The sequence below is a fragment of the Bos taurus genome, chromosome 26 (assembly GCF_002263795.3).
Source record: "Bos taurus isolate L1 Dominette 01449 registration number 42190680 breed Hereford chromosome 26, ARS-UCD2.0, whole genome shotgun sequence".
Taxonomy (NCBI): domain Eukaryota; kingdom Metazoa; phylum Chordata; class Mammalia; order Artiodactyla; family Bovidae; genus Bos; species Bos taurus.
Window position 1 is genome coordinate 21,805,319 of NC_037353.1, and position 137,904 is coordinate 21,943,222.

Sequence of the window (137,904 nt, forward strand, 5' to 3'; positions counted from 1 at the left end):
CTGCCTCAAGTACTTAACTGGGAGGCAGGCAGCACAGCCTTGCCCAAGATAAGCGCCTTGACCTTGACCTTAGTCCTGACCTCAGATCCCAGATTCACAATATCAGCCATGTGATCTTTGGCAAGTTACTTTTCTGAGCTTGAGTTTCTTCATCTGTTAGTGTCTACCTCAGGATTAGTGAGCGCTAAGTAAGCTAGTGGAGTGAAAAGTGCTTAGCCAAGTGTCTAGCATAAAGCAAGAACTTCAATAAATGATAGCTGTTATTATTTAGTTTTAATCTGAGGCTTTTCTCAGATGATAATTAAAATTGATCTTAGTATTTTGGGGTTCACTGTCGTCTGAGCAAACCATATCTCTTAAAATTACAGTGTATGTGTTCTCTATTCTGATACAGGGAGCTCCAGAAGCTGCTCTGTCCTGCTTTGTCCCTGCTGGCAAAAAATTGTGATTTTCCCCCTCCCGCTAAACTCAGCATGCTAAAGCTGAGGACGGGGTGGTGGGTGATGATTTTCCATCCTATGTGGACATGTCCTGATAACTCCCTTTTCCTTGCAACTCCCTTTTCCTTGCTAACCATTCGCCAGGCTGGAATCAAGAGAGGGCAAACCAGAAGGCCCAGCTTCGGGTTTGACTCCCAGGACGACCGGCTGGAAGGAAAAGCAACAGGCAAAACAGGCTCCTGAGGCACTGGAATAGTGAGACTACATTGTTACACTGGTGACAGTGTCTGCTGAAGAAGCGCCAGAGCTGTATGCACATACAAAATAAAGGTCACGCCACCTCAAGGGAGAGTGCTGGCAAACTAGAGGTGGAGATGGCAAGACAGGAACAGAAGTGCTGCCACAGGGAACAAAGAAGCAGGACAACTTGACTAGGCCAGAGTTGTCTTAGGGAACCTGTGCTCAAGTTTCAGGCTTTCATACCTTCACCCAGGACCCCTGCTACAGTGAGTAACTTGGTCTGTGCAAATCCTGGAGCCAAACACTGGTGTATAGGTGGCTGAGGACAACCAGCACTGGCCTCTGCCACTTATTTACAGCCGAGTTGGGGAGAATAACCTAGCAACAACAAGACCCACATTTGTGTTCTGTGTGAACTACACTAGAATCTTTTCAAGTGGGGTCCTCTCATAGCCACCCTATGAAGCTATGAAGGAAGCTATGAAGCTGCCAGGGTAGTGACTTAAAGGGTAAGAATCCGCACAAAGAATGACCTTCTTGTGTCCCCAGATTCAGATTCATGGCTAAGTTGAGGTTAATTTCTTGGTTTGATTTCTTGTCTCTCCCATTGTCACTATCCCCTCATTCATATTTTATCAACTTGATTTGCAGAGAGGAGTACTATCAATCAAAAGGGCTTCCTATAGAAAGTTCCATTAATTCCTGTCACACATTAAGTTCAGAGATTGGGAGGTTCAGAGATTGAAGTGGGAGGACAGCAGAGAGAAATGGATTTGGTCTGAATCTATATTATCAGAGAGTGAAGTAACTGCCCAGCTACAGTTTAGCAAGTTCCATGCTAGAATTCAGCATTGTGATTTATACATTCTGTTTATTTGAAAATGTGTAAGATTCTGAGTCATCAGAGCACCTTAGAGGAGAAAGGCTTGCCTCATGTAGAGTGTAGGTGAGTTAAATGCTGAACTGACCACCAAACCATGTTGGCCTACTTGCCACCACCTGAGGTACCTAAATCAGCACTGAGTTCTATGTGAACATGAGGAGCTATGTCCCTTAGCCCCCTGGGCCCCTGCCCTTTAATTTCTCTGCTGTCTTTACCATAAGGTGGTAGTCTTCCTGCCCTCCCTCCGCTATCCCCAGCCCACTTTCCCACAAGGACTGCAGATTTACTTTTCATAGCTATGTGTCTCCTGGTCTTCCCAGCTTGCACTTACTCAATCCATCAGCTCTTTCAAGATTTTTTTCTGTGTTCTTTTCTGAATTACTTGCTGACTTTTCCCTTCTTTTTCCTACTAGGAACCATCTTACCAAATGAAACTCACTTTTCTCTTTCATGCCCCTTCCCTTCTGCCCACTCCCCCAACACTCATCTGTGCACAAGCTTGCATATTTCTGCCTTTGCTCAGACAATTCTTTAGGTTTACGCTGCTTCTCTCTTCTCTACCTTTGCTCAGACAGTTCTCCACCCTGCTTCCCTCTTCTCAGGCTTTTCCAGTCCTGATTTCAAGGCAAGTCACTTAACGCCTTAGAGCCTGTTTTCCCATCTAATAAATAGGCCTGATAATCCATCAGGGTGGAATGAAACTACAAGGAAAAATATTCAGTTGGACACTCTTTGTAAAAGTTTGTGTACACTTTAATTTTTGGCTGCACCACGAGGCTTACAGAATCTTAATTCCCCAACTGGGGATTGAATCTGTGCCCCGCTGCAGTAGAAGTGCAAAGTCCTACCCACTGGACTGCCAGGGAATTCCCTGTGTACACTTGAATGTAAACATTTCTTCCCAGCTACCTCCCCTTCCACATACACACACATCCTATTTACGGAGTGCTGGGGGTGGTGGAAGTGGGACGTGGGCCCTGCTGTCTAGCGACATGCAGTCTCACAGCCGCACAAACTACAGACTGTATGTGATGAAGTGCCAAACTGAGCTTTGGGGAATTCTGAGAAAAGGGATGACATGTCTTTTCCAGGGTCCCTTCAGTTAAATAATGACAGCTACTTCAATCTTATTGACCCTCTGTTAGGCCAGTGCCCATCTGCCTGTTCCCCTACTCCCTGCTCCTCCAGAGTTCAGATTCCTAGGCACATGTGAGGCTCAGTTACCTATGACCCTGTGGCTCTCATCATTTTGGTCTTATTCTTAGACCATATCAGTACTGTCACAAATGAGAGAGGGAGGATCAGACCAGGTTGTGGCTAGAGCTCAGGTCTGATTTTAAACCCTAGAGGGAGATTTAATAGGTGTTGGGAAGGAAGCATGACCCGAGTTGAGGGGAAATTGCGGGGCCAGGGTGCATGGGAGGACTACCCTAGTTGAATACGGAGCTGGAGAGTTGATTCTTAGGAGGCTTCTTAGATTGCTTCTGGGTAAGGTGATCAAGTCTAGAAAGGGAGGGATATTTGCTCGCCTAGGAGGAGCTCACTGTAAGATCTGGAGTAAGAATGATATTCAACATGAACTGGAAGGGAACACAGGTGTCTGAGTGACCCAGTCCCTGAGGAGGTAGACCCCAGTTACATCTAAGAGTTGGTCTGAGTGGACAAGTGCAAATGTTTGTGGCTTCTTTAATCAGAAAAACAGCATTTGTCTTTTATGCACTTCCGGTCAAATTTTTATTCATCCCTTCAAGACTGACCCCCTCAGACCTCAAGCTGAAAGAGCAGGCGGCTGGAGACACTTGAGCTAGGAATCAAGACCCTCATCTGGGTTGAGAGCTGCCCCAGCACTTGGTGTCCACCTACTCTGCCCCTCCGTCCTAGGCAGAGAGCAGAAGCAGGTAGCAGGAGCGCAAAAAGTGAGCTCCGCATTAGAGGACTGGCCAGAGGGTCTTCGGAGCGTTGCCAGAGGACAGGTGTGCACATCCCCCGGAGAAAGCAAGCCCAAGGGGTCCTAGGTCTGAGGGGTAGGAAGGTGGGATAAGTCCTTACAAAGCGCACAGGGTGATGAAACCACCACCAGGGGGCGCGGCCCTAGGGGGCGGGACACGCCAGACGCCCGAGGGCACTGTGTGAGCCTTGACCTATAGTATAGGGTGGGGATGCGAAAGCAGAGAGCGCCTTTCCCCGCACCCTTCCCTGCTGGCCCCGCCTCCCTGGCCCCGCCTTCCAGGCCCCTGCTCCACCCCCGGCTCCGCCTCCACCAGCCCCGCCTCCGGCCGCGGCCCCTTCCTCCCGCAGCTGGTGCTGTGGGGCCGCGGAGCCGCGCATCGCCGTCTGCATGGCCCGGGATCTGCGAGCAAAGGTGAGACAGGCGTGGAGTGCGGGCAGCGGCAGGGCCTGCGCCGGGGGGCAGGGGCCAGGCCAGGCCTTCCCTACGTCTGTTAAACCTTCCAGGCTCGGCCAGGCCTTTCTCACCGCCAAGTCCCCTAGTCCCGCATAAAAGCTCTAGAGGGGCGCGGGCCAGGCCTCGGGCGGCGCTGGTCGCAGACCTGCCACCGCAGAGTCGGGATCTGGAGTGGGGCGGGGGCCCGCGTGGTGAACAGTGCTCCCCGGGATCTGGGTCACGTCTCCTGGCGTCTGGCGGGATCGAAGGAGAGCTCGTCCTCGAGCTGCAGCAGGAGAGACTGAGGTTAGATCTGAGGAGAGGAGAGAACCGCAAACTGTCCAGGATGAAGGAAGGCGAAGGTAGCGGGGGAGGGGCTCTCAGGCCCGGAGAGACCATCATCCTACTGGGCAGAGAGGGATATCGCCTACACTAGGCGGGTGGACATCTGGGATGAAGGTTGACAGCCTGCCTATCCTACATTGATCCTGTTGGCTACCCTCCTCAGTTCCCTCCACCCCAAGATCTAATAGCGGGAAGGTGGTCAGAGTTCAGGGGGCCGGCCCTGGGGGAGGATCGCAAGCTTTGGAACCTGAGATAGTGTGCGGGATGTGGACTGGAGACCTTGAAGCCTTGTGGTCACTGGGGGAAGGGGATGGCAGCTCCGCCCGTCCCCCCGCCCCATTTAGCCCCACCCTCCTGCCCAACAGGTTAAATGCAGGCTGAGCGCTCCCAGCCCAAATTCCATATCTAGAACTGCAGTAGAGGTGGGTTAAGTTACCTGTTCCATTGCATCTTTACTTTGCTACATCAAGGGGCCTCCTCCTGCCTGGGTTATGTAGCCCCTCCATCCCTTGCAAGACTGGCCTTGACCCATGCACGCATCCTATTTGAGCATCTGAGATCAGAAACTTCCCTCCTCTTTACACACACACACTCACAAACACAAACTTGGATTCTGGGCTTAGAATTAGGACTTTGGGGAAGGGAGGCAGGGTTCTGCTCTACATCTCACCCTCAGTGGATACTGATAGCCTCCAAGCCTGCCGTGAGAACTGGACCCCTATGTGTACATATGCTTGTCTCTGTGTAGATGTAATTGTGTGTTTGAGGACTGTGTGCATATAAATGTAGTTGATCCTTTTGTGGACATGATGGTGCCTGACTCACTGTATCCGTGGGATTGTGTGCGTGTCCCTACAGGGGCAGGACCCTCCTGTGAATAGGTGTACAGTCTTCCATAGGGACATGTCTGGGTGTATAACCCTCTTTGTTAATCCCTGAGACTGGGTGCCTTGCTAATTGAATGGGCATGTGAATACAACTTTACATGTAAATATGTATAGACAGGTGGCAGGCCCTTTAGGTAAACATATGTGTGCAGACCTCACTGTGAATGTGTGTGGCTGACTCTTCATGTGTATGTGTGCTCATAGCCCTCCTATGAATATGTATGTGTGTGTATCTATGTGCATGCACATCTCCCTCCTCTGGACACACGTGACTCATTTAAACCTCTGTCAGTGTGCCAGGCACCACGCTCTGAGTGGTTCCTCTGACCTGGGGTGTATTCCTCTTGCCCAATCCTAGAGGCTGATCCCTCCTAGCCTTAGGGCTCCCCCCGCCCCTGCCCCACTTCTGCACTAAGCAAATAGGAGGCCCCAAAGGTAAATAGGTGTGCCTCCACAGTGAGAGATGGGGCCTGGGCAGTTTGCCTGGGGCCTCTTGCTGCCCCAGCCCCCAGACCAGGATCCGATGCCCCTCCTGTGGTCCAGGGAGCCTCTTCAGTCTACTCATACGCCATTCTCCATTTTTGGGCTCTGCTCCAGAACAGTAGTGACCTTTACCTCTTGAAAAAACCCTCCAAATTCCGGTTTTCCCCCTGGCCAATTCCCAGTCCCTGCCCTCTCTTCAAGGCCACCTAGTTAATATTTGACCTGGAAGGAAAGGGAGAGGCCAGTGGCGCTTCTGGCTTTGTCTCATGAGATTGGGTGAGTCAGGTTTTCTCCACACCTAGCCCAACCAAGGAACTTCAGAGATCAGACCTGAAGTTCAGGGGTCAGATCAGACCTACCACCTATCCCAATCCCATCCCCATCTGGTTGCCATGAGGGAGGGTCCAGGTGTGGTAACAGTCTCCAAGATGTACCAAGGGAGGTAGCCAAGGTCTCAGGGACCCTATCATTCACCTTTTCCTTGTTGCTCATGCCTCAGTTAAGTGACCTTGCACGCTCGAGCTTCCTGTTCAGGTATGACAACTGCACTGCTGAGAGTGGGGGAGGGAAGAGGGGGCAGATACCCACCTTGGTGCCTGTGAGTTCCTGTTTGCAGGTAGGGGCATGTGTGGATGCTTAGCCAGAGGATACAGTACAGACTCGCATGGGCAGGGCAGAGATGTGCACCCCCTTGGAGAGGAATGCTGAGGAGGAGAAGTATCTAATTAAAGAGAAATTCCAGAGGGAGCTTTCAGGCCAGGGAAAAGAAAAAACAAAGGGAAAATAGGACAAAATAAACAAAGGCCCATTAAGCATCTCTGCCCAGGCCTTCCTGCATAAGGCACCCCCGCAGGCGGAGGGGCAGCTGCTGCCCGAGTTGGGTCTCACTGTTGGGAGAAGGCATTCTTCCTGAGAACCTGGGCTCTACCAAGATGGAGGCCTAGCTTAGCTTCTGACTAGGTTACAGAACGGCTGTCACCTGAGATTTGGGTTGAAGGGAGTCTAGGGTCTTGTAAAGTGGGCAAGCTCCACCCAGCTTCCTGCATCTGAACAGCAAGGAGGACAGAATGACGGGGTTCATCCTCTTGTGGGAGTTTCGTAGATGCTGGGCCTCCTCGCTTTGATACCACCTGAACTCAGAGGGGAATGCTATCTACTTTCCATCTACACACAAAAGAAAGGACTTTTTTTCTGTTTGTTTTTTCTTTTCTTCAGAAAACAGACCTCAGTGAACCAGAACTAGCCCTGCTTTTGGGGCAGGGTGACCCCACCAGTGATCTACAACCCCTGTGTGACCCCACCATGGAATTTGTAACTGATGCCGAGAGGCAGTCTGGAATCCACCCCTCTTCTTGACCTCTTACCTGGGATTCCATGGCTGCACAATCATGTGATTCCATGTCTTCCCGATTCCAGGACCCTCCCTGGCCCCATGACCTCTGACCTTCTAAGCAACCTCCCTGGACCTTAATACCCTGTGACTATTCTTCCCATCATCCCCCAACCTCTGGCCCTGGCTCCCTTTGGGAGTCTTGTTGGTCTGGGCCTCCCCAGGAAGATGTGGGGGAGGCTCTGGCCCTTCCTCCTGAGCTTCCTCACAGCAACTGCAGTCCCTGGACCCTCACTGCGGAGACCATCCAGAGAACTAGATGCCACCCCACGGATGACCATCCCCTACGAAGGTTTGACAGCCCCAACCTCGAAAGGCAGCAGGAGCCGGGGGCTGGAGGTGGGGAGGCAGGCAGTCCCAGGGCTGGGCTCACAGATCCCGCTCTCCCCAGAGCTCTCTGGGACCCGGCACTTCAAGGGCCAAGCCCAGAACTACTCAACACTGCTGCTGGAGGAGGCCTCTGCAAGGCTGCTGGTGGGAGCCCGAGGTGCCCTGTTCTCTCTCAATGCGCAAGACATAGGAGATGGGACTCACAAAGAGGTCAGCCCCTGGAGCCTAGACCGCCCAGAGGGTATCCAGCTTCATTCAGCATCGTAGGACCTCAACTTCCTGGAAACCCTGTCAGTCCTCTGTTAACCCCCTGGTCAGACAGCACTGCCTTTCCTGGCCCAGGTCTCCTTTACATCCAATGCTCCTTCTGACACTTTCCTCACCCTGGGGCCCTATCACCTTGTCCCACAGGTAATGGGGAGAGGCAAAGGCATTGGGTTCTATGCATCAGCCTATTTCCTTTACCACCCCCTCCAGATTCGCTGGGAGGCCTCTCCAGAGATGCAAAGCAAATGTCATCAAAAAGGGAAAAACAACCAGGTATGTGATCCGCCCTGTTCCCAACTCCTTTCCTTTTTCTCTTCAGTGGGGGCTATCACAGTTGGTGGGGACACAGATGGAGAAACAGATCAGCCAGTCAGTTGCAGCAACCACAATAGACACTGTGAGTGCCACTGGAGGGGCCGGCCTGGGAGCGATACTTGTAATGCAAACATCTGGTGACCTACTAGTGTGGTTTTGGATATTATCTTAATCTCCTCTGGGCTCCCAAATAATAATCATGATAACAATAGGTAATCTCTAGTAAGTGCTGACTTAGCTATTATCTAATTTCATTCTAAAATGATCCTAGGAAATGGTGTTATCCTCCACTTTCAATGAGAAAAATGAGGCTTTGGTCAAGGAATAGCTCAAATACCCACTTTTCCATAGGTATTAGTGAAGTGTCAGGGTTCCTTGGTGGCTCAGACAGTAAAGTGTCTATCCTTAATGCGGGAGACCTGGGTTCAATCCCTGGGTCAGGAAGATCCCCTGGAGAAGGGCATGGCAACCCACTCCAGTACTCTTGCCTGGAGAATCCCATGGACAGAGGAGCCTGGTGGGCTACAATCCATGGGGTTGCAAAGAGTTGGACACTGGACATGACTGAGAAACTGACACTCTCTAGTGAAGTGTCAGCCCTTTCTAGCTAAAGAACAGAATGTCTGCAGGGGTCCTATATCTGGCTATCTAACAGATTTATCTGGAGAGCTTTTTACACAGTTTTTATTTTTTTGTGGCGTGGCATATCGGAATCTTAGTTCCCCAATCAGGGATCGAACTGGCACCCCCTGCAGTGGAAGGACAAAGTCTTAACCACTGGACTGCCAGGGAAGAACCTGGAGAGCTTTTTAAAAATACCCCAAGGCCCACAAGCTGGGGGATTCTGACTTAGTGGGTCTGCGGCACTTAAAGGCGTCTCCAGAAGATTTCATCAAAGGATGCCTCTAAGTGTAACATGGGTGGAAAATGGAGCTGCTGAAGCATATGGAGCCCAATTTATGGAGGGCTGTTAACACCCAGCTGGGGGTTTGGATTTTATTCTGACAGTAGTACCCTCACCATTTGATATTTTAGAGACTTTCAAACTTTAACATGCACTCGAATCACCTGGGTGTATTATAAATGCGGATGCTAACTCAGAAGGTCTGGGGAAAGGCCTGCGATTCTGCGATTCTAATGAGCTTCCAGATGAAGCTGACACACTGCTGGTCCCGGATCATTCTTTGACTTTAGAAGAACATTTCCCAAAGCATGTTCTGAGAAGCAATAATTTTCAAAAGAGATGTTTAATAGTTAGATGAGTTTGGAAAATGCTGTATGCTCAATCCTACAATGCACAGCGATACCCTTAAGGCTTTGAGGTGTCTCCAGTAAAGGTAGCTTTTACCTGTGGTTTTCTATTCATTTGACCACAGAACTCCCCCTCCCCGATCCCCCCTTTTTAATGGAAACATCTTGGGGAAACACTATTTTAAGAATACTTATCTGGTCTCAGGCACTAAATGAATTAAAATAGAGTGAGTCTGGAGGGAAGAAAGGTAGTGCGGAGGTGGGGGGCATCATATGGGTCAGAGGAGGGAGGCCTGAGCAAGCTGGTGGAGAGGAGGGCTGGATGCCAAAGTCTGCACCTGGTGAGAGTGGGGTAAAGACATAGAGGCCTGCATGGACTCAAACCCTGGGTAACAGACAGGAGGAGGAATCATTAACAAGGCAAAGAAGTCAAGAGGGCATCGGCTTAGGGCATTTGATAGGCAGAGAAGGCCACTGGCTGCAGGAGGGTGAATGAGGCCAGAGGAAGGGGCAGGGCTCTGTCATGTAGGGCCAGGAGCATGTGGGGCCCTATGTTCAGGACTCTGGTGAGTCACAGAGGGTTTTAAATACAGCAGTGACATGATCTGGTTTACATTTTTAAAATATGCCTTGGAAAGTGGGTTGCAAGAGGGTGCTGACTGGTAGAATCTCTCTGAAAGGAAAATCCAGACAATGGTAACAGCAGTCTCCTTTGAAGGCAACAGGATAAAAAAGGAGGCTGTTTACAACATATCCCTTTGTACCTTTTGAATTTTACACCGTGTGCATGTATTCCTCATTCACTGAATCAATAAACAGCTTTTGTAAAGACAGGCAGAGAGGTGGGGGAGCTGTCAGGTGGTCGCTGTGGCTGCCCAGGGAAGAGATGACGGTGATAATGTGGACTAGGGTGGTGGCAGTGGAGGGGAAGTGGACCAAGTCATGGGACGTGTAGGATAAAGACTTAATCACGGAGAGACTGAATGTGGGGGTGAGGGAATGGGAAGCAGCAAAGATGACGCCTGGTTTCTGGACTGAGTAATAGGATGGACGGATGAAGTGAGGTGGGAAAGACTGGAAGAACAGGTTTAAGGGAGAAGATGCACAGGACGGAGGAGGGGATGAGCCTGGTTTCTGACAGCATGAGTTCGACATGTCTGTGGGCTAGCAGGTGGAGCAATGGCTGGAACCTGGGGGGTAGGTTTGGTAATGCCACCCTGAAGTGGGTGTGGGAGCTCCATGACTGGCAGACGGTGCTGTGAAGATGCAAGAGAGAAGCATCTTCAGGTGGTGAGAGCCCTTGGAGCCCCCAGACTAGGGGACTACAGAAGATGCAGGAGAAGCCAGCCAAGTGTGTCAGGTAAGCTGAGCTAGCCAAGGGAAGAGCAGTCATGCCCCTGGGAGACCAAAGGACAGCAAGTTCCCAGGAACAGTCTGTGTCCTGAGCAGTGAGAATACCCACCAGGATCTTAGAAAGAACCGTTTGTCCTGTGGGTGGGGGCAAGAGCCAGACCACAGAGCTGGCCTAATGGAAGCGGTCTCTAAGGAGGCCCGGGGCTCACAGCCCTCATCTATCCCACAGACCGAGTGCTTCAACCATGTGCGATTCCTGCAGCGGCTCAATGCCACCCACCTCTACACATGTGGGACTCATGCCTTCCAGCCTCTCTGTGCAGCCATTGTGAGTGTGTTTGCCCCTGCCCTGACTGCCGCCCCTGCTCCCTGACCCTGGACCCGTCTGACCTTCGGCGACAACCCCTGTTGTCCTCAGGATCACTGACTTTGGGCCCTTCCTCCCCCAGGATGCTGAGGCCTTCACCTTGCCAACCAGCTTCGAGGAGGGGAAAGAGAAGTGTCCTTACGACCCAGCCCGCGGCTTCACTGGCCTCATCATTGGTAAGCATGCTCTCCTCTCCACACAGGCCCCTCAACCACAGGCATGCTGTGAGACATGGATCTCATTGCTAGGACTTGCCACCCATGTAGTATTATGTGTCTTGTGTGTGATGTGTCTCTCACGCTGGGCATGTTCATGCCTCAGATGGAGGCCTCTACACAGCCACTCGGTATGAATTCCGGAGCATCCCTGACATCCGCCGGAGCCGGCACCCACACTCCCTGAGGACAGAGGAGGCACCAATGCACTGGCTCAATGGTTAGGAGGATGAGGCCCAGGGTGATGGGGGGCAGGGGACTGTTTCTGCATCCGTACTCCCTTGGGCAGTTGACCATCATCCCATCCCCAAATCCCCAGGTGAGCCTGTCTCTTCCTGGGTGTGGTTGAATAAGGGCAGTGCGGTGGGGGTGGGGGCAGTGGGTGGAGATCCCCAAACTATCTCAGAAGCTACCTGACCCACAGATGCTGAGTTTGTGTTCTCCGTCCTGGTGCGGGAGAGCCAGGCCAGTGCCGTGGGTGACGACGACAAAGTTTACTACTTCTTCACGGAGCGTGCTGCTGAGGAGGGTGCAGGCAGCTTTGCTCAGAGCCGCAGCAGTCACCGCGTGGCCCGTGTGGCCCGGGTGTGCAAGGTGAGGAGGACTGAGGTCAGGGCAAGGGTGTAGAGGCTGAATCTCTGACCCTGGCCACTGACCCCCTGCCCCCTGCCCCCCCAGGGAGACCTGGGAGGGAAGAAGATCCTGCAGAAGAAGTGGACCTCCTTCTTGAAGGCACGCCTCATCTGCCACATCCCACAGTATGAGATGCTGCGCAGTGTCTGCAGCCTGCAAGCTGACACCTCAGCACACACACACTTCTATGCGGCCTTCACGCTGACCACACAGTGGTCAGTTCAGGGATGGCGGGAAGGCGAGGGATGGGGACAGCATAGGGACTGGAGCAGAGGTCAGGGGAGATGAGATAGGACCCCCTGGGGGGAAGCCAGCTGCAGATGGAGAACTTCAGGCACGTCCAGGGGTCTGCTGCCACTCAGGAGAGGGCCTGTGGACTTGGAGCTGGCATTGGTCAGGGCGACGGGGGGCTCCAGGCTGGGCAGGTAGGCAGGCTCCTTTCGGTGTGACTCAGCCTCCTCCCCTCCATCCCATCCTTAGGAAGACCCTCGAGGCCTCAGCCATATGCCGCTATGACCTGGCCGAGGTGCAGGCTGTCTTCGCAGGCCCCTACATGGAATACCAGGATGGTGTCCGGCGCTGGGGCCGCTACGAGGGTGGGGTGCCAGAGCCCCGGCCTGGCTCGGTGAGTGCTGAGGCCTGGGGTCAGTGCTGAGTAGACAGGACCCCTAAGATGGGGAGGAGGTGTAACCTTGTGGGGAGGGTGGGCCAGTGGTAGAATTCTAAGATTCACCACCCTATCCCCCACCACAGTGCATTACAGATTCACTGCGAAGCCGAGGCTACAACTCATCCCAGGACTTGCCATCTCTGGTTCTGGACTTTGTGAAGTTACACCCACTGATGGCTCGGCCTGTGGTGCCCACACGCGGACGGCCCCTGCTGCTCAAGCGCAGTGTGCGCTACACACACCTCACGGGGACACCTGTCAGCACACCTGCCGGACCCACCTATGACCTGCTCTTTCTGGGCACAGGTGCTTCTGACCCCTGGCCTGAGCCCTTTGGTGACTGCTGGCCTGAGTCCTTGATCCCTATTGACGTCCAGTCCCCTGGAGGACCCTGATCACAAAACCCTGGTGACCACTGATGTTGATTCTTCAGTGAACAATCACTACTGGTCCCCAAGGACCACTAGCTCTTGGTGACTGCTGACTCCTGTCACCAACCACAATGACATTTGACCCTGGTCACTAATGCTTCTAAATCCAATAATTCTTGCCATGACTAGTTTGGAGTTTCCAATCTCGGGAGAACCCACTGCTACTGGCTGAATCCTTGTCCCTGACCTCAGGACTCCAAGCGGTTCCCGTTAGGCTATTTATTGCAGGGGGCTGAGAGTAGATTCCACTGGAATCTGACCTTCTGCCATTCCCATACCAGCTGATGGCTGGATCCACAAGGCTGTGGTCCTGGGCTCTGGGATGCACATTATTGAAGAGACACAGGTGTTAAAGGAGCCCCAGTCTGTGGAGAACCTGGTCATCTCTCCGATGCAGGTAGCCCCTGACTCATGACCCTCAATATTCTGGTCTTGCCAGAGTAGACAGAGGGAGGTGGGAGGCTGGCCACTGGCTCTGTGTGTGTGTGTGTGTCTGTAAGTGGGAGTGAGGTGCTGCCAACCAGCTGTTCTCTCTGACTCCTAGCATAGCCTCTACGTGGGGGCCCCAAGTGGCATCATCCAGCTACCACTGTCCAGCTGCTCCCGCTACCGCTCCTGCTATGACTGCATCCTGGCCCGGGACCCCTACTGTGGCTGGGACCCCAGCACCCATGCCTGCATGGTGACCACCACCATAGCCAACAGGTCCCAAAGTAGCAGGTGAGAGGCATGGGAGTCGGGGGGAGGGGGGCGCTCAAGGGTCCCATTTGCCCCGGGGATCAGGGCCTAAGGGGTGAAGGAGGGCCTGCCAGCTGCGGGGAGTAGGGTCCAGTTGTTAGTAACAGCTTTACTGACCCTTCCACTGGGCAAACTACAGCCCAGTTCCCCTTGTTCTTGAATCCCAATCCTCTGTCTCCAGGACAGCACTCATACAGGACATGGAGAGAGGAAACCGAGGCTGCGAGGGCAACAGGGACACAGGTAAGTGCCATCATGGTCGTGTGTGGGTCTGGCAACATAGTCTGTCATCTTTACCATCTGATGCCATCCGTATGTGCATATATATATCTGAATGACTCTGTCTGTGCTTTCACTGAGAATGACCCGGCACAGAGTAAGTATTCAACAAACATTTGTTGCAAAACGAAAAGTTATAAATAAGCAAACAGGTTCAAGATGTGAAGTTTTTCCTCATTTCTGGAGCTTACAGCCAAGTATGTGCACAGGCAATTAAATGATCCCACAATAAATTACAATTCTTTTCTTTGGCTTTTTTTGATACAAAAGAAATAATTACAACTAAAGGATTTGAGAGATAATAGGTTCTTCCCCAAGGAAGATCAGATGACTGAGCTGATATCTGAAGCAAGAGCAATAATCATAATAATCATAGCTAATATGTACCGAGGATTTACCATGTGGCAAGCACTGATCAAACACATGCATTTCGTTTGTTCTCAGAGCATTCCTATGAGAAAGGTGCCATTATTACCATCTCCATGAGGGGCAATCTCTCCGAGTAACAGAGAGAATAAGTAAACTACCCAAAATCGATCAGTTCTTTGAGAATTTGAGCCTAACCCCAAGCAGGCTAACTGGAATCTGAGCTTTTGTTCACTGTTATGCTTTCTCCTCCAAGTTAACCTGGCTAATACAGGGCATGAGGAAGGGGATGACACCCAAGTAGAGGGAAGAGCAAGCTTGGTGTTTGAACAAGAGAAGAGGCTGGAGAGATGGGCAAGACTGTGCTGAGGCAGGGGGATGGCATCATCAGCTTAGTGTTTTTAAAAGGTCACCCCACTGCTGCATAAAGAATGGATTAGGTGAGGGCCAGCAGCTGGGGAAGGAGAGACGTGAACAGGTCTGAGAAAGATTCTGGAAGCAGAATCTTAGTGAGGGTTAGATACAAAGGTGAAGGGGAGAAAGAGACAAGGGAAACTCAGGTTTCTGGGAAATGGCTGGTGGTGCCATACACAGTGATGACAATTCAAGAAAAATACCCAGTGTAGTCTAAGAGGGAGCTTTTGGCCTCAGTTCCTGTGACATGTCCAAGAGATGTACGGCACGTAGAAGAAAGTCAAGTCTACGCTCAGTAGAAAACTCTTTGTTGGAGGCAGAGATGAGGAATCACTGGTAGATGTCAGGAACTGAAACCAGTGAGATGGGCCCACTGAACCTTGCGTGGGAGCATGAGCACAGAGGGCTTAGTCCTGCAATTCTAGATTCTGTGCGTGGTGCTGGGGATCTAACAGTGAACCACCTGGCTTGCCATCTCCAGTGCGTCCCAGGATAAGCAGGCACTGACCACGTTCTCCTGTCCCTTGCTCCCTCCAGGGCCACCACCACCACTGAAGACCCGTTCTGTGCTCCGGGGTGATGATGTCCTATTGCCCTGTGACCAGCCATCCAACCTGGCCCGGGCCTTGTGGCTGCTCAATGGGAGCATGGGCCTGAGCGATGGGCAGGATGGCTACCGCGTGGGTGTGGATGGGCTGCTGGTAACAGACACGCAGCCTGAGCACAGCGGCAACTACGGCTGCTATGCTGAAGAGAACGGCCTCCGCACCCTGCTGGCCTCCTACAGCCTCACGGTGCGACCAGCCACTCCAGCCCCTGCTCCACAAGCCCCTGCCATGCCTGGGGCACAGCTGGCACCGGATGTGCGGCTGCTCTACGTGTTAGCCATTGCTGCACTTGGTGGCCTCTGCCTCATCCTGGCTTCCTCCCTCTTCTACGTGGCCTGTCTTCGGGGAGGTGGACGAGGGCACCGTCGAAAATACTCACTGGGTCGGGCCGGCCGGGCAGGGGGCTCTGCTGTGCAGCTGCAGACAGTCTCAGGCCAGTGTCCTGGAGAGGATGATGACGGTGATGATGGGGAACGGGCTGGGGGCTTAGAGGGTGGCTGCCTCCAGATCATCCCCGGAGAGGGAACCCCAGCCCCGCCGCCGCCACCCCCCCCACCACCACCAACTGAGCTGACCAATGGGCTGGTGACGCTGCCCAGCCGGCTGCGCAGGATGAATGGCAACAGCTACGTGCTCCTGAGGCAGAGCAACAATGGAGTGCCAGCGGGGCCCTGCTCCTTCACCGAGGAGCTCAGCCGCATCCTGGAGAAGAGGAAGCACACACAGCTCGTAGAGCACCTGGATGAGAGCTCTGTCTGAGCCCAGCCTCCCAGGACAAATGCTCTTCCAAACCAGCCTGCCTGTACCAGGCTGGGCCGCTGCCTCCCCAACGGACACCTTACCCTCATCCCCGCAACTCCAGGCCTTTCTCCCAACATTGTGATGTCCCTGTAGGGCTGGCCAGCATCAGGCCCAGCCAAAGCCCCCTTCTCAGTCTCTCCACAGACTCATCTGTGAGCAGCCCAGGTCAACCGGTGCTCCTCAGAGGTAGGTGCCCCTCAGGCTCTGCAGTCCTAGCCCCCACTCCTCTTCCTTTTTAACCTAAGCACTTGGGAGGAGAGGATGCCATCTTCCTGCCCCATTTGTCTGCTTACACCCTTCCTCTTTCTCCCAGGCAGGGCTCTGCAGGTCCAGGTGGCCTCAAGGTCACCACCCTCTGCCTGGCCCTATGTGCTGGATGGTCCTGAAAACAAACCAGACCTCTGCCAGCCACCAGAGCCACCTGAGCCCTGCGTGCATTCACGTGCACACATGGAAGAATGCCTATCAGCTGGGCTGCAGGGCCCCACCCCCACCTCCTGGTGCATTCCTGCGTTTCATCCCTTCTTCTGGACTTTGGGTACCCTCTCAATTGCCACCTCCCATCCTATCTAGTCTTCCTGTAGTCCCAGCCCCATGTGATGACCTCTTTGACAAGAGCTTGGCAACAGGCCAGCCTGGGAAGGTAAGACTACTGCATCCTTCCCTCTTCTCCCCTAACGTGTAGCCCTTGTGAGTCAGCCTCCCTACTCCCTGGTCACTCTCAGGAGTGCCAGAGACAGCTCCGGGCATGGTCTTCCTCACGCACATGTGCTTACATTTCCATTCACATGCACCTTCTGAGCCTCCCCTTGCTGCATCGAACCTGTGTCTGTCGGATTTGGTCCATGAACATTTCAGAGGGAGACCTGTCTCCCATTTAGCTGTCCTTGCAGACACTTCCTTAGGACGGGTGACCAACACTGCACTCAATGAGCCAGCCTCCCTTTTGGGGACCAAGCATTTGCTGCCCCTAGATCAGAGCAGGAGGAGGAGAGATCTGATGTCTCACCTGGCACTGATGCCCGTTCTCGGAACTATGCAAAGGGCAGAGGCTGGGAGTCTGGATGCTTGGCTCCCACCCCTGTCCTACCTCACCGGGGCACTTTCAGGGTCCAGGGGCCTCTGAAGTCTCCAGGCCCACATGGGACAATCAAAACCTGACTGAGCTCCCCCATTTCCCTCGGGTGAGGATGACTGTTATTTTTGTAGCTGAGAACGTGGAATCCCACGGATTTTTACTGCCCTTCACCCAACCTCTCCTTCCTCTACCCCACAATGAATGTATTTATTGTAAACTGGCTACACTTCTTTAGAAATGCCACCGCTCACCACGCAGGTAGGCGGGACAGGCATGTGACAGAGTGGGGAGGCTGGGCTCAGCTCCTCCCCCTACTGTTGGTTAATAAATACCCTTTTCCCCACAGCTACTATGAGTGGTCTGCTTGGTCTAGGCTGGTCTTCCCCTGATCACCAGGAGACAGGCTTCTAAGCTTATGATAAAGATGCTTCAGGGTGGGCTTTGCTTTCCATAAAACCATTTTCAGGGCTTCCCTAGTGGCCCAGTGGTAAAGAATTTGGCTGCCAATGCAAGAGACATGGTCCGGGAAGATCCCATAAGCATCTAAGCCCATGCGTCACAGCTACTGAGCCTGTGCTCTAGAGCCCAGGAATACAACTACTGAGCTGTTCGCCACAACTACTGAAGCCCATGTGCGCTGGAGTCTGTGCTTCACAACAAGAGAAGCCACCGCAACGAGAAGGCTGTGCACAACTAGAGAAAGCCAGTGTGCAGCGATGAGGACCCGACACAGCCACAAATAAATTATTTTTTTAATTTTGCAGAAGTTGGGATCCTCAGCTTCCATCCTGATAGTCCTGAGCAGGCACACAGGCTTTTTAAAATGATCACTATTTACTGATCGTGGTGATAAGGGGATGACAAAATTAATGATAATTCAAGAATTCATACAAAAGTTTCTAGATTTTTACCTCCTGGCTCTTTTTCTCATCATCTCCTCCCCTCCCTAGGTCTAGAAGATGCTGCCTTTTAATCAGATGGTCTGAGAATCACTCTTTCCAAGGGTTAAGCCTAGATTAATCATATGGCCTTTGATACTACACCATCCTGAAGAGTTATTATTCATTTTGCTTCTGGTTTTAGGATAGTCAAAAAATGGTGTTACAGTTTTAAAATGCACATATTTTGAAGCAGACTTCAAGTGTGACCTTGGCAAATTTATTAACTTCAGTTTTCTAATCTGCACACAAACATTCACATAGATACAAAGGGCCTAGCCCAATGCCAGGCTCACAGCAGACTCTCTTGGTCACTGGCTACAGAAACAGGCCAAAAGGAATTCTTCAGAAGCCAGCCTTGAAAGCCCTCACTGTGATTTGAGATCACTATTATTGATTTGGATTTAAGAAATGAAGACCAAGTCAAATCTCTGAAGATTCTCAGGTTTCAGGATGTCAACTGGCTAAGAATGAGGAGACTCACAGTCCCTGCCCCTCACGGTGGACATCAAAAGAGACAGGCAGCTCTTCTTTATCCCAAGCAAAAGTACCCATTGGTGGGCTTCATCTGTCTCCCGTGAAGCAAACCAGGAGCAGGAACCACCTCTGCTGGAGTAAAAGTCCAAACTGTGGGTATGGAGTTGGTCTTCATTGTGCTGGCCGCTGGGTCGGGGCAGGATTCTGGACCTCTCGAGGGCGCAGCCCGCCCAGTGCTGTCGGTTTGTTGGTGAAGGGGTGCCACTGACCCTGGATGCTAGGACTGTCCGTGTGGAAGGGCTTGCGGATGCGGATCACGTCCAAACCCGACTGGTCGGCCAGCTTCTGCACCAGCGTGGCGATCTCCTCGACCGACTTGCAATTGAGGCTCTCCTCGCGCACAGCCCCATTAACTGGTCGAAGGGAGATGGGGATAACAGAAGCGAAGCAGGGGTCAGACGAGCGGCAGGCAAACGGGCCGAACCCCCCTCCGACGCCGCCCTCCAGCCCTCGCCCGGCCCCACTCACGGTATTCGGCCACTACTCTCGGCACACAGCACGGCCGCGGGTTCACATATATGACGACCCCGGGATTCCGGCGGGCGAAGTCGGTCACCTCCCGTTCCACGAACTCCCTGAGGGACCCGAGAAGGGTGAGCAAGGTGACCCCTGACCCGGGGCGACAGCGGCTGGAGTCGCATCCCCGCGCCCTTCCTCGGCTCACCTGGCGCCGCGGGACGAGGGCGCGTCACGGCTGAGGCTAAAGCTGAGCCGCTGCAGCTGCTGCACGTAGCGACCCAGCCCGTTGTGCAGGACACTCGTCAGGAAGCGGCTCGCGGTCCCGCGGGCAGTCATGGCCACAGCTCTCCAGTCGCCAAGCCGGGTCTCGCGGAGTGGAGGCGGGACGAACCAGAGGCTTCCGCTTCCGGGGACACTTGCAAGGCGGCAGTTTTGCTTCCGAAGTCACGGCTAATGGCTCGCGTGTGACCCATGTTGCAGGCGACAGGGGTTAGACGAGAGTGGTGACCCGAGGGCTGGGGTCAGGAGCGGCGGAGCTCCTAGCCGTGGAGCCGAGGAAGCCACCCGGCGGAGGCACGACGGGCGCTCCTCGGCGGGAGCGGCGGAGCGACACTGTAGTCGCCTGGAGTCCCCTTGAGAGGAGCGGTGGAGCGGTCCTTTAGGAGGGGGCCCAGAGGCGAGGGACCACGGAAGGGACACAGACAGCTGCAGAGATGAGGACGACGAAGAGGGGCAGTGGAGGGGCGGTAGCGGCGAGGAGATGATCGAGAGACACCGCGTCAGGAAGGGGCAGCGCGGAAGGTGGCAAAGGTGAGGTAGCTGTGGAGGGACCGGCCAGAGGAACGCGGACGTGAAAACGTCCTCTGGCGTGGATGTGAGGTAGCAATGTAGAGGGGCTGAAGAGGATTCAGAGGGAGAAGAGAGCTGCGTGCAGGGTCCCTAAGGTATGACCTAGTAGTGAAGGCACCTGAACCAGGCTAAGGCATTTCAAGCAGTAACTTCCTCCGTTTGAGTAGGAATGTGGGTCCTCCTCCGAAGCGGGTACCCCCTCCGCATCCTGCTGCCCCTGCGTGGGGCGTGGATGGGACGGAGAGGCCTGCCCCGAAGCTTGGCCCCCGGCCCTCCTCGCAGACGGTACAGGAAGGAGGCTCTTCCCGCCTTGGAGGCACCAGTGCTGCCTGTAACCACAACTGAAATCCGCCAGTATTTGCGGGCCCGTGGGATCCCCTTCCAGGATGGACACAGCTGCCTGCGGGCACCGAGTCCCTTTGTGGGGGCCTCAAAGCTCAAGCACCAGACTGGTGCAGCTTCCTTCAGCCTCTTCATTGACAAGACCACTGGCCGCTTTCTCTGCATGACCACCCTAGCAGAGGGGAGCTGGGAAGACTTTCAGGCCAGCGTGGAGGGGCAAGGGGGTGGGGCCAGAGAAGGGGTCCTACTCAGTGAGGCCCCAGAAGCTGAGGACAGTGAGGAGGTCCGGAGGATCTGGGACCGAGCCATACCTCTCTGGGAGCTGCCTGAGTCGGAGGAAGCCCAGCTAGCTCGCATGATGTTTGGCCTCACCAAAGTGACAGATGACACACTTAAGCGTTTCAGCGTGCGCTATCTGCGGCCTGCTCGCAGGCTTGTCTTCCCTTGGTTCTCCCCTGGAGGTTTGGGATTGCGAGGCCTGAAGCTACTAGGGGCCGAAACCCAGGGCGATGGGGTGCAGTATATGGAGACCACCATTCCCCGGCCTGGTGCCTACCACAATCTGTTTGGGTTACCACTGATCAGTCGACGAGATGTTGAAGTGGTATTGACAAGTCGTGAGCTGGACAGTCTGGCCTTGAACCAGTCCACAGGGCTGCCCACTCTAGCCCTACCCCGAGGAACAGCCTGCTTACCCCCTGCCCTGCTTCCTTACCTCGAACAGTTCCGACGGGTTGTGCTCTGGCTGGGGAATGACCTTCGGTCCTGGGAAGCTGCCAAGTTGTTTGCCCGAAAACTGAACCCCAAACGATGCTCCTTGGTGCGGCCTGGGGACAAGCAGCCCTCTCCCCTGGAGGCTCTGAACCAAGGCTTAAATCTTTCTCGTATTCTGCGTACTGCCCTGCCCGCCTGGCACAAGTCTATCGTGTCTTTCCGGCAGCTTCGGGAGGAGGTGCTAGGAGAACTGTCAAACGTGGAGCAGGCAGCTGGTGTTCGCTGGAGCCGCTTCCCAGACCTCAATCGTCTTTTGAAGGGACATCGGAAGGGCGAGCTGACAGTGTTCACAGGTAACCCTTTGGAAACTTACTGCTTGGGTGGGTTTGGGGGCAGAGGATTAGATGACTAAAGCATGTGGGTTTGGGCCATAGTAAATGTTTAAGAGGAGCCTTCCCCTCCCAACTTTGAAGCTTCTTGTGGATCTTGGTTTCAAGGTTAGGGCTTTACTTCCTCACCCAGGTCTGTGTTCAACCCCTGTGCAGGGCCAACAGGCAGTGGAAAGACAACATTCATCAGTGAGTATGCCCTGGATTTGTGTACCCAAGGAGTGAACACACTGTGGGGTAGCTTTGAGATCAGCAACGTGAGACTAGCCCGTGTCATGCTGACACAGTTCGCTGTGGGACGACTGGAAGAGCAACTGGACAAATACGATGAGTGGGCTGACCGCTTTGAGGACTTGCCCCTCTATTTCATGACTTTTCATGGGCAACAGAGCATCAGGTGAGGTTTCCAGGCCTGGGGCTTTCAAAGAACAGGAGGGCAGGAGAACAGACTCCCAACAGAGTCTTCAGACTGCCGTGGTCTAGAGATTACTTGTAACTGACTCTTGAATTCATTGTCTCTTCCTCTTCCCAGGACTGTAATAGACACAATGCAACATGCAGTCTATGTTTACGACATTTGTCATGTGGTCATCGACAATCTGCAGTTCATGATGGGTCATGAGCAGCTGTCCACAGACAGGTGACATCCTCCTCTTGTCTAGCTGTAACCCGCTTAAACACACATCTTCTCAGGCAGCTGGCCTCTGGGTAAACACTGTACGCTTGTTTTCTGACATATGTGCAGGCACATACCTCTCTATATGTATTTCTGTCTTTATAGAGGTGTGCGGTATGACAGTGGTAAGTGTGGACAGGGATTTAAGTGTGAGTCCTTGGGTAAAGGGAAGTAGAGTGATGTTGTGGTAAGATGTGAACGTATCAGGAGTATGTGTTCATTCTTGTCCTTGTGTGTCTGATAACCTCTTTGCTCTGTTGGGCAGGATTGCAGCTCAAGACTACATTGTCGGGGCCTTTCGGAAGTTTGCAACAGACAGTAGCTGCCATGTAACACTGGTCATTCACCCCCGAAAAGAGGATGATGATAAAGAACTACAGACAGCATCCATTTTTGGCTCAGCCAAAGTAAGTGGACTTTAGAGGATCTCAAGCCATGGAGAGTAGAGGGGGCAGGTATGACCAGGGACAGCCCTCATTCAGCCTTAAATCATTTTGACTACCCATCTGGAACAGGCAGGAGGCAGCTGCCTCTGGAGTCATGACATGAAGAATATATGTGCTATGTATTCTGACAGTGCAGTGGTGAAGACTGTGCTTCCAATGCAAGGAGCGAGGGTTGGAGACCTGGTCAGGGAACTAAGATCCCACATGCCATGTAGCACAGCACAAAAAAAAGGAGACAGTGATTACAACTCAATATGATAATACTTGGGGCTTCCCTTGTGGCTCTGCTGGTAAAGAATCCGCCTGCAACGTGGGAGACCTGGGCTCAATCCCTAGGTTGGGCAGATGCCCTAGAGAAGGGAAAGGCTACCTACTCCAGTATTCTGGCCTGGAGAATTCCATGGACTGTATAGTCCATGGGGTGGCAAAGAGTCGGACATGACTGAGTGAGTTGCACTTTCATGATAATACTAAGAACTATGATAGGCAGCACACGTATTTGGGGAGAAAAGCCATCTGAGTCAGCCTGGGACATCTGGGGAGACTTCTTAGAAGAGGTGTCAACAAAGGTTGGGTTGGGTTTTGGCTAATAATAGGTATGAAATAAGCAAGTAAGTGGGAGGGCCCTCTGGGCAGCAGGATCAGCCTAGCATCCTGGAGCTTCCATGGCACACTGAGTGAATGCCTACTACGTGCCAGGCCTGGGCTGGGCACAAGGAAGGCAGGGCAAGGAACGTAAACTATGTGCCATGATGAAACGGACATGGAACTGGGGGAAAGAATGACAGAAGTAGAAAGATGCTGGTGCCTTTCTTATTTATGGGGATCAAGAATGTTCTCTCCAGGGAAGTGAGACATTTAGACTGGGACCTAAATGTAAGGAGCTCAGGTTGAGTGAGGTGGCGATCCAAGGAGCCAGATGTGTTAGCAGCAGAGGGAATAGCATGTACACAATCTGGGACAGCAACAGGATTGTCAGGGAACTAAAATACTCAAGTGACCCCAGCATTTTGGTCAATAGTTCGGAGAGCTTTGGTGACAGGGGAAGTACTTTTCCTTTCCACATTCTTGCTATTCCTGCACGCTCAGCCTTCCTTTACGCTCCTCTGATATATCTTCTTGCTCCTTCTTCCTTCTGCCCCTTATCTCCCAGGCAAGCCAGGAAGCAGACAACGTTCTGATCCTGCAGGACAGGAAACTGGTAACTGGGCCAGGGAAACGGTATCTGCAGGTGTCCAAGAACCGCTTTGATGGAGATGTAGGTGTCTTCCCACTTGAATTCAACAAGAGTTCTCTCACCTTCTCCATACCACCAAAGAGCAAGGCCCGGCTCAAGAAGATCAAGGATGACAATGGACTAGTGGCCAAAAAGCCCTCTTCTGGCAAAAAGGGGGCTATGCCCCAGATCTCTGAGACTTGTTCCAACCAGGCCCGCAACCCCAACCAGCCAGACCTCTCCAAGCCTTCAAGGTGAAGACACTGCAGAGCTGGACACTGAAACAAGCCTAGCAGGACAGTCTGGGGTAGAGGCTGTCAGTCCTCTGCTAGGGCTGCCTCTGTCCTGTAGTTGGGAGCTATGGGCCCCTGTCTCAGTCTGAGGGGCCTAGCATAGGGAATGGTTTCATTGCGAGAGAATTCAATTTAGCAAATATTTGAGAACCTACTATGTGCTGGGCTTGGTTCTAGATTCTGGGAATACAGCACTGACAAGACAGATGAGGTCCCTGCTTCCATGGAACCTGTAACCTGGTAGAAGAGACAAGCAGTGTGCAAACACACAAAAAACATAGTTCTCAATAGTGAATATATGCTCTAAAGGAGAAAAATACAGTAATGTGATAGTGCTTACAGGCTAGTTTAGAGTAAGATTTGAAAAGGTATCTCTGAGCAGAGGACATTTGAGCTGGGACCTTTAAAGAACTAGGATTGAGCCATGTGAACATGTGGAGAAAGAGGAATCCAGGCAGAGGGAAAAGTAAATACAGAGGCCCTGAGGTGAGAACGAGCAAGGTGAGGTCAAAGCAGGGGGGTCAGGCTCCCTGAACCTGTAGGGGAATAGGGGAACTTCTTGCCAAAACTCCAGCCCAGGCTTTCAGAGCCAAGGGGTGACATGGTGGACACCAAACTCCTCTACCCGCCACTCTGAAGCCTCCCCTGAAGTGGTGCTTACTACCATCTGATCTAGGTGCTTCACCCTTGTATATAACACCAGGGCTAGCTACAAAGGTGGAAGCCTGGAAGAGAGCCATGGAAGGGCACTGTGAGCCCAGAGTGCCTGCCACCTAGACACTCATTCCATGGTATGCTTCGGACTGCTGGAGTGGATGCAATCATGACTTTTTGTAGAGGCTTTTCCAGTTTTACTGAAAAAAAGAAAAAAAAATATATATTTTTTTCCATTGCCTTTGTTACTCTTTTTCTTATTTGACCACCAGGTGTCTCCCTAGTCTTTAACTGGATTTTCCTTGAACTGAATTTACCTCTCACTTTTTGAATTGGGAGTGGATAAGCCCCCTCCCCAACTCCATCTGAGCTGTGTGCTCCCAAGAAAGCAGGATTTGCGTGCATGCACACCCTTATACCTCTTCATGTCCTAGGGAAGATAGGATGGTGCTTCTTTATCCCTGTCTTCCCTGAGGATCTCCATGTGATCCCTGGCAGAGGTGTGGGTCACTGGGCCCCATGCCTAAGACCTTTCCTGACCAGCTGTCCCTCTGTGACATGAGTCACTCAGGGCCTCGCTCATTGTGGATTCAGGCTCAGCATATTCTTATCTGCTCCCCACCCACTTCCATTTCCCTCTCCTTGTACCCTCTCCGGGTTTCTCTTATGTTAGTGTGTGTTAGAACTCGGTCTCTTGTTTAAAAATGCAGAACCTAGGCCCTACTCTTCCCCCATTCCTGACACACAGGCATTTCTGATTCTGGAGGTTGCAGGACTCCTTGTTTTTAAGAAACTCTGAAGGAGATCATAAAATAAAAATAACTTATGCAGAAAGAGACCATGTCAGAAATATTGGTAAATGATAACACTTTCCCATGTCACTTCCTCTGATATTCTAAAGTCTGTTTCCCTTTAGATTTGCCTGCAAGAGTAGTGAGAATGAAAGATGTTCTAAGGGGGCTGGGGAGAAGCCTTTTGTTAAGGAGAGTATTTGAGGTGGGGCGGTGGGGGAGGGGGGTGTCCTGCTTCCTGGAAGCAAGGCTGCTTTATCAAGCATTCCCTGTCAACCTAAGAGGGAGGTCTGGAACCCTGCGGAATGGTTTGGGGTCTCTGGTCTGTTGTGTGTGAGAACTGTGACTACAATTGTTTCCTGAAACAGACCCTGGAACAAAGCTGTTCTCTGGGGGGAGGGAAGGGGGACCTCCTCCAGGGCCTCCCTTCTTGGGGGTCTCTCCCAGACTGGCTGGAGCCAGCCCTCCTAATCCTGCAGTAATCATTACCAGCCGCTGGCTGGTCTAGGCCTCATCCAGGGTCTATAACATTGAACGTCAGCCATGCCTTCCAGATGCACACTACCAGGTCAATCCTACCTATAAGGATGTGGGTTCCACATTCTGGTCTTCTGTGCTCAGGAAATCTTTCAGGGATTTCCAATAGGAGACTTTTCTGAGGTCTATGAATTGGGGATAGGGGGATAGATACACACTTGCCTGTCTTGCCCCACCCTCCTAGCAGACAGCCCACAGAGCAAACCAGAATGGTAGGGGGGAGGGGAAGCTAATGATCCCCCAGCCCCACCCCTACACACACACACATTCCATTACACACCTGTCTTAAACCCCTCACGTGAAAATTAGCCCAAAGTATTTCAGGAGCCCCTGGAGCCCAAGAAGTAGCAGTTAATCCCTGGGTCCTATGTATGGTCCCTAGGAGTCAGTTTCTGTACCCCGCCAAAGTGGATTGAGGCGAATTGCCTGGGCTAGAACCAGTACTCAGCCTGTGCCCAACTGGAATCTTCCTGAGAGCTGAGGCACAGCCTGGCCCAGTAGAGTCCAACTGGATCTGCAGCCTTGTCCTCAGATTCACTAACCCACTTGGCTGTAAGGGGGCAGCTTTGGTCCTCCATCCCTTCACTGGGGATGGGTCTCAGAAGAGACTCAACTCAAAGGGCTCCTGCTGCCCAAGTACTCAGGCTGCAGATATGACCCAGATACCTGTAGACATCACCGTCTGCCCTCCCACAGGCCGCCTTGGGTGCCATGGAGGGAGGGACCCTTTGGTGCAATACAGGTCAACTTCCTGTTTGTGCCTGTGGGTGGAACTTTATAAGTCTAAGAGAAGCCTGACCACACTCTGGGGGGGGCCAGAACTGACAAGCCTGCTCACCGGGCAGACACCTACTCCAGGGGAGGGGGAAGTGTTGGTTCTGCTTGAGCAGCCCCAACCTCAGAGGTGTGTGTGAGGAAGGGCTGGGTCTGTTTTGGTGAAATCCGAGCCTTCTTAGTCTGCTTCCCAGGGGTTTTCCCTGTGTCTGGGGAGTGGGCTGAGAGTGGACCAGGCTGGGCTCCCTACAGACCAGAGGATGGTGGCAGTAAAGCCCTATAGCCAACTTGGTTAGGGCAGCCAGGTAGCTTAGCTTAGCTGTGGCGCCACTGGCCCCTTCCTAGATCAAAAGCCGGTTCCAGAAGCTGCGAAGTCAGAAGTCCGAGGGGCAGTCTTGGGCCACCATCGCGACACTACTTGGCAGGGTACCAGATCTGCTGCTGAGGGGGTGCTGGGCAGACCACTCCCCTGCCTTGGTCGGGGGCGCGGCCTCAGCCGCCCCGCCCCCTCCACCAAGCCCGGGCGAGCGCGCTGGGGAGCCGGCGGATCTGCGGCCAGGACGTGCCGGCCCTGGGTCAGGAGCCCGGCGGGAGCTGGAACGGCGGTTCAGGTAGCGCTGGGTGAGTGAGTGGGGGCTTCGCGGCGGTGTAGGAAATCTCGCCTCCTGCACACCCCCGCCCCGGAGTGAACTTTCCCGATCCCGGGAAGCGGGGGATTGGGGTGAAGAGACAGGCCCCGCAGTCCAGGGGCCGCGGGCGAAGAGTCTGAACAGGGAACCTACACGAAAACTCACACCGACGGGCGCACACACGCGTGTACATAGATCCACGCGCGTGCTGGAGACAGCCGAAAACACGTGCACTGCGGGGCGGACGCGCCTAGTGAGTTTCGCTTGCTGTCGGCGGATGAGCCCGGCTGGCCCGCGCGGACCCCCAGCGGGCAGTGTGTGCTGCCGTCGCGTACTTGACGAGGGTGGGAGAAAAGGGCCTCCCAGTGACCGCGGACGGGGGCGGGCCAGATGGGACGCCTCCGGAGGTTCCGGCTTCCCTGCTGCCCGCAGGTGAAGACTAAGACGTAAACAGGCGTTGAGCACGTGATCGCTTCGCAGACCCGTGGGCTGTACGGGGGGAGCCTCGCGGCGGGAACCTCCGTCCCCAGTACTAAGCGAGTTTGAAAGATACCTTGCCGGGCTGTATTCCATTCTCCACCTGGAGGGGATAAGCCCTTCCCCAGGAATGGGAGCACAACGCCCCCTGGAGTTGGCGTAGCGCAGGAGGACAAGAGACTGTTGGGCTGGTTACCTGGGCTCCTCACCTTCCTTCCCCGGAACATGTTGCCCCCATTCCTGAAGATACCCGAGGGGAGCGCAATTCTGGCAGTGTACAGCAGCCTCCTCCGGGACCTCCAGCCCCGGGGAGCAGCTGCGCGAGCGCCTGTGGGTCCCCTTTCTTACTACACTCCTCCTTGCGGAACTGGGAGCTCCTCCCCTCAAAGTAGGAGCAGAAAGCCCACTCATGCAAGAGTAGGAGTCCCCCTTCCCCAGAGAATGCATGACCGTACACATCCTCTCTATACCAGAGTGGGCCTATCTCCCTCTGATAGAAGGGAGCACGGCCCCCTCCCCTCAGCAAATGAGAGTGGGCAGCGGCCCTCGGCCTCCTTCTCCCCCCCTACCCCTCACCCCGCCCCCCCTACACACACGCTGAGCCCAGCTGCTGCCTGAGCTTCTGGGCAGGCTGCCAGAAAGGGGAGGAGGCTCCTGGTGCCCCAGGAGGCTGGGATCAGGGCAAGGCCAGAAGAGGGGGTCTCTATGGGGGTGGGGCTCAGTGTGTATTTGTGAGGCAAGAGGGTCTAGGGTGAGCCTGAGGGTGGCTGGGCTATGTTTCCCTTTCCAGGGAAAAAGAAAGAAAACAACTCTTTCCATGGAGCTAAAAATAGAACTGAGAGCCGGCCAGGCTGTGGCCTGGAAGGGTGGGGGTGCGGGGGGAATGCTCCTTCCTGGGGCAGAGGAGCTCTGGCAGGCCTTAGTTCTGGGGGGCGGGGTTAGGGGGCAGGAGGCTGTGCTTGCCCAGGGATGCGGGCGTCAGCTGACCTGGTTAGGTCACAGAGACCCCTATGGGAAAGTCTGTGTGATAAAATGTTTGTGAAATACGACGTGTATGTTTAAGAAGTTGTCTTTGTGACTGTGAAAAAGACTGTCATAGTGTGAAAAATGCTTGGGAGACAAGTATAGTCAAGATTGTGACTGGGTACAAAGGAACTTAAGCTGTGAAAGCTTGTGCACAACTAGCCGTGATACCGAGTGTATCTCTGTGAGTTGGCCTGATTATGGCAAGAATGGACATGGAACCTTCTGATGGACCAGACAGACTGAGTGATTGTGTCTGAGACTGAGTGTGGGAAAGGTCGTGTGGGTGTTTAGATTGTGTTGTTTGCCAGAGGGTGAGAGTATCCCTGACCCTGAGAAGACTGGAACGTTGTCTGCTGTGAGGCTGGCGTAAGCTTGGCCTGTGGGTTTGGACCAGCTCACCCACTGGGGTGACTTTTGGGGGCCAGCGGACGTCTCTCTCTGACCATTGACCTCTTAGCAAAGGAAGGTTTGGCGCAAAGGAGCCTGAAGGAAGGTTGGGGAGAAAAAAACCGTGCTCGAGGAAGGCCTGGGCTCTCCGGAGAGGGAGTACCGCACTGGGGAGACAAGGTTGGGGGTAGCTGGGTGTGTTCTCCGAACGGGCCGCCAGGTGGCGCCGCCTCCACAAATCCTAGTGTGCCTTCTGCAAGCCGCTGGGGGTGGGGCAAGCACCCACCAAGCGTCGGCCCCTGACTTGTTCCGGGACGCAGGGCCCAGAGTTGGGGGTTAGGTTACCCCCAACCTCCCTCTCTGTACTCTGAAGCCGGAGAGTGTGCCTGGGGGTGAGGCATCGACTAGAGGAGCGGAGGGGGAAGGGCGGCTGCCGCGGCGCCTGTCCCTTTGTGCTCGAACAATGACCAGCTGCTGCTGGCCCCGGGGCCCAAGTAAGGGTAGAGGGTGACCCGCCGCCGCCTAGTCTTGAGCCGGCCGAGCCCCAGACACACAGCCATCGCGCCTCGGAGGGAGGGAATCTGAGCCCCGCTGCGTCGCTCCAGCGTGCGCCCCGCCGGACACGCGTGACGCCGGGTGCCTGCGCGTGTCCGCGCCCCGGGGGCGGGGTCACCCCTCGGACCCTCCCCCGCGCTGCACCGCCCACTTGGGCCGGGCGGGGGCCAGGCCGGGCCGGGGGCGCCGCGGAGGCGGGGCCGGGTCGTACCGGGCCGCTCCGAGTGGCCGCGCGCGGCAGGCTGGAGCCGGGCGGCGCGCCTGTGGAGCGCTGGGGGCGGCCCGGGGCTGAGCATGGAGCGGCGCGGTGGAGGTGAGGGGGGGTCGGGGCTGGGAGGCGACCTGGGGGCGCCCCCAACTTCTGCGCGGCGGAGGTCCCGTGGCGAGGCGGCATTCCACAGCTGCCCCCACTTTCTGGAAGAGGCGGAAGGAGGGGGGTGAACTCCGGAGGGCGGATTGGGGGCTCCGGCTTCCTGTCTCGTAATGGAAACTCGTGATCTCAGACTTGATCCCGCTGGATGGTCCTGGAGTTTGGTGAGGGGGAGACTTTCCCGAACTCTTCTGCCCCCAAAACAGGTCTGTGGGAAACTCGGACCTCGGCCAGACCTCCCTCGGGCCCCGGCTGCATCCAGCCCTCAACCGCCCCCGGCCCACCGAGCAGGGCAGTGTGTGCTGTACCGGAGCGGTTTCTCAAGGATGTTGGGGAGTGCGAGGGGTTCCCTTCCCACAGCCACAAACGCATTTCTCAAAATGGAGCCTCCACTTGCCCCTCCTTTTCTCTCGGGCTCCAAGAGCGGGAGCCAGGCTGGCTGGGCCTGGCTTTCCAGGCGCCTGGCTTTGGCTCCGTGGGTGTCTGGCGCTCAGGGCCCAGCTCAGCGTCTCTTGGTTTAGCGGCCCCTGGCTTCGCAGGGACCCCGGCTCACTGGGTCCGCCTGGCCCTGGAGCCGCTCTTCGTCTTTGTCTCCCGTCCTTTGGGCCCCTGTCTGAATCTCTCTGTCTCCTCCCCTCAGTTTCCACTTTCTCTGTGCTCACTGAAGTGGGGAAACACACCGAGATGCCAGCCTTCTTGGCGCCTTAGGGGAAGCCCCTTCCCGGCGGTTTCCTGCATGCCCTGGATGGTCTGGGAGAGGGCAGAGGAGGGGGTGTTCTATCGGCTTTGCTCAGGACTGGCACTTGTGGGGTGGACTCAATCCCCACCCCTGCTCCGAGGGCACCAGTCACCCCCACCCCTGGCTCCCAGCTCCTCCTCCCTCAGTCTGGACACCTCCAGATCTTTTGACTTGAGCGGGGAAGTGGGGGAGGGTGGACTTAATGGAACACAAGCAAGAATGAAGGAGAGCAGATCAAGCAAAGATAATGTGTCTCTCCTCTCCACACACTCCAGTGAGTGACAAAAACCGGGCTCCCACTCACCCATTTGGCCCTGCGTGCCACCCAGACTCTCACCCTCTCACATACACACACAACACTCTTAACACACTTGTGCACTATTTCCCATTCACACACTTGTGTCGGATACAGAAACTCATGTATATATGAATGGACATCAAACCATTCTCTGACATAGTCACACTCATACATCAAAGATTCACTGATGTATGCATTTATAATTTTCACATAGTTTCTGAGAGCTGCACAGATTTTTGTAAGGTATGCCCATATGATTTCATGTATACATGCATGTATATATCTGAATGTATTGATATATCTATCCAAGCATACGTGTACTCACATACACTCATGTTTTCACACACAGTGTTCATGTTCTTGTGCACAGTTTCACACGCACAAATAAGTAAAATGCATACACTCCTACTCCTACGCAGTTCTCTGTCCACTTCTTGGCCCCCGCTCTGCATGATGACTTCAGCAGATGCCTGAGCCCTGGTCTTCATCCTCAGGACTAGGGAGGGAGTTCCGGGTGGAGGCTTGCTATCCCCTTCCAGGAAGGAGCAGGGCCTGGGGAGGTGGAGCCCTCTTCCCTGGAGCAGCTGCCAGAGGTGATGGTAGAGCCTCTATTCTCATCCCTTTGGAGTTACTCTGGGGAATGTCAAAAGCTAAAAGGTTTCATAGAGGTTGGCAGTGGGCCTGTAGAGGCTTCTTTAGGCCTGACTGATTGGGTGCTGTGAGGCTAGGAATTGTCATGGAAATAGGCATGAGCCTGCATCCACCTCTGGGAGGCAGGAGACCCCAGAGGGCACCTGTGGGCTTCCTAAGAGCTCTGGTTCTTGTTTGACCAGCTCCACCCTTGCCGCCTCTCTGTCTGGGAGAAACTGAGGCCCAGCTGGGTGAGGCTGGGCACTGCCTGGCCTTAGCTCTTTGTTCCCTAATTACCATTTGAGTTGCTGCTGCACCCCTGAGTTTGCCCAGACTGCATCTAATGAGTCCACCTGTCCCAGGGAAACAGGGACCAGTGCCAGGAGCTGGTACAGAGGGCTCCCTCCCTGATTCCTGGCCTCTGTGGGACCCCCATCCCCTCATCATCCCTACTTGATAGATTCTGTCCTCAGCCCTATTCAGACCAGAATTGGGCAGTGGTCTGGGGCCCAGGGAGGATGGAAGTTCTTGCCAAGATGCAAGAGAGGGTGTGTTAGGGGGAGGATATCAGTGTTTTTCACTGATGTTGGGTGGACTGTTTGACCTGAGACTAAGGACCAGGAGGGACTCAGGACTTCATACAGGGAGGGAGCTCAAGATGGAGAGACTCTGATGCCACTTCCCTGCTCACAGGTTTCCCTGGAGGCCCTTGGCCAGGCCTGAGCCTCTGCTGCCATGGCCATTGTGCAGACACTGCCAGTGCCCCTGGAACCCGCTCCTGAGGCCGCTACTGCCCAACAAGCTCCAGCCATGGGCAGCGTGAGCAGCCTCATCTCAGGCCGGCCCTGCCCTGGGGGGCCGGCTCCTCCTCGCCACCATGGTCCCCCTGGACCCACCTTCTTCCGCCAGCAGGATGGGCTGCTGCGGGGTGGCTACGAGGCACAGGAGCCACTGTGCCCAGCTGTGCCCCCCAGGAAGGCTGTCCCTGGTACCAACTTTACCTACATCAACGAGGACTTCCGGACAGAGTCACCCCCCAGCCCAAGCAGTGACCTTGAAGATGCCCGAGAGCAGCGGGCACGCAATGCCCACCTCCGTGGTCCCCCACCAAAGCTCATCCCTGTCTCTGGAAAGCTAGAGAAGGTGAGGACCAGCCCTTCCTTTGAGGGTCTGGGTGGAACTAGAGGTCCCCTGGAGAAGCTGAAATTTGGAGATCTATTTATAGGAAGGAGTATGGGCTCCAGATTCACCAGACTTGGGTTCTCACCCCAGCTCTACCTCACTCAGGGAAGTCATTTAACCTTTCTGAGCCTCAGCTTCTGTGTTTGTAAAATGGAGGTAACAGGTCAACTCTCATAGGATTGTTGTGAGAATTAAATCTAATAATATGTGTAAAGTGTTTAGCCTAGTACCTGGCACATAATAGGTACTCAATAAATGTTAGCTTCTTAGAAATACTGTTTTATATAGCTGCTATGTGTTTGCATTGGAGCAAGGCCTGTAACTCCCTCAGCCTCCATTTCCTCATCTCTGTATGCAATACTGATAATATTTTGCTTGCATGGATTTTGTAATGACCTGAGAAGTACAATTTAAGTTGCCTGACGTAAGTAAAGCTGACACAGGAGGCCCTCAGCCAGTGGTAGCAATTGTTATTACTATATGGGGATTGGGGGCCCCAGATGGGAGGGCAGGGAGTGTGATAAGGGCTTTGAGAGATTGGGCGGCTCATCCCTATTGTCAAATGGCACCTCATTTCAGAACATGGAGAAAATTGTGATCCGCCCAACAGCCTTCAAGCCAGTGCTGCCCAAACCTCGAGGGGTACCATCCCTACCTAGCTTCCTGGGTCCTCGGGCCACCGGACCGTCGGGGAGCCAAGGCAGCCTAACGCAGCTGTTTGGGGGCCCGGCCTCCTCCTCCTCTTCCTCCTCCTCCTCGGCTGCTGACAAACCCCTGATACTGAGTGGCTGGGCCAGCGGCTGCCCGTCAGGGACTCTGTCTGACTCCGGCCGAAATTCATTGTCCAGCTTGCCCACTTACAGCACCGGGGGTGCCGAGCCGGCTACCAACTCCCCAGGCGGGCACCTGCCCTCCCACGGCCCTGGGCGGGGCGCCCTGCCGGGGCCAGCCCGAGGAGCTCCCACCGGGCCCTCCCACTCAGACAGCGGCCGATCTTCTTCCAGCAAGAGCACAGGCTCCCTGGGTGGTCGCTTGGCTGGGGGGCTCTTGGGCAGCGGTCCCCGGGCCTCCCCTGACAGCAGCTCTTGTGGGGAACGCTCCCCACCACCGCCCCCACCCCCTCCACCCCCTTCGGACGAGGCCCTGCTGCACTGTGTCCTGGAAGGAAAGCTCCGAGACCGGGAGGCAGAGCTGCAGCAGCTGCGGGACAGTCTGGACGAGAGTGAGGTGACCATGTGCCAGGTGTGGTCAGTGGCAGTGATGGGGGTGGCATGGCAGGACATCCACAGGTGCTGGGCATACAAGATGCATTTCTGTCTGCTAAGAGGCAGGTGTTGGGCTGGTGACCCCCATCCCCACCCAGCTGTCTGGCTTAAACTGTAGAGTGGTTGACACGGCACCACCATATACTGTCTTTCAGCCTTGACTGAGCACGTTACTCAGTTGTACTGAGCCTCAGTTTACTCACCATAAATGGGGATATTCCTGGCCTGAGGGTTATCATTGAGGATTAAGCAGGGTGAAGGGTGTAAAGTGCTTAGATCAATGCCTGGCACCTGGGAAGTGCCACACACATGCTTGCTATTGTTGTTGTCTTTTCATAAAAGTAGTTGTTGGTATCCTAATTATTGTCACTGTTGAATCCATCTTCCCTGAGCCCAGGACAGTGGGCCACCAGGGCAGTTGGTGACTGGGGCGCTGGGGGTGGCCAGGGTTCGAGGTGTGGGGAAGCCTCCAGGACCCAGGCCTGCCCTCTCGCCCACAGGTGTACGAGGAGCGGCAGCGGCACTGGCCCCGTGAGCGAGAGGCTCTGCGAGAGGATGGCGTGGCCCGGGCCCAGCGGGCCCAACAGCTGCTGCAGCTTCAGGTGTTCCAGCTGCAGCAGGAGAAGCGGCAGCTACAGGACGACTTTGCGCAGCTGCTGCAGGAACGTGAGCAGCTGGAGCGGCGCTGCGCGGCCTTCGAGCGGGAACAACGGGAGCTCGGGCCACGGCTAGAGGAGACCAAGTGGGAGGTGAGCTGTACCAGGAGGGGCAGGGAGCAGGGCCTTCAGTGAAGGGTAAGCCTTGAAAGGAGGGGCCCAGCCACATCCCCTCACCTGCCATCCCCAGAGGGCCTCTCCTTCCTCACCTTTGTGAGATGAGGCTCCCCCCTCTGACCTCCCTTTCTGGGTATGGGTCTCCTTGGGGGCCTTCACATTTGGTCTCCTCATGGCTCTGCTCTAAGTGCTCAGGTAGCTAGTGACATTCCCATCCACTGCCTTCCCACCAATAGTAAGAATGAGAATGTAGTGCTTACTCCTTGACAGGTACTGCTACTCAAGCAAGTAACATAGAGTATCATCTAATCCTTGTAATAACCCTGTGAGTTGGGTGCTGTTCACACCCTCATTTCATCGGTGAGGAAAATGAGACCCAGAAGGGATGGAGCCTGAGATCACACTCCACACACAGTGGCGGAGCTGAGATCTGAACCCAGGCAGTCTGGCTCCAGTGTCTATGCTTTTCATCAAGATACTGTAGTGCCTCCCAACTGGAAATGCAGGCACTGCCCTTTGCTGCTTCCACTCCTGCCAAACCTGCATGAAGCTGCTGCTTCATGATGGTTTAAAGACCCCAGCTTTGAAACCAGAAGATCTGGGTCTATATTCCACCTTAGCCAATGAATAGCTGCCTCAGTGTCTTCATCTGTAAAATAGGTACAGTGATCATACTGCCTCTCCCCAAATGCCCAGCTTGATGTCAGGGCCTGGCCACCTGGGAGAACCTTCTCACCGTCTTTTCCAACTGTCTCCTACCCCTAGGTGTGCCAGAAGTCAGGTGAGATCTCCCTGCTGAAGCAGCAACTGAAGGAATCTCAGTCAGAGCTGGTACAGAAGGGCAGCGAGCTGGTGGCCCTGCGCGTGGCACTGCGGGAGGCCCGGGCAGCGCTTCGGGTCAGTGAGGGCCGGGCACGGGGCCTCCAGGAGGCGGCCCGGACACGGGAGCTGGAGCTGGAGGCCTGTTCCCAGGAGCTGCAGCGGCACCGTCAAGAGGCTGAGCGGCTGCGGGAGAAAGCTGGGCAGTTGGACAGTGAGGCTGCCGGACTCCGGGAACCCCCTGTGCCACCTGCCACTGCTGACCCATTCCTCCTGGCAGAGAGTGATGAGGCCAAGGCACAGCGGGCCGCCGCCGGGGTCGGGGGCAGCCTGCGGGCCCAGGTGGAGCGGCTCCGGGCGGAGCTACAGCGGGAGCGGCGGCGAGGTGAGGAGCAGCGGGACAGCTTCGAGGGGGAGCGGCTGGCCTGGCAGGCAGAGAAGGAGCAGGTGATCCGCTACCAGAAGCAGCTGCAGCACAACTACATCCAGATGTACCGACGTAACCGGCAGCTGGAGCAGGAGCTGCAGCAGCTCAGTCTGGAGCTGGAGGCCCGGGAACTCGCGGACCTGGGCCTGGCGGAGCCAGCACCCTGCATCTGCCTGGAGGAGATCACTGCCACCGAAATCTAGGGCCTTAGCACCCCCTTCTGCACGGAGGTCTCCTGAAAGCAGGCAGTAGCCTCAGATCCACTGAGGGCCTCAAAGTCTGAGGGCCCAAGGGCCTTAGTCCCTGGGATACAGGTCTCTGGGCCTCTGCCAAGGACTCAAGGCTGCCCGATGACTTGGATCAGATTCCCTGAAGGTTCCTGTGTTCACTGTCACCCAAAGGCTCCTACTCACTTGACCTATTTCATTCACTCCCCAAATACTGCCATTGCTACTTTGCCAACCCCACACACCCCCAGCGCTCCCAGCCCACTCAGCCAGGGGTCTCGGAAAAGGAAGGGGCTCCCTCATCTCCACGTTCTCCCCACCATCCCAAAGCCAGAGCGAGCCAGATAGCGCCAGCTGCTCCAGATGTGCCTGCCCCCCAACCCTGCCTATTTTGGGGGACAGGGCTGGGACTGGGGTCTGATCTCCAGGTCCCAGCTCTGCACCCCCTCTCCTGGGGAGAGGGGGCTGTAGTCAGACCAAAGGAAGAACTCAGAAATGTTTATTTGTGTTTGTGACCAAGTGGCCCCTCCCCACACCCAGGTTTTTGGCCTCGTTTTTCACTTGTATATTTTTCACATTGTAAATTTCTTGTACAAACCCAAAGAAAAAAATTAAAAATTTTTTGTTTTTAAAAAAAGATGAGTGTGGTGGATAAAGATTAGGGGAACTTGCTTGACCTCCTTGCCCTTTTATTTGATGGCTATCCCCATACCCCTCACAGAGATCTTCGGTAGGGAAAGGGTGATGGGGAAGGGCAAATCCAGTAGAAAATCTGAGGTCCTAGTGGACTAAAACATGAAATGGGCTCTCAGGGTTTGAGAAACTAGAAAAGACCTTCCTCTCCCTTGAACAGAACACTGCTTGGGGCTGGGGGCTGGATGTGGTGACCCCGTGGAGGGCCATCTCTGAAAGTCCCTGTCCCTCACTGCTTCGGGGAATCATGAGAAAGTGCATACCAATCCCCAACTCCAGACCCTGGGTGTCCCCTTCCTGTCTTGGGAAGTTGGGGGCAGTGAGCTGGTGACACGACTACCCAGTAGCACCTTGTCCTTGACACTGAGTTTATCTGGAACAGGTAGAGCCTTAGTGACAACTGGGGAGGGAGACGCGAGGGAGGGGATCTGAGCCACCCGTGTGGAGAAAGCAAGGCAGGCAGGAGTGGGAGGTTCCTGAAGCCTAAAGAGATTAGTAGGTAAGGTCTGGGGGATGGCAGGAGGATTCTCCGAGGTCAGTGGGAAGAGTTATGGGATAACTGAAGAGAACCTGGGATTAGTATCAGGAGGCAGGAGGCTTGGAGAGAGGCCTGGGCTTGGGGTCAGCTGGAGAAGCCCGGCGTCAGCAGGAGGGGTCTGGGTTTGGGTGGGAAGGGCATTAATGGGAAGTTCTGGGAGGCAGCTGGAGTGCCATCAAGGGGTCAGTGGGCAGGGGAATGGTCAGCAGGAAGCCGCTGTTCATTGAGGGCTGACGAGTCAGAGGGCAAGGGCAGTGGGCCAGGCCTGGGGACCCTGACCACAAGCTCCATGGGCTCCCGAGCCTTGTTTCGATAGGCCCGGCGGATGGTATCTACTGCCCGCTGGTGCGTCACCTGCTCCAGGCTCTCTCCATCCACGGCCACAAGCTCGAAGCCAGCCTGGGATGGGGGTGGGAGAATCACAGACCTCCCTCCTCAGGTCAAGCCCACCCCACCCCCAACCTCTCACCTCCACCAGCTGGGACACTCCTCCCCAACTGGGCGGAGGGGATGGACAATGGGACTTTTGTGCCCGGAGCCCGATGGGGGCAGGGTGGGGCACAGACAATGGCCTTTTGTCCCTTGGGGCTAGGGGTGGAACAGGATGGGCCACCCTCAGGCCCAGGCTGGCACAAGGGCACAGATTTTCCCCTAGGTCTGCTCAACCTGCAGGTTAACCCCCTGCTCCAAGCCTCCTCCCACGACCTAGTCTACACATGTCTGGCTGGAAGATGAGCATGCACTGGTCCTGCCCCCTGCCAGAATTCAGATCTGGGCCTAAAGAGTGGGTCTGGGTGCCCTTCACCCACCTGAAGGGCCCCGCTGAGGAAGGCGGCGCCCCCGGGGAAGATCTTTTCTATCTTCACCATGGGCTGTACCTTGGACTCAATGCCCCCAGAAATGCTGATGCCTAGTGAGAGGGAGAAATGCTGGGTGACAGTGCAGCCACATGCCTAAAGCCTAGAGCTCCCTGGAGAACCCAGGACCCATCCCCAAATAGAGAGCCCCCCAAGCCAACCCCCAGATTCTACTACTACTCCATCCTCAACTCACTCTAACCCCAAGCCTCCCAAATTTAGACCTTCCCAACTATACCCTGATTCTTTCCCTTGTCCCAGGTCCCCAAGTCACACCCCAAAACCAAGCCCACCAACCTCACCCACACCTGAGCCCCCACCCCCCACCAGGCCCAGTCCTGCCGGGACTCACCCAAGGACTGTTTCATCTTGGACAGTGTGACCGTCCTCAGCTCCCCACTAGGGACCTTCATGGCTGTCTCCTCAGCTGTCCTGCCAGTTCCATTCTCAGAGGGCCCTTGACCGCCCCCTGCCTTGGCCACCTGCCCATCCATAGGTCGTGGCAGAGGGGGCCTGGCTTTCCGAGGCTTGTGGTAACACCCATTGGCTGTGCTGGGAGTGGGGATGGGTGCCGGGGATGGCGAACGCCTGCGGCCGGGGGACTTGCCTCGGCCCCGGCTGCGGCTCTGGGCTGGGCCCTGGCTCCGGCTCTGCCGAGGGTCCTCTAGGGTCAACGGTTCGGTCAGCAGCCAGTTAGGCCTTGGGGGCCGGGGAGCCACGGGAGGTGGCTGAGGAGGGGGTGTGCAGGCACCTCGGCATGGGGTGAAGGCATCTACTGGCACGTCTTGGAGAGGGGGGATCCCTTTATGAGGGTGGCAGGGGACAGAGGCACCCAGGGAGACCTGGAGGCCCCCCAGCCGCTCCCTCAGCTCCCCATCATCTTCCTCTTCTGAGAAGCCGTTCACAGGAAGCAGGTAGAAGCCACCACGACTGTCTGGAGAAGAGGGCCAAGGTCAGGCCGCCCTCTCCTCAACAGCCCAAACTGCCTGGCCAGAGCCCAGTCCTCACTGTGTGGGGGTAGGGAGACCTGGGGGTGCTCTTACGGCAGTGTTACAACACTGCCCCAGCTCTATTGCAAAAGTATTTTAATACTTTCTATTGGAATAGTTACAGTTTTATCTTATCATGTCTGAGTAAAAATATGACTCCCACACCAAGCTGGTAACTTCTCAGAGATTATTGCATAGAATGAGATGATTTAACAAGTGAGTGGGTTTTAAAACCAATTAGTAAGTAAATAATAGTACAGATGGTTAGTGGACGTGATAAAAATGGTCCTGGCAGACGAGGGATTCCCTTCAGGGAACCACACCACACGTATCTCTGAAGCCACGAAGTCCTATGTGGGAACAGGGATGTAACGCCCATTTTCCCTCCCCGAGTCCCCCTGGGGTGTGCCCCTCCCTGTGCTCTGGGACTCTGACTGACCAGGCACGGGAGTGATGAGGTGACGCTTGGGTCGTGTGTCTTGTCGGGTGGGTCTCAAGGCAGGAGGCCGAACTGGTTGGAGAGGAGAGCAGGTTAGGAACGAGGCTCCCTGAGGGACACAGCTGAAAGGGCCCAGGCATCTCTGCCCCTCTCCCCTGGGAGGCCCCCCACCCCCAGCCCCACTTGGGCTCAGGAGCCTCAGTCCTGTCCCCTGGCTGCTGACCTGCCTGACTCTTGAGGGCCTCAAAAGCCTCCAGCTCCACAGGCATCACCATGCTGTCGAAGCGACCCAGGTCTGTGGGGGCCACCACACTCCTGGGGGAGGGTAAGAGATGAGGTGTGGGCAGGGCTCAGTTCCAGGGGGGTCTGGAGGGGCTTCCACCCTGGAGAGGTTAGGGTAGATATCGGGGGTCCCCTCCCTGCCCCCAAGCCCTCCCCACCTGATGTCCCTCAGCAGCAGCAGCTTTGCCGGCCTGTCCAGAATGGCCAGCAGGGGCCTCACTAGGTCCTCCACGCCGCCCTCATGCACGTACTGCAGAGAGAGGCACCACAGGTCAGGTAGCAGCAGGGACCTCCAGAGCCCGGTAAGGGGGCATGCCTGGGCATGCGGGGGTCCCCATGTTTAGGAAAGGTTCTCCCCCAGGCCCGGGCTGTCCACAGGATGGTCTTACTCGGTGACTGGGCGGAACGTGCAATAATAATGACAGAGCGGTAACAGCAACACCAGTAACAGCTTTAGGCCTTTTTCTAGGCCTTTTACACATGGTCTCCCACTTTGAGAGGTGACATCAGTTATTCCTGTTTTACAGATGAGGGAACTGAGGCTCAGAGAGGACTTTGCCCCAGGCCACACAGATGAGGAAGTGTGAAGAGAAATTGAAAATTGAGAAATCTGGCTCCTACCTACTACAGTACCGGAAAAGGATATGCAGGGAGTGGACTCTCCTCCCCACCCCCACCTCCCTGGCTGAAGGAAGGAATTTGAGCCAAAGGCTAGGCTGTGTGCCTGGCTGTCCCAGCTTGTGTCTGCATACAGACCGACAAATTAGGCTTTGTTCAAGGCTGGAATGGGGAGTTTGGGGAAGGAGTGGCCCTATAGAAAGTCTCTCCAGTCTTTAGCCAGGGCAGTGGAGGCATTTCTGCCTGGCACTGCCCCGATGCCTCCAGCCACACCCCACCGTCGCAAACTGACAATCTGAATACTGGGAGTCACCCAACTTGGATAGCACACCGCCCCCTAGTGCCACGACGGACACACACAGAGCATCCCTGGCAAGCACAGGACACTGGGAAACAGCACACCCTGGTGGCCAGAGCGAGACATTCATAAATAGCTGGAAATTAACCACACACAAAGTTGCGGGGACTCACACATACACATACCGACAATACACCCCCTTTTGTCTGGAGAGAGATGCACGTAATGGCAAAGAACCAATGACATATGTGCACACACTTCAAGTCCACAATCCTGCATTCAGCATCCACTAAGTGCCGGGTCCTGTACCGGGCAGTAGGGGCACAAGGACAAAGAGCCACCAACCCCAGTAAAATACAAACCCCTGGCGACCGCACAGAGGGAGTCTCCGAGGGGGGTGGGAAGATCAGAGTAAGCTTCACGGAGGTGGTGGCATTTACACTGACTCTTACAGATAAATGAAAGAAATACAAGAAAGTTGAGAAGAAAGGGTGGTGTGGAGTAATGGGTTCATAGAAGTTTAACAGGGCTTCCCCTATGGCTCAGTGGGTAAAAAATCCGCCTGCAATGCAGAAAACGCAGGACATGGGGGTTTGATCCTTGGGTCAGGAAGATCCCCTGGAGGAGGGCATGGCAACCCACTCCAGTATTCTTGTCTGGAGAATTCCATGGACAGAGGACACACACACACATGCACACAGGGTACATGAAGGGGCCTCCATATAGGCTGTGCGGGTTGGGACTACAGTGCAGGTGGTGCTCCTAGAGTTGCGCAGTCGTAACCTGTATAAATCATGTTACATGTTATACCCGGGGAAGATGATATGGTGACCATGGGAAAGCAGAGGTTAGTGAGCTGGGGAGTCAAATCAGGGAGTGCCTTGAATGTGAGGATAAGGAACTTGTACTCTATTCTGCCAAAGACAAGAGGCTGCAAGGGGGTTTGGGGAGTTTGTAAAGTGATCAGAGAGGTAGTTTATAATGCCTGGTCAGGAGATGGGGAGATGGCTCAGAGTGGGAGATAGAAGGGAGGCTTGGGGTTCAGGACCACACATTTAAGGGAGCTTTACTAATCATTCCAGCCAGGACACTACCCCAAAGGTCTGATCTCTTGGTATGGGTGGGGCTTGGGTCAGACTTGGGTGGTGGGCATTGCTCCCTAGGTGCTGCCGGGCTCTGGGAGAGGTCTTCCTGGTCTGGGCACGGTGGGAGGAGCAGAGGGATGGGGGAACAGCATCCAAAGAAACTGACACAGAGCTCCACCTGGTGGCCTGAGCCCAGAGTCACAGGCTTACAAAGACTTGGTACACTCCGCCCCACTTGGCAGTCTAAGCTGAGCATGACACTCAAGTGAATTTAGCCCAGAGGCCTTTAGCTGCCCCCAACATGCATCTCCATATGTAGCTCTGCTGTAAACCAAGCATTGGGAAAAGGATGAATGAATTACTGTGCCTCAGTCTCCAGGTGACATGCACACAGATACGATCATACAGTGCTGTTGTTTAGTCCCTAAAGTCTCGACTCTGCGACCCCATGGATTGTAGCCCGCCATGCTCCTCTGTCCTGGGGATTTCCCAGCAAGAACACTGCAGTGGGTTGCCATTTCCTTCTCCAGGGGATCTTCCTGACCCAGGGATGGAACCTGTGTCTCCTGCATTGGCAGCTGGGTTCTTCACCACTGAGCCAACAGGGAAGCCCAAATTATGTAGTTAAGTCAACACAAACCCAGATAAACAAAAGTACACATCACACAGACATAACACAGCCCCACCCCGACCAAGGTGAGGGAGTGGGGGGGAACCACAAACAATTTCCTGAAACTCTTCCGTTTGCCCTGGTACAGAGGATCACGCATGCACTGATGCAGATGCAGATAAGGGAACCCATCACAGGAAACCTGGGGCTTCTTGAGACAGAAGGATAGGAGAGGGACTTCCAGTTCTCCTGGAGGGGGTGACCTGTGCCTCCTACAGTCTCCCCAACATTCAGGCTACAAAGACTCCCTCAAATCTACCCTTGACCCTACGGTGGGAACTTCTGCTTCTGTCTGAAGTGGAAAGGAACAGTGAGAAACAGTGTAGATATTGAGGGAGGCTTGGGGTATGTTGGGAGAAGAAAAGATTACTTATTTGGGTAACAGGGGAGAGGCCAGGCCTGATGGCTGACCCAGAAGTGGAAGGAGCCATGAGCTGGGGAAGGCTGAGGTTTCGAAGAGAACAGAAAACAAAGCAGGTGACTGCAGGGACTGAGGTCCCAAACTCATCACCTGTCTGGTCTGGCTTCTTCTCTCCTCAGCTTAAATATTACCTCCTCTGGGAGGCCCTCCCAGACCACACCGTCTAGTTTGTGCCTCAGGTTATTTTCTCATGTCCTTTTCCTTCATAATACTTCACATGATTTGTCTCTATGGGTGCTTAGGTTCTAGTTACTATCTATCTTTCCTTCCTGACCGTGAACTCAGTGTGTGTGTCCATGTGTCTGTGTGCACTCCTGAGCAACCATGTCACAGGGGTGACTTCTGCTTTACTTACCACTGGGCTCACAGTGTTAAACCCAGATACTGGCCAGCAGATAGTGGCCTGAATGAGTGAGGGGTTGGGTGACTGAGTGACCAAGTACTGGGGCTGAGAGTGGGCTGGTGGCTCACCCGGGAGCAGTGGCGGGTGACAGCCAGCACCTCATCATCGGTCAGCAATCGCCGGGCCAGGTCCTGAATCAGGGGCCGACGGCTCTCCCAGGCCTGCACCCGCTCATCCACATTGGGCAGGTGGCTGGAGGGGCTCCCAGACCTGGCAGAGAGCAGAGCCCGACCCCTCTCCCGGTCTGCAGGGCGGGAGCAAAAGGATACAATGAAGGAGACAGGAGCCATCAGAAGCCAAGGCAGGGACTCCCCTCAGTGGGGTCAGACTCCAGAATAGACTGGCTAAGGGTCCCAGGTTCCCCAGGTGGAATCCCAGCCTAACCCGGATGTTCCCCACCATGGTCTCCCACAGCAATCTGCCCATCACTGGAGTTCCAATTCAGGCCTTTCAGCCCCCATCCTAGACCCCTAGCCCAGTATGCTCCTTAGTTGAGCCCTGGCCCAGAGCCCCTGGGCCCCCTGAATATGTACTGTCATACTAGTCTGTCCCCATTGGAGTTCTAGAAAGGCCCCCTCCCTCATCTCCCCAAAAATCTGTCTTTGGGAGTCCCAGCTTAAGCTCCAAGTCCTCAAAAAATGCACCCTAATATCTATGTGTAACCCTATATTTCTAGAAAGCATAGTCCAATTGTTTTAGTTGCCCCTAATGTGCACCTCTCAATCTGTCTGATACCCCATGCTTAACCATGAGTTTAGCCCAAAGTCCCTTGGCACCCCCAACATGCACCCCATCTGCAGCTCTATTGTAGACCAGGCTCAGAGGGGGGAAGCAAGCATTACCACGTCTCAGCCTCCAGGTGACAAACTTCTGCACGGGCCCCACTCCCCCTGCTAAGAAGAAGAAAGAGGCTCAGTTGTAGCCCTGGTCTCCCATCTGAAAATGGGGGTTGGGGACTCAGAACTGGCTGGATCATGGGCTGGAATGGAGAGTTCAAGGCTGCAATGTGGTATGACTGGGAAGCAAGAGGCCAGGCTATTGAGGTGGGTCCTGAAGGCCAAGGTCAGGCCAGGAGCTTCATTCACAGGCAGTGGGGAGTTAGTAAAGGCTTTGGATCAAGAGAGGGCACAGTGTGTGCCCTGCTCATAGAGGTCCATTGGAAAGCATATGAATGGATGGAAGAACCCCAAGGGCAAATCACCTACCTTCAGGGCACAGAGAGAAAAAGAGGAGCCTCTGAAGGAGGGAGAGGAGTAGCCAGAGAACTGGGAAGAGAACCAGGAGAGAGAAGGGCCTTGGGGGCTGTGAAGAGAGAGATGAGTTTAGGGAGGGGGTTAGACTGCCCTGATTTGAAGGGATTGTCTCTCTCATGAGACCCAGGCAGGGGCAGGGCCCAGCCCCTTTTTGCCTACCCAACATTCACTCTCCCTTCTAGAAAAAGCACCCTGATTTCACCAGGGGATCCATCCCATCCCCCACCCCCAGCATTCTCAGTCCCTGTACTCCAGGGTGGACATATGACCCAGGCTGGCCAATGAAAGCACCCTCTCTCTCTCCCAGGTCACAAGTGATGTGTTGGGCATGTGATCCCAGCTGGGCCAACCAGAGCCTGGGACATCATCTGGAACTATTTAAGGAGAGGCTCTTTCCCCCGGGTTGCTAAGCGACAGTGGCCTTCTTACCTTCAAATGGCAAAGCCAGCAAGATGATGAAGACAAACCAGGGGAAAGAGGAACCAAAGGATGAAGAGTGCAGGTGGCTGAGGAGACTGTTTAAACCTTTAGACCCAGTTTACATCCATAGCTGAACCAAGAAGTGCTTTTTAAAGCTAGCTTCAATTAAGTTTTTCTCACAGACAACCCCAAGAGTCTCAAATTATTCACTTTTGGTCCAGCCTTTGAATCTCACCAGAGAGAAGAGATTCTTTCTGGAAGAGTCCTCAGGAAGCCTTTAACATGAGTGAAGCCTGTCTAGGCCCTCCTGCCTGGGCCTTGATTTAGAAATGGCCTTGCTCTAACTGGCTAAAGCCAGTTCAGGTTCGATCCATGATACAGGGTACTTGGGGCTGGTGCACTGGGATGACCCAGAGGGATGGGATGGGAAGGGAGGTGGGAGGGGGGTTCAGGATGGGGAACACATGTACACCCATGGCAGATTCACGTCAATGTATGGCAAAACCAATACAATATTGTAAAGTAAAATAAATAAATAAAAATAAAATAAAAAAATAGAACTGGCTAGAGCCTGTGGAGCTCTGGCCAGGGGAGATGAAGCCAAATGCCCTAGGAAAGGAGTGCCCTGACTCCCAAGAGCACCAAGAGCATGGGCATCTGACCCAAGGTCTTCTTGTCTGTGCTGACTCTTATCAGTTTTCCCGTCTGAAAATGGGAAGATGAGGCAGTACAACAAAGACCACTACATATTCTGAGCACCTACTGTATGTCAGACCATGTACTAAGTGATTAACATACACTGATTCACTGATTCATCATTATTCCTAAAGAAATAGTATTGCGTGTGTGTATGCTAAGTTGCTTCAGTCGTGTCAGATTCTTTGCAACCCTGTGGACCGTAGACCACCAGGCTCCTCTGTCAATGGGATTTCCCAGGCAAGAATACTGGAGTGGGTTGCCATTTTCTTTCCCAGGGGATCTTCCCGACCCAGGGATCTAACCCATATCTCCTGCATTGGCAGGCAGGTTCTTTACCACTAGCACCAACAGGTATTATTACTCCTATTTTACTCTTGTGGCTTGCAGGGCAAGGTGGTGGCTCACAGCTAGCATGAGGCAGTGTGGGATTTAGACTCAGAGCTGTGGAATAGCAAGTCGACTTTTCCTCTGTCCTCCCATCTGACCCGTGTACCTACCTTTCTCCAGGTCCAGGCGAGGGCGGGGCTTGGCTGGGCTCCTGCTGTCCAGCGTCCAGGCCTCTCTGTGCCCATCCCCTGCCAGCCGCCCCTGCCGCCCTCCCTTGAAGAAGAGGTTCATCAGGGTCTTGGAGCGCTGCAGGGCCCCCTTCTCCCCAGGGGACCCTGACTTCTCCTTCCTCCGCTGCTTCTTCTCCTCTACAGACAGGAGGGAGGGGTGGGCAGAAGGGAAGGACTAGGGGCAGGGGTGTGGAGAGGGGCAGAGAGAAGGGAGAGTCGGGGGCAGACAGGATCTGCAGCCGTGTGGGGAGGTGGGGATGAAGATGGGGATGGGGTTCCTCTTCCAACTTCCCACCCCTTCCCCACCCACAGCTCCAACTATGTGAGGACTGTGTGTGTGTGTGTGTGTGTGTGGACAGGTCTGGGAACCTAAGGATGGAGGGTCTGGGTTAGGGCTGGTTTGGGTCCCAGGACTAGTTTAAAATGGAACCCAAAGCAGGATCTAAGTGTGTTCTGGAGCTGTGGCTGGGCAAAGCCTGGTGCAAAGGAAAGTTTGGGGCCCAGGACAGGGTGCAAGACAGATTTTGGACCCAGAGCTTTTGGGGGGAGCAGCAGCAACCTGTCCCCCACGTACCCCACAAGGTCAGGTGGCTCTGGGAGCGGGTGATGGGGGGCCGGGGTCGGCTGAGGGCCAGCAACAGAGCAGTCTTGGGGGACTCAGAGAGTGCAGAGTCAAGGTGGCGGGTGGGTGGCGGGTCGTCGGAACGGATGGCGGTGTCCCTGAGGATGACTGTGGGCCGCACGCTGCACCAGGTCTCCACGAGGCTCCCCGCATCGGGCTCCGTCTGCATGGCTGTGTCCGCCCGCCCCCAGCCCGGGCCCCAGCTGCCGGGCTCCTCAGGCCCCAGGCAGACATCCATGCGGTCCGAGGGCAGGGAGCCCTCGGCCGAGCTGTAGGGGGCACTGGAGGTGAAGGAGGAGACGCTGGAGCTGCTCTCCGAGGTGGGGGACAGCTGCTGCAGCACCCCGTTGCTCACTGCAGGCAGTGGGGAGGGCAGGGACATCTCAGAGGTCTGGCCCGGTGGCTTTGAGGCCCTGCTGGGGCTGCAGACCACTCATGGGCTTGGAGTGGAAGTGCTGGGCAGCAGCAAGGTTGTGAGCATGGGGTCTCGGGAACCAGCCACTACTCAGCAGTCCTGCTAACTGGTTGCGGGACCTTAGGCAAGGCACTTCTCCAACCACCCCCGGACTTGCCCCCAGGAGAGCCTGGATCAGAACCTGCAACTTCTTAGAGAGGAGCCCAGAGACAGGAGTCCTGAGGAGATTTTGGTGCCCCTCCCACTTATTCTTCAGAGAACCCAGTTCCACTTTAGGGCCCTTTCCCTCCAACCTAGGGGAGCTGGTCACTTACGTCGGTCCAGCCAACAGTACTCAGAGACCATCTCCTTGTAGGCAGGGTACCGGCCGGTCTCCTGGGGAGGGTATGGTGAGGATAGGAGGGCAGAGGGGAGTGAGTGAGCAGGGAGTGGGAAGGGAGGGTAAGAACACGGGAGCAATAGGATAGGAGTCAACTTTTCAACCCAATTACTCTGCTCTGAGCTTATCATACTCCAGCGACACCACCTGCTTCATTTCTGAATGTGCCAACTTCCTCTACACTTTAGGGCTTTGCACGTGCTGTGTCTTCTGCCTGAATTCTCTTCCTTCAGCTCATCTTATGGCCAGCTCTTCAGGTGTCTCCTCCTTAGATCCCCCCGGCTAAAAGGGCCTTCCCAGATTAACCCATCCCACCTCTCCATCAATTTCCTTACAACAGCCGTCACAATCCACGTGCATCTAGTCTGTCTGTTTCCCTCCAGCAGCAGAGACCTTGTCTATCTTTTTCACTGTTGTCACCCAGTACCTGGCATAATGGCTGTCATATAGTAGGTGCTCAAAAGTATTGAGTGAATGAATGAGGGCAGAGTGGGAGAAGGGGAATGTTTGGGATAATTTGAGAGGAAGGAAGGGGACAAATGGGATGTAGGAGAGGTGGGAAATAGAGGTGGTGGGGGGATGGCAGAGGAGGCACTGAATGGTGAGAAGGATGAAGGCTCAGAAAGGAGAGGACCAGAGCAGGGGCCAGGGTTGGGGCCTGGGGAGAGGAAGACATCACCTCCTGTGGGAGCCAGGGTGAGAAGGACTTGATCCTTAGGCAAGTGTGAGACCCACATGAATAATGAATTCAGGTACCTCCCCTGAAATCCAATCTCTGTCCTGCCCTGTGCCCTAGGACACCCACCATCCAGGTCCTGGTCCTACCACGTCACCTTCTGGGCAGGATATTTTCTCCTTACCCTCCAAGACCACCACTCATACAAAGGGGCACTGGCCACTGCACCTGGGGTGGGGGGGGGCCAGGCTGAAACCAGATCCTGCTACTGATCAGCTGTGTAAATGACTGATTCCTGAGTTTCTTTGCCTTTCTGAGCCTCAGTTCCTTCTTCTGTGAAGAGAGATGAGGACAATGCCTGCCTTGCCTCTCAGGAGGCTGTGGAAATTCACCAGTTGCACAGCAATGGGCAGCATTAGGTGCTAGACTGGTCTGGGAAGTCCTTCCTAGAGTCTGTCCTCTCCCTGACTCCCACAGTCCTGCCCACCTTGACGGTCAGCATGATGTGTGTCTGACCCTTCAGCACCTCCACGGCCTGGCTGTGGCTGATGTCGTCGAACCCGACACCGTTGGCCGCCAGGACCTGGTCTCCCACCTTGATGCCGTTCTCCTCGGCCAGTCCACCGTGGTCCACTCTGGGGTCAGGAAAGAGGCAATCTGATGCCTTCCTTCATTCCCCATTCCAGACTCTTCACTTGAACACAGGGATGACCTGGTCAAACTCCTTGACCCTCCTCCTGGGGAGCCCCGGCCCCTCTCCAGATCCTATCCCTAACCTAGGTCACCGGGACATGTCTTTGGCCAGGATCCACTTGCTGATGCACCCCCAGGTCCCAGCCTGACTCCGTTTCATCCCCTGCCCCAGTCTCACTTGGACACATAGATGCCCAGGCCAAACTCCTTGCCCCCACGGATGTTGAAGCCCAGGCAGAAGTCATCGGAGGTTGTGTAGAGGTGGACGATGCGCCGTGCACCGTCCTCTGAGCTGCTTTCGGAGGGTGTTGAGCTGCACTTTTCTACCACCAGTCGCCGATTGACCACATCCACCCTGGACAATCACAGGGGGCCCTCAGCCTGGGCCCTCATCTACCACCACCCACCCCTCTCCTCCCAGCAGCCAAGACAATTGCACAGGAAAGGAGGAACTGCTTTGGGGGGCCTGAGATCTTCACTGGGACATAGATTTCATCAAATTAGGGAAACCATGGAAATCTTTCTTTATTGAGCAGTTCTAACTGCCAAGCCCCATTTTAAATCCTCCCCAGGCCCAGGAGGGAGGATACTATATTTTCCTCAGGCCCAAGGCAGCAACAGCTTGGGCTTCCCAGGTAGCACTTGTGGTAAAGAACCCGCCTGCCAATGCAGAAGATGTAAGAGATGCAGGTTTGAACCCTGGATCGGGAAGATCCCCTGGAGGAGGGCATGGCAACCCACTCCAGTATTCTTGCCTGGAGAATCCCATGGACAGAGAAGCCTGGCAAGCTGTGGTCCATGGGGTGGCAAAGAGTCAGACACCACTGAAGTGACTTAGCAGGCACACACGAAACTGCCAGGCTCCATTTTAAATCCTCTCTGGGCCGGGGAGAGAGATACTGCCCTGTCTCCAGGTCTGCGGCAGCTACAGCATAGAGGGGCAGGGTCACTGGGGTCTGAGACAGTAGCGTTGGGAGGAGGGCTGGGGGAAAGACACAGCCTTTTCTCGTTTCAAGGTCAGACCATTAGATCCCTGTGTTTCCAGTACCAGGGGATGGGAAGAGCAGAAGCCCTGGACTCTAGGTCTCTCCCACCATGGCTCTGGGTGGTGGTGCTGGGCTGGGGGTGGAGGCCAGGCCTGCTCACCATGTGGTCTTCTCCTTGGAGAACTTGATGCCCGGCACGCGGCCCATGCGTCTCACCATCATGTGCAGGCGGCTGCTGCCAGTCAGCACCTTCACAGCGCTGCCCATTGTGGTGCTCTCCAGGCTCAGCCCATTCACCTCGGTGATCTTGTCCCCCACGCACAAGCCAGCCCGCTCTGTATCAGGGGAGGGGGTGGTGGGCAGGGGCCCCTGGGGAGAAGTCCCCCAGGTTGAGGCTGAGCCTCTCCCATCCCTGAAGCTCCCTGGGATACAGTTTCTTCGATGAGATTGGGATCCCTAGGTAGGGTCTGAGTATTAGCCCATCGGACCAAGGACCTATTCATTAGCCCCTTTCATCTCCCCACTGTATCAGCCCCTCCAAAACTGAGGGTCCTCTCCTCTCATCCCTGCCAACAGCTCCGCATACCACCAAAGTGGGGGGGGTCACATCCTAAGCCAGGATTTCACCCATGGGGTCCCGCTCACCTGCACTGCTCCCCTCCTCCACTTTGCTGACGAAGATGCCCAGGCCGTGCTCAGAGCCGCCCCGCACACTGAACCCCAGCCTCCCAGCTGGACTCTTCTCCACTCGAACTGCATGGATGATGTCACTTTCATCACTGTTGGCTGATGGCGGTGGGGACACAGGCATGACTCCCCTGCCCATTCTGGGCACAGAGGGTCCCTGAGTACCCTAACTTGGGGCCTGCAAAGGCTGGGTTGCCGGGCACAGCCACCCAGGACCCTAAATGTGGGCTGCTGCTGCTCCTGCTAAGTCGCGTCAGTCGTGTCCAACTCTGTGCGACCCCATAGACGGCAGCCCACCAGGCTCCCCTGTTCCTGGGATTCTCCAGGCAAGAACACTGGAGTGGGTTGCCATTTCCTTCTCCAATGCAAGTGAAAGTGAAAGTGAAGTCGCTCAGTCGTGTCCGACTCTTAGCGGCCCCATGGACTGTAGCCTACCAGGCTCCTCCGTCCATGGGATTTCCCAGGCAAGAGTACTGGAGTGGGGTGCCATTAGGCAGCTAATTTCTGAGTCCTCTCTGGGTGATTTTGAGATCATGGCAGGAAGGCTGTGGGAGCAGGCAGAACAGAACTCCATGCTAGAAGACACTGTTTTCTTTCCTTTATAATGTAGGGTGTGTGTGTGTGTGTGTGTGTGTAATCCTTACTAAGTTTCCCATACTCTCTGGGACAGGCCAAATTCTAAAAAACCCTGCCACTCAGAGTCAGATGGATGAAAAAGATTCCATTCTATGAGGCACAGTCGAGGGAATCCAGGCTCTCTGGCTTACAGCAGAGACAAGCCTATCTTCAAATAGTTGAAGAACTATTCTATAAAAGGCATTAGATATTTTTGTCTGTGTAACCCCTAGGGCAGAACCAAGCCCACACACTGGAGTTATACGGAGGAGATTTAATAAGGGAAAACTTTCTCTAAAACCTTTAGCTGGCAGACAATGGAATGAATTTTCCATGAAAGATAGTGAATTCCTCATTATTTGGAGGCATAGAAGCTGATAGTAAATCCCTGTCTGGGATGTTGTGGAAGGATCCCTGAGGCTCCTTTTACCTTGTAGACTCTGTGATTCTCGAGGTGAGGGTTCTAGGAGCTCTTTGACTACATGAGGAGAGAAACCCAAAACACCACCATGCGCCTAGAGCACAGAAGTGGTTCTCTCCATCAGTGACAGGGAAAGTCAGAGGAGGGGAACTTTAGGGACCAGAACTATTGGGGAAGGCTTCTTGGAAGGTGGGATTTGGGTGGGTGGAGGGGAAGGGAAAGGCACTGATGAAGGGATGGAGTGAGCAAAGGCTCAGAGGTGGTCTTCTGGTTAGAGAAGAGTGAGGGGACTGGAGGGGTAACTTGGGTCCCAGGTGGGAAGGTGAGAGTTCTTGGGTGAGGCTTACTCAGAGGTGTTTGAGAGGGGAAATCACACACACACACACACACTCGATCTAAGAGAAATCAAGTTACAGTGCATGAGCAGAGTGTCTCTGGAAGAAATCCCCAAGGGCAGCCTGCAGTCAGGGACAGTGCAGGACAGAGCCATGAGAGGCACTGGGGCTTCCTAGCTGATTCTATCTGCACAGGTCCCAGGACCTTCTCAGCCCAGACAAGGAGACTTTTGCTCTCCTGCCCTCCGATTCTCTTTCTCCTCATTCCCTCCCGGAGAGCCAGCTTCCTGGGCCAGGGGGATGTCAAAATCTGGGTTTCGAGCCTAGGAGCTTGGGGCCCCTGAGGAGGGAAGTTTCTCTACCTCCAGTGCCCTAGCCCTGCCACCAGGCATCTCTCCAGATACCCAGCAGCCTCACTATCTCCTCACTTTCACCTCTGTCTCCTTTAATCCATTCTATACACAGGCATGCCTTTGCCCTGATTAAAAACCTCAATGCCTGCCCCTGCTTCTAGAAGGAGCTGCACATTCCTTCCATGCCCAATAAGGCCCTCCCTGGTTTCCTTCTGCCCACCTCTCAACACTCACCCCTGGCCACCCTCCCTGGCCTCATGACCTTGGGCCACACTGACCTCCTCCCTGTTCCTCTCACCAGCCAGTCCTTTCTGTGTGCCCTCTGCCTGGGGTGCTCTTGCCCAGGCCTTCGTAAAGCCACCTCCTATTTCCAGTTCTCCTGGCTTGGGTGCCACTTTCTGAGAGAAGACTTCCTGGGCAATCCTGCTGAAGAACGGCCCCTCCCCCTCCTCCCAGGGAGTCTCAAAATTGGTCTCAAAGCGAGCTCTCCAGATCAGCATCAGCAGCCCCTGGAAAATTATCACACATGTGAATTTGGAGTTTTACCACAAACCCACTGAATCAGATGCTCTGAGTGCAGGATCCAGTAATCTTTTCATGAGCCCCCAGGCAATTCTGATGTATTCTGAAGTTTGATAACCACTACTCTATCCTATCATCCAAATTAATACCTTTAAGATTATTACCATCCTTTCTCATTATTTGTTCATTTGTAATATTATTTATTCTCACTCTCTTTTCACTGGACTATAAGCTCAATCATGGTAAAGTGAAAAACTGAAGTCGCTCAGTCATGTCCTACTCTTTGCGACCTCATGGACTGTAGCCTAAGATGCTCCTCTGTCCATGGGATTTTCCAGGCAAGAGTGCTGGAGTGGATTGCCATTTCCTTCTCCAGAGGATATTCCCGACCCAGGGATTGAACCCAGGTCCCCTGCATTGTAGGCAGACACTTTACCATCTGAGCCACGAGGGAAGTCAATCATGGTAGGGACTTAGTAATTCTTTCCACCAAAGTATTCCCCGTATGTTGCACAGTGCTTGATATTTGCTAAGTCTTTAAAAAAATTTTTTTTGGCCACACTGCACAGCATGTAGGATCTTATTTCCTCAACTAGGGGTCAAACCCGTGCCCTCTGCAGTGGCAACATGGAGTCTTAACCACTGGATCTCCAGAGAAGTCCCTGCTAAGTCTTTTTTTGATGAATGAAATAATAACCAGAACAATGAATAAATGAATGAGTTAGGAGAGCAAGAAGAAGGGGCTGGTTGGGATTAAAGACAATGCCATTTCTCTGGGACCCAGCGAGTTTGAGGAGCTGGTGGGAACTCTCGAGGACAATGTGGGTAGCAGTGTTCCCCTTTCTACTGTGTCTCCCTCATCAGTTATGTTAGGCCTCTGGAAGGGTCTAAAGAATAACATATAAAATAACATGGGGGAGGGGCTCCAGCCTGTGGTGAGTTGGGGGATGTTTGTGCTCAGGTAGAGGGGACAATTCTGAGCTCACATGCTCCCAACCCAGACAGACCAATTGGTTGGACTGATGCCCTAGTCCTTCCATCATTGCTAAGGGAGGCTGCTCTCCTGACTGCACTGGGGCATGGGGTGAGGGAGAGAGCACTCATGGAGCTGCTGGAAGAGGCTCTTCAGAGGGACAGTGTGCATCATAGTCGAGCATGGAGTGTGCGGGGGGAGGTACAGGTGTATAGGTTTAGGTGTAATTCTAATACGATGGGATTTGCAGGAGCTGTACTGCAGTGCCTCCCTTCTGCTCCTCCGTGTCTCCTAGTTCATCTGGGGACTCCAGCTCATGTCCAGAATGACATACTGCCTTGCTGCTCACCTGAAAGTGAGGCCAGAGTGGCGGACGACGGGGGTGAGCGTGCTGGGCCACTGGCGTGGGAAAGCCTGCTCTCTGAGCAGCATATTCCACTCCTGCCCTTGTGGCCGGGCAGGGGACAGAGGGGCCCAGTGAGGTCAGAGGGAACAGCAGGGTCTGAAAGGTCCAGTCTGAGAGCCAGCCAGGGGAACTCTGCTGGCTGAGAGAGGAGGGCAGCTGGAGATACTTATCTGGTTCTGCTCAGGGAAAGCCCATGCCCAGGGAGGCCCCCTCCCCTGCTGGTAGGCAAGGTCCTGCCTGGTTCACCGGCTTTTTGTCGCCTCACATCTGTCACTGCACCACGCTGTCTCCTAAGTGCCCACCTGCCATATTCCACACTTTTCATTTCAACCTTGCCTGTGATATCTCTACCCCACTACCAGCTGCTACCATGGCTCCATCTCCAAGCCCTGCTACACTGGAAATTTCTGGAAGGTGAAAATTGAGACTTAGTTCCCTGTAAGTTCCCCTCAGGACCTAATGAGAGCTGGTATAAGATAGGTGTGCCATGAAACGGCACTAAGCAACTGCATAAGATTAGGTGTCCCTCTCCCTCGGGGCCCAGACCTGGGCTCCGTGCTGACCCTCGACCCCTCCCCGTTCTTGCTAAGGGAGCATCTTCCAGTCTACCTTTGTCTCCATCCTCTGCACCTGAAGCCTTTAATTCTGTCTGTCCATCTGGACACTGACTCCCACAGCCCAGCATAGAGCTGGGCACACAAAGGGCGGGTTGATGAAGAATGTCTTTCTCCATGCTGTCCCATCCCCCAAAAGTCATACTCAGATGAGCCTGGAGAAAGGAAGAATCCACAGGAGGGAGGAGGCCAATTTAATATTTGGCCTTGCTTACTTGGGGGCTAGCATACCACACACCCCTTCTTCGGCTCCATGCCCAGACCTCCCAGCTCTGACCTCTCCACTATCTTGCAACACTGAAAAATCGGTCTGAAGATGAGAAAAGGATAGACGAGGAAGAATCTATGGGTTACCAGAGGCCCTCTCTCTCCCTGCATCCCTAGGACTCCCCACCCACGCTGGCTCTCCCTTCACCTACTTAAGCCTGCTGTCCCCTACCCACCCTGGTAGTTCCCAGCCCTACCCCCACCTTCGATAGGGGAGTTGATGAGGATGACTCGGCCCATGGGCGATGAGGCTCGGATTCCACGGTGGGGCCCATTCAGCAGCCGTTGCTTTCTCAGCAGATATCGTGTTGCGGAGCCCGACTCGCTGCCCAGGTGGCCTCGGGAGGAGAGGGAGCTCAGAGAGCTGGAGCTTAGGTCTCCAAGACCCAGCGGGTTGAAGCCCACTGCAAAACCATGTGCCATGCTGGCTAGATTGGAGTGGTGCCCTGCAGGTCCGGAAGGAACCTGCTGACCCTCGAGAGGAGGGCCCCCCACGCCTGGGGCTCCATGAGCCTTCTGTGCCAACCGGGGTCTCAAGGACTGGGAGCCCCCAACCTCTGCTTCTCCTCAGGAGTCGGTGCTCCAGGCCTGCACAGGAAGAGCAGGGATTGGGGAAGGGGTGTAAATGCTGCCCCTGATGCCCCCCAGGACCTCCACCCCCTCTCCCCATGGCTTGAGCATCCTGCTCAACCCTTAGGTCTCTCACCTCTCCCACCCCTGGCTAGAGAACTGCCCATTTCAGGCACCACTGTGGACTTTGAAGCCATTTATACAACAAGGTGGGTGAGAACCTCTTTTACCCCTAGTTCCTGCTCTCAGCTGAGTCATCTACTCAGGCAGGTCTCCAGTCCTCAGCAGAGGGTGAGAAAGTGGGGATGGGATTATTGCCGGCCCTAGGGCTGCAAGCACTGTGAGAGATTTGGGCCAGGACAGTTCACTGCACCACCTCTCCTGTGTATGTGGGCTGGGGGCCAGTCCCAGGGGCTGAGGCCCCCAGGGACTTCAGAACCTGGGACAGCTGCAGCCAAGGGCCCCAGAGATCTCCAAGCCCCAGGCTGCAGTCTCCTCTGTCCCCCCTTCTCTTGGGTCTAAAGAGGTGCATGAACCTCTACCAGACTTGGGGACGGGACCTGCTGCTGAGAATCCCACCCACAACACCCCACGCAAAACCTCGGGCCAAATCCCGCAGAGCAGTTCCAGAATCCAGAATACAGCAGCCCACCCTCGGGCTCCATCCTTCCCGTCCCCCCTCACCTTCTCGCGCTTGCGGCAGCCGCCGGCCTCGCCCGCCTGCAGGCGCGAAAAGAGAGCAGCGGCCCGGGAATCTCCGCCCACGCCCCGCCAAGTCTGCAGGAATAGGGCTGGCCCGCTCAGCCTCGGGCTTCCATTGGCTGGGAAGGCCGCCAGTCACTCCCTCCCACCACCTCTCCTGGGTGCCTGGGGCTGCCGTCTGTAAACTGGGCTGGGGCCGGTGGTTTCTACCCGCTCCAGTTCGAGTTCTGATACCCCATCTTGCACTATGAACTTAAAGCCTGGATCTCGGCTCACCCGGCTCCCGCTACCGGTTCGGTGCAGGCGAGCCTAGAACCGCGTCGTTTCCAGGCCGAACCAGCTACTTACTAGGGCTCATGGAATTGCCACCTCTCTGCGGTCACCCCTGAGGCTTCAGCGAGGGAATGTCACCTGGGCAGAGAGAGGCGTGAACGTGCAGTGGGCAGGAGCTCGAGCTGGAGCCTCAGTTTGCGGCATGGATGTTCTGTATGATGACTGAGGGGTGTGTGTGTGTGTGTGTGTGTGTGTGTGTGTGTGTGTGTGTGTGTGTTTGAACGTTGCCTTCACATGCATCCTCCTTCTATGTCAGAAAGTGTCTCTCTGGCCTTCCAGTTCTGGAAAGAACGCATAGCAGGGAAGCTGGTTTCGGGCCACCAGAAGTAGGAAGAATGTCTGATCCACTTGCTTGATGCAGACAGAGGTATCTTGAGCTCTCTGCCCCTTCACCTCCGGGACAGGGCCAGGGGCCAGGGTCTGTGATGCAGGGATAGGGACTGGAGTCATAAGGAAACTGGGGACCCAGCGGAGCTAGAGGTTACAGAGGGGAGGATAGAAGATACAGAGGAGGAAAGGTGCGGGCACTGAAAGGACACAGGCGCGAGCAGAACTGATCTGTGAGGGGATAAGAATGTCTAGATGCTGCGAGAGGACCTCATGGGAACCGGGGTAGGAGCCCAGAGGACCAAGCAGGCAAAGGCCACGGCCAAGGTAGCCATCATGTAAACAAGCCTGGAGGTAACACGAGTCCCTCTGGGCGCACCGTCAGAGGATGCCCCTCCGCGCCTCCTGCCTTCTCGGGGGGCACCTAGACCCCTTGGGCAGAGGCCGGGTGCCTCCCGAGGCCAGCCAAGGGAATGCAAGTAAACGGGGCAGCTCCTCCCCTCCTCTCTCGCGCTGGGGACGCGGCCAGAACTGATTCCCGAGCCCTGATTGGCTCTGGGAGGCTGTGGAGGGCTGGGTCTCGGTAGCCAGGGCCGGGGGCGTCGCCCTTAATGACACTCATCGCCCCCAGGCCCTGCCAATCCCTGGCCTCGTCGGGCGGAGCCCCCGCCTCGCAAGCCCGTGAGCGTCACGCGTGACGTTTCGCGTGATGGATGTGAAGGCGGGGGCGGGGAGGCGGGGGAAGCGCGGAGAGGAAGGCGAGTTTGAGGGCTGCAGAACCGCGGAGCCCAGGAGCCTAGGAAAGCGTGAGTGCTCGCTGTGCCGGGTGGGGCTTGGGGGTCAGGGGAGTAGCGGATTGAGGGCTGGGAGTCAGAAAGGGAAGCTGCCCCTGTCCTATAGGATTCAGTATCTTCGGCTCATGGGGCACAGGGGAGTTGGTTAGGGAGGGAATGTTAGGGTGGGGCTCTGTGTGGTCACACATTCAAGTGTCTGCAGCTGATGGATGTAGGCTGTGCATGTGTGTGTATGTAAGTAAGTAAGTAACGGTCTTGGTGTGCAGGGTGTGTCCACCCTGTCTCCAGGTCTGTGTAGGGCGAGTATGCTGGTGTCTCTGTGTGTGGGTATGTGAATGTGAGTGTGCGAGAGGGGAGGGTGTGCCTGCCTGTGAGGAAGTGTGGTTGGAGAGGATTAGTCATTTTGTAGGATTTTGCCCAACGTGGCCAGATGGCTGCTTCAGGCTTTCCTCTCTATGCCGAGTGAAGGGGTCACTTACTGAATCCTGCTCCTTTAGAGGCAGGTGGCTCAGGAAGAGGTGAGTGGGTGTCTATGCCAGCCCTGCCCACCTGGGGAACAAGGAGAACTTTGGGCAATTCAGTGTGGGTTGGGCAGTTCAGTGTGGTTGAGGGAGATGGGTCTGGAGAGGCAACTTGTGGATGCCTGCGAGCACACTGGCTGGCTGGCATCAGTCCCCTGTTTGAGACCGGAATAGGTAAGCCCTGAAGCTGTTGAGCCCTTGCTCTCCTCCATTTAGGGCCTGGAGTGTGGTACAGCTTATGCCATTTTTCCAAACAGCCTCGGGTGTTTGCATGTAGATCTCAAAGCAACTGGGGCCTAAAGCTGACATGAATGTGGATGTGTGATGCATATAATCTGCATTTTTGTGCATACAGAGCACAAGAGTAGCTGCATGGGATTAGTTGCCGCTCATGCGTCAACCACACACGTGTAAATCCTCACTCATGAAAATCTGCAGCAGGCCAGAGCACAAGGACATCTGCTTTCCTGGCCCTGTTCTCTCCTGTCCCCTCCTCCAGTGGCTGTAGGTCCCTGGGCTGGAACATTGCCTAGAGAGCAGCTCCTCCCCCACTTGCTTACCTATCTGGAGTTACCTTGAGCTCCAGAGGATTGGCAATAGGCCCAGGGACCAGGGCAGCACCACCGAAGTTTCCCCCATGTGGAGCCCTTGGACCCCTTCCTTGGAGTCCTCTGACTTTGGTCCCTGCCCTGCAGAAAATGGGTGAGTTGCCCTTAGATATCAATATCCAGGAACCTCGCTGGGACCAAAGAACTTTCCTAGGCAGAGCCCGGCACTTCTTCACCGTGACGGACCCCCGAAATCTGCTGCTGTCTGGGGCACAGCTGGAAGCTTCCCGGAACATCGTGCAGAACTACAGGTGACCCCTGACCCCATCTGACCCAGGGGCTCATTCCCTGCTATTCATACAGTACTTTTTGTACCTACCTCCCCTCACTTGAGCATGACCCTGTTTTACTCCTCCACCCCCTCACTCCTTGACTCTATCTGTCGGAATCACTGACAACTAAGACACAGAACTTCAGCCCAAAGGATTTCAGGGTATTTGGGTAGAGGAGGTGGTGTTGATATTTATGGATAGGGGGCTGTTCTGTGCTTCACAAACCCTCTACAGGACCTGTCCCTCTGCTGGGCCACCCTCTGCAAGGATGGAGGGGCTCAAAGTTGAGTCCCAAGAAATTAGGAGGGCAGCCTCCTTGTTTCCAGGAGGAAAAACCCTCAGAGCACCCCAGCCATTTTTGACCCATTGGAAACCACCATGACCCATGACCTAGCATTAGACAGAAGCAGAAGGGCACCCCTCTTTGTGTGGCCAGAAGGGAAATAGAAATAGGAGCACTCTTTCTGGAAGATTTGATTCTTCCCCAGAGACAAAAAGCTCATTTGTTCTGAGATTGGGAGCCAGAGTGTCTGGTCCTCTGTCCAGATCACCCCTAAGCTGGGTGGGCAGGGCTTGGGAGGGTGGATCTGCCCCCTAGAATTGCCTGTCAGCTCCTTCCCAACTTCTGCAGGGCTGGCATAGTAACGCCAGGGCTCACCGAGGACCAGCTGTGGAGGGCCAAGTACGTGTACGACTCTGCCTTCCATCCAGACACAGGAGAGAAGGTGGTCCTGATTGGCCGCATGTCGGCCCAGGTGCCCATGAACATGACCATCACCGGCTGCATGCTCATCTTCTACAGGCAGGTCCTATCTTGTGTGTCTCCTCCCTGGTACTCTGTTCAGGCTAGATGATTAGGCATGTCCTCAGAGCCAGTTTGGGCAGAATATAGTGGGTGGCTGAGAGCTTGTATTAGAATCGCTTCCATTTCTCAAAATTCAGGTGTGTTTGTGTAAGGAGGGTCATGCACAGGTCATCAGAGCAGGTTCTGGGGTCATCACCAGGGCCTCTCTTGAGGGTTTGGGGATAACCTTTGGGGTTTTATTGTCAGTGTCCAAGGATGTGGGACACTGTGGACATAAGGGCCTTTGTTCCCTCAGGAAGACCCCAACTGTGGTGTTCTGGCAGTGGCTGAATCAGTCCTTCAATGCCGTCGTGAACTACTCCAACCGCAGTGGCGACGCTCCCATCACTGTGAGGTGAGAGCTCACCCCAGGGGCTCTCCTCCCGGCCCTCCATTTCTCTCTCTTGTCCCCCCGGGCCTGTGCAGCCCGTGGCTCAATGCCCTCCTCTCAGCCAGTCCCCTGCTCACTTTCCTGGCCTGACTGATGGTGCGAGATCTTCTTGTGTATGCTTTGGGGGACCCTCTTCAAGTGGAGGGATTGGGGCTTCCAGACAGGTCTACACTGGAGCAGGGGAGACGTTTCTCTGCAGTGAGGCCAGCCTCCCACGCCTCAGTTACTGAGGATTTGGCGTGTCCCTGGAGCAAAGAGCCACATGCTGGGTTGTTCATTTCCACCTCATTTCCTGGCTCTTCCACCCACAGGCAGCTGGGAATGGCATACGTGAGTGCCACCACCGGGGCTGTGGCCACGGCCCTGGGACTCAAATCCCTGACCAAGGTAAATGCCCCCCCATTCGCTCTTTACTTACCTCCTTCTTTCCTTTCCCCTCCTCCACCCAACCTATAGGCTCCTGGTGACTCTCCTCAGAGTTCCCCACCACCCCATGGCCCTTAGGGCCACTCAGTGACACCTTTCCTCCCCCAGCATCTTCCCCCACTGGTTGGCAGATTTGTGCCCTTTGCAGCCGTTGCAGCTGCCAACTGCATCAACATCCCCCTGATGAGGCAAAGGTGAGTGGCCCCTGCTTCTGGCGTGTGCATGCACAGAGTGCTTGTAGGCATACCAGCTGGCCATGCAAACTGCCGGGCCTAGTCTCCATCTGGTGCTGGGGGATGGTGGAGTGGGAGAACCAGCCTTTGAATCTAGGCTGTCTGAGGGACCCCAGGGACCAGCTGCCTGTGATCTGATCCTCACCCCTTTCCCTTCTCAGGGAGCTTCAGGTGGGCATCCCAGTGACCAATGAACAGGGTCAGAGGCTTGGCCATTCCGTGGCTGCAGCCAAGAAAGGAATCTTCCAGGTGGTGATATCAAGAATCTGCATGGCGATTCCTGCCATGGGTGAGGCAGGGGTGGCTCCGTGGGGCACGGGAGGCCCTAAGAGAAGGGATGCCATTTTCCAGGGGGTGTGAGGATTCTGGGAGCTGTAAGATTCTGGGGAGAGTGGGAGGAGCTGCTAAGGGGGAATCACCCCTTCCTGAGGGTCCTGACTTTCACTCCATTCATTCTCTCCCTCCCTGCCCTGCTCTTCCCTCAGCTATTCCCCCGGTGATCATGGACACCCTGGAGAAGAAAGACTTCCTGAAGGTAGGTCACCTTCTCCTTTCCCATCCTGGAAGTAGTGGTGCCTGGGGGCAGAAGTGACCAGTCCCCAACCTCCTCTGCAGCCTGACCTAAGTCTAAGACTTGCCACCTGTCTGCACCCCTGTGCTCCCCCCCCTTCATTAATTCATTCAGCAAGACTAAATTGAACTGGAGTGAAGGAGCACTGAGGGTGCAGGAGGAGAAGGGCAGGAAAGGATGGAAAGGGTTTCTGTCCTGAAGGAAGCTGGTGTCACTCCAGAGACACACATAGGGAGGGACCATCACAGTCACACCTGGTATCATGCTCGTGCTGTCAGCTGTGAAAAGCATTGAGACACATGCACACACACACACAGGCTCACACATGTGTAAACAGGACAGAACATGCTGTAGTTTACAATATAAGCTCTGACTCATTTGATGAATCCTTTATTCACAAATATTTATTGAGTGCCAGCTACACACACACACACACACACACACACACACACACGGAGCAACAGATTGGTGGTCTGTATGGCTGGAACAAATCAAGAAGGGTGTGCAGAGCAGGAGGTGTGTTTGGAAATGGACAGATTGATGCAGTGAGATGGGAGGGAGGGAGTGGAGGGTTAGAGAAGGCTTCCTGGAGAAATGCTCCTGGAGGAACTGTAGGAAGTGATTCTGAGAGGTAAGGGTTAGGATGGTATGCTAGGAAGGGTGTTGGCAAGCATGCCTGGCTGGAATGGAAGGTGGCCAATCGCTGTTATGGGATTAGGGAAAGAAAAGGGCCATATTTCAGAGGCTTAAAGGTAGAGCTGATGGGATAGAACCGCTGCCATGGTATGGGTTTACGGGTGAGGGGGGCAGGGGACACACACTGTTATATTCTCTCTCTACCCGTAGCGCCGCCCCTGGCTGGGGGCCCCACTGCAGATGGGCCTGGTGGGCTTCTGGTAAGTATGCAGGAAGACAGCTAGAGTGTGTGTGAGTGTCCTTTCTGTGGTGAATGTGGGTGGGTATTATTGCTTTTAAGATGTTTGTATATGTCATTCATTCATACAGTCAGCTGGTAGGGGTCTTGGACACCTGTAAAGCATACTGTGTGTGTTAAGGGGTGAGGTCTGTTCTTGAAGGTCAAGAGTCTAGTCAAAGGGGTCCCGCATCCACCATGGAAGTAAGCCTTTTGGTGCCATCTTAGAGTTTGATGCACATTTAATTCCTGGTTCTGTCACTGGCTGTGGCGCTCCGGATCACTGCTCTGGAGGCTCTTTCCTCAGCCAGAACGTACTGTCATCTGTCATCGTTGGCTTTAATCAGTTTCCACCCGTAGGGGCTGTCTCCAGAGATAGGGTGGGGGACTGGGAGGGCACACTCTTAGATCAGCGCTTCACAAACCTCTCTAACACTCTTCTCCCTCAGCCTGGTATTTGCCACCCCCCTGTGCTGTGCCCTGTTCCCCCAGAGAAGGTAAGTGCTGTCTCTGGGCTTGGCTGGGGGCTTTGGACAGGTCCATAGGGTCGCAAAGAGTTGGACACAACTGAGGGACTAACACTTTCACTTCCACTTTTCCACACCTGTGGTAGCAGCTGACCTTAGGTCCCATCAATGTGTTCCAGGAAGGGGCCTGATGGACATTCACCTTATCCTGGGGGTGAGGGAATGACTGTGATCTGGGCCTCTGGCAGTCGGAGCAGAAGATTCTGCAGCCTGGGAGGATGAGGGATGGTGGTCCCTGAGCGTGAGGGGTGGGCTCAGGGGACACTCAGCCAGCCTGCTCTTCTGTTACAGCTCCATACACGTGAGCAGGCTGGAGCCGGAGCTGAGAGCTCAGATTCAGGAGCAAAACCCCAGCATCGAAGTGGTTTACTACAACAAGGGGCTCTGAGGCAGGGTCAGCCCGTGGCCTCCTTCCTCGCCTCCTTGGGCTGCTGCTTAGTGGAGCCTTGCCGTCTTTGCTGCTTTCCATCTGCCTGGTGCTGGGCGGAGGGCTTGATGGGGGAGCAGCCATTGAGACCAGCGATCCATTAGGCTGAGAGGTGCCCCCACAAGCCTTTTTCTCTCCTCTGATTTCAAAAGGCAGGGTCACATAATCCCTTTCTCCTACGCTAGTACGTCTGTGTATGTACATAAGTGATAACGTGTGTGTGTGCAGGCTGTCCTGGGATGTTCTCATGTCTGGCTTCCCTTCTTGGCTATCTGCCAGCCAGAGTACAGGGCTTTCTTGCCTAAACAGTTTCACCAGCCAAGTCATTTCTGATGGGACCTTGCCCCTTCTGGACATAGGAGCCCCAGGATCTCACGACAGAGATTGAAGGACATTTAGCAGGCCAAACTGGGCTGAATCCTTCAGAATTCTGCTTTCCGGCTCCCAAAGCTGACTCGAGAACTGAGCTGGCAAGAACTGAGCTGGCGGAGGAGGACATGGGGGGATAAGGGAGGCAGGGGGCTTGTCCCACCCCCCACATCCCGGAATGGGTCATTTCCTCTCCTCTATAGAACAAAGGAGTGTCAGCATCCTGTACTGCTCTTGCCAGCTTCCCATTCTCCCTGCCTCCCACTACAATAAGGCCATCTTAGGGCACAATCCCAGGAGTTTCGGTCCACTCTGACATCATAACCTCAAGCTAAACTTAAAATCCCAGCACCCTCCCACAACCAAAAAGCCTTGAAGGCATGGCAAAGCATTCCTTTTTAAGAGCCCCCACAGCACCCTCTGACAGAGGGAAGCAGCTGTGGGAATGGTGCTTACACTCCACAGGTGTCTGAGTGGCTGTAAGACACCTCAGGGCAACAAAGCCTGAGTGTACAATCTTAAGACAGGGGATTTTGTGTTCCACTGATCTTGTTAGACATTCCGCAGCATCCTGATCCTAGTTCCTTCTCTTTCTTGAGGGCTGGTTCTGCTCCCACCCCCACCCCCATCTCCAAGAGGCAGAAGGGCCCAGATGTCAATGGCTGGTCCAAAGGGGAGGTGGGCTTGGGGATGGAATATGTGCTGGTGAATTCACAGAGTGAAGAGTTGGACCTTGCCTCCAACTCTTGTGACATCTGGCTGAAGTGGGGTGAAGGCCCCAGTGAGATCCTCTAAGAGCACCTTCCTGCTTCCCGCAACCAACCGCCACCAGTAATAAAAGCTATGGTGCCATTGTTACTCAGTAAACTGAACACCTGTCTGTTTCTTCTTTGTCACTCAATTCCACGTCCTGAGTGCCAGGGAAGAGCCTCCTTTCTGCAGTCTTCTGTAGGGAGCCTTCTCTCCCTACAAAATTCGAATCTTAGTCTCTTCCCTCCCCATTTGTAGGGAGCCTCAGATGCCAGCAGAGGGCGCTCTGAGATTAGAAAAATCAATCTTCCATCCACACCCAGAGTACTAAAGTAGGAAGGATGCAGGTAGATGATGACTCCACCTCCTATTCCCTTGGAGGAGAGGGGAGCTGGGGCGGGGGACGGGGGTGGCAAGGGGCTGATCACACACCTACAAATCAGCTCAGGCTTCTTGGTTGTTTTCAGGCATTTGGCATGGGATGGTGTGGTGATCTCTAAGAGAGAAAGGCTAGAGGGCTAAGGACTGCCTAGCTCCATCAGAGAAGTTGTTAGGGTGCCACACACCTCTACGCACTCATCTCCTTTTTTTCTCAGCCTAAAGCTCTCACAATAGGTTGTCAAGAGAAATCTTTAGGAACCTTTAGGACTGAATAGTCCCACAACAGCCTCAAGTGACCTGTTACCCCAGCCTGAGCTCACCCATTCCTTGTGGAAAGTAGTTTACTTGATGGACAGCAAGGGGTGACCCTGCTGCCGCTGCCAAGTCATTTCAGTCGTGTCCGACTCTGTGTGACCCCATGGACTGCAGCCTACCAGGCTTCTCCGTCCATGGGATTCTCCAGGCAAGAACACTGGAGTGACGCTAGCTACTGCTAATTGAATCCTTCCAGTCATGCCAGGCAGGCTTAATGAAACTAAGTGCTGTTAAGTCCATTGTGTCTTTTGAGCTCCACAAACACCCTTGTGAGGCCAGACATATTATGTCCATTCATAGCAAGAAAAATGCAGGAAACCCATGGTTCAATCCCTGGGTTGGGAAGATCCTCTGGAGAAGGGAATGGATACCCACTCCAGTATTCTTGCCTGGAGAATTCCATGGAGAGAGGAGCCTGGCAGGTGACAGTTCATGGGTCGCAAAGAATTGGACACGACTAAGTGGCTATCACTTTCACTATAGCAAGAAAACAGACTTATTTAAGACATTAAGAAAATTGCTTACAGCTACACAACTATCTGGTGGTGGAATCAGGATTCAAGCCAAGTTGAGTGACTCTGAAGCCTGTGCTATGCTTTTTCCTCACCCGCCAGTTAAACTTGAGGTCGTTCTTCTAGTCCTTTTGACATTCCAGGGCATCTCCTCCCGGGCCCAATTTGTTTATAGGACAGAAAAAATTGACAGACCTTTTACCAAAGCCACTGAAGAGTTTCCAAGCTTGAGGGTTTTATAACAAGGAGTATAAGCAAAGATTCCCATTCTTGATTAACTATGGGATGACAGTTAGATAACCAGTTTCAATTGCATCCTGCCAGGGAACAGTGTCTCCCACCAAGCCCAGCTGGCACCCTGGGTCAAATCTCGAAACCTCTTTCTATAGTTATAGCTTTGACCATTGGCAATCCCCTTGAAAAGAGGCCTTGCACTTTACTGGAAAATCTAGGCAAAAGAAATCTACTTAGGAAGTGAGGTGCAGGAATATTTGTAAAACAAAATCATTAAGAATATTTAGTAACAATTATTGTACTCCGCAAATAATACTAAACCATGTTAGAGAGAAGACTGGACAGGGCACCAGAGGGCCAGTTAGTAGGAAGGCTTTTCTGCCACCAAAATTCCTAGTTTCACACCAGGTTCTCAAAAGAAAAAAAGTTTGGTTAAGGTTAACTTCACAGGTTCTTTAGGGGCAAATCCTAGTGAGGTATGCTTTCCAAACTGCTTCCACATGCTTGGAATTTTCTTTGGAAGCTAGCATTTGCGCAGAGATAGCACTTTACTCACTGGAAAGTAATCTGCCCCATTCTTGGGCCTTCTGTCTTCCTCCCAGTGCTCAGACTCCGGGAACCTTCTCTGGGAACTTGTATCAGCATCCTTGGCCTTCCTACCCAGCCTTCTTCCTCTCTCCTGGTCCATGTTCTAAGGGGGGGAAATGGCTTGGATCTGGAGGCCTGGCTTACCCTGGCTATAAGGAGGGAGCCAGGGGCTGTTTTCCTTGGCCATTGGGGCTAATGAGTTCGACATCTTTTTTTTTTTTTTAATGTATATATTTCCAATGGAGGCCAACATCTTTTTTTCTTCTTCTTTCTTTTTTTAAATTAGAGGATTATTACTTCACAGTATTGTTATGGTTTTTGCTACCCATCAATGTGAATCAGCATTAGGTATGCATACGTCCCTTCCCTCTTGAACTCCCCTCCCACCTCCCTCCCTATCCCAACCCCTTGAGGTTGTCACAAAACCCTGGCTTTGGGTTCCCTGCCTCATATATCTAACTCCCGCTGGCTATTTTACATATGGTAATATATATATGTTGGAAACAGTGGCAGACTTTATTTTTGGGGGCTCCAAAGTCACTGCAGATGGTGACTGCAGCCATGAAAGATGCTTACTCCTTGGAAGAAAATTTATGACAACCTAGACAGCATATTAAAAAGCAGAGACTTTACTTTGCCAACATAGGTCCGTCTAATCAAGACTATGGTTTTTCCAGTAGTCATATATGGATGTGAGAGTTGGACTATAAAGAAAGCTGAGTGCCAAAGAATTGATGCTTATTAACTGTGGTGTTGGAGAAGACTCTTGAGAGTTCCTTGGACTGCAAGGAGATCCAACCAGTCCATCCTAAAAGAAATCAGTCCTGAATATTCATTGGAAGGACTGATGTTGAAGCTGAAACTCCAATACTTTGGCCACCTGATGCGAAGAGCTGACTCATTTGAAAAGACCCTGATGCTGGGAAAGATTGAAGGCAAGGCGGGTGGAGAAGGGGATGACAGAGGATGAGATGGCTGGATGGCATCACTGACCCAATGGGCATGAGTTTGAGTAAATTCCGGGAGCTGGTTGATGGACAGGGAGGCCTGGCCTGCTGCAGTCCATGGGGTCTCAAAGAGTCGGACACGACAGAGCGACTGAACTGAACTGAACTGAATATAAATGTTTCACTGCTATTCTCCCAAATCACCTCACCCTGTCCTTCCCCTGACTGTGTCTAAAATGCCTGCGTAGGACAGGTGGTTCGTGCTAGCTTTAGCTCCTGCCCTATGGACTTATGCCATTCAGACTATCCTAGTCCCGCCCTGGCTGGTGCCCTACTTGTTAAAACCAAGTCTCATTTTCTCCCCAGTCAAGCTTGTCAGTCTCAAGCCAACCCGCCCCTGCGGCCGCTTGGTCACAAGCGAGCACGCCCCTCGCGAGGAACATAACCAGTTAGAAGCAGAGTCCCGCCCCTGCTGTGGCTCCGGTCAGTCCAAGTTCGGTTGGCTCCGCCTCCTCCCCATTTCCCGGGCAACGGCTTTAGCGCAGCAGGCTGAGGATACAGTTCTCTGCGCCTACCTGAGCCTGGAACCTGCGTCACAGGTCACAGATCCGCTTCGTTGATCATCTGGGTCCTGGGCCGTTAAATCCGCCAAATCCCCTCCCTAGTTTCCACTTTCGAAACCCACAAGTGCCCCAGCGTCCGCCTTTTGACTTCCCGCCCAGAAATACGCGAGGTTTTCGAGGAATCACGCGAGGCCCTTCCTGGGTTCCAAGGCCTGTTTGTTTGTTTTTTTTTTTCCCCCGCAGCGGCCTATGAGGCTGTTGACTCTGCATCTTGCGCCTTCCGCGGTCTCTCCGTCTCTCTACCCTTGCATGCCACAGTTCAGTAAACTCTGCTAAGTGTGGCTCTGTGCCCAGCGCTGAGTAGAAATGGACTGTTGGGTGAAGAGTCCCATCCCACCTGCTGGCACACAGCCAGTGCTCGGCAGGCGGTCCCCTTAGTCAGTCTCCCTGCGTGTTGCACTGATCTTGGGTCCTGAAGCCGAACAATCTTTTGCTAGAAATTGTGGAGGAACCTCAAACCAGTTGTATCATTTTCCCAAAGAGAGCCTCTGAAGCTGCCCCCTTCACTCTTCTATTTTTCCCTCACTGGCAGCCCCAGCCCAGGCTGCCAGAAGGACCATAGCAGCCACAACTTCAGGCCACAGCCTCCTCAAGCTTTCTCCTTCCAGTCTTCCCAGCAACATTTTGCAACTGAATAACAAGGATGAGGAGAATCGGGGAGGGACTGTGAATAATTTAGGCTATTCACACAACTCTGTCCTCCCCACCATCCCCTCACATCCACTAGGAAAATAACTCCGTCTGTAACAAGCAACACTGCAGCTCCTTCAGGGTAAAGTGCTTATGAAACAAGAATTTGCTATTTCAATCTGTAAATTAACCACCTATGCTATTTTCTGACTGAAGACCTCCCCTCCTCTGTCACCAGCAAATCCTCAACTTTTATTTCCCAGAAGGAGCACTACTGCTTTGGGTTATAGTTGAAGTTATTGGTGGAGAGCAGTAGAGAATGATTGTGGATAGCTTCATTAAATTGAAAGGATTCTGCCATAGCTCTCAGAACCAGAGATGTAGCTAATCAACCAGGCCTTAGAAAGGGCAAGAAGCTGAGCAGTTCCGGAGGTCTCAGCAATGGCAGTACTCAGACACTGTCATAAAGGTAACAGCTTCAGTCTCTCTGTTTAAGTTTCAAAAATTGGTGCAGCTTAGATCAGTTGTCTGCCCCTAGGAGGTAGCCAGAGGTCAGGGTCAAGTTGCAAGGGCATTGTGCATCATTACTTCAGGTCCCTCTCTGTGGTTGGGGCTGTTCTCAAAGAAGGGCAATTATCGTGAGCTGGGAATTAACCTGAGTGGTATTTGCTACAGTATGTTTTCCTATTGATCCTATACAAAGGATTCTTGCCAGTTTAAATAAAAAAGCTGAGGGCAGGCATCATATCTTCACTATTTTTTTTATTGTGATTAAAAAAACATGTAAGATAAACCTTACCACCTTAACCATGTTTAAGTGTACAGTTCAGTAGTATTAAGTATATTCACATCATTGTGGAGTAGATCTTCATAACTTTTTCATCTTGCACGTCTGAAACTCTATACCCATTAAGCAACCACTCATATCTTCACTTTCGTGTGCATGCCCACTGCACCTGTAATAGTGCCCGATCCACGGTAGGTACACGATACATGTTTCCTGAATAAATGAATGTGGAATCCAAAAGTGCTCTAAACCCCACTCAGATATTTGTCCAAGGTTAGTTTACTGACACAGTGGCTCTCAATCTATTTTACTCCTCAACAAACTTAAAAGACATAACATATTCACAACAGAAACAGTGGCTCACAGCTTCAGGGATTTTCACCTTACCCTCCCAGGGAGGTATGTCAGAATCTTGGGGGTAATGTGACTTGATAAGTCCCCTAGGCAAAGTGAAGCTTGTTCCTAGAGATCTTCCAACATGTGATAGCCAGCAAGGGAAGGAACTCAGCCCTCCCTCTCTGTGTCTCTCTAGGAGTCCTAAATGCAGGGAGGTGGGGACAGAATATCTAACATGTAATCAGAGCCACTGTCTCCAACTCTGCTGTCTATCTGCTTCCTTCTACACGTCAATGCCTTTTCCTCTTGGCAGTTTCTGTGGTGCTGACCTGCCAGTTCTTGGGGCTGGCTCTGAGCTGCCATCTTTTTTTTTTTTTTGAGCTGCCATCTTTTAAGGTATGCTGGGAAAGAGACATCACCTCATTCTTGTTTGGTTTCCCATAGCAGAGTTACTGGTCTCTGGTGATATACTTTCATTGTCATGACCTCCTTTCCAGGGTATCATGGCACAGTAGGATCAGGGGTGGTGGTGGGTAGTGGTGATATAAGATTAAGGAACTGCTTTTTATGATAATCAAGGCTTCTGTGTCTGGTTCATCCTGCTAGACTTGATCATCACTGCTAGTGATTTTCTTTCAGAGCCACATTCTGCATGCTGGCTTCTAACACCTGAACCCCCAGGCTATCAGACTCCCCTGTTTATATCTGACCCATAAGCTGTGGATAAGATTTTAGTTCTTTTCCTTTGGCTAAATCAGATGACTTCTTACCAGTCCATCCTAAAGGAAATCAGTCCTGAATATTCATTGGAAGGACTGATGTTGAAGCTGAAGCTCCAATACTTTGGCCACCTGATGCGATGAACTGACTCATTTGTAAAGATCCTGATGCTGGGAAAGATTGAAGGCAGGAGAAGGGGATGACAGAGGATGAGATGGTTGGATGGCATCACTGACTCAATGGGCATGAGTAAACTCTGGGAGCTGGTGATGCACAGGGAGGCCTGGTGTGCTGCAGTCCATGGGGTCTCAAAGAGTTGGACATGACTGAGTGACTGAACTGAACTGAACTGCACTTTTCTAAGACCACTGAGAAGGCTTGTTGCTTAAAGAAAACAGGTAGACTCTCTAAGTCTGTGGTTTCCACACAGTATACTGAGGCTCCTCAGAGTGCCATAGTAGACTCAGGACTTCCAGGGAAACCCCAGAATAATCAACATTTCTGGGACACTGCAAAAACTACTAGCTCGAGGTAGTTCACAGTTCCAAAATTAGATTGTGCTACCTTACTTTTAAAGATGTCTTTGCAAAACTGGGTTTTTGATGGTTGCTATCACAAAAAGCAAGAACTATACAAAAGTCACTGTGGAATAGGAGATGATGGCAGTATCCAAGCTGATTCCAAGGTTTGAGAAGTTATGCAGAGCCCAACAGGCACACACGTTCCATCCATTGGTAAGAATAATGTAAAACCATTCTATTTTTCTTCCAATTTATGTGTGTTAGGTTTTCAAACAGCTGCATAAAGAAGTTAGGATGTAAATATTAAGTTGTTTTGGAACTAAGTATTTAAAGGGAATTGTTAGATATTTTTTTTGGCCTAGAGTACTGTGAAAAAATTCCTGAAAAACTAAGGGCTCCATTAATGTAGAAAATTTGGTAACTCCTGCCCTAGATGAATGAAGGAAGAAGTGAAGGAATATCACTGGGTTGCACTTGGGTCTCAGACTTGCCCTCTCTAAGCTCCCCAAGTACTTGCGCCTTTGTGGGAAAATTTTCTCTTACTGAATTCCTTTTTGAAAATTAAATTAAATTTAATTTTTAAAAATTAATTTGTTTTTTAATAGTAAAACTCTTTTTTTAAAAAAATTTTTCTTGTGTAGACTTTCTCTGGTCATGGTGAGTGGTGGCTACACTCTAGTTGCAGTGCACGGGCATCTCATTGCAGAGGCTTCTCTTGTTGCAGAGCACAGATTCTAGGCCTGCAGGCTTTAGTAGCCGGTGTGGAGCTTAGCTGAACAAGACATGTAGAATCTTCCCAGACCAGGGATCGAACCCATGCCCCCTGAATTAGCAAGTTCCCACCACTGGACCGATAGGGAAGTCCTCCTACTGAATTCTTAATAATTCCTTCTGGGGAGTTCTAACCTTGTTTCAGTGATCCAGTTGTTCACACTGATCAGAAGGTGGTAGAGTGTCCCTAGGGACTGGGGATGGTACTGCTAAATTGGAAGCCAGAGCTGCATTGATGAAGTCAGCTCAGATCAGAAGCAAAGGAGAGAATGGAGGCTGAAGACAGCGCTGCTCTGTACCTTCAGCTAAGCTGCATCAGGTAGCCCAGCCTCCTTGGTAAAATCCCCAGAGACCTGCCCCACACTAAGCCCCCTGGAGGCCACGCTGGATCCGTTGGAAGAATGGACGCGCTATCTCGAGGCCACTCAAATCTGCTGGCCTTTGATCCGCCTCTATCCCTGGGGACGGAGCGGGTGGGTGCTGGTGAGGCCCAGTGCTGGTCTACTCTTCTTTCTCCTTCCCAGTCCGCATCCTTAGGTGACTGGTGGGCGCCTTCCCGGAGCGAAGACTGCAGAACCCGCTGGTCCCTAACTCCCGGTTCATACATTAAAGATGCGGAGGCGCCGGGACTGCGGTGCCACAAACATGAAGACAAATTTTTAATCCCGAGCAAGAAGATGCAGGGAGATGGGGGGCGCAGGAGAAAAATGAATTAGGTTTTTATTATGTGTTTTATTATGCTGTAATTGAACGGGATTAGGCGAGAATACAATATATTTCTGATGCGGCTGGAAGAGGGAGGGGGCGGGAAAGAGGCTGACAGCGAGTGAGAGACAGTGAATCCCGAAGAGAAGCACGGCGGGCCCCTGGGGAGGGCGGAGGAGAGGCGCCGACCCGGAGGCATGGGGGCACCTCCCCCCCACACCCCCGCCCCGCTTCTCTTCCTCGGGCAGTTTGGACTAGGATGGGGGCGGGGGTGAGGAGGGCTGCGTTGGAAGGATTGGGTTAGAGACAGATCCCGCTCGCAGGTGCTGGTGGAAGAGACGGGCTTGAGAGCTGGAGGACTGAGAGCTTACCAACCCTCCCCAGAAGGGAAAGTGAGTCACCGAGGGGTGAGGGGCACAACTATGAAAAGACCGGGCGCTCTGGAGTCATGGGGTCCCAGAGGCCTGCGAATTCACACTTGTTCCTAACATCTACTTACCCGCACAGGTAGGGCCTAGGCCTCGTAGGTCAACACACATCAGAGTGCCCACTTCGTGCCCAGCCCTTGCTTACGGTAGGGGAGCTTGGGCTTTCAGACACTCCTCCTCCCTGTGTAGCCTACCCAGCTCCTGTCACCTCTGATAAGATTCCTATCTGGGCAAGGCTAACTCAGCACCTTCACCCCCAGCACTGAACCCCCAGGAAGTCTCCTCAGATAAAGTGTGCCCAGGTGAGCTCCGGAGCTGGGCTGCCGGGCGGGAATGTGCGACCTCTCCACTCACCTCCGGAACAGCCTCCCTCTCCAGCTCCCTCACGGTCCGCCGCCGCTCGGGCAGCTTCATTAAGGGTCGCTGCCAGCTCCGCGTCTCACCTGCTGAAGCGCCCCTAGCTCTCCGCCAGGGACTCGCTCCTGGCGGTGATGAAGAGGCCCATTAGCTGCTTCTACCTTTAGGGCGGACTGGGCCGCTCTCCCCACCTCCCAATTAGGACATTAGAAACCGTCAACCAAGATTAATAGTTCCCGGACTCCGGGGCAGGGAGATGAGCCCAGATATCGCTGCAGCGCCGCTCGCTCGGCGCTGGCCAACCTGGTGCCGGCCGCACCACCCGCCGCCATCCCTCTCTCCACCTCCTTTCCGTCAGGTGAGCCCCATAAAAGGGTCAGGAGTGCCAGAGACCGCAATTCTATTTCCTTCTCCGTCTCCGACCTGGGCAGAGGTCTGAGGCTAGGCCAGTAGGGGAGGAAGGTGAGCCCTCTCCCTTCCTCCCGCGGGTTTGACTGAAGGACTTTTGATTTTAAATGATGGACTGAACTTCGCTTTCTCAGAGAGGTTCCCTTGACCCCCGCTCCTAAGTAAATTCCTTTTCTTATTCTCACTCATATCCCCATGTCATATTTTTCAGTATACAGACCATGTGTGTGCTTTTACCTTCATCTGTTTATTATGTCATTGTCTCTCTCCCCTACTTGACACCAGTCTCCAGGTGGAAGGGACCATCACTTTACTCACCATGGGCTCTGGAGCACCTTCAGTAATTTTGTGGTCAGTGGATGAGTGGGCAACAGGCTTGTTCCCTGTGTTTTTGTTTTTTTTTTTAATGGAAATACCTGTTTCCTATGTAAATTCCACCACCCTCTTCTTAAACACCCTCACAGCATCTGTACTCTTCTAATTAATAATTGTGAATTACTATTTCTGTGATTATCAATTTGATATCTTCTCTCCATTGAGGTCATAACTCGTGGAGTGTGGGCAGAAGCTGGGCACTCAGCTGCCTCCCTAGCATCTACCTGCTGGGTTCTCGTTGTTTAGTCACTGTCATGTCCAACTCCACTGTGACCGCATGAACTGTAGCCCCACCAGGCTCCTCTGTCCATGGGATTTCCAAGGCAAGAATACTGGAGTGGTTGCCATGTCTTCTATGGGGGATCTTCCCGACCCAGGGATTGAACCTGAGTCTCCTGCATTGGCAAGTGGATTCTTTACCACTGAGTCACCTGGGAAGCCCCTACCAGGCAGGAGCTCAGCAGTTAGTCGGTCAGATTATGGTGTCTGAGGACTCAAGAGCCATAGAGCTCTTTCGACTCCATTCTTTAGAGGATTCTGTGACCCGGAGAAGCAAAGTGACTTGTCCAAGGTCACACAACCAAACTAGAAGCAAAGCTGGGATGAAAAAAACTCATCTCCAACACACTGTGATTTTTCTCCAAATGTCACATCATCTGGGATCCTGAGGAAACGTCTTCTGAATTCTGAGGTTACTAAGCATTGGGAAATCTGTGGGGTGGTCCCAGGTGTCTCTGCCTTTGGTGATGGTAGTCAACCAGACGAAGCCTTTCCCCCTCCCTCCAGGGGCTTGGGGTCCGGAGGTGCCCTGTGCGCTGTGTCAGCTAGGGCAAATTCTTTCCATTAAATCTCAACTCTAGTTTCTCTTCTTTGGATGTAAAACTAGGGGAGTCTCATCTCTCCAGGCCTGGAGGGTTGTGAACTACCTCTGACCTTCCTCTCCAGTCCCTACACCTACAGCCCCGCCCCTGGCCAGCACCAGGGTGTGAAATGATTTGGGAGCAAGAAAGGAAGGCAGCTACAGAGAACAGCTAAGACAGAGAGAGTGGGGGGCCCGAGTTCTTCCTCCACCTTGTCACACCCCTAGTGTCACCTCTTAGAACCCTTACTCTAGGGGGAAGGGGCGGGACTGGGTTTGGGACCAGATCGATACTTCACTAGGTGTTGATGACCGCAGGCTTTCACCTTGCAGATAATGGGGTGAGCCGCAGTAAACTCTCGCCGACAGACAGGGCTCCCCCGGCCTTAATGAGATAATCAATACTTGTTCTCGGCTTAATTTCCATCTAATTGCTCTTTAACGACGCCGGATAATGGGCCGCCTCCTGTGAGGACAGAGCTGGCTGGGAATCCGACCCGCCTCGGACTCCCGAGCCTCCTCCCGCGGGCTAGGTGCCCTCGCGCAGGTGGGACGCGGACGCACCCCGGGCTCCGGCGGGGCTGGAGAGCTCCCTCCGTCGGCTTTCTCTCCCGGCGCTGCCACCTGCCTGCGGCGTTCTCGGCTCTCGCAGGGGCGCTCCCCAGCCAAGCCACCGGGCTCAGGGCTCCGGGTCACCCGCCTGACCGGGCCGCGGAACCGCTTGGTGCCCTCAGCCCCAGACAGCGCCTCTTCCTGCCTGCTCCCCGCCGGGCCAGGTGTGTGGCGTCCCAGCGCCCCGGGCCGAGCTTAGGCGCCTCAGGACGTGACCTTTCCTCCCTTCCCCTCCCACTTCCATGTATTATTGCACGTGGCCGTGGTCCGGAGGCCTTGGGTAAATTGCTGTATTTCTGCACCTAAGGAGGGCTCCAATGCTATTTTTTTTCTTGTGAGGGAGCTGGGCTGCCTCCTACAAAGGAGCCTCCTGGTCACGACAGACCAACCACTCAAGCAAGGAGGGTAGAGAGGCCCTGAAGCCCCACGGCTCTGAGGCTCACACTGCCCCCCAGCTCAGGAAACCACCTCATTTTCATTCACCAGGCCCTCCAGCCCAACCACACATACGCAGGATGGTTCCTGCCGACACCAGCAGTTCAGGTATCAGCCATCTGTAAATGCTTTCACCTCCCACTTGCCTGTCCCAGCACTAGGAGCAGCTGGGGGTTCTCTCCAAGGCCTCTAACAGGGGACTAGCCTGCCTTTCCCCTATTGCCTCCCCAGAAACCCAAGCTCATCTCTCTTGTCATCTCTGTTTTGAAAAAAAATTTTTTTGACTGTGCTGAGTCTTAGTTGCAACATGTGGGACCTTTAGTTGCCGCGTGTGGAATCTAGTTCCCTGACCAGTGATTGAACCTGGGCCCCCAGCATTGGGAGCAGGGAGTCTAAAAGACTGCCCCTGGGAAGTCCCCTCTCTTCATGCCAGCTCTGAAGCACTTTGGTCTCAGGTGCTTAGATGCTGTGACCAACGAGGTTCCCCATCATCTCCCCATCTCCTGATCTGGGCACACGCTCACCTGCATTTCTGCAGCTTGGCTCCTGAATATGGGGTATTTAAATGATAAGACACCAGCTGCAGTTCCAACTCTAGCTGCACTAGAGCTAGGCTGACAAAGATACAGTGATACTGTCAGGATAATGTGATGGTTAGAATCAGGCCTTGGATGTTGTTAGCCCCAGGTTCAAGTCTTGGCTCTGTTGCTTACTGGTGAGTGTGATAGTGGGCAACTTTACCTCCAGGTCTGTACCTCAGTCCTCTCATTTAAAAAGTAAGGTTAATAATACCACCTTTGTAAGTCTGAAACTAGCTGATGTATGTATATTGCTAGCCACAGTGCCTAAAACGCTGGAATGGTTTGATAAGCGGTAACTATTGTCATTGTTAATACTGCATGTTAGAGCTGAAGGAACCAGCTAGTTCGAGGATCATAAACTCAAAGGCCAGATGGACCAGCAGGAATCTTAAGTGAGGGAGGTAAGCCTGGTCAGGACTGTGGTGATCTGGGTAGGACCAGCCCCACTCCAACAGCAGCCAATGCTGATCTTCAGTGGTTGCAGAGTGGATCAGATTCCCTGGGTTTTCTTCTCTTTCCAAAAAATCTGGCAGCATTCGGAGCTTAGATACTAGGTCCAACTTTTCTCACTTCCTAATCTTAGCATTAGGAACAGCACTAGGAGCCCTTAGGCCTCTCTGAACATCCTGGCCTGATGACTCTGGCCCCTAAATTTATACAAAATTTCTCATTATTTAAATATTGGCAATTAAGAAGAAAACCCACTATGCCAAATACAACATGTTTGAAGGCTGAATTCCTTGTTTCTTAGAATAAACTGCGGTTCAGATGGGTCACAGCTGCTGGCCAAGCTGACTGAAAGCCTGGATTCTATGGTAAAATAAGAACTTCTCAGAGGCCCCTCCTAGATTATGGGGCCTTTTAAGCTGCCTCCCACTGCAGCTGCTGCCTGCTTTGCAGACAGCACTCAGCAGCTGGGAGCTTGACAGTTCCCAAAGCACAAGACTGATATACAGCAGCCTTCTCTCTTGTGATAAATCTAGATTCTAGATTCTTTTAAAATGTTGTAGAAGGGGCTTCCCTAGTGGTTCAGTGGTAAAGAATCTGCTTGCCAATGCAGGGGGACACGGGTTCGATCTGTGGTGAGGTTAAGATCCTACATGCTGCAGAGCAACTCAGCCTGTGCACCACAGCTACTGAGCCCATGTGCCTACAGCCCGTGCCCCGCCACGAGAGACCACTGCAATGAGAGAAGCTTGGCCACCGCAACTAGAGAGTAGTCCTGGCTTGCCGCAACTGGCGAAGGCCCTCGCACAGCAATGAAAACCCTGCATAGCCATAATATAAATAAATAAATCTTAAAAAAAAAAAATGTTGTAGAGGGCAGTGTGGCAGCAAATCAAGTCCCAGGGCCCAAAGATCTCAATTCCTTAATTTAAAGCGCCATATTTCTACATAATTCTTGAGTTCAACTTCAGTGTGAATCTACTCAACACATTCCCCTTGAGGTGTCCCCCAGTTAGGGGACAGAGCCAGCAGGAGGTTTGTGAGGCAGAGTTTGCCTGATTGTCATCTTTAGGTGCTGCTCTTCCTGTATTTTATTCCTGGGGAAAAAGGTGGAAAATACACGAAGGAATTGGGGATTTGTAAGGCTGTTTCACACTGACGTGTAAGGTTTATGGACTCATGAACATGCTCTAAGGTTTATGCTGACCCTCATGTTTCTTCTTTCTAGCCCATGTTCTAACATGTTTGTTCTGTTAGTACTAAATTGTCCACACTGAACAGAGGTGGCAATTGTTCTCTGCTCAGCATTATATATACCATATTGTGATGCTCTCTGAGTCCAGGATTCTCTGTGATTCGGTTACCTAAAAGCCAAGTAGTTCCTGGCTTACTGTTAGGTCCTCTCCATTTTCCATCAGCCCGTGAAAAAGCCTCCCACCAGTTTTTCCTTGGTTCTAGCGTACATTTCTCAGCTTCTTCCTTGGCTTCAGGGAAACAACCAGCTCAGGAAAATCTTGGATACTAACCTATTGTCTAACTTGCCACAGAAGCCAATGCTAAGCTCTATTTTGTCTTAAGAGTAAAGGTTGAAAGTGGGATGTAAGCAAGGCTATTGCCACTAACAAATGTAGTTTGGGGTCCAAGAACTTTTCCTGGTCCATATGGTCTTGATGGGACTGTTCAGTTGGCCTCCTCCGTCTACAGAACTTATCTTAATTTTGGTTCCCCAGAAAGCAGAATCTGACGTAAGGACTGTTTGGGAGGTTAACCATGAGAACAGTGAGGGAAAGAGGAAGTGAGAGAAGTGAGGGAAAGCAAATAAAGGGTGCATCAGTGAGGGAGAACCCTTCTACAAGCCTGGACAGAATACAGCACAGAATTATCCCACTGAAAGGAAAGGAAGCAGGGGTATTTATCCTCCAACTCTTGCTTCACTGGCTACAGCTTGCTCCTGAGTTAACCCTGGCATTTTTAGCCTGCCCTGCTAGCTGAGCTGTCTAAGGGCCAGAGGACTCAACAGGTAGAGAGACCCATGAGACGGTACAGGAACCATCTGCAGGTAATCTTTGGGATGGTCAGTGGTAAATGAGTGGGGCATCTACTGCATCTGATGCAGAGGAGACAAGCTCCAGGCTGGTCAGGCCTCGGCCATGTGACTAATTCCTTTTGAGCACATCACCCCAGCAGAGTCAATAACATAGTTCCTTGCAATTTGATGTTGTTGTTGTCGTTCAGTCTCTCAGTTGTGTCTGTTTGTGACCCCACGGACCTCAGCACACCAGGCTTCCCTGTCCTTCACCATTTCCCGGAGCTTGCTCAAACTCATGTCCATTGAGTCTGTGATGCTATCTGACCATCTCGTCCTGTCATCCCCTTCTCCTCCTGCCTTCAATCTTTCCCAGCACCAGGGCCTTTTCTGATGAGTCAGCTCTTTCGCATCAGGTGGCCAAAGTATCAGAGCAATTTGATGTACTAATGCTTTTTCTGGGGGCCGGAAGTATAATGTAGGCTGGAGTCGCTTATGGCCTTCTTCCTTGGCTGCTTGGAAGAAAATATGAGAAATAGATTCATCAGTTTGGATATACTGGTGTGACTTTTAGTATAAAGGTCTGTGCCAGAGATAGTTTGGTAATCATTTGGGTGTTATATAAAATAAAGGTGGAAGAAATGAGGAATCACTCTAGAGGTGTCAGCAGGAAGGTATCTCACTGGCCTCACACAAAATCATTAAGTAAAAAGTCAGGCGGGACTGAAGAGCCTGCTGCTTTGGAGGACATCATTTGTTATCACCAGATCTTCCGTTCTGAGTGTGCCATAACAACATGTAGTCTTCAGTTAGTGTACCTGGGACTCATCCTAGCAGGTAGATGTGGAGTGTGAATGTGTGCGAGTATCTAGCTTTCCTGACAATTAGCCTCCCTTCCCTCCAATGACTCTGGGTAATGGAAAAGCAACTTATATATTAAAGGACATTTTGTCTAGTATTGCAGATTTTACTGGCTTTTCCCTTAGCATGAACTTTACCTCTCAAACACCAGAAGACCCATTGCTGCTGCTGCTGCTAAGTCGCTTCAGTCGTGTCTGAGTCTGTGTGACCCCATAGACGGCAGCCCACTAGGCTCCTCTGTCCCTAGGATTCTCCAGGCAAGAACACTGGAGTGGGTTGCCATTTCCTTCTCCAGTGCATGAAAGTGAAAAGTGAAAGTGAAGTCGCTCAGTTGTGTCGGACTCTTAGCAACCCCATGGACTGCAGGCCACCGGGCTCCTCCATCCGAAGACCCATTCAGTTCAGTTCAGTCACTCAGTCGTGTCCAACTCTTTGTGACCCCATGAACCACAGCACACCAGGCCTCCCTGTCCATTACCAACTTCCAGAGTCCACCCAAACCCATGTCCATTGAGTCGGTGACGCCATCCAACCATCTCATCCTCTGTCGTCCGTTTCTCCTCCTGCCCTCCATCTTTCCCAGCATCAGGGTCCTTTCAAGACCCATTAACTCACCTTAAATTTTCAATTATATACACACACATACATGTATGTAAAAACAGGTAAAATGTGAATTAAGGCCCATAGTTTGTAATATTGTAGCAATATCAATGTCCTGGTTCTGATAGTTATATCACGGTCGTATAAGATTCACCATTGGGACAGGGTGAGTGAAGAGTACATTGGAACCTTCTGTGCTATCTTTGTAATTTCTATGCAAGTCTAAACATTTTTCAAAATAAAGGGGAGGAAATCCTTGTGGAACTGGTCATCTTAGAATCATAATCTCTAATGTATTTAATGGCCAAGATGAAAAAGACTGATGATACCAAGTGTTGGCAAGGATGTGGCACAATGGGAAGAAATTTTGGAAAAACAGTTTGGTGGTAACTAGTGTTGAATGCAAGCGTATCACATGCAGCAGCAATTCTATTCCTAGGCGTGTCCTGGTTTATATAAAAGTCAAAACCAGGCAAAATTGAAACACAGAGTTTAGAAGTGGTTATCTAGGAGGAAAAGGGGAGACTAGTCATGACGGGAGCTTCTGGGGGTGTAAACCATGTTGTATTTCTTGACCTGGAAGATGATCACGTGAGTGTTCATTTTGTATTAATTAACTGAACTCTACTTTGTGCACTTTTCCTCTTGTCTGTTATACTTTGAAATGAAATAAAAGGTTAAAAACAAAGTGAACAGAAATGTAGAAAGATTCAATGATTTTAACATTTTCTCTAAGTTTACTAATACAAAAATGTGGCCAAGTTATTAGGTTAGATGGAACTATGATTTCCATCTCAAAGGTGCATGGAAAATGGGAGCCTGGGGGAGGAGTTGCCTCCCCTGACATAAGAAAAGTACACTGAAGAAAATTTCCACCTGATTTCTTTCTGCATGTCTTAAAGCTCATTCAAGTTGCCTTAATGCTTCTGTTTTACAGAGGGCTAGTCTGCTGGATAGCAGCTTTCATTTGGTACCATTTTTTGCAGCTAACTTATAATGCCTACCTTCTCACCTGGTTATCCCAACATTTTACATTTATCTCACCATCCTAATTTACCTATAAAAACAGCTTCTACTTTATTATAAAAAATAATTTTACAAAATAAAGGATTATAAGCATTACACTCAACCATATGCCTCATTCTAAATTCTCTTAGGGTGTTTGTTGATGGTATGTGTAATAAATATTTACACAGCTGAAATTAGTATTCATACACTTCTCCTTTTCACTTAACCCTATTTTCCTACACATACTTTTTATTTTGACTGAGTTCACCTATTTGTCATAGTAGGTAGCTACCAGGTGCATGCGTGCATGCTAAGTCACTTCAGTCATGTCCGACTCTTTGCGACCCTATGAGCTGTAGCCCACCAGTCTCCTCTGTCCAAGAGTTCTCCAGGCAAGAATACTGAGGTGGGCTGCCATGCCCTCCTCCAAGGAATCTTCCCGACCCAGGGATTGAACCTGTGTCTCTACATCTCCTGCATTAGCAGGCAGGTTCTTTACCACTAGGTGCCACCTGGAAAGGCCCAGCTAGCTACAAGGTATTCTGTCTTAATTATCTACGCTGAGCCTTTTTTGACTTAACTGATTCTAATGTTCACGGGAAGCACAATTCCTCTGTATCCATCTCTAATGGGTCAGTCTGGACCAATTCTTTCACTTCTGCTTTTTCCTCAAAGTTGCAACCCTGTTATTTTCACCAGTCATGTCAAAACAGGGTTCAAGAAGTGACAGGTTAGAATGTGTGAGTCCTCCTACGTAATTTCTTACCAAGAAATTTCTTACCTTATTGATCCTTTATGCCTTGTTTCATCTTATGTTGCTCATCTATCTAGGACCCATTTCATACTGTCATTATATTTAAAAATTATCTCATGGGTCAGTGGCTGAAAAAAGGAAAGGTATGATAACCTGTGAGCTCCAAGCTGTGATTCACAGTGGAAAGCACACTATATTCTATAACTCATTCCTTCTTTAGTACAAGCATCTACAGGAAAAAGTGAGGAGGGGTAAGAAGCAGGATTATCTGTTCTTCAACAAATTTTAACTTAACCCTCCTCATCTGAACTAGTCTCCCTCATGCTGATGCAAAAGGATGCTGTCACCCAGCATCCTTTGCTGTAGCCACATCATCTGAATTAAAACAATCCTTCCAGAAAGACAAACATCACATAATAACACATATATATGGAATCTACAGAGATGGTACTGATCGTCCTACTTGCAAGGCAGCAAAAGAGATGCAGACATAAAGAACAGACTTTTGGTCACAGTGGGGGAGGGAAAGAGTGAGATGACTTGAGAGAGTAGTATCGAAACATATACACTATCATATGTAAAATAGACAGCCAGTGGGAATTTGCTGTATGATGCAAGGAACCCAAAGCTCTGTGACAACCTAGAGGGGTGGTATCGGGAAGGTTTAAGGAGGAGGTTTAAGGATAAGCCTGTGGCTGATTTATGCTGATGTATGGCAGAAACCATCACAATATTGTAAAATAATTATCTTCCAGTTAAAAAAAAAAAGGATACTTTTCCTGTGACTCAACAGTTTTGCATGGTCTGGTCAAACTGAGTCAACATTTTCAAAGTATGAGCATGCACATTTATTTTTTGCTATTTCTTTACTATTCATGATGCAAATAAATGTTACTGAATGTGTTTTGGAGCCTTAGTGGACAAAGTGTCAGATGATAAGGAAATGGGGAAGAATCTAAACTTTCCAATTGTGTCTTAAGCAAAAAATTTCCTTCTGAAGTATTTTTACAATATGTGGAGTTTTCCTGGAACAAATCTCTACTTAGTAAAATCAGATCTCCTGGGAATTCCCTGGTAGTCCGGTAGTTAGGACTCAGCGCTTGGGGGGAAGAGGCAGGATTCCATCCCTGGTCACCTGGTTCCATAACTAGGATCCCACAGGCTGCGCGGTATGGAGGCCAAAAAGAAAAAATAAATAATGAAGTTGTCCACTTTGACCCCTCTTCCGATTTAAATCAGGTCCCCTATATAACCTTAAAAAAAAAAAAAAAAAGCAGATCTGTAGAATCAACATTTTTGATGCCTAGTGTATTCACGGTCATGCTCTAGTCATCAACCACAAGACCACCAGAGGGCGCTCCTTCCCTGTCGATCCACCCTTCGTCAGCGACTCTGAAAAATTCACGTTAAACTTGACTTTTACACTCTGGAAAAATTTTACATTTAATCCATAAATATTTACCTAGAATTTATTGTGCTGCCAGGAGAAGAGCTAGGTTTCCAAGATCAGAATGAGTTAGTCAGAATTGTGTTAGTCACAATTCCTAATACCAGACGCTAAGAGCATAGCAAAGGCTGAAAGTAAATAGCCGGGAACAAAGTGGGATAAGTGAAGTTTCTGTATCTGTGGAGTCTGTTAATTTAAATATTGGCTCCTGGTTTTAGAAGCCAGGGGCTTCTCAGGTGGCTCAGTCGTAAAGAATCCGCCTGCCAAAACAGGAGACGCGGCTTCTACTCCAGGGTCCGGAAGATCCCCCGGAGAAGGAAATGGTAATCCACACAAGTATTCTTGCCTAGAAAATCCCATGGGCAAAGGAGCCTGGCGGGCTATAGTTCATGGGTTTGCAAAAGACGACCAGACAACAACAACAATTCATTAAGAAATCCCAGATTGCTTACCCTCTGTAACCAGGACATCGATCTCCGCCCTAAGGTACTTTGTAAACCAGAACCAGAGACATGTCCTTAGGTGGCTCCAATAGTTAGCCCCGCAATTTCAAGTTCCCCTTCCCCTCCTTTTTTTCAGGGCTTCCCGCAGTTCTCTTACAGTTCACTTGAGCTCCAGATCAACACTTCAGTTGCCCCCAGGCCCAAGGACAAAGAATTACCCGTAAACAGCCACACCTGGCTCCGCCCATTCTTTTTCCGATTTAAAACCCGCGGGCTTTTCCTGTTCTGCATTCCTAGACTTCCTGTTTTGATTCTCGCGACAGTTAGGAGACCTCGCGTGAAGTTTGCTTTGCGACCCCGTCTGCGTTTGAGACCTGCAGGACTGTGTGTCTGCCTACCCCCACCTCATCAGAGTTCCTCTAGTCAGGAGTGGCGTCTACGCCGCTAAGGACCCCCTAAATGAAAGGGCTTGGCTGCGTTGAGAGTTACAGACCGCTTCCGAGAGCCCGTCTTCAAGAGCCCTCGGTGCGCATGCGGATCCTATTCCTCTGGGCCGTCCAGAGGCCCAGGCGGAGGCCCGGCCCCCAACCTCGGGGTTGATGAAGAGGCCAGCCCAAGCCGCTCTATCTCGGGCCAGCTCCTTCTGGACCGAGCCTGACTGAATAACGTCCCCTCCCTGGCTGCAGAGCTCAGTTTCCGACCCTACAAACTGTACTGCCGCGCAGCTTCTGTAGGCTGCTGGGGGCAGGCCGGGGCGGGGTCTGGCAGACCCCGGGTACCGCGGGCAGGCCTCCAGGAATGCTCTCTTCCCCGCCCCCAGCCCAAAGTGCCACGTTGGCGCTAGTGGCGGCCTCGAGACCGAATGCCTCCGGCGCTGCCTGCCTCGCAAGCATAACCTGTAATTCCGACCCGGAACGCTGCCCATTGGGGTGTTGCCCCGCCCACCTCTCCCTGCGGCCGCTAGTCGGCTGGAACTTCTAATCACCCGGCTCCTGGGGTTGAAGCACCTGCCGGATGTGGGGAGGGAGGAGGCGGCCAGATGTGAGGAGGCAGAATTAAGCGCCGAGTCTCTTGGCGACTTGGTAGGAAAGTGGAGTGGACAGGCCTGCAATCGCCCTTGGGCGGCGGGGAGACGTTAGTTGGCTTTGCCCTGCAGGAGCGCTCGACTTGGACCAGAATTCCTACTGCTTTGCCATTATGCAGCTCTTCTAGCGGATGGGACTGTAAAGTCAGATTCTACAGGGCCTAGCCTTTCAACCAACTCTAGCTTCTCAATTACCTTCCTCTCCCATCCTACCCCCTAGTCCCTACGCCCATCCCAGCCCACCCCACCCCAACTCTAGTCCTTTCCCAGCTTGGGTGTCCGGTTACTGCTCTTCTGTTCTGTGACTTTGGCCCAGGCTAAGGGAAGTGGCCCAGGAGGGTCCCGTGCGGCTGCATAAAATTGGCAGCTTCAGAACAAGGGGAGGGGGTGGGGTGTGCGACGTCTAGGGGGCGGGGAGAGGGGGCGGAGGAGCTGATCTCCGAGTGCAAGTCCGTGGGCTCTGTCAGAGATTCTCAAGTCGGAGCAGAGGTGGCTGACGGGCCGCTTCCACTGCCTGCGTTTTTGGACAGGAGTCAAGGCTGCTCTGAGGGGCGTAGTCCCGGACACTAGGTGAGCCGCTCTGGGCCCCAGGGCATCACCCCCCCACCCGCGCAACACACACACCCCTCCGCCCTACTTCCTTTCCACCCTTGTTAACAACTCCTTCTCCTGGGACCATCCGTCCGCATCCACCTCTGGGGCAGGACGCTTCAAGTGCTGGTGGTGATGCCTGTGTGTGCTTGAGCTTTACCATTCCCTCCTCTCACCTCTCCCCAACCCTCAAGAACATCCCAATCAATTACCACCCAGCATGACTGATGACCCCTTCAGGGTCACTCTGCCTCCGTGTCCAGGGTCTACTTGATTCCGAGGTAGCAGGGGAGGGGGCAGTGCTAGAGTTTAAGTTGGTAAGAGGAACAGGGAGGTTGCTTCTGACCTTCCTGACCCGGCTTTCCTTCCCGGCAGGGTGCCACTCACGCGCTGATGCCCCGAGTGCTCTCGGCTTCCAGCTAATCATGCCACAGCCGCCCGCCGCTGCCTTGGCGCTGCCCGTGCTGCTGCTGCTGTTACTGCTGGTGGTGCGGACGCCGCCTCCGACTGGCGCGCGGCCATCCCCAGGTCCTGATTACCTGCGGCGCGGCTGGCTGCGGCTGCTGGCGGAGGGCGAGGGCTGCGCTCCCTGCCGGCCAGAAGAGTGCGCCGCGCCGCGGGGCTGCCTGGCCGGCCGGGTGCGCGACGCGTGCGGCTGCTGTTGGGAATGCGCCAACCTCGAGGGCCAGCTCTGCGACCTGGACCCCAGCGCCCATTTCTACGGGCGCTGCGGCGAGCAGCTTGAGTGCCGGTTGGACGCAGGTGGCGACCTGAGTCGCGGAGAGGTGCCCGAGCCGTTGTGTGTCTGCCGCTCGCAGCGCCCGCTCTGCGGTTCCGACGGCCGCACCTACGCCCAGATTTGCCGCCTGCAGGAGGCGGCCCGTGCTCGGCCGGACGCCAACCTCACCGTGGCGCATCCTGGGCCCTGCGAAACGGGTACGCACGGCAGGGCCCCGACCCCCGGCACTTGGGGCTCCTCGTGGCGTTGCTCCCGGGTCCCGGACAGCGTGAATGTCTGGCCAGCGGAGTGAAAAAGATGAGGCCAGGGAGGCCTCAAGTCCATTATGAGTTTACTCTCGGGGTTGGTCCGCGGAGGCAGCCGCCTGAAGGTGGGCGTCCGGAGCTTTGTCAGCAAGCGGCGTGCGCTGGGGTGCGTGCAAGCTCCAGAGCTGACTGGCAGAGACCAACCCTCTGAGAAAGCAGGCACATAGTTAACGCTTGGCCTCAACTTTGAGCGAGTGATGGGAGACTCTCAGACTGTCCAGGCCTCCGGAATCCAGGCAGGGAGACGGGTTCCTGTGAGATGCAATCAAGTTTCGTTTGAGCAGCTTCCTAAAGCCAGTGCTTACTTAACCGAGGCTCCGAACCTCTCGTTTAGGGATTAGTGTAGAAGTGGGGCTCTCCCAGCTTCTCCTCCCCCATCCCAGGGGGCTGAGGGCCATTCAAGCCTCAAGTTTTCTTTGGCTGCTTTAGTAACCTTCACTTCCTGAGCCCCTTTGAGGGGTCTGGTTTGGCTGGGGCTGCTGGGAAAACAAACGCTCTGCAGGAGCTTCCCCCCACAACTCTAGGCTTTCTGCCTGCTGCCCAGATTGGTTTCAGTGTCTTTGCCTTTGCCATGTGGCTGCCCCACCTCCCCAGGGTGGGGTGGGGAAAGGGCTGCTTCTCTGGCCTTTGGCAGCTGGCACGTGGTAGGGAGGGGTTAGGATGTGGGGGAGGGAGGTGTTGGTTATGAACACATTAGGATAGGGGCCTGGAGGGCAGAATGAGGACAGGGGAGCAATCAGGGACAGACTGTGGCTGCCAAGCTGAGCTGTGGGTCTCTGTGCTTGTTCATGCAAACTGCCTGTGCATTTCCATCTCTGCGTTCCTACCCTTGTGTGTATCTGCAGCTACATTTGTATGTATTACCTGTGTGTACCTGTCGTGTTTATGCATGTGTATTTACCTCAGCATATATTGTGTTCCTTCACAAACACATTCACAGTGTTTGTTATATGGGGTCCTTGCTGGGCTGGGTGTGCCATTCTATTCTCAGGCCTCCCATCTCTACCTTCAGCACCTCAGATCCTGTTGCACCCATATGATGTTTGGAATGTGACAGGGCAGGATGTGATCTTTGGCTGTGAAGTGTTTGCCTACCCCATGGCCTCCATAGAGTGGAGAAAGGACGGCTTGGACATTCAGCTGCCAGGGGATGACCCCCACATCTCGGTGCAGGTAGGGGCAGGGAGCTGAGGCCTCCCCAGGGCAGCCCAGGGTCCTCCTAGAAGAATACTGCTGACTCCTCCTGGCTCCAGTTTAGGGGTGGACCGCAGAGGTTTGAGGTGACGGGCTGGCTGCAGATCCAGGCTGTGCGTCCCAGTGATGAGGGCACCTACCGCTGCCTGGCCCGCAATGCCCTAGGCCAGGTTGAGGCCCCAGCTAGCCTGACAGTCCTCACACCAGGTAAGGGAAAGCCCTGAGCTCTGGGGGCTGGGGGAAGGTGGTGGATTCAGGCCCTGGACTGTGTGTCCAGATGTGATGTGCATGTGGGTACACACACAAGCATGGCTTTCCCACAGACTGGGATTCATGGGCACTGACACACTTCTCTCCTGTTCTCCCCCCTTTGTCTATATGTGTTTGCAGACCAGCTGAACTCCACAGGCATCCCCCAGCTCTTATCCCTGCACCTGGCTCCTGAGGAGGAGGCTGAGAGTGAAGAGGGTGAAGATTACTACTAGGTGCAGAGCTGTGGCCCGTGGGGGTGGGTGAGTGAGGGTAGTTTTCATTCCCACTCTTGAAAATATCTGGAAAGGCAGAGCAGGGCCCCTTCACAGATGGATTTAATGCCTTTAGTGGGAGAGATGTGATGGTGATAGGAAAGACAAAAATTGGAGGCGGATAAGAAGAGAGCCAGAAACTAGGAGAGGTGGGATGCAAAGGGGCCTATGAAGGAGATACTCTGGCCAGGACAGCCTCTTGTGTGGACCAACTAGGCAGACCGTAACAGTTGCCTGCTGGTCTGTAGGCTAGGTGGGTGGGTGGCTGGGTGGGTGGGGAGGAGCAGAGCTGAGACAAAGGCATGCAAACACCAGGCTCGTCCACTTCTTTTTAGCAGCCCTCCCTCCAACACTGCTCAACCAGTCTTCTGACTGCTTTTCTGCATAGATCCTGCTCTTATTTTCCTAGAGCACAATCTTTGCCTAACCTCAGTTTACCCTTCCTCAAAACTCACCTTCTAGGAAATTTCCCTCTCATAAATCCCAGTTCACTTACTAAGTGTTTGGTGTTTGCCCTCTGCTGTCCAGGAGAGCCTGATAGAGCACAGTTTATTTAGCTCAGTGCAGTAAGATGGGCATTTGGTCATGTCTAATTTTTCTGTCATTCTAGAAACTCCGTGAGGGCAGCACCATATCTTATACCACTTTGTACTGGACAGTGCCTAGCACAGGACTAGGCACAGTAGGCATACAATAAAGACTTATGAAACAAACTGAGCCACACAGATCGTTCATGCAGATTTGCACACAGAGACCACATTTCTTTAGGAGGCCTTCCAGGGTACTAGGAATCTGGCTTCCAGAAGTTGTAGGTCCTGCTCTCTAAGCACGTGCCTGCCAGATGTAGAGGAAGCTTGAGCTGCACACCCCCTCACCCTCCTACACGGGCAGGAAGGCTGGAGCCATCAGATTGGGAGGGAGGGTATCCTCCCAGCCTCCACTGGGGCTGATCTACAGACAGATTGCCTGCGCCTCTGTCCCCTCCCCAGGCAGTGTGGGGAACCAGATCTATGTGGGTAGGACCGAGTATGAAAGCATAAATTGGATGGAGGAGGGGAGAAGTTTGGTCACATGTATGAGCCACACCCTAGGACTTCCCTATGAATCCGCCCATTTTCCAGCTGAACTCAGACAAAGTCATGTAAAGTCTGTTTTCTCATCTGCCCTAACTGGCATGTCCTCTCTCTGGAGGTCCCTCACAGAGCTGTACTCTTTCGCTCCCGAAAGCTCTCTCCACCTTCTCCTTACCTAGCCAGGGACACTGCTGAGGCGCAGTGTTTATTGACTGCTTGAAGGAGAAAATGAAAGCTTAAGTTCTAGAGGCCAAGACCCTGTGTGTGGATGTCAAGGGCCTCCTACGCGCCTGGGCTCCGCCCGAAGCCTGGCGCCCACAACAGGAGAAGTCGTGGTTGGCTCGGTGTCTGAGCTTGTCCTCTGAGGCCCAACGCAGGGAGCCCGGCCTCTTGGGAGGGGTGTGGCCCAGACCCCAACCCAAGGGCTTGGCTGCACCTCCCGTGGAACCTCATTGCTGAGTCCTGGCTAGAGTCCGGCGTTTCCTGGAGCTGTGCTCAACTGCTCGAGCGGGTTGAATGCATTACTTGGGGCAAATTCTAAGTCGACAGCGAAATCAGGAATAGGGATGTGAGCGGTGTGGCGGCGATTGCGGGGAGGAGCAGCCCATTAAGAGTCTGGACCAGAAGGAGGTCTGCTCTGCGCTGGAAGAGGGGACAGGAGTCTGGGTCCCCGGAATCCGCCTGGGAATCAGCCCCTTATTTGTTCTTCGCCAAGACTCTGGGCCAGCTGGGCTCAAAGACGCCCCCTGGCGGGCCCATCAATCCTGCGCCCGCTTGGAGACCAGAGGCTCTACTAGATCCTAGAGGGTCACACGCGTCCCCAGAACCTGTACTCCCCGATCAGTTTTGCAGATTTTACAGGATGTTCAGGTGCAGTCTCCTTCTAGCCTCAGTTTTCCCCTCCGGCACTGCAGGTTCAGGGCCCACAACCTTGACTAGGAAGAACCCCTGCTGCCTCCCTCCCCCTCCAACCCCCTTCCCCTGCCTCTGCTCCAGCGGACCGGCTTTAATAACGTCGCTGGAAAGTGACATGCGATTTATTATTAAAGTAATGCGGGGACGGGAAAGGTTTAATAAACGCGCTGCAACGCCAAGGATTATTCTCCGCAAATAAATGAGAGCGCGGGAGGCGTTTTAATAAATAATTTCCCGGCGCTCCCGGGGGAGAAGAGGGAAGGGGGAGGAGGAAGGGGAAGCCGAGCTGCTGCCAGAACCCCCTGCTTCGCTTCCCCACGGGTTTCCAAGCCTTTCTCGCGGCTTTCCTCCTGGGTTGCTCACACCCGACATGTGAGGTTCCAAGAGAGCTGACTCGCAGTGGTCTAGGTCTGAGGCGGGAGAGGCTCTGTCCCCTCCTCTCCCCTCCCCCCATTCCTGGGATTTTAAGTAGTTTGCCTAAGATGTGGAATGCACTTCTATCCAGCCCTCAACCAGAGGTCTGGAGTCAAGACTGGACCAGAGCAGGAAGGGTTAAACCGAGACCCGCCCCTCCCTCGCTGAGGGTACTCTCAGGGCCTGGCCACTCCGCTCCCGGCTTTCGGCTGACCCGGGCTGGGCGTCCACGCAGGATGAGGGAGTAACCTGTGGAAGGGAGTTGTGTGTACAGGTGTGTAGGTGCTACACGTGTTCAAATGACCCTGGCTCAGTCCTCAGACCATTTGGGGAATAGAGCCACTGAAACCAGTTGCTGGTTGTTAGCTCGAAGGCTTCAAGGAAGTGTCCTTGAGCCGAGTTGGTCTGAACAGAGGGAGTCCAGGTGAAGCCCAACTCTTAGCTCTTTGGTGAACTCGTGTGTGTGTGATTTCAAAGAGGGCCGAGACTGCAGACCTTGGAGATCAAGGACAAGTCCTTGGCTTTGGTAGGTAGGGGACACCTGCTAGACAAGTTCTGTGCCTCTTGGAGAGACATCTCTGGCGGCACCTCTGGCAACCCGGCGCGTGTTGGGGGATGACGGGTACAGGAAGTAGTGAAAGAGTGCCATCTGGTGGTTATTTCTGGTTGCAGCAGCCAAACCTGGGTCTAGGGTCTTGAGACAGTTAATTTGGAAAAACTTGGGTAAAAAGGTGCTTGGATTTGTGTTTATATATGTATGTGAAGGTGCACATGTATATGTGGTATATATATGATATCTATAATATGTTTGTAGTAGTTATGTATGTATATGTGTGTCTACATGCACTGTATACATTTTATATACACATACATTTATGTACGGGCTTCCTTTTATGGCTCAGCTGGTAAAGAATCCACCTGCAGTGTGGGAGACCTGGAATCGACCCCTGGGTTGGGAAGGTCCCCTGAAGAAGGGAAAGGCTACCCACTCCAGTATTCTGGCCTGGACAATTCCATGGACTGTATAGTCCATGGGGTCACAGAGTCGGACAGGACTGAGCGAGTTTCACTTTCATACTTTCATATGTGTGTACATCACAGTACGTTATGTATGTAGATTACATAAAGACATGTATATAACATATGTAAATAACCATGTAGGTGCATATATGTAAATCTGTATATAAGCACTGTATATATGGATGTGCTATTATATGTGTTTTTTGCTTTTTAGTTGCTAAGTCATGTCTGACTCTTTTTGTGATCCCATAGACTGTAACCTGCTAGGCTTCTCTGTCCATGGAGTTTCCTAGGAAAGAATACTGGAGTGGATTGCCATTTTGTCCTCCAGAGGACCTTCCCAACCCAGGAATCAAACTCTCGTCTGCTGCATTGGCAGGCAGATTCTTTACCACTGAGCCACCTGCGAAGCCCCTTGTTATATGTATATAGCTGTATACATACATGTATTTGCGAATACATATTCCATTATATGCCATTCTTTCACCAAATATTTATGTGCCAACACTGTTCTTAGGGCTGGAGATACACCACAAAAAAGCACATTGTCTTTGCCCTCATGGAACTTAACATTCTATTCTAAGATGTGCATGTGAATTAATTACATACATGTATGTTTACAGGATTGCACGTGCATGTTTGTGTAGCTATGCTTATATATATATGTGTGAGGAATAGACAGGCTTAAATACTCTGGTGGGCTTGGAGATTCCCTGTTGTTTTGCTTAAACATTCAGGGCCCATTTCCTAGGACTCTCAAGTATGTAGGCAGTTGAAGGTAAAGGGAAGGAGGCTGGAGACATAGGCTGATAACCTTCTAGGATAAGTTTTGGATATTTCCTCTGAATGACTAGGTTCTTTTAAACAGGGAACAGCTATGTAAGTTCACTTAGAGTGATGGAATGTCAATGAAGATCAAGTCTCACCTCTATTCAAAGCAGAGCAACTTAGGAGGAAGGAAGATGGGTTGGGGGTGGGTGAGAATGGAGTCTGGGAGACTGGAGGTAGGAATAGGTTCTTAGAGGACAGTGGTAGGGACATTTAGAGACTGGAAGGGATCTGTTCTGGGAGGTAGTGATGGGAGCTCTGGGACTCAGTTGTAGATAATGGGGGTGGTTTGAGAACCCTTGAGGAGGGATGAGCTGGTGGACAGAGACGGGGTCTGAGGGAAGTAATGAGGTCAGGATGAAGGATGGGCTTGGGGAAGCATACAGAAGCAGAGGCTCTGGTGGCAGGGAAAACCAGTCTTGGGGTGGAATTTGGAGGCTAGCTCTGATGGAGTCATCCTTTCTCCCACCCCTTCCTTTTCTATGCGGGAGCCCCTAATATTCTTCTCTAGTCCTCTGTCCTCAAGCTGGGTCCCAGACATGCTGTAGACAGAGGAGAAGAACTCAGGCTCCAGGATTCTGCCTGCCTTAGGTAACTCCTGCATGGCTGAAAGAGGCAGAGCTCACAGCACCACTGTCCCATGAAGCTCCATCCCAGCCCTCTGGGCCATTGCCTGCCCCACTGCCATTACCAGCTTCCAGACTGGGCTCAGCCCAGGGGTTTCAAACAACTGTGACCTGGAAAGGTCACAGAACCTCCCCTCACCACACGCACATTTCCGAGACTGAACTAGGAAAGGTGCTTCCGAGTCATTCCTTCCTTCCCTCCTTTTGCTTGATGTTCTCCAGACACAGTCGAGGCCAGAAGTCTTCAGGTGCCATCCTCACTCTTGGTCTGTGGTAACACCTCACACCTCACTTCTAAGCCTCCTGTCCTGGGCTACTTTATCCTAAAGCCAGAGTTTATGTCCCTTCATTGCCTCGCCTCCCTCTCCTCAGTCCTTTCCTCCCCCAGAGTTGAGATCTTAGGTCCCCAGATTGTGACCCCAGGGACTAAGACACAGGCTAGTTCCTGGCCTGGCTTTATTTTCAGTATTTTCTCTGCCATCTGGGCAACTGAGAGCTCTCAGAACAGGGTGAACAGTTATGAAAATCAGTTTTGGTGACAAGTGCTACCCCATAATCAAGGTTCACCCTGTCTTGATGGGCAGCATCATGGGAGGCAGGATGGACTTGAGGGTACTGAAATGGGGTCATGAGAAGTGAAGGGGTCTTCCAGGATGAAGGTCAAGGGCTCTACTTCCTGCTTCCCCTCGGATCCCCCTTCCCCAACCCCAGATCTTTAGGGCAGAGCTGGAGAAGGCCCCATAGGTCTTCTGGATGCAGCTGGCTCTCACAGGGGCCCAGGTTCTAACTCTGGCTTCCCTGCTTCCCATGCCCCTCCCCTGGTACCAGAAGGGGTTAAATTCTGGGGGCAGTAGTGGGGATCTCTAGTGGAAGTGGTCTCTGAAGTGTAATGATGATATTGTTTCTTAGCCTTTGGGCTAAGATCAAGTGAAGGGTAATTTTAGGTCTTTGGAACAGATCTGGGGCTCTGTGGGCAAGGACAGGCTGGCTAGGGAACTTGAGGTGTGTGGTACTGCTTTTTAAGTGCATACCTTGGGCAAGTTTGTAAGTTTCCCTTCTTCCCAGTCCTCTGCAAAATACTGATAAAGTGTCCCCTATAAGTGCTGTGATTAGATTAGAGATCTTGTAAGTAATATCTGAAACACAATAGGTATTCAACAAATGGTTGATTTTACTATCACTTTTTCTGGGTGGGGGAGTTGCATGGAGATGGGGCAAAGTACCTAGTACAGAGATCCCTGCTGCGGTGTGTGGGTAATCACAGTCCCGCGCCTGCCCATAGGAAGCCTGAGGAATTTGGCCTTAGGAGGAGGGGAAGGGCTATGACAAGGTGGGGATGGGTAGGGACTGGGCTTCAGAGAGCTTGGCAGCCTTCACCCTCACCCCTGCCCCCTCAGGGACCCCCTGTCAGAACCCAGGGCTCTAGATCTGTGCTTGGAGGGAGGGGCGCCCTGGAAACTCACTTCCATCCATCTCTTTTATCAGGGTTGCTGAAGGGCTGGAGCTCCAATGGGGCCTCTGATGGGGAACAGATACAGACCAGGCGGAAGCAGCCGGAACAGTGCTGAGTTGGAGCTAAGGACCAGGCCAGGGGGTCAGTGAAGACAGATAAAGCTCAGAGCAGCTGGGGACTCAGGAGACCCATGGGGAGGGGCAGCAGGGGCTGAGGGCAGGCTATGTCCTGTCCTGGGAGGAGGCAAGGTCCGGAAGCTTCTGATGAGGGCGCTGTCCATCAAGGACTTCAAATGGCCAGCGGAGGCCCTTAATAACTCTTTGGGAGGAGGGAAGGGACCCCCTGCCCTAGATGTGCCTGCAGGAAAGCCAGGGTGCCTGTCCAGGATGAGGGTCGGTTCCGGAAGAAACAGCCTGGGAACAGGGTCCAGGCCAGAGGCAGGGCTCCTGTGGGTTGTCTTCCCCTTAAGGCGAAGATGGGGAAAAGGTTAGTAAGCAATCCTGTGATTTTAGTTCCTGTTTTAATTAACTTTGAAGGGCTTGGGGCCTCCCTGAACACCAGGGAAAGGAGCAGAGTAGACGTTTATTTTCCTCCTTTCCCTTTTAAAGACAATTTTATTAAATCACTTTGTTTTCATTCTGGCTCAAACATGGGGCATTTAAATGGAAAAATAATTATTTTACCTTGTTTGCTTATGGTGAGAGGAGAGTCAGGAAAGGGAGGGATGCCGATGAGAGGAAGAGGTTGGCAGCTTTGGGCTGGCACACATGTGCATGCGCACACAAATACCCTACAGACAGGCCTGCACAATCAGGCTCCCACTCACAACAGCCTCGATCACGGCACGAAGACCCTCACACTGACGCACATTGTGTACCCACAGAAAGACATGCCTTGCCCACGTACCCTCCCAAATGTAGGCACCTCAGTACTTGCAAGCTTGGAGCATCCACCCTCCTGAAGATAAATTCCTTTACCACCGCCATAGCTCCAGGCGAACGCTCTCTGTCTTACACAAACACTCCCGATACATCAGGCTCACAGCACAGGCCCCCTCACACCTCACAGGTACCCCCACATACCCCTTACAAGCATCAGGGGGTATGCACGCATGTGCACACACACACACACACACACACACACACACACCCAACGTATCTAGACCTTTTCAAGACAGTTGAGTTGTATCATCATCAGTGCGTACAGATTGAGACACACAATTCTCCTCAAACACACAAGCCCGGGATTTCCCTGGTGGCCTAGCCCTGCCAGCCTTGTGAGGCCGAAACAAACAGAAATCAAAGGACACCTGGCAACAAAGCTGGGGGTGAGGTGGGATGCTGTCGTGAAGAAAGAGGGCCCCCAAATCGACCTACCCACTAGGCGACTCCGTGCGCCAGTTTCTCTGTGCCTGTAACATTCTTGGATGGATCTCTCCATCTCTCCTGACCTTGATTCTGCAGCCTCTGGGACAGTCCCCCCTGCCTCTCACCCGTTCTCTACCCCAGGCCTGCGAAAAGGCCAACAGGTCTCTTGGGCTCAGCTGCCCTGGCCAGGACCGGGTTCTAACTCAGGATTCCCCACCTCCTGCCTCCCTCCCCCACTGTGTGGACCGGCGTCAGAGGGGTTAAAACTTGGGTAGCGCACCCCCTCTCCACTCCCACCCCTGGCTGATACTTCGAGGGCCGGGTTCGCGGGAGGGAGCCGTACCTGTACTTTGTCTTCATCTGTCACCGCTTCTGACAGTCAGATACATCTTGTGGGGGGGGCGTGGAGGGCGGGGGAGCAATAATTAACCTCTCCTGCCTCATACCCAAACGCGGCTGCCTGCCTGCCTGCCTGCCTGGCCGGCTGGCCCAGCAAAGACAACTGCAGGGTCTGAAGAGTGAAGGAAGGGGGAGCGGGGAGGAGAGGGAGGGGGTGAAGGGAGAGTGCGGGAGAAGCCGGAGAAGCCCACTGAGAGGAGGGACCCTGACGTTTTTATTGCCCTGCCAGCCTCTTTTCTGCACCCTTCTCTCCACTCTCTTCCTGGGGAACTGCGGGAAGTTGGGAGAAGTGATCAGAGGGAGGGGAGAGGGTGAAAGCCCCGTGCACGCACCTCTTCCCACTGGGGAGTTCAGGACCCTCCTGAAGGCCTGGGGGCTGATTTGGGAGCACAGTGGTGTGAGGGGGAGTCCTTCATACACTAGTGTTGCACAAGGACAAGGAGGAGGAAGAGAGTGTTGGGTGGTGTAGAGGGGGCAGAGGATGCCATGCTGGTTTTTCTCATTTGTGGCAGGTGACTCATGCTTGTGTTAAGGATGAATTATTCTTCCAATCAGTGAACAGGGATCAGTCTCATAGGGGCTACCGTTGAAAAGGACTCCAGATTTGGAGTGGGGGATAGAGGATGCTTCTAAAAAGTCAAGTAAGGCTGTGGGGGGTTGGGATGGGTGTGGCTGGACTCAGAGCTTGTACAGGAAGAAGACAAATTTGGGCTGGGTCCTTGGATGGAGCAGGTGGGACTCAGGGTCAGGCAAGAATCACCTCCAGCCAAGGAGGTGAACTTGACTACAGCATTCCCACAGCCAAATTGCCAAGTACTGGGGTTTGTCCAGGGAGTAGAGAGGAGACAGGAAGGAGAGGTGTTGTCACTGCTGGGCTCCTGGGGGTGGGGTGCAAAGGGAAAGGGCCCTGCTTGTCCCCTGGGCAGCCTAAAGGCCAAGAGATTCTAGTTTTCTCTATCTCTTCGAGACAGTGTTACTCAAATATGTCATCTGCAGTGTCTGAGAAACAAGACCTTTGCTCTAAGGTCCCTGACTGAGTCGTGGGCACAGTGCTGTTCACGAGTCAGGATCCCTGGTTCTCACCCTGGTTCTGCCACTAGCTAGCTGTGTGACAGAAGATAAGTCATTTAACGTCTCCGGATCTCAGCTTTCTCATTTATAAAGTGGCGGGGGTGGGGAGTTGAGGGGGGACTGACGAGAAAAACTCTATAGACATTGTCAAGACTCACGTCCCATAATCTAGTAAGATCTGAGGAACCTTAGCAGGCTCAGCTGTGCCCCCACTGCCCCTCACACATGCTGTGGACCCCTCCCACCCTGGAGCAGCGCAGACACAGCCCCAGAGTGCATTTCTCTTTCTCTCTCTCACACACACAGCCTCCTTGCCCCTTGTACTGTGCATCCCTGGACTTCCAATCATCTACGAAACATGCTGCGGTTGGGAAGGCGCCCCGGGCCAGGGCACCCCAACAGAAAAGCTGACTCTATACATTTCTGTTAAAAGAAAAACGGACATGCCTCTGCAGAGAGTGGAGAGTGGAGCACTGGAGGCGGAAAGCTAGCTCCGGAAAGGACTTGCAAGTGGGGAGAGGGATTGTTGGAGAGAGAAGAGAGCCCGGGAGAGGTGAGGAGAGATAAAGAAGCAGAAGCCTCAGCTCAGCTGCAGGGGACTCACGCTGAGAGTGTGGAGTGAGACGCTGACAGCCCTGTCAGGAAATCACCTCCAAGCATCCCACACCCTGGTCTGCCAGGCTCCATCTCCCCAGGGGAGGAACCCCAGTGAGTCACGCTGCTGTCTGTCCCCTTGATTCCCCTCCCCTCCTCCCTAAACACACAGCCCTGCTCCAAAAGAGAATTCATTTCTGGCTATTATTTTCATCACCTGAAGAAACGCTGTGCATTTTGACAGCACCAGGGGAGAGGAGAGAAGCAGAAAGAAGTCAAGACTGCCTGGGTTGGGGTCACCTAGGATGGCTCTGTGTTACCCAGAGCAATGTGCTACCTAGGATGGAGCTGGTCTCCTAGGCAAGTGTGGCATTTAAGAAAGAAATGGACTTTTCTCTAATAGCATGGAGTCTGGAGCAGCAGTAGGTCACCTGGGACCCATTGCTGCTGCTCCTAAGTCACTTCAGTCGTGTCCGACTCTGTGTGACCCCATAGACGGCAGCCCACCAGGCTCCCCCATCCCTGGGATTCTCTAGGCAAGAACACTGGAGTGGGTTTCCATTGCCTTCTCTGGGGACCCATTAGGGGCCCTGGAACAAATCTAGGCTCTTGCATAGGCTCAGCCCTGGTGAAGGAGAGGCTTGGAGTTTGGAGAGAATGGTTCAAGCAGCCTTATTTGTGGAGTGGAGAGTCTATCTCAGCCTTGGTGGTCAGAAATGAGTTCCAGTCATTTGGGGAATGTTCCAGGCTTTCTTCTCTAGCCCTGGCTCCTTTCTCCCAGCTCCCCTTCTGTGGGAATAGGTCTCAAATTCCAGCCCCAACCCCCACATCCCCCACTCATCACCTTCATAACTCCTTAGTCTGTTTTTCAAGAGTTCTTTTTATTGTTCTTTACTTTTAAAATATAGTACATGGATATATGCTTATGAAAATTTCAAACAATCCAGAAATGTGTAGACAAGAAGCAAAAGCCCCTTTTTCCTCCCCACTAATTCTACTCTCTTCTCCATAAGTTGCTGGGGTTAACAATATGGTATGTATTCTTCTAGGTCTTTTACATATTCACTACACACAAACACACACAAATTAGATTTTAAAACAATTATTATATTGATTTATGTCATACTACTATTTTACTATTTGCTCATTTCACTTTAAAAATGTCAGACATATTAGGCAGGTCAGCACATAAGGATATATCTTGATCCATATAGGTATATTTCACATAGTACTCCATAATAGATTTAACCAATTCCTTAGTGCTTGGCTTTTATGCTGTTTTGAAGTTTTTGTTCTTACAAACAATGCCACAGTAAACCTCCATAAACCTATGTCATTTTGCACAAGAATGAGCATATCTGAGATTCAGATTTCTTAAAGTGGCACTGTTGGGTCAAGAGATATGTAGTGTATGAATATCTAACCCTGACTTTCTCTTTGAAGCTTGAAACCCACGTTTCCAAGCAAGAGTCCACAGATGCTTGAAAGACAGGCCTGCTGAGTATTTACAGGTGAATGTCTCCCAGCACTTCAAATGCAGGAAGTCCAGTTCCAAGTTCCTGATCCCCTCCTCTTCCATCCTGCTCCCTGCCTTCCAGCCTCCTTGCTTTGGTCAGCATCACCCTACACAGGCTATTGCCCAAGCCCCACACCTTGGATCATCTTTACCAAGGTGTCTGTGTGTCCAGATTTGCCCAGAATTGTCCAGCATATGTGTACTGCCCTGGAAAAATGATTGATAGTACCTCTTTGTACTCAAAACTGTTCTGGATTGGGCAATAAATTAAATCACCACTCTATTCCTCTTTGGGCTTCTGTGGTGGCTCAGCTGGTAAAGAATCTGCCTGCAATGCGGGAGACCTGGGTTCAATCCTGGGGTTGGGAAGATCCCCTGGAGAAAGGAAAGGCTACCCACTCTAGTATTCTGGCGTGGAGAAGTCCATGGACTTTATAGTCCACGGGGTCTCAAAGAGTCGGACACAACTGAGCGACTTTCACTTTCATTCCTCTTTTATCTCTGATTCCTATTCAATCCATCACCAACTCCCACCAACTCTCCATTCTTTCTGTTGCATGGCTCTGGATCCCATCATCAGGCTTGAATAAAAACAGCTTCCCCACTCTTCATCTCTCCTCCCTTCAACTCATCCTTTTACTCCATTGACCATCATGTGTTTTTGGCCATTTCCTTTATCACAGAACTCTCTTGCTTCCCATTGCCTACAAGACTGAGTCCACTCAAGATCCATCATCACACTATAGTCCACCAGAACAGGTATCTCCCATCTCCATAGGTCAGGAATCGGTATCACCTTAGCTAGAGGAGGAACAGGAGTCAGGCACTGGAAAAACTGTTCCATACCCCACAAAATGATGAAGAGAAAGACTCCTTGTGGTCGGGATGAAGCCTAGAAGGTGACTTGGTGTCTCTCTGAATTCAGATCTAGGGTTGTCCAAAGAGGGAAGCCCTCTTGGGCATTCTGTCTCTTCCTGCTCACCTGCTTTGTTCCCTTGTGCCTCAAAAACTCCAGCCAGTTTCTCCTCCATCTCTTGTTCCAGGCCTGGAGTCTTCAGGGACATCTTTTCATGTTTGGCTCTCATCCAGCTGCCACCTGCTTACTGCACTCCATGCCACCTCTGAGCAGTGTCATATGTGATCAGAGATCATGGGAACTTGCAGTCCTTGAGTGAGAGTGAGGGTGGTGATGTATATATGTAGTGTTGTTAATACACCCTCAAGCCACTTTAAACCCCACCCTGGAAGAGGACTCTCAAGAACCTTCAGGGCACGCCCAGTTGGAACTCCCTATTCCTCCCCCACCATGTTAACTTCCTCCCACCTGAGCCTTTGGGATAAACCTCTGGACTGCTTAACCAAACTTCAGGGCACCTGCAGCCTCCCCACTCCCTTTCCTGGCATCCCTCCCCTCACTCAGATGTTGCCAAATGGATGGCGAGCTTGGATGGGTCCTGGTGGCCGAACTCCAAGCAGAGGGGGAGGCATCCTGGGCCCCTGCCAGCATTCCATCCGCAGTAATTTGGCAGGAAAGCACCAGCTGCATATATCTGCACATCTGTTTATGCCTCTGGCTTGTTATTTATTCTCTGCCTTTCATGGGCAGCGGAGCCAGAGCACACCTCAACTCTTCCCAAGTTAGATTAACCAAGAAAGAAGTCTGGGACACTCAGTCACGACAATTGCTGATGTTCATTGAAGGGTATGCTTTCTCTGGCAGCTGCTGCCACTTTTCGTAGAGACACAGAGGAGAGGAGCAGAGAGGAAGGGAGGGGGAGGGAAAGGGTGGAAGGAGAAGAGAGGGGAAAGCTATGGAGTTAGAGCCTTAGTCATGCTGGAATACTTAAATGAGGTGGGCTGATCCCTGACTGCACTGGGGAGAGGGAGAGTTGGCCATTCTTTCAAACACAATCTCTGCTCTTCCTTCCTGCTAGACACCAGACTTCAGCATGTGTGTGTATGTGTTCTTGGATGGTGTGGCTGAGAGTCAATCATGGGGATAAGGTCTTTAATAGAGGCTAGGTAGGATGGTCTTCTTTGAGGTACTTAAATAACTCTTCTTGAGGGATTTCTAGGGCACAGACCTGATGGTGGAGAACCACAAGCCAGGCTCTGTCCCTGGGATTAATAAGGAGAAGGAGTGAGAAGAGGAGGAGGAGGAGGAGGAAGAGAAGGATGAATAAGAGAAAGGGGAGGAGAAGGAGAAGGAAAGAGAATGTTAAAGAATGGAGAAACAGGATTGGCAGGGAAGAAAGAAGTGAGTGGAGGGACCTGGAACTTTGGAGATCCTTGAAATGGCTGGGGTGCTATCCTTGGTCCTGACCAATAAAGGACCCAGGAATTGCCCAGAGTCTCTGTCCTGGATGGAGCTCCAAACTCCCTACACTTTCTTTTGAAGGCAACTGGATAATTCTGGAGTAAGGACAAAGAGCTTGTGGTGGTGAGAACTGAATCCATAGGTCTGACTTCTCCCCCTCTAACCCCTTCTCCCTCTCCTGCCTTTACCCAAAACAACTCCTTGTGCAGTCAGTGCTCCTTGCAGGGGACAGATAGATGTGGGCTCAGAGAATTCTGGGCAGGGTTCATGGGTAAGGGTGCAGGCACCTGAACCCATGGCATAAGTGGGGGAAAGTGGGTGTGCTCTGGGGGAAGGGAGTGCTGGCTTGGTCAGATTAAAAGCAACTAGACCTTGCCAATGCTCTAGACAGACACTTTGCTTTTACTTTCTTTCCTGCTCCTTTGCAGAACTCAGACACCAACATCTTTCCCAACCCCCTCTCAAAAATTATATGTAACGAGCTGTTCATAATCAGGCCTTGCACAGATGGGGGTTTAATCAGTTAGAGTCTAAGCACACGGGCATTCCAACCTAATCCAATTCCCATCAGTTCATTAGGGGAAATATTCATCACCCAGAGATTATAGTGGGGCCAAAGCTGTGAAAGGATTCTAAAGAGCTGTCAGTGGAGCAGTAACCGAACCAGCCGAGACAGGAGGCCAGGTTGTGTGGAGGGTGCCTATCAGTCCTTGACTGTGTTCTGAGACCCCTGGTCCTTACCAGACTATGTCATAGTTGTTTTTTTTAAGAATCACTGTTTATTAACCTTGGGGCCAGACTCTGGAGGGGAAAATAGAAGAGAAATGTCAACTGCCTTTGGGAGTCCCTATTTAGAGGGGAGATACATGGTCCCCTGTGTCTAGGGAACCTCCAGTCTGATGGGAGGGACATGGCTCCCACCCTTGTGAACTGCTTTCTGAGCTCTCTGAAGAGTGCTAACTTGTAAGTGATCAGGCATTTTTGTCCTAAAATCTCTAGCAAGAGGCAAGAAATTGCCACCTCATGAAGGCACAGGTAGGAACACAACTTCTACCAGTTCCTGCAACAAATGAGAAACAGAAGTTGGGAATACAAGGCAGGGTACAGACTCCAGACCAAGGGACACCGTTACTTTTCTTCTGTCATGGGGGGCTGGGCAGAGTGAAACAAGGGAGAAGGGGTAAGGGCCTTCTCCAAGGTTGACTTCTGCCAAGTAGATAAGGCCCTCACTGATATTAAGGGATCTTCACCTCCTCTATTGAGAATCTTGAGCATTTCCCTGTAGTTCCTGCCCACATCCTCATGTGAAGTTTGGAAAGCATGTTTGTTTACCACCTCTGGCTTTCCTGATGCCACCCTCTGCCTACCATTTTTCCTCTCATCCTCCCTGGTGGTGGTGGAGGAGGTCTGTCTTAGGTGGTTCACACTCATCCCAGGGTGTTTCTGACCCAAAGGCAAGGCATTTACAGGGCTAGACTTTGGTCTCAAAGCCTGTAGCACTTCCTACCACCTTTAGTCCTAGATACGGTCCTGTGGGCTGATGAGAGCTGGTCCTCTGCAAAGTCCATTTCCTCTGCCCGGGTCCTCTGCCTTCCTGCTCACCTGGCCCAGAACAGAAGTATAGGAGAGGGAGAACGTGGGCCATGAGGCCAGCCCTCCTCTAGGGACAAGGAAGAGCTTCTTTGAGGAAGTACACTGAAGCTGAGACCTGAGGGAAGAGGGAGGTACCCAAGTGAGGAGAGGTAAGGATTCTCACCCTCGTTGGTCCCTTCTGCTCCCTCCACCTCTTATTTCCCAGGCTCCTGGGGCCCATTCTTGGCTCACCACCCTTCAGTCCAGTCTCCAAAAGTCATTCTCCCTTACTCACACTCCATCCAGCATCCAGCCTTTGGAGGTGAACTCTCAACTCTGGGACCACCAGGACACTATCCTCCAGGGATTCAGTTGAAAGATTTCAGACCTGGAGGAGGAGGGCTCAGAGGCAGAGGAGTCTAGATGTTTCTCAAAAAGAACGACCAGAGCCTCAAAAACACATAGGTGCTACCACTCTCAGACTCATGTGCTTAGGAAGGAACCAGACAGCATCAAGAATCTGGGACAAACGGCCTGGAGCTGAGGTAGAGAATAAGATTCAGATAAGACACGAAAACTCAGCTTAGCCACAGTGATACCTGTGAGTTATGAAGTGGGGGATACATGAATACCTTCTCACTTGCACACAGGTATACGCTAACTGAGACTTAGGACCTCGGGCCAGGTCCATGGGGGTCCAGCTTCAAGCTTTGTTTTCCCATTTAACAGCTATCCCATCTTTAGTCAGCCACTGTTTTGTGTCTGATTCCAGTTTCCCAACCTCTGAAAAGGGGTGTATCACTCAGGTTGAGGATGGATTGTCTGGTGTGATTATAGGGGTTGACATCCTGGGTTCTTATTGCTCTGACTCTTTCCTAAGGAGTGGGCCTGAGAGGGGCAAGCCCAAAATCTGTAGTTCAGACAATCAGGAAGGAAAGATCAGGAACAAGTTGGACGCCCCTCTCCCCAGCTCCGCCCCAAGCACTGACAAGTCTGTTGTCCCCAGACAGTAGGGAAGGGAAGATATAGTGATTGTACAGAGAGCAGGTGTCAGCCCAGCTGCTGTTTGCAGTCTCCTCCATTAAGAATAGCTCAGTCCCCTCTAAGGGCTCACCTGATTAGGTCAGGCCCACAAAGGATCTCTCTAATTTAAAGGCAACTGCTTAGGGACTTTAATTACATCTTCACAATCCCTTTTCAGCAGGACCTAGATTACTCTTTGGTTGAATAACTGGGGGAAGGTGTGTGTTTGCTACCAAATAACAGCAGCCTTCTCTTCCATTCTCATAGCCTAGTTGACACATCAGAAATCCATCACATGGTGAAAATGATTTTTATGAAGATTAACTTTTAGATACTCTTTGGGAAAGTCCCCAACATCTAGGAATCTCAGTATAGGTTAGTCAAACCCACCTAACAAGAATTTATACACCGAGGAGCTGAGGCTCCTCTTCTTAAGCAAAGGGAAGCTAAAGAGGTTCTGTCCTTAGTTGTTCTTGGTCAGAAGGAAGGGCAGCTCTTTAAGGTCCTGGGATTTGTGGATGTGGTGCAGGGTGGAAAGATGTCAAGATCAACAAGCACTCTAGGGATGCCCTTCCCTGGCTGTTTGGGCCACCAGAGCCAGAGTCACGGCAGCAGGTGATGGGAACGTTCTCAGTGACCAGTGGGGCTTCAGCAGGTAATTACCCGGCAGAAGCGAGGAACTGACAGGGTAATTATTAGCTTCTAATTGCAGGGCAAACCCAGGCCGAAATCCTCCTCTCCAAAGCAGAGGGCATTACTATTTGCATAGCAATTAATTACTTTGGGAGCTACGGAATTTAATTACCCACTAGTCCATGGGAGCCAATAATTAAATTACTCTCAGAAACAGGGTATTTATTTCCCAGTTAGGCTGAGCAGGTAGCTTCTACCTTGGGGAGTAAGCCTGGGTGGTGACCCCTGAACCAATGGCTGGCCCTCGGCCTGAGCAGACGTGAGTGGCAAGCTCAGTATCCCAAGGAGGGAGTGTCCATGCTGCGAGGCAGACAGATACCTGACACTCACAGAAGCAAGCCCTTGCCGGACACTCAGACACATGGCATGCTCGGACCCAGGGCTGGTGGTTAGACGTGGGGTAGCCCATGGAGCTAGGCACACTTGCCCACATAGAATCACAAACACAGTAAAGAGCAGTGCCAAGGGACCATACAGGGCTTTTGGAGCTCACTTTGCCATAACTGTTCAGCCTAACGTGTCAAAATATGGGGTTCCCAGGGTGGCTTAGGGGTAAAAAACCCACCTGCCAATGTAGGACCTGCAGGAGATTCAAGTTCGATCCCTGAGTTGGGAAGATCCCCTGAAAGAAGAGATGCAACCCACTCCAGTGTCCTTACCTGGAAAATCCCATGGACAGAGGAGCCTGGCAGGCTACAATCCATGGGGTCATGAAGAGTCAGACATGACTGAGTGGCTGAGCAGGCACACAAGTGTCAAAATATTTTTTAGTACCATGTATTTTGGTCAACAGAATATTTGGGTTCCAAGTCCATCCTAGAGTCTCTTTTCATCCCTGGTTCTTCCCATGGATAGGGTCGGGTTGGTAGAGGCTCAGGACGGAGTGGGGCTTAGGGAGGGGCTGTGGAGTGGCTGTTTTGAACACTGTTTGATAATAACTAGTGAAAGTTTAATGTTCCTGCGTCAAAATGGCCATGTTGAAGTGTCATATACTTCAACATGAAGAGATCCTTCAGTAGAAAGGGGCCCCTTGGAGCAGAGCTGTGCCACAGCCAGCCTTCTCCCTCTTCAGAGGAAGCAAGGCAGGGGCTGGGGCATGGAGGTAAGAAGTTGCTGAGAGTAGGAAGCCATCTGGGAAACCGAGTGGCTGGGTAGTGTTGGCCTCCCAGCCCCCACTGCTCTCCCTTGAGTCCTCCCCCCACCACTCTTACTGCTCCCCACTGGCTGCCTGGGAGGTCAGCAACTGCCAGGTAGTTGAGGCAGTGTGGCTTTCTCCTCCACTCTGTCTTCAGTGTGTGGGTGGTATCTGGCTCCAGAACCGAGGATTCTAGAGTTAGAGAAGCATGCAGCCCAGGGTTGGTGGGCCAGTCCTTGGGGCTGGCGAACCAGGGGTCTTTGGACATGTCCCACTCTGAGGGACGATGGAAGGAATAGCGCTCACTTTCCTTGCTCTTCCCTCCCTTCATCTTGGGCAGATCAGGCGGATCCTGGTTATTCTGTTCTCTTGGCTTCCTCCCTCCCTTTCCTCCAGGTGACATTAAGGAGCCCTGAGGTGTGCAGATCTGGAGTCAGGCCACCTCCCTGCCCTGTTGCCTTTGGAGTTCCCAGCTGATAAGAGCTGCCAGCTCCCCAGCCCTTGCAATTCTCTCCCAAAGCCTAGAGTTGAGCCCCTGCCCTCACCCCGTCAGGCTCACCTTAAGCCTCCCTAGGTGGGACCCCATAGGCTCTTCTAATGAAGTTCTCTCTGACTGTTCGGGGCACCCACCACCCGAGGAAGGAGCGGCCGGCCCTCAGCCCAGGCTGCTGACAGCAGCAATCCATCTCCATCACAGTAATGGCGTCCCCATTAATCGGCCATAAACTAATAAAGCAAGCACTTTCCACCCCTCATGCCCCCCCCCAACTTCATTAAGTCTTTAGTACATTAATATGTCTTACTTAGTGTCAGCTAAGCCTCTTTCTCCATTTGGGGTGGAGCATGGTGGGGTGGGCGCATTGCCCAGTGGGTGGGTGAACATGACCCCTCCCCTGGCCTGAGTAGAGGGGCTGCTGACTCAGGGCCACCCACTCCCATCTCCCTCCTCCACCACTGTCCCCTCGAGGGGCCTGAGAGGTGGAGAGGGAAGCAGAGGCAGGAGAACAGGAAACAGTGGAGAAGTGGAAGAAAGAGGAGAAGGGGAGGGTGGAAGGAAGGAGGAGATGGGATGGGGGAGGAGCTGTACACCTCCAAATTAAATTTGTGATTCAGGCATCAGATGGGCCGACAGCCAGAGATTAATTCAACTGATCGAGTTATAAAGAGCGAGAGGCCTGAGTAATCAATCTTGCAGCTGTCAGGCCGACAGGCAGGAGTATTAACCTGGCTAGACGGCACATACCGAGGACTTTTTCATTTCATTCACCCAACCACATCCCTGACCACCTCTGGCCCATCTCTCCAAATAATAATAATTGTGACTGTTAACGATGACAGAGACAGGTTGAGAGGACTGCCGGGCCCTTCTCTCCCAGACTTCCCACCCCTCGTTCGGTTTGACCACTCCTAGAAAGCAGAGCAAGTAACAGCTCTTGGCTCTCTTTAAGAGGTGGCGAAATAGAGGCAGGGACTGCAATGAGAGCTTCAGACAGGCCAGCGGTGGGGCTGGGATCATGGAGATCATCGTCCTAGATCACTTCTGCTTCCTGGAAAAGAGTTGCTCCCCAACCAGCTGGCTCAGCCCCTGGCACTTCCGGCTCTGGTCAAGGAAGCTGTGATCCGGAAGGTCATACTGAGTTGTCCTCTGGCCTCTTCCGGCCCTGGCCACAAATCCGAGTCCTGGAGGGGGTGTTGTGTGGGGGCCCCAGCTCTGGCTCAAGCCCCTGGGCTGGGTAGCTGCTCTTCCTAGCAAGCCACCTCCTCTCCTGCTCACTCTCCTCCTCGCCTGACAGTGTCAGTCCACACCTGGGGGTGGGGTTGGGGGTCTCCCTGCAGAGACTTGTGGAAACACCCTCCCTTGGGCAGAGAAGGGGTGGGGGTGGGGGTGCTACCTTGACGTTGACACTCAGCTAATTTTGTCCTTCACCTTTATATCTCTTTCTTCCTCCTTGCTTCAGGGAAAGGAAGGAACATTGTGTGTGTGTGTGTGTGTGTGTGTATGTGTGTGTGTGTGAGAGCATGTGAGCATGCATAAGATGTGATGGGGGGGCACCTTTAGGGCTTACTGGAAGTGAGCCAGGACGAAGTCAGCCCTCTGAAATTGTCATGCCAGGGTGGGCTCTAGGAAGCAGAGACCTTGGAGGGCTGAGGTGAGGAGACACAAGCTCACTCCTCCTTTTTCAGTAAGGTGCGGACAAGGGGGGAGGGTGGGGGGGTGGTGGCGTGGTCCCTGTAATGCTCTAACAGCACCAGTTATTATTATCGTTACCACTCTAGGTACCACCTCATCCCTGACAGCAACACAGCTCTCATTCATTGCATTTGAAGTATCCAAGCATTTTATATGTTACAACTTTAATGCTTATGAAAAAAGCACTGTGAAGTAGGTTCTATTTTCAGCTCCATTTTACAGATGAAAAATTGAGGTTCAGAGAAGTTAGGAGACTTGCTGAAGCTCACACAGCCAAAAAACTATAAAGCCATTTCCTGCACCCTACCCAGAGCCTCAACACAAGCTGATGTTCCCCCAAGGCCCCCAGACTTCACATGGACTCCACCAAGGTTCCCTAGAGCCCCTATCAGCTGGTTCTAGATGTTTCCAGCTGAGGCTCCCTGGGAAGCAGATCCCTCTGGGTATGAGGAGGGCGGGGAGGGTGGTGCTGTTTGTTCAGAGGGTAGGGATGGGGGCTTGGTGTCAAAGAACACTCATCCCGGGCCAAGGGAAGAATAGGAGCCCCACCCAGGGCTCTGCCCTGCAATAACCCCAGGGAGGAGGATTTGCCCCCCTCCCCAGTTCCCAGAGTCTCTTGGGAGAGGAGAAGGCTTACTTGCCTGCATCACCCGCCCTCTCCAGGGATGAACCAGTTGGAGGGGTGCCATGCTGAGCGTGTGGTGGTAGCTGGGGGTTGTAGATGCTGACTTGGTTGAGAGAGAGAGAGAAAGCTCTCCCTCTCACCTCCTGACCCCATTTGGGGCTGGACCTGAGGGGGGCTGGGGAAGGGGGCCTGGCTGAGGCGTTGGGAGTTGGAGGCTGGAGCCAGGCCAGCCCCTCTCCCAGGCTCCCTGGGACCCATTTCAAGTGGCTGCTTCCAGGCTGGGCCAGCCAGGGGGAGGGGGGAAGGGAACAGGGAGCCTGTTTCCAAGCAAAGGTTCAAGGGTCTCCCTTCCTGAGCCCCCGCCCCCTTGCTCAGGGCAGCCATTGATTCCACCCTGTCAGTCTTGGCAGTGTTTACTCCCTACCCGTTTTCCGGGGCCAAGGCCAGTGGAGGGACCTAAGGCCACAGAACTTTCTGTGCCACCCCCACCGCATCTTGAGGCCATTCTTGTGCTTGGGGTGGGGGTGGATGGAGACCCCTGCCATAGACCCTCAGGACCAGAATCCCCAAGTCTTAAGGTTTTGATCACTGGCATGGCTGAGGACTTACCTGCTGCTTTCATGTACTCTTTACTCCCCACCCCCATCAGTCTTTGCCTTCACGCCAGACCCTGAATCTGCACCCTGGGATCTAGTAATTCAGGGGCCTCTTTTTTTTAAATTAATTTATTTATTTATAACTGCAATGGGTCTTCCTTGTTATGCACGGGCTTTCTGTAGTTGGGGCCAGCAGGGACTGCTCTCTCGCTGTGGTGCAAGGGCTTTTCATTGTGCTGGCTTCTCCTGTTGCAGAGCACAGGCTCTAGAGGGTACAGGCTTCAGTGGTTGCAGCTCAGGGGCTCTAGAGCACAGGCTCAGTCGTTGCGGCACACAGACTTAGTTTCCCTGAGGTGTGAGGAATATTCCTGGGCCAAGGAATCAAACTCATGTCCCCTGCATTGCCAGGTGGATTCTCAACCACTGGGCCACCAGGGAAATCCAATTCAGGGGCCTTTTGTGTCAGAATGGGGATGTTCTCTGATTTCTAATTCTCTCACCCTATCTGGGTGAATGCGGGATCAGATCACCAAGGGCTGTCTTGCTGTGATTACCACAATGGTCCTTTGAACATTCTCTGTGCCATAGTTTTCCGCCGGAGGGTAACAGAATTATCTCCATGATCTCTGCTCCTTCTGCCTTAGGCTGGGGAAAGGTGGGGTGCTGGGCAAGGAAAGGAGAGATCTTTTAAGGCAAATCATGTAGAAGATCTGTTTCAAAAAACTGGTTGTCTTTCTGGGCCTCCATTTCCTCATCTGTAAAATGGGAGAAATAATGCCTACTTCCTTGGTTTGGGGTGATGCTCAAGAGAGATGGCAGAGAGGGCCTCAGACTGTGTCTAGCACGTTGTAGGTGCTGAATAAACATTTGAAACCATCAGCCAAAGCAGGGGAAGGGCCGGGGGTGTGGCGAAGGTGTGGCTTCGTTGGGGAGATGTCTTCCCTGATTCCTGGCTCTCCCATCCCTCACTCTGGACAAGCTTGGGCAGAGGCCCTCGACTTGGACATCCCGCTCTGAGGAGCTCTTGGACAGGCTGGAAGAATGTCTGCGTCCTGGACAGGGCTGTGTTTGAGAGCTGTGTGTGTTTCCACATCCCTGCTTTGAGAAAGGAGTTGTTTGGACATCAGCCAGGCTGGGTGTATATATGAGTGTATGTGTGCATGGGTGTGTGTAGACTCAATGGCTGGCATCAAAATACTTGCTGATTAATCTCTGTCTTCCCACACCCAGCCCTAGTCCCTGGGAAACTCTGGGCCTGAGCTGGTGTCCAATGGGCCTGAGGGGGCAGAATCAGGCCCAGGAAGATGGATTTCCCTGTCCCCTCGACCCCCACTCCTGAGGGGTGGGGGGATGGTTGCTTCATTATGTTTAATGGGATTATTGGGGGGGACAGTAGTCATGGGGCATTAGCTGCTAATTGGGTCCGTAATAAAGTTAATAAAGCTCTTATGGTCTTTGCCATTAAGTGTAATTACTGGGGTGCTCTGTGGGGGGTGTTGTTGGCGGGGAAAGAGTACTGAGCTCTCCCTGGTAGAAGGAGCCAGGACAGGAGCAGGTGATAGGGAAGCTGGCAGCCATGCAGAGGCAGGGAGCTGCACCCACTTCTGGAACCCATGCCCAGCTGGGCTCACCAGCAGGTCCTCAGGGGGCTGGAGGGAGTGAGGTAGACAGGAGGGAAAGAGGGTTCACGATGTGCAGAAGGCAAGAGTCCAGGGGATGTTATTAACCCAGGCTCAGTGTGCACACACCCTTGAAGAGGCTCAGAACATGGACGAAACCTCCCCTCTGGGGAGTGATGGCATGGACAAGCTATGAGCTTCGGGGCCTGATTGTGCTGGCGTCTGCTGTGTGACCTCAGGGGAGCTGCGTAATCTCTCTCGGCCTCAGCTGTCCCTTTGTAACATGAGAATTGCAATGTCATGGTCACGAAGGTTCTGAAAGCTGATATGGGAGGAAACTGAAAGAGTGACTGTGGTGCTGTTTTTATTTGTACAAGCTTTTATCTTATTTTGTAATTGTACAAGAAATGCTTGAAGTCTTGTTGTGTTGATACATACAGAGCTATACAGAGGGAACCTCCTCTTCTCATTTTCTTCCTGTCATCAACTGGTGTTTGTCTTGGGGGATAGGGTCTTCGGGGATACATTTATGTAATATATATATGACACGGAGAAACAGTCTTGTTTTCTTGGTTTCTTTTCCTTTTTACATAACTGGAATGACATTTTTGTATTGTTTTGCCACTTTGCTTTTTCCCCTAACATTTGTCCTTGTAGTGTTTCTCTGCCAGTACTTGTAGGTCTGCTTCATTTTTGTATGGTCCCTCAATGATTATAATTTGGATATACCATCATTTCTTTAAACAATTGCCTGTTTTTAAAATTATTTGTTTTTATTTGTTCTGGCTGGGTCAGGTCTTAGTTGTAGCATGCAGGATCTTTGATTTCCACTGTGGCAGGTGGGATCTGGTTCCCTGACCAGAGATTGAACCCAGGCCCCCTGCACTGGGAGCACAGAGTCTTAGCTGCTGGACCACGAGAGAAGTCCCCCTAAAAGATATTTTCAAAGCATTCATGTGAATGCTTATTTTTGTTTTCCCCTTATTCCCTGTCTCCTGCCAATGATGGCATCTTCTATATTCTGTTCTACACCTTGCTATCTGTTTACCTTGAAGATTATTCTCAATGGGAACATGCAGATTATTCTCTTGAATGGCTGCATACTATTCCCCTTATGGCCATGGCTTCATTATTATAGCTTGTCCTTTAGGTGGACACTGAGAATGTCCCTGGTCTTTAGCTCTTACAATGCCTCTGAGTACAAGTGAGAACATAGGCAAATTCCTAGAAGTAGAATTGGTGGGTCAAATGAGATTTCCAGTGAAAGTTTTTTACAGATGTTGCCAGATTGCACATTGAGATTGTACATCTAGTCTCACTCCCAAATAGGTGTAGGCGCTGCCTCCCAGGCCTTAGCTGAGGCCACATCCGTTGTATTCAGGCACACTTGTGGACACGGGTTCTGCTGGCAGCTGCTGGATCAGGGAGTCAGAGGAGAGTGCAGCTTCCCCCAGGAGAGATGGGCAGGAGAGGAAAGGCCTAAGTCCTCTCTTTGCTCCCAAGAAAGTCATGGGGTAAACACAGTTGTCAGAGGGGAGGAAGAGTTACAGTCAGGGTCAGGGGTTAATGCGGATGGAGCTACCCGACACGCTGCACAGAGCAAACAAAACAAGTTAGGGTGAGGGAGGGGTTGGCCCTGGCAGTGGGCGCCAGCCAGCCTGGACTTGGCTCTTCCCTGGGCACTGCTGTCATGGGCATGGGTTCTGGGCAGCTAAGGACCTGATGGCCAGCTGCTGGGCTCTGAGACCACGAAGCAGTCCTCACCTTCCATAGGGCCTCTCAGCCCAGAGCTGGCAGGGTGGGCCTGCTGCGCAGTCCTACTGGACTTCAGGGTCCCTCCATGGGGTAATCCCCCTGGAGCCCCGTCTGGGAGGCTTTGTGAGGTATTAAAGGTGAGCCAGGCGGCGGGCCCTGGAGCCAAGCACAGCTTTTAGAGCATTCCTGGGCATTAGGCTCCCTCTCCCAGCCCAGCCTTGCACTCACCCCACTGAGCCCCAGGGCCTTCTCTGCCTCAGCCACTCCTGGTCTAATTACAGGTGTCCATGTCGGGGTCAGCAGTGGGGTTAATTTGGAGCTTGTCCTGGGGCGTCCAGGGCTCATTAATGGAGTCCCAAGGAGTCCGGGGGATGAGCCAGGCAAACAGGGGATTAGGGGCCAAGGAAGACTGTTGTTGGGGAACGATAGGTTGGTTAAACAGGGCTGTGAGTGGGGCCCCAGGTGGGGATCAGCGTCAAGTATATGTGTGTGTGTTCACCACACAGATGCTCAGGGACACAGCAGGTGCTCAGATGTACAGACACACGCCACCTTGGAGCCAGATACTCACCAGACACAGATTTCATACTCACACAGGCTAACACACAGAGGCTCACGCTGTTGTGACTCAGAAGTGCTTCCCTGGAAGCTGCGGGCTCTGCAAGGATGGGGACTTGGGGGAGATGAACCAGAGACTCTCTCTCCAGCCAGAAACCCTGGTCTGCCCCTGCCAGCCTCCCCTGATGCCCGTCCACCTTGACCAGGGCAATGATGTTCCTTTTCCCTTTTCTTTGAGCAACTCCTCCTGCCCCAGGGCTGAGATTTGGAAGCATTGGCCTGTGGTTAGAATGACTTACAGCAGGCTCCCAGCCAGGCTGGGAGAGAGAGGGGAGTTCTTATGCCACAGCCCCTAGTCCTCCAGAAGGTCTCTGTGCCCAGCCGTCAGCTCAGCTCCCCGAAGAACCCCCACCCCCACCCTGGGCCTCCTGACAAGCCCTTGGGTTCTGAGGGGAGGCATGGCCACAAGCACAGAGGTCACGGAAGAGGAGGAGGAGGAAAGGGAGGAAGGAGCTGATAGGAGCCAGGGCTGGGAGGAGCAGGGCAGGGCGAAATCACTTAACCCCGAAGCCGCCACTGGTCCTTGGAACCCCCGGTACTGATGGGGGCCAGCTGGAGCTGGCTGAGGACGAGAGGCCTCAGTGTGGGAATCCAGGGAGGGGGTTCCTGGGGTCAGCTGGGAGGGGGACACCCCAAGCCTTCGTCCCCTGCCTGCCTGGCTGCCACCATCACTGCGGAGGATCTGGAGCCAGAACCTGGCTCCCCAGCTCTGTTGCTGACAGGGAACTTTTTCTAGCCTTCATCACTGCCCACCCGCCCCAGGCTGGCTGGCTGGATGTTACTCAACTCCTAGCATGGTGGTGGTGGCAACAGGGGTGGGAGTGGGGAGGGCAAATGGGGGCTCAGAAACCGAACCTTTGATGCCAGAAGAGTCTGATTTTCCCAAGGATGCCACCTTCCATCTCTGTCCCCTTCCCAGGGCATCCCCTTGACAAAGTGTTTAGAAGTGACCCCAGAGGCACTGTGACTTCCATTACAGAAATAGCCACTATTTCATCCCACTAACTGAAACTTCTCATCAGTAAGGGTGCCCACAGGGCTAGGTTGCCACCTGTTGTCATCTCACCTTGGTCCTAGGAATCTATGGTTCCCTCCCTGGGCTCCCTGTCTGCCCCATGCCATCCCCAGGACCCCCCACATACTCCAAGACCCCCCACATACTTTAGGACCATAATTGAATATAAAGGCCCAGAAGCCAGCGCAAACAGCAGCATTAATCACCAGCCTCCTGCCATACATCTTTCTCACACATAAAATAGCTCATGTTAATCATTGCAGCTGATTTATTGTCTTCTCCGCCTTGTACATAAATTATTCACCATTGCCAGCCTCGTGGAGGAATCCTGTAATGAGGGCTTCCATCCTCCCTTCCCCAACGTGGATCCTCAGACCTCTGGGTCCGCATGGCAGCCATGCCATTCACTAGTTTGGTCTAGACATGGAGCCCCAGGCAAGGGGATCAAGGGGGATTGATCCCCTTGGGAAAGGGGCCACATTCACAAGTATCTGTCCTACCCAAGAGCACTCAGAGGAAATTTTCAGCTCCAGGAAATAGAGCTAAGCCCTCGGGCACCTCTGCAGTTTTGGACAGAAGAAACGGGGTTTAGAATGGGGCTTATTGGTGGCCCCTGGGCTTCCTAAGACTGGGCTGGGTAGAGCAGTGAGATTTTACCTGGAGGTTCCTGCTCAACACCTGAGTCTCCGCTGCCAATCAAGCCCAGCTCTTGGGAGTTCCCGGTCCCAGGAAGCAGAATGTGGGCGTGTCCACGGGATTTAGAGTCCTGCCTCCCCCAGCGCTCTGTCCTATCCTGGGGTCTGTGCCACTGCCTCTGGCCTCAGCCTCAGAAGGTGGTGGCAGTAGTTATGGCAATGTCCACCAGATGGCAGACCTAAAACCCAGGATGGCAGCTCCCGGAGGCAGGGAAACAGCGCTCCGGTGAGGAAGCAGCTTTGGAAAGGTAGGTTTCCCTGAGGAGAAGAGTGATGGGGAGTGAGCGGAGATAGGAGAATCTCACTTAAGGAAAGGGCGCTGAACCTTGGCGCGACCAAGACAGGGCCCATTTCACATCAAAACCATTTGGTGGCATCCCTAAGTGAGATGCTCTCAGGAGAAGAATTGGGAGCCCAGGAGGTCCATGTGGGCAGTGGGACCCCTGCAGGGATGCAAGTAGCCAGTCCTGGCTTCACTGGCCCTGGCCCAGTTCCCCTGAAATGACCAGCCTTCCCACACTCAAGTCCATCAGTTCTCACTCCTTCTCTCTTGGCGGGGAGACCCTTGGTAGCATCCAAGACAGGAGTTACTGGTATAATATGGTCAGCAGGTGTCCAGCAAAACCCAGCTCTCAGCATCTGGAGCAAACCGATCACAGGCCTGTGAGCTGCTTGGACTCATTCCTCTCAAGGACCTCTGTTCCCCCACAGACCCACTCCTCTTTCCTCCTCCAAGTAGAGTGGTCAGCTGCTCAAAGATGCAAATGCTTCCTAAGATTCAAGAGACTTGTGGCTTAAACACTAGGCTTTCCAGAGACCCCCAGTCTAACCCTTCCCCAAGTCACTCAGCCCACACATGTGCCTCAACGGTATGGTCATAGGCCACCTACTGAGGCTGGGCTGACGCTGCAGCGTGATGGTGTGCACAGCATGCATGGCACTGCGTGGCTTCCTAGCCAATGAGATACCTCCGCCGGACATGCTGGGCTCTGGCCCTCTGGACTCTTCAGGTGGCTTAGGAGTTAAGAATCCACCTGCCAATGCAGGAGATGCAGAAGACTCAAGTTCAGTCCCCTGGGTCAGGACGATCCTCTGGAAGGGGAAATGGCAAACCACTCAAATATTCTTGCCTGGGAAATCCCATGGTCAGAGGAACTGGAGGGCTGCAGTCCATGGGGTCACGAAGAGTCGGACACTCCTGAGCACACATACCCCCCACGTAGGCCGTTTAAACGTCCTGAGCCCTGAGGGCAGAGCTGGCAGGACAGCCAGGCCTCCTTCAAGCCCAGCTGCCTCAACTGGAGTCCTAGGAAAACAACTGGAATGACCTCTGCAGTTCTCCTGCTGTAAACCCCTCCCCGCTGTCTCTCAGCAGGTGTTAGCTGGGATCCTAGGGTGCCCTCCTGGCTCCTACCAGGGCCTTTGTGTCCTAATGGAATCTCCCACCCCAGGCAGGGCCCTATTTCCTGCTCTTAGGCTCCTTGAAGACAAGGTCAGGAAGTCCCCATCAATGAACACATGTTTCTCCAGGTGTGACTCCTAGGCCTACTGACCAAGCTGTGGGGATGGGGTCCAGGGGATGGAACTGTCTCCAAGCCTCCTAAAGTCTGCACCAGAGACCACCCTGGAGCCAGAGGAAAGCCCTCTTAAAACCAAAGCTTCCTGAAGGCAGCCACGGGCCAGGGCAGCTGGGGAGCTGGCCTCCAACGCTGACTTCCCTACAGCAGCTGCCCGGACAGCAGGCACACTGTTGGTCTCTTCACCACCCCCTGCCTTCCCAGCCAGCCTGCCACACCCGGCTCGCCTGGCTTCCTCAGACTGCTGTCTTCATGTCTTTCTTCGCACTGGTTCCAGGGCTGCCCCAGCCCAGCTTGTTTATCCTTCAGGGGGTCCGAGTGGGCATTTCAACCCCAATTACGCTCTGACCACAGTCACCACAGATTCCAAAACAAATGTCCCAGGTGACAGAGATGGGAGAGGCTCAGACAGGCTGGTGCCAGGGGGGCTGATAAAGGGGGATCCACTTGGGCTTAGAGGCGATGAGAGCTGCTTCTAGTGATGGGGCCCTGGGGAGTGGAGACTCCTGAGTAACTGACCTCCTCAGCCCAGGCTGCCAAGAGAGGGCAGTCTTGGTCTCCAGGCCCTGCCCTCCCACCTCTAGCTTCCCTTCATTCTCATCTAATAGAGCCCTGGGAGTGGTTTGGAAATTCTTGTCTTGCCCCAGTTCAGTTCAGTTCAGTCGCTCAGTTGTGTCCGACTCTTTGTGACCCCGTGGACTGCAGCACACCAGGCTCCCCTGTCCATTACCGATTCCCAGGGTTTACTCAAACTCATGTCCATTGAGTCAGTGATGTCATCCAACCATCTCGTCCTCTGTCGTCCCCTTCTCCTCCTGCCTTCAATCTTTCCTAGCATCAAGTCTTTTCCAGTGAGTCAGTTCTTTGCATCAGGTGGCCATCTCGCCCCAGCCACTGGCCAAGTAAGTCTGGCCTTCCTAAACCCCTCAGGCTGGCTCGCACAGACCTGGTGCTCAGTGTCTGAGGACGGAGGTCACAGCCGGGCTTCTGGGTCCAGCTGTGCTGGACGCGTTCTCTGGATTGGATTGGGGTCCCGACCCTCATTTTCCCATCTCAGGGTAAATTAGCAGAAAACGCTTCCCAGTCTTTCTGTCCATGAGGAAGAAAGTCCCGATCTTTCAAGCCTTCCTGGGGTGCCTGGAGAATGCTACAAAGCTTCTGGGGGAGTGACAGTGAGAAGGCTGTGGTGCCGGCTGGGGCTCTGGGGCCAGAGATAAAGAGGATGATGGCAGGTACTGCTGAGGGGCGGGCCTTGATTTCTATCTATTGCTTCAGAGGGATGGGATGCCAGGCAGCCAAGACTAGGGAAAGGCCCCCAGCTCTCATGGGCCTCCGTGATGGGGCAGGAACTGCCTTCCAAACCAGCTGTGCCTGCCCCCAGCTGGGAGGAGCCCCTGACTCACTGTTCTCTGGTTTCTCACCCCAGTGCCTGCTTTTACCCCTACCCTTGCCCTTCTGCTTTACCCAGGAAAAGTCACCATGGCACATATGCCCATTGGGTGATCTCTACAATAGGCCACAGCTGGGACATGTTCAATAACAATCATAATATCAAGGGTTCTGAGCACTGAAGAATTGATGCCTTCCAATTGTGGTGCTGGAGAAGACTCTTGAGAGTCCCTCGGACAGCAAGGAGATTACTTAATTCTAAAGGAAATCAACCCTGAATATTCATTGGAAGGACTGATGCTGAAGCTCCAATACTTTGGCCACCTAATGCTAAGAGCAGACTTGTAGGAAAAGACCCTGATGCTGGGATAGATTGAGGGGAGGAGGGGAAGGGGACGACAGAGGATGAGTTGGTTAGATGACATCACTGACTCAGTGGACATGAGTTTGAGCAAACTATGGGAGATAGTGAAGGACAGGGGAGCTTGGCGTGCTGCAGTCCTTGGGGTCGCAGAGAGTCAGACATGACTTAGCAACTGAACAACAACGATAGCAAGGGTAACAAAACCAGCTCCTACTTATTGAGTATTTTCCATGTGTTGCGCCAAATGCTTTTGTAATTTGACATTCCAAATAGGAAAAGGAGTTCGTCAAGGCTGTATATTGTCACCCTGTTTATTTAACTTATACGCAGAGTACATCATGAGAAACGCTGGACTGGAAGAAACACAAGCTGGAATCAAGATTGCCGGGAGAAATATCAATAACCTCAGATATGCAGATGACACCACCCTTATGGCAGAAAGTGAAGAGGAACTAAAAAGCCTCTTGAGGAAAGTGAAAGTGGAGAGTGAAAAAGTTGGCTTAAAGCTCAACATTCAGAAAATGAAGATCATGGCATCTGGTCCCATCACTTCATGGGAAATAGATGGGGAAACAGTGGAAACAGTGTCAGACTTCATTTTCTGGGCTCCAAAATCACTACAGATGGTGATTGCAGCCATGAAATTAAAAGGCGCTTACTCCTTGGAAGCAAAGTTATGACCAACCTAGATAGCATATTGAAAAGCAGAGACATTACTTTGCCAACAAAGATTCGTCTAGTCAAGGCTATGGTTTTTCCTGTGGTCATGTATGGATGTGAGAGTTGGACTGTGAAGAAGGCTGAGCACTGAAGAATTGATGCTTTTGAACTGTGGTGTTGGAGAAGACTCTTGAGAGTCCCTTGGACTGCAAGGAGATCCAACCACTTCATTCTGAAGGAGATCAGCCCTGGGATTTCTTTGGAAGGAATGATGCTAAAGCTGAAACTCCAGTACTTTGGCCAACTCATGTGAAGAGTTGACTCATTGGAAAAGACCCTGATGCTGGGAGGGATTGGGGGCAGGAGGAGAAGGGGACGACAGAGGATGAGATGGCTGGATGGCATCACTGACTCGATGGACGTGAGTCTGAGTGAACTCTGGGGGTTGGTGATGGACAGGGAGGCCTGGCATGCTGCGATTCATGGGGTCGCAAAGAGTCGGACATGATTGAGCAACTGATCTGATCTGATCTGACCTGATCAGTCCTTTCAGGCAGGCAGACATAGCAGCCCTGATTTACAGATGAGTAAGTGGAGACTTGTGGTGGGGTCAAGGTTAACTTGGCCTCTGGGAAGGAAGGTGAGCCAACAGGGCCTTATGAGAGTGAGTGTGGGTGCGTTGTGCCTGTGCAAGTATGTATGCGGGCCACTGGAAGTGTGTGTGTCTGTGAGGCTGTGTATTCATCAGTGTGAGAGAGTGAATGTGTGGTCTCAGAGCGAGTGGGACCAGGCATGTGCACGTGTAACCGTGTGGGGTGTGGGTGCTTCTGAATGTAAATGACTGTGCAGGGGTGTGGGGGCACCAACATGAGTGGGAAAGACAGTTCCTGTCGGTATATCTTAGAGTGAAATTCCCAGAAAATCCAGGATCCAATCTCTGCTATGCTATTGACCAGCTCTGTGGCTTGGACATATCACTTCTCTAAGTTTCCATACATACACACGTGGAGAAAACCTCTCACAGGGTAACCGCGAGCACCAAATGCAGTTATAGGGCAGACAGCATTTTGTAATCAATCAGCTGTAGGTTCTTGGGAAGTCAGTGAACTCTCTCCATCTTCTGCCTCCCTCCCCTGACTCCCACCTCCAAGACAGGCTCATACCCCAGCCAGGTTCCAAGACAGGGTGGGGTAGCATGCCAGAGCCACAGCCCACCTGACAAAGCTCCAGGCCCAGGTTCAGCAGAGTTGGTTAGATGAGAGAGTGAGCAGGTAGAGCTGCAAACTCTGTCCATCTTGGCTCTGTGTGCTGAACTCAGGTTCCCATCTGCACCGTCCTCCTCTGCTCTGCTCCAGGGAACCCCCATCTTGCCACAACCCATCACACTCTGGAAACTACTGCTGCCTTCCTCTATGGAGGCGAGGGCCCCAGGGTAGAGGCTCTCTCCCTGGGTCTCTCACTTAACTTTCTGCAGACCATTCCCCACTGAGACCCCAGGGTTCTAGGTCTGTGGCAGCCCTGGTCCTTCATTGAGCTTCTCAGGTGATTCGGTGCTACTAGTCCACACAACTGCCTTTGGAAACCATCTACTGAGTGTGGCGGTTCTCAACCCTACCTACATCTCACACGGATCACCTGGGGATGATCTGAACCAGCTTGGTGCCTGGCTGCATGCGGACCAGCCTCTCTAATCATGGAAATAGTTTTACCGCAACCCCCCCGCCCCAGGGGATTCTAATGTGCAGTTGAAATTGAGAAGCACTGATAATGATTCCCAAACTTTCCTGGTGAAAAAAAATCAGTTGCGTATTGGTAAATATACAGCTTCCCAGGACCCTGCGCTGGAAATTCTGACTTGGTGGAGCTAGGATGGTGCCCAGGAATGAGCATTTGCAATTCTAATGCTCAGGGAATTTTGGAGAATTAGCCTAGAGCTGTGCTTCTCAAACTTTAATGTGTAGGTGACTCATCTAGGAATCAGGTTAAAATGCAGATTCTGTTTCAGGAGTTCTGAGGAGAGAGCCTAAGGACCTTTAAGTAGTTCTGTCCAGCCAGAGCATAAATTATGAGATGGTGAATGATCAGAGATGAGACTGGAGAGGAAAGCAGGGACCTTGAAAACCTGACAAAGAGTTTGAACTTGAATTTGACTTCCAAGGCAATAAGGAGCCCCAGAGGGTATTTAACGGAAGGGTAGCTTGTTCAGACACATAATTTAGAAAGATTGTTCTTGTGGCCATGTGGGCAGCGGGTCAGAGAATTAGATTCCAGCCAGGAGGTTGTTGGGCTTCCCTGGTGGCTCAGACAGTAAAGAATCCACCTGCAATGTGGGAAACCTGCGTTTGATCTCCGGGTTGGGAAGATCCCCTGGAGAAGGGACTGGCAACCCACTCCAGTATGCTTGCCTGGAGAGTCCCATGGACAGAGGAGCCTGGCAGGCTGCAGTGCATGGGGTTGTAAAGAGTTGGACACGACTGAGCGCCTAAGCACAGCGTAGCACAGGAGGTTGTTGCCTTGGTTCAGGTGGGAGGTGCTGGCCTAGGCGAAGGAGATGGTGAGGAGGGAGAGAGAAGTTAGTAATCCTGGGGAGGGCTTGGTGATCAGTTGGATGTGGGGTGAGCTGGAGGGTAAGGAGGCTTAAGAGTGGCCCCTGAGTCAGCTGCTGACTTGGCAACTAGTGAAGAGAAGTGCCCCATGCCTTGGCAAGGTGGACATTTCCTTCCACACCTGTTGCCCTACGATCTGGTAACTGTTAAGCCTTAGGCTCCTGAAGGATTGGGGTGAGGAGAGGCAACAGAAGCAGCCTTGTGGAAATGATGTTGCGGAATTGATGTCTTAGGGAGCCCCTCTCCTTGACCTTGGAAAGCTCTGGATGTTCCCCGTCAGCAGTTGCCAAGACTTGGAGGCTGCTTTGGGGATGAAGTCTTCTGAATACCTTGTTCTCTTTATCCCTCTCTGGCTTCCTTCCAGACACAGACACCCAGATGAAGAGAAATCCAGATCCGCGAAGCACCTGGGCCCATGGTTCCTATCTGGCAGAGTCTCATTTTGGACCCTAAGTATCACAAGACCTCTCCAGTCCATGCCTCCTGGCAACTCTGCTTAGCATACTGGCCCATCCTGCTTTTGACCTCAGCCCTCCCCCATCCCCCCACAGTGAGCTCAGACTACCTCTTAGACTGTCCACTGCAAGGACCTGTTTCTTGTGTGGGGACTCATCTTTGTGGGGACTCACTTCCTGTTTGCAGCTGGATGCCTGCTCAGCATCCAGGAGTCAGGCGCTCCTCTACAGTTTCCAAGCTGCTCGGTCACATCTTTCTCTGATACAGCTTCTTCTATGGCACAAGTGTGCACTAAAACTGAAATCCAGGGCTTTCCTGGTGGTTCAGTGGTAAAGAATCCACCTGCCAAAGCAGGAGACATGGGTTCAATCCCAAGGCCAGGAGGATCCCACATGCCACAGAGCAACCAACCCCATACACCACAGCTACTGAGCCTGTGCTCTAGAGCCCATGCTCCGCAACAAGAGAAGCCACCGACATGAGAAGCCTGAGCACACAACTAGAGAAAAGCCTACTTGTACCAACGAAGACGAAGCACAGCCAAATAAGTAAAAAAAAATTTTTTTTTAAAGAAATTAAAAAAAACTTAAAATTCAAGTCATGCTGACCAGAGTGGGCGGGCCATCCACCATGAATATTTGCCATAGCATCTTCAGCATATTAGTGAGAACTGAACACTGAACTAAGGCCTTAACATCTGTTATCTCTGTGCGTGTTTAATACAACCCTGAGAGATTCTCATATTATTCCTATTTTATGGATGAGGAAATAGGCAAAGATGTTAAGTAACTTTCTCAAGGTCACCAGGCTAGAAACTGGGACTGGAGCCCTGTTGCATCTAATGTTAAGTGCCTGCTCTTAACCACCACTCGATACTGCCTCTCGTGGTCTTCATCAGCATTCCAAGGCCTCAGTTAAGTCCTCTGCCTGGGATCAGCCTCAGAGTCTGGATTATTCCCAGAGCAAATATCAGGCCAGGACTAAATCTTGGGCCCAGAAAAACTCGGCGGGGAACAAATGGAACCCTGGAAGGGATTTTGCTGCAGTCGAAGGAGTTGGAGATTAGGATTCAAAAGGACTGAGGTTGTCTTGCTCGGCCCCTTGTTGTCTGAGTGGACCCGGTCAAATCTTGAATCTCTCTGAGCATCAGTTTCTTCATCGGTGACATAAGGGTAGCAGCAGAAGCTACCTCTCCGAGATGGACTGAGGAACAAGTGAGGAAATGCGTCAACATAAGGCAGGATCCTATGGACTACAGAGGACTGTCTGATGGAATGACTGTTAGTGCCAGCCACTACTCAGTATTTGTTATGGGACAAACAAACTGCTTTGGCAAATGTCACAAAGGTTTGCCTTCCATTCCACTCCTGAAAAGTGAAAATTAGGGAGCTCCCTAATAGGGACTCCCATAACCACTGGCAGTCCAGTGGTTAAGACTCTGTGCTTCCAATGCAGGGGGCGTGGGTTCCATCCCTGGTCAGGGAACTAAGATCCCACATGCTGCAAGGCACAGCCAATAAATACATAAATATATAACATAAAAAGAATTTTAAAAATTTTGTCATGATTGCTGGGGCAGAATTCGGAGGCTGTGGGTACAACCAGGAGCCCCTGGGCCTGGACATATATCTAAGATGACAAGTGTGAAGTGGAAGTCACTCAGTCGCGTCCAACTCTTTGGGACCCCATGGACTGTATAGTCCATGGAATTCTCCAGGCCAGAATACTGGAATGGGTAGTCTTTCCCTTCTCCAGGGGATCTTCCCAACCTAGGGATCGAACCCAGGTCTCCCATATCTAAGATGACAAATTTTAGGTCAACTTGCCACGCTCCCCCTTCCGTTAACCTTTTGTGATCTTTCGGCAGCTGTGTTTTGAGCTCTGGCCATCTTTCCTTACTTCTGTAAAACGAGGGATCCGAGCCAGTTCATCTGGACAGCTCCCTAATTTTCACTTTTCAGGAGTGGAATGGAAGGCAAACCTTTGTGACATTTGCCAAAGCAGGATTGTTGCCAGAGGGCCTCCCTCTGCAGTCAGTGGCCAAGACTCTTCGTGTCTCATGTGTGTGTCAGGTCTCACTGCTGATCTTGTTATTAATTGATTCAGTAAACTTTTATTAAAACTTAAATTGCAAAATTCTTGCTGTAAGAAATATAGATGAAGCGCCCTTTCCAATTCCAGAATCTCCCCCCAGAGTTCACAGCTGTGGTCAGTGTACTGGGTATCCTTCCAGACCGTTTCTTATGCATTTATCTGTATGTTATATATACAAAGAAACACACCATTTTGGGGTGTGTTTTTAATCTTTGCGGACAAATATTCTTATTTTTCTGCAACTTGCTTTTCTAATTAAAAATATGGCTTGGAAAAAATGTCTTTGAGATTCTCCTGAATCAATACCTAGAGATTACATCATAGTTTTTAACTGTGACATATTAAGTATTCTGTAGCATGGGGTTTCACTGTTTATTTAGCCACCCCTCACCAGGGGACTGTTAGGTTGCTTCTAATTTTTCATTGTTATGAACAATGCTCAGTAAATTCTCTGGTATATGGTTCTGTGGGCAGACGTGAATATTTCGTTAGGATAATGAGTATCTAGAAATAAAGTTGCTAAGATAAAGATGGCCATTGTTGATTTTAACAGAAACTGCCACAGTGCCCTCTAAGAAGACTGAATCTGTTTACAGTGCTTCCAGTTACTGATGAGACCACCCAGTTATGGATGCTTTCTCCAACGCTGGATAACATCAGTTTTCTGAATTTTTGCTAATCTATTGGATTAAGCAAAAATGAATCTGATATTTGTTTTGATTTGCATTTCTATAATTAGAATTGCACATCTGTAATGTTGAACATGTTTTCCTAAGTTTATTGGACATTTTGTATTTCTGTTTCTATAAATTGCCTGCTCCTATACTTTGCCCATCTTTCTAGAGTATTTTTTTTTGGCGGTACCATGCTGCTTGCTTCGGTTCCCCTGACAAGGGATCGAACTCAGGCCATGACGGTGAAAGCACCGAATCCTAACCATTACACCACCTAGGAACTCCCACCTAATGTGCTTTAAAAAATCTCTTTCTTAGTGTGTTAGCATTCTTTATTCTGGATGTTAACATCTGTTATGCTTCGGTTGCCTGTCTTTCTATGCAATTTCTGACCTTTTATCACATAGCAGTTTAAAATTTAGTTGTAGTATATTTGTCAGTGTTCTTTATGGCTTTTATAGCTTGTGTCTTAAACAGCCTTCTTTAATCCAAAATTATTTAATTTTAACATGTCTTCTAGCATTTTTAGGGCCTAACATTTATTTCCTCTGGAGTCTACTTTGTGAGTGGTGCAAGATAGAAAGAAATATGTAAAGTTTGGAGACCTCCTCCATCATCACTGGGGTCCCTGGACTAGGAATCTGATTTGCCAAAATCAGGGCTTGCCTGGTAGTGTTTTCACAATTGGAAGTGAGAGACTGTAAGCAATGGCAGGTTTCTGGTGTGGGGAAGGAGGTATGGTGGTGGAGATGGGTGGGACGTGAAGGGTCCCCTCACAGGACTCAGCTGAATGAAGAGAAGTAGGGGCTGCAGGCCTGGGTTCTCACTCCCCGATCCTCAGTTTGAACGTGGCTCCAGGCAAGAACTGCAGCTGATCCCCTCATGGTCTTTACAGGTGCATCTGCGGTACAGCATGTGTCAGACCACATGAATGGTCTATTTCCTTAGCACTGCCCCAACTAAATGTCAGCTCCTGGAGCAGGCTCTTCATTTTTATCTCCCTTGCACCAGACACAGAGCCGTCATCCTTGGGTGAATGCACATGTACTTTCTCGTGGGCATGTCCCAGGGTGAGCACACGGCCCTCTACATGCATGGATGCATATTGAGGGTGTGCGATATGCAGTGTGTGTCTCTACGACTGTGAGTGCAGGCCGGTCTACCTGTGTCTGGGGCAGGAACTCTTGGGGCCTCCTTTCCCTCCCCCACTGGTTCTCCATCTCCACTTCTCTGGTCAAAGAGCTTTTTCTTCTCGCAGGTGGGAGGGTTTATTAACGGGGACAGCACTGGAGACATGTCAAGTCTTCTAGTTTCTTCTGGGAAAGCGTTACTCTTTCCCCTTCCTTATCCCATCTTTTTCGCTCTCCTTCCCCCTCCTCCTCCTAGTTCACATCTCTCCCCCTCCCCCCTCCGGGAGGAAGCTCATCTGAGCTCAGCCTTTGCTGACACGGCCATTTGGGCCCATTAGCTGCCTCCTAATGAGTGGCTGCCTTCTTGGCCCTTCCCCCACCCCAACTGGGAGGGAGGGATCAATTAGCCTCACACACACACACACACACCCTTACACATAAGTCTGTGCCCCTGTGTACACATGTGCGCATCACATATACATTCATAAAAACACTCATAACAAACATACATGCTTCCCTTCTCCTTGACCAATGATGTCTTTTTAGGGGCTCCTGCCTTCCACAGTATTCCCCCTGGAGAGAGATCCTGCTCAATTCCACAAGCAGAACCCCCACTGCCAACTTCACTCACCCCAGCTCATTCCCAGATTCCCATGATTCTAAATTTAGTCCAAATCATATTTTACTGATGGGCAAACTGAGGCTCAGGGTGGGAAACTGACTAGCCAGAGTCAAGCCAAGCTGGAAAGAGACTTGTGTCCTTGGATTTCAGGTCCAGCATGGTGCTATCAACAGATGGAAATGGGGTGTCCCACGAACACCCATCCTGTACTCAACGAGCTGTGGGCTTTCAAAAACAATCCATGTTCAGGTGTGTGGTCGTGATCCTGGGAGTGACGGGGACCTGGGGGGGCCCTGCCATGTGCAGAGGAGGGAGAGGGTGAGCTCTTGAGGAACTGCCTTGTCCCATGGCGTCAGCGTGGCCCAGAGATGATTGAGCAATGGGTAAAGCCTTAGTGCCTCCCCCGTGGCCCTCGAAAGCCTCGCCTTGGCTTCCTATCCCTCCCCTGAGAACAGACCTCAGGCATTCCCGATGGACACTCCCTCTTGTTCACATAGGAAGGGGGCAACTCGCTGAGAATTCTATCCCAAAGAGTCTCCCCTGTGGACTGGGGAAGGGTGGTCGCATCCCGGCCCTGGCCCATTCTCCAGATTATGTATAACGACAGGAAATGTGGGTACTGGGTGGTAACTCCAAGGCACAAAGGACCATCAGGGACAGCCTGGGCCACCTGTGTCAGAACAGCCACTTGGGAGTCTTAAAAGCCTCAGCAGTTGGGTTGCAGCCAAACCCTGGCAACTCACACCTGCCCAGGTCCCACCCTTGCACCCTCCCACCCTCTCTGTAGGGAGAGAAGTTGAGGACAGGTCGGGGGGAGGTCCTACTGAAAGCTGACCCAGGAGCAGTCACAAAAAGCTTACCCAGAGGGCAGGGTGCTTCCAGAGCCTCTTGCACCCAGGAGCTAGGAATAGTCCTTGCCGTGTCCATGGTCAGCCTCTCCTGGAGGCAGAGCAGAGGGTTGAAGTTCGTATCTAAAGACTGACATTATATCTAACATCCCTCTTCTTCCTGGGAGCCCTGGCCTCACCCCGCTCCCTGATCTGTGTCCCTGCCTGCGAGGCACCGTCTGATAAGGCCTGTCTCCTACAGCACTCCCTAATCCTCAAGGCCTTGGGGAGCCTAATGTGGACTCAAGAGGGGTACCCTGGGATGTGTCCCTCTGGTGATGTGGACCCTGCAGGGATGTCAGTCAGGTTCCTAGGCCTGCTCCTTACCCTCCTCTTAGCAGGGATCGGCCCAGCTACTTGTCCCCCAGATTGAGTTGCTGGAGGGAATGAACTTCTCCAGACGAGCTCCCCACCCTGCCCTAGAGTGCAGAGCAGCAGGGGCCAGACCTGTTTATGGGGGCGATGGAGCCTTTCACCTAGGCTGGGCCATCACAGTGAAAGAGGATGCAATGGGCCTGGGGAGCAGAGGGAATGAGAACACAGGTTTCAGGCCAGGTAGGTGGATTCACAACAAAACTTGCTCAACACCATAGCTGAGCAACCTTGGAGAGCTGCCCCACCTTTAAGAAATTTTCATCTGTAAAAGAGGAGAAGCAAAGCTTCTTCCCAAGGGTTAGATCCACATATAATCTCTAATACTATTTGCTTCTGTGTGCATTGACAATTTCTGGGATAATATACAAAGAAACTGTTAAAGTGGTTATCTCTGCAAGTGGGAATATCAGGAGGAAGAAGGTGGACTTTTACTTTTCACTTTATTCTCATTTTTACTGCTATTCTCATTTTACTGCTAAAATTAATTTAGTAAAATCATATTTTACCTTTATTTAAAGAGAGAAAGGAAAGAGAAGATGAACCACTTCCAGCAAATAGTTGAACCTCAGTTGAGTCAGTAAATGGCAGCTTTAATCGCTATTTACGGGAAAACAATCCCTCCTTTGGTAGGTATTGTGTCCAGGCGTGAAAGTGATTTGTAAATGAATTGCTGTATGAATATTAGGTATGATTAACATCTGGGTAATGATGTATTTCTATGCTGTGTATATGAGATGGCTTGTCCTAAGTATGAGTAAGTATGTGTATCTTTAAGGGTAATTATGCAAATGTTGTGGCAGTTAAGAGTGCAGTTTGTGTTGCTTGGGTTTGAACCCACTATTTACTGGAGATATGATCTTGAACAAGTCTTCCCATCTCTAAAATGGGGATAATGAATGTACCTTTGCCATAGGATTGCTGTGAAGTGAAATAGAGCTAGTTAAAGTGAAAGTGAAAGTTGCTCAGTCATGTCCAACCTTTTGGGACCCCATGGACCATACAGTCCATGGAATTCTCCAGGCCAGAATACTGGAGTGGGTAGCTTTTCCCTTCTCCAGGGAATCTTCCCAATCCAGGTATAGAACCCAGGTCTCCTGCATTGCAGGAGGATTCTTTACCAACTGAGCTATCAGGGGAGCCCAAAAAGAGCTAAGTTGTATAAAACTCTTAGAACAGTCCCTGGCACATAATGAGCACTCAACAAATTGTTCTTTATTTTGTGCATCTGTGTATACATGTTAATGTTTCTCCTCCCCTCAAAGGGAGGAACACTGTCTTATCCTGTCTTCCAGCGAGGAGGGGGAGATGACTGGGTGGGTCTGTCCACCCTTTGTATATTCCTACTGACCTAAGGTGCTTCAGGAAATTGGGGTCACTATTCCAAGAGTCCAGAGCCAGGCCCCCATCCTCAAAGGGAGCCCTGGGAAGGGGTGTGGTGACTCACAACTGTCTCTCATCCCTTCCATGCTTCCAAGACACTCCTGGGTGTGGCAAGTCCCAGTGGCCCCTCTGGGTCACTTAGATAGAATGTCAGCTGAGCCCGCAGGGTAGACTGAGCCACTGAGGATGGGGGTGGGAAAAAGGAGGTTACTATTAGAGTCCTGACTGGCAGGAGAGACCTGGGCAGTGGGGGAGGGGGAGCTATAGCTAAGTTCTGAGAGAAGCATCAGGACAGCTCTGGAAGCAGCAAGCCCGATCTCCCCACCCCTTCTGAAGGGGTCAGCCCGCCCTCCACCTACCCCACTCCCAGCTCTCACTGTCTCTCCTGGTTCTGTGTGATGGCTGTTCCCCTGAAGGGGGGTGCAAGAGGCACCTCTGGGAGATGCTGGGCCGCCAGGCGGGTTGAGCAGGTTTGGGAGAGGGTGGGAGGGGCCCTGATTCAGGGAGGGATGGGGGCAGGGTAGGGGGGGCCTGGGATGGAGCTGACAGAGCCAGGTTCCTTAGAGTGCCAGGGCAGGCGCCAGCCTGCGGAAGGGAGTGAATGAGTCTGCCTGGAGGAGGATGGGAGGACTGAGCCAAGCTGACCCTCCTGCCTCAGAGGCACAGCCCCCTTCCCAGGGTAGACCCCAGGTCTTGGAGACCTGCATAAATCTGAGGGTCTGAACCCCCAAGTGGGATGTGTGGCAGGCCAGTGTTGTGGGACTCACAAGGCAGAGTAATTTGAAAGGAAATGTGCTTACTCTGTCCCCCGTTTGGAGCACAAGCGCTCTTGTGCCCCTTGGAATCACAGGGGCTCATGTGTGTGTCCTAACATACAGCCACAAGCACACACATGGCCACACACATCACGGGCACGTGCACACAATCACATACACACATAATCACAGGGACGGTGCGGGAGCCCAGAATGCTTTCTTTCACTTTAAGAAATCAGATCCCAGGAGCTTAAATAGTGCAGCCAAGGTCTGTCTTTGGGGGTTTCCAAAGAGAGACCCTCTTGAGATTTTTTTCTTCTAAAAACCCACACTGAACACACGCCCTGCAGTGCCCGCTCCCTCCCATGTGCATTCTGTCCCTCTTAAGAGTGACTGGACTTCTAACACTGTCACATCAGTGTACACACCTGAGGTCTGGCCCAGTGCAGAATTTCAGTGTGAGGGCTCCTAGAGGGTAGACCCAAATCTCCCCTCATCTGAGCTCCAGCCCCAGGACACTGTCTCGGATGGGGTCGCTGAGTTTTAAGGAGAGGCCAAGGAAGGTGAGATGGAGGTAGAGAGGAGGGCCATGAAGCTGGGGAGGACCCCAGACTCAGTGACCTTGATACATACGCCTCTTAAACACCCAGACACCCCCACCTTCAGGGGGTGTGAGGAGGGGAAGGAAGAGAATGCGGAACAAGTGGCCAGAAGGGATGACGGGGGCACGTGTGAGGCACGTGGGTGGAGATTTAGGAGACAGTCTTCACATTCATTTTGGGGGTAAATGTTTTATTGAATTACAACATATATTCAGACAATATCTAAATTATGTGCCTTATGGTTTATTATTATATATGTGAATAGAACTCAGTGAGTTTCCACAAGGTAGACACCCCCATGTAGACAGTATCCTGATCAAAATGAAGAATATTCTCAGTATCCCAGGGACTCCCTCATGCCCCCTTTCCATGCACAATACCCTAGTCTGACTTCTCATACAATGGGTTAGTTTTGTCTATTTTTATCCTTCATATAAGGGCTTCCCATGTGGCGCTAGTAGTAAAGAACCTGCCTGCCAATGCAGGAGACAAAAGAGATGTGGGTTCGATACCTGGTTTGGGAAGATCCCCTGGAGAAGGGCATGGCAATCCTCTCCAGTATTCTTGCCTGGAGAATCCCATGGACAGAGAAGCCTGGTGGGCTACAGCCCATAAGGTCACAAAGAGTCGGACACAACTGAAGTGATATAGCATGCACACACACATCCTTCATACACATGGCATCGTAGAGCACATTAACTTCTGTGTCTGTCTTTGCTTTAACATTACAGTTCTGAGACCTTTCTAGGTTGTGCTGACACAGCCTTAAACACTATTCATACCTGGAGATGCACACAAACTTATATGTGTGCTCACACACAGGCAGGCAGGCGCATGTGTACATGGTTCTGCCACAAGCATGCACACAAACTCACACATAAGCACATGCACACACACCCAACTTCTCATGCACATGTGCACATTCTCTTACACTCACATATGTGACTATCATGCACACATATAAATACTCACACCCAGATACTCATGCTTATACACACTCACAGGGGTTCTCACACACACAAACATGTTTTCAAGACAGATGTGTTATACTTACCTTGGTTTTCCCACACAAATGCACCCTCACACCATGCACCCCCAGGCTCATGCATGACACCCGTTTCTCACAACCCCGTGCCCACTTTCACAGGCTGAGGCCAACCCCCAGCCTCTCTGGTTCAGGCTCTAAACAGACAGAGGAATGTGATCAAATCGACAGCTGAGAACTGTCCTGAGAGCAAAGCTGTACTTTGTTGAGAAATCTGAGCCCTTATTGGAGGGATACAAGTGTCTGTGTGTCTGGAGGCTGCGGGGAGAAGGGAGGTAGTGGGGTGGTCTCCCAGGGCGCCTGTGGCCACTGGGCTGTTTCCATTATAAAAAATGATGAAAGGGCTGGAGCAGTGAGAGCATGGCTGTGAGTAAATAAAGCTGCCACCTTTGACCCTTGGAGGCCAGGGCTCATCCCAGAACGAATGCTCATTAGTTGGGGAGGGGGTGCTCAGGCCCAGCCCAAGTTCTCCAGCACCCCAGGCTCAAGGCCAGACTCCCAAGGGGGAGGGGGAGGGGACCTGAGCCCCTGTATGATGCTAGGGGACATGTCAGGGAGCAGGGGGAGGAGAAAGGAGTAGAGGATGTGAGGTGGAGGTTGGGGACATTCGTGGGGGAGTGGTGGGGATGGGGAGGAGACTGACTTCTCTCTCTCTCTGTACCTCTCCAGGTCTCTACTGCTCCTGAGCTCTGAAATAACCATATGTCCCCCTTCTCGTGTTTAAGGCTTGCTTTGCTTATTTTTCTAATCATCAGGAACTACAGGCAAACAGGAGTTAGCAAAAATAACAAACACAGGCAAACTACAAAGTCACCAGGAATTCCAGAAAGGTTGAGAAGTGGTTGTTTCCGGCTTTGACAGAAATGAGAGTGTTTCTGGGCCTGCCCGCTGTGAACTCCCCCGCAGGAGGTCTGTCCAGCTCAGTCACTGGTTTGGAGAAAACGTTGTTTGGGTCAGTGGCGTTGAAATGGTCGTCAGTGGTGGTCACCCCAGCTGCTGTCCTTATATGTGTTTGTCTGCACAGAGCCGAGTTGGCTGCATGGATAAATAAGTGAAGGGATGAATGAAAGGAGGTTTCATTCCGTGGGTCTGGCTTCAAAAGTCTTTCAACACGTTTGTGGGATTAGCCTCACTATGGAGTTAGGAAGGACCCTCAGCCGTTTTCAGGCTTCCTCGTCTCTTCTTTCTGCAGCTGACCCTCTGGATGCCCCTCCTCAGGGCTGACATTCACTTTATTCTATAATCACATTGGTTCCTAGAGGGTCCCCTGGTCCGGTTCCCAGGAGAAGAAAGTACTTTGCAATCTGGTTCTCAAAGAGCCCTGCCCTGCATGTCTCTCCATCCTGAATGGACCCAATAGTCACTCTCTTTGCCCCTCCTGGGGGACACTAAGTAGGTCCTAGGAAGTCCTGCCTTGGCTAATTATAATAAAAGTAATAATGACAATGCCATATAGCAATAAACACAGAAGTGTTCATCAAAAGATAAGGGTACTCCCAGGTTGATGTGCGAGGAGTGTACAGCGAAGCAGACCATTGTACCCCTACCCTTGCCACCCATCTATGCCTGATTTAGCAAGAGGGAAGACAGTACAAGAAAAGCATCTCCATCTTCCTGTAAGCCTGAAGACTTGTGGCTGGAATTGAACAGGAGGGAGGGATTGCTGAAGGACACAAGCATACTCCAAGAGGGACAGAGCTCGCTGGGGTGGGGGGAGTGCCCAGTTCTTGGCTGGGAGAGCTGCCTCTGGCCAGTGAGACATGGCCTGCAGCCAAGCTCCCAGAACCTGGCCCCTTTCTATCACCCAGGCACAAAGCCTATTTCCCTCAAATCCCTGATGGTGACTTGCTTGGTCTTTGTCCCTGGGTGGGGAGGGGAGGCGGAACCCCCATGGAGGGAGGAAGAATCTGAGGCAGCTGAGCCCTGTGTGTCAGCACTGGATTCTTAGTCTGCACTCGAGGGCCCCTCTTGGCCCAGTCTCTCTTGCCTCATCAGTCGAGATGAGGGAGAGAGCCAGGTGGGCTCAGCTTCACAACCAGCTGGAGACGCAGAAGACATAGGTATCGCAGAAATTGAACGCTGTTTTCTGACTTCTCCCTTAGCATTCTGTCAACTTTCAACTCCCCCAGATCATGACTGACTTTTACTGAGAAGTTACTCTGGGCCACACACTATTATGTGGAGTTACATGAATTAAATGATTTAATCCTCACAATGATTCTAAGAATAGGTGCTACTACTATTCCCATTTTACAGATGAGAAAATTGAGATCCTGAGAGGTTAATTTACTGGTCTAAGGTTACCCAGTTTTTAGATGAATGACTGAAACTGGAACCCAGCAATGTAGCCTCTAGGGAGCTGGTGAGTATAACCAGCTGGTAGGAGCTGGCTTGGGGACGCGAAGCCCAAGTCAGGAGTCAGATTTGGAAGGTAGTGAGTATCCTGTTAGCTGTCCTGAATCTCTGCTGCTGGGGTCCTCTCCTCTGACCTAGGGCAGACATAGTCCTACCCCTTCCACAAGCAGCACCAACTTCTCTGTGTTAATGGAAAGGTGGGATGACTCACACCCTCTCCTTTCCCTATTTTATCGAACTCCTATCTTCTCAATAACAAAAAATTCCATCAGTTTGAAGCATCAACTATTACAGCAATTGTAATGTTCCATCCCTTGATCCTTATCAAGGTTATGACCTGTACTTTTTCAGCACTGTAGTCAGTGAGTGTGTGTGTTAGTCACTCAGTCATGTTCCACCAGGCTCCTCTGTCCATAGGATTTTCCAGGCAAGAATACTGGAGTGGATAGCCTATCCCTTCTCTAGGGGATCTTCTCAACCTGGGATCGAACCCGGGTCTCCTGCTTTGCAGGCAGATTCTCTACTGTCTGAGCCACCAGGGAAGCCCCTGTAGTCAGTAAGAACATACAATCTTTTGTGAATTTTTAAAATTTAACATTACATTGTATTTCATTTTCCTGCATCCTCTTAGTCATCATTTTAACTATTTAGTCCCTCTTGTGTTACATTTTATGATATAAAATAACTTATTGTTCAAGTGGTAAACCTTTCCCAACCCTGTTTATTGAGTTACGCTCCCTTCTCCCTTGTGTTCAAACATCTCTATTCAATTCTTAGGTGTGATTGGCTCTGTTTCTGGGCTCTCTTCTGTCCCACTGATTTCAATGTCTATCTTGGTGCCTACACCACACTGTTTCCGTTTAGTTGCTCTATAACAAAACGTTTGAACATCTAGTCAAAATTGCTCTTGTTTAGAAAAATTATCTGATATATTCACCTATTTACTCTTTCATGTGAAACTTGGAATAATTTTTTTCTGAGGTCAAGAAAATTTCTAGGGTGATTTTGACTAGTAAATCCAGTCTGTAAATTTTCTTGGGGAATATGGATATTTTTACACTGTTCAGCATCTTCACCAAGGACGGTGTTATGTTCTGCTTTTGTCTGTGTCATAGTTAGCAATTTGAATTTGTTGTTCTGCTGCTAAGTCATGTCTGACTAGGCTCCTCTGTCTTCCAGTATCTCCTGGAATTTGCTCAAACTCATGTCTATTGAATCACTGATGCTATCTAACCATCTCATCCTCTTCCACCCCCATCTCCTCAATCTTTCCCAGCGTTAGTCTTTCCCAATGAGTTGGCTCTTGGCATCAGGTGGCCCAAGTATTGGAGCTTCAGCATCAGTCCTTCCAATGGATATTCAGGGCTGATTTCATTGAGGATTGACTGGCTGTATACTATTCCTTTGTGCTGATGTTCCCTGGCTGGTTTAATCATTCCCCTAGTGTAGGGTATTTGGGTTGCTTCCAAGGCTGAGCCACTGTGAATAGTGATGCTATAAACATCTTTGTACAAACCGCTTTTTTATTTCCTTGGGAATGTGATCCCCAAAGTGGGATTATCTGATCAAAGGATATGAACAGTATCATGCTTTTTATTACATAACCCAGGGAGGACGGGACCAATTTATAGCGCCACCAGCAACATATAAAGAAATGTCTACTCTTCCCTTAGAAAAACCTTGAGCAGCTTGAACACTTAAAAGGGTAACTTGTTCCTAAGGTAAACAAACCACAGACAAAAGAGGGAGTCTGAGTGCAGGGTTCTGAAGAGAGCCGATCCTGCAGCCAAAGAGGCAGTCTGTGCCTGGCCAATGGCTGCCATGCCGCCTATGAATCCTTCTCAGAGCCATATTCCCCATCAGCATGTGAGCCTGGCTTTATTTTTATTTACTTAGCTTATGTTTGTACAGCATTTGTTCTGTGTCAGATAGTACTCTAAGTACTTTACAAATATTAAGCCATTTACTTCTCATAATAAGCTCATAAGAGAGATCCTATTATTATTATCATGTCCATTTTACAGAGGAGGAAACCAAGTCATAGAGAAGTTAGCTGTAGGTCACATAGTAGGATTTGAACTCAGGCCATCTGGCGTTAGTTTCTTAACCACAGTGCACTGCATCCTTGATAAGAAACAGGCATTTCAGCTTGTAGCTGCCCTTCTTTTTCTGGGTCCTGAAGGAAAGGAAGACTCTGAATCTTCCTGTCCTGGGTTTCAGGCCATCTTACACTGGCCTTGTAATTACTTCCTTCTCACGTACAGCCATCATCTGTTGGATCTTGCATGCACCAGCCACTGGGCTT

At 52.3% G+C, this 137,904-nt stretch overlaps 8 protein-coding genes across 21 annotated transcripts; 5 read left to right on the plus strand and 3 right to left on the minus strand.

The window, feature by feature from the left end:
* The first annotated feature begins 3,843 nt into the window (after positions 1–3,843).
* Positions 3,844–17,512, plus strand: SEMA4G (semaphorin 4G). Of its 2 annotated transcripts, none has more exons than XM_010819899.4 (16): positions 3,844–3,925; positions 6,877–7,343; positions 7,443–7,591; positions 7,859–7,921; positions 10,797–10,895; positions 11,017–11,110; positions 11,256–11,369; positions 11,574–11,743; positions 11,828–11,997; positions 12,263–12,407; positions 12,536–12,758; positions 13,165–13,280; positions 13,428–13,603; positions 13,761–13,864; positions 15,218–16,275; positions 16,403–17,512. In XM_010819899.4, exons 2-15 carry the CDS (start codon positions 7,220–7,222, stop codon positions 16,045–16,047), a joined length of 2,577 nt encoding a protein of 858 aa, XP_010818201.1. In that variant the 5' UTR covers positions 3,844–3,925; positions 6,877–7,219; the 3' UTR covers positions 16,048–16,275; positions 16,403–17,512. The 2 variants fall into 2 exon arrangements, with proteins under 2 accessions (XP_010818201.1, NP_001094587.1); NM_001101117.2 differs by having other exon boundaries at positions 3,870–3,925; positions 13,803–13,864.
* Positions 17,513–18,303: 791 nt separating this feature from the next.
* On the minus strand, positions 18,304–19,472 carry MRPL43 (mitochondrial ribosomal protein L43). The gene is made up of 3 exons (NM_174563.3): positions 19,307–19,472; positions 19,111–19,217; positions 18,304–18,995 (listed from the first exon to the last, which is right to left on the minus strand). Exons 1-3 carry the CDS (start codon positions 19,435–19,437, stop codon positions 18,754–18,756), a joined length of 480 nt encoding a protein of 159 aa, NP_776988.2. The 5' UTR covers positions 19,438–19,472; the 3' UTR covers positions 18,304–18,753.
* A 74-nt stretch (positions 19,473–19,546) lies between these two features.
* On the plus strand, positions 19,547–24,918 carry TWNK (twinkle mtDNA helicase). The gene is made up of 5 exons (NM_001098463.1): positions 19,547–21,359; positions 21,552–21,792; positions 21,928–22,035; positions 22,337–22,478; positions 23,671–24,918. Exons 1-5 carry the CDS (start codon positions 20,120–20,122, stop codon positions 23,989–23,991), a joined length of 2,052 nt encoding a protein of 683 aa, NP_001091933.1. The 5' UTR covers positions 19,547–20,119; the 3' UTR covers positions 23,992–24,918.
* On the minus strand, positions 24,795–30,250 carry LOC132343948 (myosin IC heavy chain). Its single transcript, XM_059882027.1, has 2 exons — positions 28,098–30,250; positions 24,795–24,880 (listed from the first exon to the last, which is right to left on the minus strand). The coding sequence occupies exon 1, from the start codon at positions 30,248–30,250 to the stop codon at positions 29,543–29,545; it is 708 nt and encodes a 235-aa protein (XP_059738010.1). The 3' UTR covers positions 24,795–24,880; positions 28,098–29,542.
* Positions 27,295–37,223, plus strand: LZTS2 (leucine zipper tumor suppressor 2). 7 transcript variants are annotated; one of them, XM_005225458.5, is made up of 5 exons: positions 27,295–27,403; positions 32,587–33,036; positions 33,655–34,317; positions 34,841–35,089; positions 35,879–37,223. In XM_005225458.5, exons 2-5 carry the CDS (start codon positions 32,629–32,631, stop codon positions 36,560–36,562), a joined length of 2,004 nt encoding a protein of 667 aa, XP_005225515.1. In that variant the 5' UTR covers positions 27,295–27,403; positions 32,587–32,628; the 3' UTR covers positions 36,563–37,223.
* Positions 37,224–37,258: 35 nt separating this feature from the next.
* On the minus strand, positions 37,259–56,292 carry PDZD7 (PDZ domain containing 7). Of its 2 annotated transcripts, XM_059882023.1 has the most exons (17): positions 55,976–56,292; positions 51,225–51,365; positions 50,740–50,914; positions 49,772–49,948; positions 49,388–49,535; positions 48,160–48,220; positions 47,383–47,784; positions 46,749–46,946; positions 45,085–45,144; positions 44,722–44,772; positions 43,948–44,123; positions 40,543–40,634; positions 40,326–40,417; positions 40,103–40,174; positions 39,027–39,608; positions 38,627–38,727; positions 37,259–38,216 (listed from the first exon to the last, which is right to left on the minus strand). In XM_059882023.1, exons 1-17 carry the CDS (start codon positions 56,193–56,195, stop codon positions 38,001–38,003), a joined length of 2,964 nt encoding a protein of 987 aa, XP_059738006.1. In that variant the 5' UTR covers positions 56,196–56,292; the 3' UTR covers positions 37,259–38,000. The 2 variants fall into 2 exon arrangements, with proteins under 2 accessions (XP_059738006.1, XP_059738007.1); XM_059882024.1 differs by lacking the exons at positions 37,259–38,216; positions 38,627–38,727; positions 39,027–39,608 and adding an exon at positions 39,837–40,013.
* Positions 56,293–58,444: 2,152 nt separating this feature from the next.
* SFXN3 (sideroflexin 3) lies at positions 58,445–82,098 on the plus strand. 4 transcript variants are annotated; one of them, XM_059881822.1, is made up of 11 exons: positions 58,445–58,510; positions 59,715–59,878; positions 60,531–60,705; positions 61,004–61,098; positions 61,446–61,521; positions 61,669–61,754; positions 61,955–62,082; positions 62,279–62,328; positions 63,211–63,260; positions 63,727–63,774; positions 68,058–82,098. In XM_059881822.1, the coding sequence occupies exons 2-11, from the start codon at positions 59,718–59,720 to the stop codon at positions 68,074–68,076; spliced, it is 888 nt and encodes a 295-aa protein (XP_059737805.1). In that variant the 5' UTR covers positions 58,445–58,510; positions 59,715–59,717; the 3' UTR covers positions 68,077–82,098.
* A 4,509-nt stretch (positions 82,099–86,607) lies between these two features.
* KAZALD1 (Kazal type serine peptidase inhibitor domain 1) lies at positions 86,608–94,828 on the plus strand. 3 transcript variants are annotated; one of them, XM_059882025.1, is made up of 6 exons: positions 86,608–86,715; positions 87,112–87,672; positions 88,793–88,953; positions 89,034–89,181; positions 89,365–89,486; positions 90,109–94,828. In XM_059882025.1, the coding sequence occupies exons 2-5, from the start codon at positions 87,162–87,164 to the stop codon at positions 89,457–89,459; spliced, it is 915 nt and encodes a 304-aa protein (XP_059738008.1). In that variant the 5' UTR covers positions 86,608–86,715; positions 87,112–87,161; the 3' UTR covers positions 89,460–89,486; positions 90,109–94,828. The 3 variants fall into 3 exon arrangements, with proteins under 3 accessions (XP_059738008.1, XP_059738009.1, XP_002698538.1); XM_059882026.1 differs by having other exon boundaries at positions 89,365–89,459; XM_002698492.7 differs by lacking the exon at positions 90,109–94,828 and having other exon boundaries at positions 89,365–89,620.
* Positions 94,829–137,904: the final 43,076 nt, after the last annotated feature.

Coding starts and splice junctions, on each gene's coding strand:
- TWNK (NM_001098463.1), top strand. CDS start 20,120: ATGTGGGTCCTCCTCCGAAGCGGGTACCCCCTCCGCATCCTGCTGCCC. Junction 21,793..21,927: donor CATGGGCAACAGAGCATCAG/GTGAGGTTTCCA, acceptor TCCTCTTCCCAG/GACTGTAATAGACACAATGC. Junction 22,036..22,336: donor GAGCAGCTGTCCACAGACAG/GTGACATCCTCC, acceptor TCTGTTGGGCAG/GATTGCAGCTCAAGACTACA.
- PDZD7 (XM_059882023.1), bottom strand. CDS start 56,195: ATGGCACATGGTTTTGCAGTGGGCTTCAACCCGCTGGGTCTTGGAGAC. Junction 48,221..49,387: donor ACATCATGCTGACCGTCAAG/GTGGGCAGGACT, acceptor TACCCTCCCCAG/GAGACCGGCCGGTACCCTGC. Junction 47,785..48,159: donor GTACTGTTGGCTGGACCGAC/GTAAGTGACCAG, acceptor CACTGCCTGCAG/TGAGCAACGGGGTGCTGCAG.
- KAZALD1 (XM_059882025.1), top strand. CDS start 87,162: ATGCCACAGCCGCCCGCCGCTGCCTTGGCGCTGCCCGTGCTGCTGCTG. Junction 88,954..89,033: donor ACCCCCACATCTCGGTGCAG/GTAGGGGCAGGG, acceptor TCCTGGCTCCAG/TTTAGGGGTGGACCGCAGAG. Junction 89,182..89,364: donor CCTGACAGTCCTCACACCAG/GTAAGGGAAAGC, acceptor ATGTGTTTGCAG/ACCAGCTGAACTCCACAGGC.
- LOC132343948 (XM_059882027.1), bottom strand. CDS start 30,250: ATGCCGCCTCGCCACGGGACCTCCGCCGCGCAGAAGTTGGGGGCGCCC.
- SFXN3 (XM_059881821.1), top strand. CDS start 59,718: ATGGGTGAGTTGCCCTTAGATATCAATATCCAGGAACCTCGCTGGGAC. Junction 62,329..63,210: donor AGAAGAAAGACTTCCTGAAG/GTAGGTCACCTT, acceptor CTCTACCCGTAG/CGCCGCCCCTGGCTGGGGGC. Junction 63,775..64,095: donor GCCCTGTTCCCCCAGAGAAG/GTAAGTGCTGTC, acceptor CTTCTGTTACAG/CTCCATACACGTGAGCAGGC.
- SEMA4G (XM_010819899.4), top strand. CDS start 7,220: ATGTGGGGGAGGCTCTGGCCCTTCCTCCTGAGCTTCCTCACAGCAACT. Junction 7,344..7,442: donor GATGACCATCCCCTACGAAG/GTTTGACAGCCC, acceptor CGCTCTCCCCAG/AGCTCTCTGGGACCCGGCAC. Junction 13,865..15,217: donor CGAGGGCAACAGGGACACAG/GTAAGTGCCATC, acceptor TGCTCCCTCCAG/GGCCACCACCACCACTGAAG.
- LZTS2 (XM_005225458.5), top strand. CDS start 32,629: ATGGCCATTGTGCAGACACTGCCAGTGCCCCTGGAACCCGCTCCTGAG. Junction 34,318..34,840: donor GTGAGGTGACCATGTGCCAG/GTGTGGTCAGTG, acceptor TCTCGCCCACAG/GTGTACGAGGAGCGGCAGCG. Junction 35,090..35,878: donor TAGAGGAGACCAAGTGGGAG/GTGAGCTGTACC, acceptor TCCTACCCCTAG/GTGTGCCAGAAGTCAGGTGA.
- MRPL43 (NM_174563.3), bottom strand. CDS start 19,437: ATGACTGCCCGCGGGACCGCGAGCCGCTTCCTGACGAGTGTCCTGCAC. Junction 19,218..19,306: donor CCCTCGTCCCGCGGCGCCAG/GTGAGCCGAGGA, acceptor CGGGTCCCTCAG/GGAGTTCGTGGAACGGGAGG. Junction 18,996..19,110: donor GAGAGTAGTGGCCGAATACC/GTGAGTGGGGCC, acceptor CCCTTCGACCAG/TTAATGGGGCTGTGCGCGAG.